At 45.0% G+C, this 144,179-nt stretch overlaps 1 protein-coding gene across 4 annotated transcripts; it reads left to right on the top strand.

The window, feature by feature from the left end:
* Window positions 1-49,335: 49,335 nt before the first annotated feature.
* On the top strand, window positions 49,336-119,310 carry TCERG1 (transcription elongation regulator 1). 4 transcript variants are annotated; one of them, XM_056574875.1, is made up of 21 exons: window positions 49,336-49,468; window positions 55,476-55,710; window positions 55,972-56,160; window positions 56,388-56,718; window positions 57,987-58,226; window positions 61,057-61,119; window positions 64,398-64,598; window positions 65,715-65,833; window positions 80,007-80,095; window positions 86,289-86,449; window positions 86,810-86,876; window positions 93,315-93,441; window positions 99,633-99,722; window positions 100,786-100,904; window positions 103,977-104,127; window positions 114,137-114,292; window positions 114,808-114,990; window positions 115,284-115,463; window positions 116,266-116,349; window positions 116,643-116,743; window positions 118,378-119,310. In XM_056574875.1, exons 1-21 carry the CDS (start codon window positions 49,419-49,421, stop codon window positions 118,577-118,579), a joined length of 3,138 nt encoding a protein of 1,045 aa, XP_056430850.1. In that variant the 5' UTR covers window positions 49,336-49,418; the 3' UTR covers window positions 118,580-119,310. The 4 variants fall into 4 exon arrangements, with proteins under 4 accessions (XP_056430850.1, XP_056430849.1, XP_056430853.1 ...); XM_056574874.1 differs by having other exon boundaries at window positions 114,137-114,301; XM_056574878.1 differs by lacking the exon at window positions 49,336-49,468 and adding an exon at window positions 49,480-49,539 and having other exon boundaries at window positions 114,137-114,301.
* The last annotated feature ends 24,869 nt before the right edge of the window (window positions 119,311-144,179 follow it).

The raw sequence follows: 144,179 nt of genomic DNA, 5'->3' as shown, positions 1-144,179 counted from the left end.
TCCACATGTCACTTTTTTATACGCCCATATACACCTCAATAAAATTTTACATGTGCGTTTTATCACACCTCTTCTCGTAGTCCATTATATTTATACTTTTATAAACTCACATTCACCCTTAGTCTATTGATATCCATTTTTTATGAATTGTTAATATTCACACCCAATTTTTTATATGACTAACCTTGTGTTTGTTAATTTATTTATTTCCCTTTATTTTTATGTTCATTATAGGTGTTTATTTTTTTCATTCTTAGGTGGTAGGTGTCTTTATCTTATTTTGCTTACTTTCCTATTTTCACACACTTTTTTCACGTGCGGTGGTTCTTCCTCATCTCCCCTATTTTCTATTTTTTATTCATTTGTTTTTATTTATTTATATGTTAAACCTTTCTAACCCTCCCCTTTACATTATGACGTATGCTGCTATTCTCTATAGCTATCTGGTCTTCCGAGCGTCTCCTCCCAGTGTCGCCATTCATGGCATTATTGTCTCCGCTCACCGCTCCGGCGCCATCTTTGTGGAGCCCATCCCTATCGCGCGTGCGCTGATATCCGACGCGTGCGCGATGGCATGGGCTCCCCTACGTTGTGCGCGTGCGCCCTTCTGGGCGAATGCGCGGGACTAATTGCACGGCCATTTTTGTGGAGCCATGCCCGCACTGGCGGGCGCCATATTTGTGTTGCCCGTTTAGTATGGATGACGCTCTGTGCGTCACCTCGGGATGCCAGAAATATAGATGCCGTCATCTTTTAGCGCCGGACTTCCGGCTCATGAGGAGGGATGCCCCCCTTTTTCCGGCCTACAGGTAATTGGGCGGTTTTTACTTACCCTACCCGGTCTGACCTTTATCGATCAGCTGGATCTTATTGGCCTTGACGACTGTCCATCACCATGATCTGCGGATGTTGATTAGGCATGTTAGCCCTTATATACTTGCCTCTTTTGGGAATTAGGACACGCCCCCTGACGAAGCCCATACGCGAAACGTGCGTTGGGGTGTTGGTGCTTGGTGTTCCTGGCCTTTGGGTATATGACAGGTAGTCTCTTTAGGTATCACCCATCTTGGGTCCCTATTTATGTTTATATATATATTGCATTGCTGCTCCCTATGTTACATCAATGTATGTTAGATATTATATCTATTGTTACGATATTATAAGTGTGCAGCCGTGCCAGTCTCACATTATGTATGTTCTTGACTGAATACCTACATCGCCCATACCAGGTCCACTGGCACTTGGCATCCTCTGCCTTTTACTATTTTTAAATTGTTTGTTTTTTATTGTCTAATAAAGATTGTTATACCTTTTGAAATAATATTAGTATTGTGGGTCTCTTTGTTTTTGGCTATATATCGGTACCCCCGGGACCTACATACGGCGCGTATTGTTTTGCCGTTTTTGTTTGGCTAAATAACTACAACTTCCAGCATGGCCATTGGCGATCAGTACATGCTGGAAGTTGTAGTTTTGCAACAGCTGGAGCAACACTGGTTGGAAAATACTGAGTTACGTAGCAGAACCTAATTCAAGGTTTTCCAAACAGTGTGCCTGCAGCTGTTGCAAAACTACAACTCTCAGCATGCATGGTCTGGGGGTTTACAGTGAGTTTCCTGCTTCAAGTTTGAGCTGTGGCAAATTTTCCGCCGCAGCTCAAACTCCTAGCAGGAAACTCACCGTAAACCCCCACTGGTGCGATTGTACCCTAAAAACATTACACTAACAAAAAAATGAAGGGTAAAACACTACATATACACACCTTTACACTGTCGGGTGTAAAAATGAAAAACATCTCGTATGGCATTGTTTCCAAAACGGAGCCTCTAGCTGTTGCAAAACATCAACTGACTGTCCAGGCATGCTAGGAGTTAAGCAACAGCTGGAGGCACCATGTTTGGGAATATCACTGGCGTAGAATATTTTTGGTAGCGGAGGTAATTGTAATGCTTGCATCCAAGTCCACCCCCATGCAAATCCCTAATGTAGGCCCCAAATGCGCATGGTGTTCCCTCACTTCGGAGCCCTGATGTATTTCAAAGAAACAGTTTGGGGCCACATATGGAGTATTTCCATACTCGGAGGGTGGGGGGGGGGGCCTTTTTCTCCATTTACCACTTATGAAAAGGAAAAGTTGGGGTTTACACCAGCCTGTTAGTGTAAAAAAAAATTTTTTTACACTAACATGCTGGTTTTGCCCCATACTTTTTATTTTCACAAGAGGTAAAAGGAAACAAAAAGACCCCCAAAGTTTGTAACACAATGTCTCCTGAGTACGGAAATTCCCCATATGTGGATGTAAAATGCTCTGCGGGCACACAATTGGGCTCAGAGGTGAGAGTGCACTATGTACATTTGAGGCCTAAATTGGTGGTTTGTACATGGGGTGGCTAATTTTACAGAGATTCTGATATAAACGCAAAAAAATAAATACCCACAAGTGAACCCCATTTTGGAAACTACACCCCTCACGAAACGTAACAAGGGGTATAGTGAGCCTTAACACCTAACAGGTGTTCATTTTCATTAAAGTTGGATGTGAAAATGAAAAAAAAAACATTTTTTTCACTAAAATGTTGGTGTTACCCAAAATTTTTCATTTTCACAGGGAAAATAAGAAAAAAAGCCTCCAAAATTTGTAACCCCATTTCTTCTGAGTATGGAAATACCCCATATGTGGATGTAAAGTGCTCTGTGGATGCACTACAATGCTCAGAAGAGAAGGAGCTCCATTGGGCTTTTGGAGAGAGAATTTAAGGCCATGTGCGTTTACAAAGCCCCCATGGTGCCAGAACAGTGGACCCCCCACATATGACCCCATTTTGGAAACTACACCCCTCACGGAATGTAATAAGGAGTGCAGTGAGCAGTTACACCCCAAAGGTGTCAGACAGATTTTTGGAACAGTGGTCTGTGAAAATGAAAAATTTATTTATTTATTTGCCCAGCCCACTGTTCCAAAGGTCTGTCGAATGCCAGTGGGGTGTAAATTCTCACTGCACCCCTTATAACATTCTGTGAGGGGTGTGGTTTTCAAAATGGGGTCACATGTGTGGGGTCCACTGTTCTGGCACCATGGGGGCTTTGTAAACACACATGGCCCCCGACTTCCATTCCAAACAAATTCTCTCTCCAAAAGCTCAATGGTGCTCCTTCTCTTCTGAGCATTGTAGTTCGCCCAAAGAGCACTTTACATCCACATATGGGATATTTCCATACTCAGAAGAAATGGTAGTACCAATTTTGGAGGCTTTTTCTCCTATTACCCCTTATGAAAATGAAAAATTGGGGTAACACCAGCATTTTAGTGAAAACATTTTTTTTTTCATTTTCACGTCCAACTTTAGCGAAAATTTGTCAAACAACTGTGGGGTTTTAAGGCTCACTGCACCCATTGTTATGTTCCTTGAGGGGTGTAGTTTCCCAAATAGTGTGCCATTTTTTTTTTCATTTTTTTTTTTTGTTGTTCTGGTACCATGGGGGCTTCCTAAATGTGACATGCCCCCCAAAAACCATTTCAGCTAAATTCACTCTCCAAAATCCCATTGTTGCTCCTTCTCTTCTGAGCCCTGTAGTACGCTCGCAGAGCACTTTACATCCACATATGAGGTATTTCCTTACTCGAGAAAAATTAGGTTACAAATTTTGGTGGGCTTTTTCTCCTTTTACCCCTTGTAAAAATGAAAAAAAAAAATGGGTCTACAAGAACATGTTTGTGTAAAAAATTGAGATTTTGAATTCTCTTCTCCACTTTGCTGCTATTCCTGTGAAATGCCTAAAGGGCTAACAAACTTGCAGTTTTCATAATGGGGTCCTTTATTGGGTATTTCTAACATAAAGACCCTCAAATTCACTTCATAACTAAACTGGTCCCTGAAAAATTCAGATTTTGAAATTTGCGTGAAAAATTAGAAAATTGCTCCTAAACGTTGAAGTCCTCTAATCTCTTCAAAAAAATTAAAACATGTTAACTTTATGATGCAAACATACAGTAGACATATTGTATATTTAAATCAATATATCATTTATTTGGTATGCCAATTTTCCTTACAAGCAGAGAGCTTCAAAGTTAGAAAAATGCAGAATTTTCACATTATGTCACGAAAAAACAATCTCGAACTCAAATCCATCAAAGAGTTATTAATGCTTAAAGTTAGAGATGAGTGAATTTTTGAAAAATTCAATTCAGCCGATTCAACGAATTTTCCCCAAAAATTTGTTTCGTTCCGAATTTATTCGCTATTATTTCTGTCCTACAGAGAGCCTCAATAGGTGTGTAGAACACTTTGCCTTGCTGTAACACGCATAGGGTGTGTGCTGGGTTAGTGAAATAATACTGTTATTCAGTATGACATGCATCCACCATAAGGTGATTTTAGTACGTACCTGGCAGACAGTAATGGATATGCTTAGGAAGGCTCTGCGCTTGTCTTGGGGCTAAATGGCTATGTCATAAGATTACCATAACATTGTGGCTAGCTTTTTGTGAACTTGTATTTCCTGTTTGACAAATCCCACAATTCTATTTTCCTCCCTCCCACACATTAGCCACCCCACCCATTGAAACATAAATGAGCTGCATCCATTCAAAGACCTGTGGTTTTCATTCAGGGTGCCTACAGCTGTTGCATTAGTTGCAGTTGATCTCTCTCCCACCAAGAGATCGCTCCACCCATTGAAGCAGACAGGCTCCCTGTCATCAGCTGACTAGTCAGGTCTCGGCCGCATCGCAAGCTGGGAAAAATTTGAGACAACAGTCATTTTGTATGCTGTTAAAAATAAATATTGGAGTGAAAATCACATAAGAATTGTGAGAAAACCGTCACACACAGACACAGACACAGACACTATATTATGAACTACACTAACTTTACAGCCCCTGTAGCATAGTCAAATAAAAAAAAATTCTGGAATACCCCTTTAATGCCATGAGAATGTAGTGACAAGAGTTACCTTCCATTCTGGACTTCTTACCTGGCTTTTATGGATCAAAATTATTTATTTAAATTCTATAAAATTTTATTTCAAAATTTACAAGTCACTTTTCATAAATTATAAAAAGTCGTTAACCAAAGTCTACAAACTACAGGGCGATCAGATAAGTGATAAACATTGCTACCCATTGAAAAAATAAAAATAAATTAGCGGGACACTCTTTTTTAAATATGTGTCTTATGTAGATTACAGTACGGTTTTATGCAGCGACTCACAAATGACATATTCACTGATCAGAGTCCTTCTCTTCTTTTTTTCTTCACCATCTGGCACAGGACATCATGATAATCTGTTGCAGCCAAAATTCTTGGCCAGAACCTGCAATGCAAACATATTAGTATTAGGCTCTGCACTTTTCCAGCATACATCTTCAAACAAAGTCTGCTTACTACAAGGATCTTATAAGGGTGAGCTAATAAGTGCTAAACATTGTTACATGATGTGATGTGCATTACAGACAGAGCTGTAGCTAGCACTTTTTGCTCCTGAGGCAAGAACAGAAAATTTTGGCTAGGGGCACCCCTTAAAAAGGGGGCAGTTTAAGTTGTAGAAATGTATGCAACAGTCCGTTCTATAAACCGTTCTATAAAACTGTGAGATTAATGTTTTGCCACCAGTTGGTTTTAAAACAATTTTATCCAGATTTATAATTTTCTTCTACTTAAAAATCTTAAAGGAACACTGTCAGCTTTCTTCCCCCACACTAACCAGAGGCTGGCAGTGCAGGGGACGCTGATCAGTTTGTTCCTTACCGTGCCCGGATCCGCGGCTGCTGGCACCAGACATGCCCTCCAATGGGTCTTCAAAAAAGGATTAAAAAAAATCTAAAATAAATTAAAATTAAATAAAATAAAAATTTTATTTATTTCAATTGTGACACTATATGATCTCCTGACCCTGTTGCCACATCCAGATGCTCTGAGGCAGTGATTCTAATAGCGACGCCTGTAATCTGCATGTGACTTGTATATTTTTAAATAATATTTAATATAGTTTAAACAAATAATTGCTATACAACCCACTGACTGTTGACTGGGGGAGTCAGATGTCAATTGTTATGAAGTGCATGACCGAGTTAACCAATTAATGACGGCAGATGAGTTGCTGGTCTAGACATGACCGCTAGCTGATACCGGGAGCTCAGGCCTCTCGTTGCGACTCCTGCTGCCACCCGCCCCTAGTCTGCTGCGACCTCTGACTGATGAATTTAGGCCTCTGCCACTCCTCTGTGCACGTCCTGGAACTTCTCTGCCTGACATACTTAGTGCATATATGAGGGGAGTACAATACACTCCATTACGCTTAAAACAGTATTTGTGTACACCAGCCGGTGTGTACTTTTGCCTGGGACTTTCACAGTATCTAGGCCCTTGATAGATTAAAAGGTACAAAATAATATACTACTTAGATGTAGGTATGTGGCATGCACATATGTGGGCAGAAAAATGCGCTACAGTACGCTTAAAGAGGTATTTGAGTACAACACCAGACGGTGAGTACTTTTGCCTGGCCTTTCACAGTATCTAGGCCCTTGACAGATTAACTGCTACAAAATAGTACACTACTTAGAAGTAGGTATGTGGTACACACTTATGAGGGCAGAAAAATGTGCTACAGTGCGCTTAAAATTTTTATTTTTGCACAACACCAGCAGTACACAACAGTGTTGCAGCACACAGTCACTGTGTACTAAACCCAAAATTGCATTCTCTCAGAGACTATTAGGAATGGACTGCTGGGTGTGTATTATACCGTCTACAGACTAGTATAACCAGCAGACCATTTGCTGTGAGACAAAGAGGGCAGAAATGCACTGAAAAATTATCCTCTGCTAAAGTTTCTCAACCTGAGCCAGTTTGTTCAATTATATGAGGCAACACACAGCTCTCTGCCCGTCTCTGTAATGCAATGCTGTAGAAAGTGATTGGGAGGTTAATGGCTGCAGTAAAAATTATTTTCAGTGAAAAACATACTGCTCTCTGTCCACTAGAACACTGATGTGATTAGGAGGTGAAACGCTGCTGGAAAAAGCTTTTCTGTGTAACACACAAAGGCTGACAGTCCTATCTCTCTGCAGTGAAAGGATGAAGTGACTAGCCGGAATATGGCTGCCGTTTATATAGGGGTGAAGGCTGCTGATAGGCTGCATCCTGCATGTGATTCAGGGTCATCCCGCCTACCCTTGTTCCCGCCTTCCCAGAGATACTTGCCCCATGTCCTCACATGTGGATCCGCCATTTTAGATGCCCTGGAGCCGGGACTGCACTAAATGGAGTTTAATGAAGTGATTTGCGTGATACAATCACGGCCATATTCGCATTTGTTACGAATCAAATTTTTCATGAAATTCATAACGAATTCGGGTTCACCAGATTTGATTTGCTCATCTCTACTTAAAGTGACAGTGGTCAGATTTGCAAAAAATGTTCTGGTCCTTTAGAGGGGTACTCCCGTGGAAGACGTTTTTTTTTTTTAAATCAACTGGTGCCAGAAAGCTAAAAAGATTTGTAAATTACTTCTATAAAAAAAAAAATCTTAATCCTCCCAATACATTTTATGGCCTGTATACTACAGAGGAAATGCTTTTCTTTTTGGATTTCTCTGATGTCACGACCACAGTGCTCTCTGTTGACCTCTGCTGTCCATTTTAGGAACTGTCCAGAGCAGCATATGTTTACTATGGGGATTTTCTCCTGCTCTGGACAGTTACAAAAATGGACAACAGAGGTCAGCAGAGAGCACTGTGGTCGTGACATCAGAGAAATCCAAAAAGAAAAGCATTTCTTCTGTAGTATATAGCCCCTAAAAAGTACTGGAAGGATTAAGATTTTTTTTTTTTTTATCTATTTTTAATTGATTGATTTTGCCAGTAGGATATCAGAGGAATGTTTGAACAGGATGAGATTTTGATCAAGAAGAATACTGGTAAATTGCTTTGTATGCAGTTTCTAAATATAAAAGCTTACAGGAAATATATCAGTGGTTGAGCCTTTAAAACTGCTTACAGCCTTATAGTAATTCAATCGGAGAGATGTAGTACTTAATGAAAAGACTGGTAAATCTAACAAATTATATTTTTTAATTTTAGATGGGGTAACCTTTTTAGCTTTTTGAAATGTGACATTTAGTATAGTCACAAATAGGGATGTCCCGATACCGATACTAGTATCGATAACGGGGCCGATACTAGCCATTTCCCTGGTATCAATGACTCCTTCAATGTCCCCGATACCAAATCCGATACCTGCTGCCGCTCCGCTGCCCCATTCTCCCATCCTCCCATCCGCATCATGGCGTTCCATGGAGGAGCATGTGACACACACGTCACTCTACCTCCTCCACTGCTCCCAGCGTAACACTACGGAGGAAGCAGAGTGACGTGTATGTCACATGCTCCTCCATAGAACGCCATTATGCGGACGGGAGAACGGGGCAGCAGCATCCATCAGAGGACAGCCGCAGGTGAGCTGTTTACAAGGGTGGGGGCTGCAGTCTACAGGGGGCCTGCTACTACTGTCTAAAGGGGGGCCCTGCTGTTTACAAGGGGGGCTGGGGTCTACAGGAGGGCTGCTACTAACATCTGCAGGGGGGCTGCTGTCTAAAGGGGGGCTTGCTGTCTACAAGGGGGGTTGCAGTCTACAGGGGGGCGGCTACTAATGTCTACAGGGGGTGTCTGCTTTCTACAAGGGGGTGCTTGCTGTCTACAAGGGGGGGCACTGTCTACAAGGGGGGGCACTGTCTACAAAGGGGGACTGCGTTCTACAGGGGGCTGCTACTAATGTCTACAGGGGGCTGCTGCTAGTGTCTGCAAGGGGATACTACCTAATATTAAGGCAATCTTAAAGCAGAGTTACCTGCACTAACTTGAATTTATAGGTAAATAGTGCAGGTGACCCGGTTTCTACCTCTGCTCACCATGTGGTCATCGGTTTCGCCGCCAATGCAAATTTTTTGTTCTGCCCAATGGAGAAGAGAGAAATCGTGGCTCATATTACAGCAGCCGCCTCCATTGCGCACAACAAGGAACCCGCATATCATACGGTAAGCAGCGCCAGAGACCCTGGTGTCAGATTCCCTTTAAAATAAAAGTACTCGTACTTGGTATCGGCGAGTACTAGAATTAAAGTATCGGTACTCGTACTCGGTCTTAAAAAAATGGTATCGAGACATCCTTAGTCACAAACATTTGCACTTCATGCTTTGTTCGGCCAAGTGTGCATGTGTTCTCAATAGGAAGAGGGGAATGAGCCATCACCAGGTACTCTTCCTTGCCTGAAAAGTATTTAAAAAAAGTGTGATGTCCTAACTTCCTTTCCCCACCGAGTTTAGCCAACATTCATCTAATAAGTATGGCCACCTATAGTACCCATTATGTTCACTGAAGAGGGAAAGTGTATGGACGGCCATCTCTATAGCAAAAATGGTCTTTAAGACCCAGTCATTCAGGGGGAGTGGAAATGGGATTCATCCTTCCTGATCTCAAAGTGACCCATCATAAATTCTGTGAAATACTTCTATATTTCTTCCTAGTAACTGTGTTTCCAGAGAAGAAAACTTTATTTCAGTATATTCCCTAAATGCATTCTTTGACTATTAATCCATGTCTTCATGTTCATTTCTACAGACAGATCTTATTATGATCTGTTCTATTCAATATATTGTCAACATAATAGAAGAACGTCTCTTTATCTACTGCTGTACTTAGAGGCATTAGTGATCCCAGAGGCACCACCATGATTGCTAGAGGCACAATGAAAGCATCCATGCCTACACTTCCTTGGTCCATGCTCCCAAATGTCACTGTAATGAGCGCCTGCAAATGCACTTGCTGGCACAAGTTGCATATATTCTGGCTAGATTCCCCTCTGTTTTACTCTCTATAACAGAACCTGACACTGCTCAGCAAGTTGCACTTGCTGTCAGAACAACAGAGATGTCTCTTATCTCTCGGCCTTCAGAGGGAAAGCTGGATGTTATCATACACCACAGATCTAGTCATGTGATCTGTTACTTCGGATGCTCAGTTATATTTGTACTTACGACTTTTTTCTTGAAGACTTTTGTATCTTATTAGAAAACATTTTTAGCTACATAATTAAACATATGTGGATGGCTTCTCCATACTGATATTATAGCTGTATAACTCTATAAATAGTGAAAAATTTGAAAATTCAGATCTCTAGGCACAGTTAGTATTTTGTGTGCATGTAATGGGGAATAATACGATAAGAGATGTGGCTGGAATCAAATTATATAAAATACTTTATTAAAGGGGTATTCCAGGCAAAACCTTTTTTATATATATCAACTGGCTCCAGAAAGTTAAACAGATTTGTAAATTACTTCTATTAAAAAATCTTAATCCTTCCAATAGTTATTAGCTTCTGAAGTTTTCTAACTGCTCAATGATGATGTCACGTCCCGGGACGTGACATCATCATTGAGCACTTAGAAAACTTCAGAAGCTAATAACTATTGGAAGAATTAAGATTTTTTTATAGAAGTAATTTACAAATCTGTTTAGCTTTCCGGAGCCAGTTGATATATAAAACAAAGTTTTGGCCTGGAATACCCCTTTAAGAAGTTAAAAATAGGATCAAGTCTCTGAGCAGGGCCCTTGCTACAGAGACAGTGGTTGGTATAATATATTTTATGTTAAAAGCAGTTTATCATAATATGGCATAAATAATAGTTTTAAAATAGTGGTTACCAGTTTTAACAAGGATTATATATTCAATAAAATCAAATAAAAATAGTTGCAGTGCTGGAAATATACAGTTTGTGGGTGAAACAGTTATAGTCTGTTATAGTCTATTGTATTAGTAGAATAGTGGTGTGCAGGTTGGCACGGGTGCTGGTGCTCACAGCGCACCCGGCCTGATGGAAAATACCTGCTATCTTCTTTGAGAGTTTGTCCCGTCTGTGGTGAAGATGTCTTGGCACGTAGGTCTGTTAGACAGTAGTGTTGAGCGGCATAGGCCATATTCGAATTCGCGAATATTCGCGAATATATGGACGAATATTCGTCATATATTCGCGAATATTCGCATATTCGTTATATTCTAGTTTTATTTTCGCATACGCGACAATTCGCGTATGCGAAAATTAACATATGTGAAAATTAGCATATGGAAAATTAGCACATGCGAAAATTCGCATATATGAAAATTAGCATATGCGAATTTTCGCATATGCGAATTTTCGCACGCCAGTCTCACAAAGTAGTATTAGGGCCTTCTTTACACCACACAAGCTGGAAGCAGAGAGGGGTGATCACTGTGATGTGTACTGTGAAGAAAAAAAAAACAAAAAAACGAATATTCGTAATTACGAATATATAGCGCTATATTCGCGAAATTCGCGAATTCGCGAATATGCGATATTCGCGAATAATATTCGAATTGCGAATATTCGCGAGCAACACTATTAGACAGATGGCTCGGAGCTTCATCCGGCACTGGATAGGTGAAATGCCGGCAGCAAGACAGGGATCGCGGGAGCGGGAATATGCAGAGCACTCACTGCGGCCGCGTCCTCGTGCTGTGGCATCTGCTCGGTGGATGGTGGTCCGCTACGTAGGGGACTCCAATGCTTGAGAACAAAGGTTTGGTCCTTGTCAAGGATAGGAATGGCACATAAGATTGCTGGATAGTAACCAATAGTAGCCATATGCGTTTTGCGGAGAACCCCCTTTTTCAATGGCAAAAAATGTCAAAATTTTTTTATTGCATATATTATCCTTGTTAAGACTGATAACCACTATTTTTAAAACTTTTATTTATGCCATATTATAATAAACTGCTTTTTACATAACATATATAATACCAACCACTGTCTTTGTAGCAAGGGCCCTGCTCAGAGACTTAATCCTATTTTAAACTACTCAAAGGGGTATTCCAGGCAAAACCTTTTTTATATATATCAACTGGATCCGGAAAGTTAAACGGATTTGTAAATTACTTCTATTAAAAAATCTTAATCCTTCCAATAGTTATTAGCTTCTGAAGTTTTCTGTCTAACTGCTCAATGATGATGTCACGTCCCGGGAGCTGTGCATGATGGGAGAATATCCCCATAGGAACTGCACAGCTCCCAGGACGTGAGTCATCAGAGAGCAGTTAGACAGAAAACAACAACTCAACTTCAGAAGCTAATAACTATTGGAAGGATTAAGATTTTTTAATAGAAATAATTTACAATTCTGTTTAACTTTCTGGAGCCAGTTGATATATAAAAAAAAGTTTTGGCCTGGAATACCCCTTTAATAAACTACTGTGCCTAGAGGTCAGAATTTTTAAATTTTTCACTATTAGCTTTTTGGCACTACGGGAAAAGTGCATCTCAGTACCTCGGCCCAGTTAATTATTCAAATATACACTTATAGGGGGGAATTTATCATTGTATATAGAGCTGCTTTGTGTCTATATTTTTGCCCACAAATTTGCGCAAGTGTTTTTTGCGTCTTTTTTTTGCGCAAATTTTGATAGAATTTTTCATCCCCTTGTCTATGGTTTCGTTTACCATAGAGCATTTTCTACTGTAGAATCGAATTTACTTATTGCGTTGTTTTTTTGCGCAAAAAAGAATGCGCAAACGGCATTTTCTTGCCCAAATATGCACCACCTCGGAGGACACGTACAGTAAGGACTGCTACTCCCATCATGGACAGACACTGCTCATGATGGGAGTTGTAGTCCAGGGGCTGAGGTGCAGATCGCAGCAGGTCATTCTGCAGAGACCCGCTGCGATCCACATTTATTAAGATAACAAGCCAGCGGTACATGCGTCTACACTGCGCTGCCACCGTCTTCCATATACACTGTAATAATTCATAATCCCCGCCGCCGGGAGAGGGGAGCCCTGATTGGTCAATAGCTATCCTCCAATCAGAGCTCCCGTGTTCCAGCGGGGATTATGAATTATTACAGTGTATATAGGAGCCGGTGGCAGCGCAGTGTAGACGCATGTACCTTTTGTATAGTTAATAAATGCGGATCGCAACAGATCTCCAGAGGATGATCTGCTGCGATCCACATTTAAGTTAAAAAGTCGTCTGTACATGCAGCTACACTGCACTGCCGTCGGCTTCTATATACACTATACACTGTAATAATTCATAATCGCCGCCGGAAGAGGGGAGCTCTTTTGGTCAATAGCTATCCACCAATCAGAGCTCCTGTGCTCCGGCATGGGTTAATGAATTATTACAGTGTATATAGGAGTGCAGTGTAGCTGCATGTACCGCCGACTTTTTAACTTAAATGTGGATCGCATCTGATCATTCTCTGGAGATCTGTTGCGATCTACATTTATTAACTATACAAGCTGGCCTTACATGCGTCTACATCACGCTGCCCGCCAGCTTGCATATACACTGTAATAATTCATAATCTCTGCCGGAACATGGGAGCTCTGATTGGTGGATAGCTATTGACCAATCAGAGCTCCCCTCTCCCGGCGGCGGGGATTATGAATTATGAGTGGTGTATATAGCAGCTGGCGGAAGCACAGGGTAGACACATGTACCGCCGGCTTGTTATCTTAATAAATGCAGATCGCAGCGGGTCTCTGCAGAATGACCCGGTGCGATCTGCACTTCAGCCCCTGGACTACAACTCCCGTCATGGGCAGAGTCTGTCCACTATGGGAGTAGTAGTCCTAAAAGTCCCACAGCCAGGGGATGTGCAAGTGCCATCCCTCAGCAGTGCTGCGGTACTACAACTACTCCCATCATGGGACAGGCTCTGTCCCATGATAGGAGTAGTAGTCCAAGGGCAGAGGGACAGATCTCTGTTCACATTATGCGTTTTGCATAATGGGAACAGAGCCTTTCTGGCAGTGTGTTCCCTAACAGGGAGACTCCAGCTGTTACTTTACTACAGCCCTCCCACAATTGGAGGCTCCCTGTTTTGGAACACGCTGCATTATGTGCGCTCTTCCCAGGGGAGAGCAAAAGAAATGTACTAACCCATATTTCTTGTTTTTCTTTTCTTCTCAATTCATATGCGTGAATGCGTAGGACTACGTCAGATTCGGTGGACTGCGACGATGACCAACGTTTTTTTGTATTTCAATAAAATGGTTAACAAGGGCTGTGGGGGAGTATTTTTTTAAATAAAATTTTTTTTCAATGCATCTTTTTTTTTTATAATTGAATTTTCCGGGTTAGTTGTGGAAGCAGTTTTATAGACGGAATCCATTACTAAGCTGGGGCTTAGCGTTAGCCCCAAAATCAGCTAGTGCTTACCTCCAATTATTACCCCGGTACCCACCACCACAGGGGTGCTGGGAAGAGCTGATACCAACAGGCCCGGAGCATCAAAAATGGCGCTCCTGGGCCTAGGCGGTAACAGGCTGGCATTATTTAGGCTGGGGAGGTCCAGTAACAATGGTCCTCACCCACCCTGGTAATGTCAGGCTGTTGCTGCTTGGTTGGAATCTGGCTGATACAAAAAATCGGGGGAAACCTATGCTTTTTTTTTTTTTTTTTTAAATAAATTTTAAAAAGTGTGTGGTTCCCTAATTTTTTCAGTATCAGCCAGATGCCAACCAAGCAGCAACAGCCTGACGTTACCAGGGTGGGCGAGGACCATTGTTACTGGCCCTCCCCAGCCTAAATAACGCCAGCCTGTTACCGCCAAGGCCCAGGAGCGCCATTTTTAATGCTCCGGGCCTGTTGGTACTAGCTCTTCCTGGAATCCCTGTGGCTGTGGGTACCGGGGTAATAATTGGGGGTTAGCGCTAGCTGATTTGGGGGCTAACGCTAAGCCCGGCTTAGTAATGGATTCTGTCTACAAGACACCTTCCACTACTAAGCCTGAAAATTCAATTACAAAAAAACACATTGAAAAAAATAATTTTATTTAAAAAAAACACTCCCCCCACAGCCCTCGTTAACCCTTTTATTGACATTTAAAAAAAAACACTGTTCATCGTCGCAATCCACAAAATCTGACATAGTCCTCCGCATTCACATATCTAAATTTCGAAGAAAAAAAACAACTAAAAGTTTAGTGCATTTTTTTGTTTTCATACACCAGCAAAAACGCAAGAAAAACTGACAAAACGCAGGAAAAAGCTGGGACAGTTTTTCTGGTGTTTTTTATGATGGACAAAAATCCTCAATGGAATCCAACCTCAAAGCAATAGAACAAAATCCCTACGTCCACTTTTCCTGTGAGGTAGAGAAGAAGTGTACAGTAGAGCGAGGGGGAGGGGGGCGTTTCTATATTTGCACAAGATTTATCAAGGAAGTATACAGCCTTAGTAAATTCTGAGCAAGAGTGTACAATAGACAAGAATGTAAAGGGGTAGAACTGTGTCTACAATAGACAAATAATGATAAATATCCCCATAGTGTGCAGCTCCTCATGTATTTACTAATATATTTACAGTCTATAAACATACAGGGGGAGATTTATCAAAACCTGTCCAGAGGAAAAGTTGCCCAGTTGCCCATGGTAACCAATCAGCCTGCTTCTTTACTTTTTAACAAGGCATCTACAAAATGAAAGAAGCAATCTGATTGGTTGCTATGGGTAACTGGGCAACTTTTCCTTTACACAGGTTTTGATAAATCTCCCCCACGGTCTAATAAGGTGTGGTGTCCCGGAGTGGAACGACCTTTTGCTACTCTAAACAATGTTCTGGCTATAGCTTCAGTGCAAATGTATAACAATGCAAATGTTTTTTTTGTGTCCTTAAATATTGTCTGCGTACACTGATTCTGATGTAAGGATAAGAGGATAACATTTTCTACCCTAAAGTTTTATTTTCCCTGTAAATATCACATTCCCAATCCAAAGCCAATGGGGCTAAGGGCTGTCCTGTATTCACCTTAATCCCCAGGGATGGGGGGGAGGAACATAAAGTACATGTAAGGTTTAGTCCTATTCTAGCTAGAAAAGGAAGAACACCTTCATAGTAGCTCCTACACCTTCAGTAGAAGTCTGCCCCTACATTTAACATCTCAGCCCAACGCAATGGCTGACTGACAGGTTGGGCAGTCGACACTGCCCAATGGCCCGGACCTAAGACGGGGCCCGTCACTGCCAGCACTTTTTTTTTAAAGTTACCTTGAGCTTGTGTGCCCTTTAAAATTAGCGCTGGGGAGGGGAGCAGAGAGGGGTGTTGGGAGAAGAGCAGAGAGGAACACTGCACCTTCTTCCCTAACGCTCCCCACTGTGCAGCCCTATTGGTAGAGTAGGCATGTGGTTTGCTTCCTGCTCCGCCACAGAAGACTTCCCCTGCCCACCACTGATGCCGCCCAGTAAGTCAAGTAAAAGGGGGTAAATATCTATGCAGGGCAATGTGGCTGTCAGCCATTTATATGACTGCCCACTGGACTTCTATCTATGATCAGGGGTTCAGTGGGTGGACTTTATGGTGACGGACATCTACCTCTGTATGCAGTTATATAGAAAGCTGTCCACTCTCTGAATAGAAAGAGTAGATAGATGACTGATACGGAGTCTTTTTTAACAACACACTGACCCAGATTTATCTTTTTTTTTTTAGAGAAAGAAAAACTTGAGTTAAATGAGCTCTGGCAAAGTGAACGCAGAGCTGTGATTGGCTGCTGTGGACAAATGACTCCAGTTTTTGTCTCACAGGGATGGATAAATCCGGGCCTGATTTTACTTATTTGCACCAGATACTGACCCATTCCTTTTTTTTTTAGTACGTTATTATTAGAGCATCCATATTTCCTGAGCTGTTTTTAACAGCATTTGGAGATATGCGTTCCCGCAGGACCCATGGACATTGGCACAATAGATCGACCCTATTCCCTACAACAAGAAAGTGTCTTGGACATGCTCTGTGACCTGTGTAGAGGTCATTCCACAGGAAGGTACGGTATATATCTATAGACAAAATTAAGCAAAGCTCCTCATAGGGCAATAAATCTGATAAATGGAGAAGTGTAAGAAAAAGGAGAACCTCTGGGGGGGGGGGGGGGGAGGTCATCGCACCTTTATTGGTTGTGTAACAGACAAAAGCACTATGCTCGCAGAGTATAAGTGGTGCAGCCTTCCGGATGTCAGCACAGAATCCACGTCCACCGAATGGTACAGTTTTCCAGTAGAGAGAAGAAAAGCGGCTTTACAGCACAAGCCATCAGTCAGATAGTGATAGATAATATAACAAGAATATTTTATTGTAGAACTAAACACTACGCGCTTCTGGGCATAGGAGCCCCTTCTTCAAGTGTACTAAGCAGGTAACCAGGACCAGAGAAAAGAAGATTTTACCATCATCACAGATGGGGATTCTTTACTGTAAGAGCAGTGAGACTATGGAACTCTCTGCCCCATGATGTTTTGATGCCTCACTCAATAAACAAGTTCAAGGAGGTCAGGACATTTTTCTAGAAAAATATAAAATTACAAGTTATGGATGTTATATTTATTGGGATAGCCAGGGTCTCGCCAAAGCTGCTGAGACTGGGATTGTGCTGGTCTTGGCAGTATTACAAAAGTGGTGACTACTGGCAGTCTCCATCTGTCCTGCTCTATATCGGCCATCAGGGATTGTCCTCCTTATATCATGCAGCACCAATATTGTCCCATGAAGAGCAGAGGAGTGTGAAACGCATTGGGTAATGTGTGTTTTTTCTGACCAGTCAACTACATAAGTATTGTTTTTTTGTTTATACTGTGTATATACTTACCTGCCCAATTTGAAGATAGCTGGGTACATGTATTGTGTCTCTATTTTCTGACAATGGTGTACTATGACATTTACCTATTGGGGTGCATCTGAGAGACAATGTATGTGGGATTATTTATTGAGTCTCCTATGTCCTACAACTCCATAATATATCTCTATATGTCCCTTGGAGAAAAGGCATTCCATCATGAGGTATAATTTGTACATATATACACAGTGGGTATTCAATTTTGATGTATGATTAAAAATATTTATAGGTGAGAATTATTGATTTGCATAGTCCAGGTCCTATAGTGTAATACTCTATAAAATCGGCCCACGGAACTTGACGAGTTCTCTCATCTACCTCTTGATATATCATTTGCATGAGGTATTAGCATATTACCAGTTTTTGCCTCTACATTTTTCTCTCCTTATACATGTGGTGAACAATAGAAGAAGGGCCACCGTTTCCTATCCAACCAGTTAGTTAGGGTACCCCAGTGAGACAGAGAGCCTCTTTCCTGGTCTATACCGACTGTGGGGACTTGATAGGACCAGTGCAGGTCTAGGTTCCGGAGTGGGGCTGCCCTTATCAGGGTGTACACTGCCTAGGAATAGGCATAGTGAGAGGGTGAGTAAATAGGGATACTGCAAGGTAGGGGGCCACTCACATCTTTTGGCCCACATATCTCCCTTTGGACCCTCCCCCCTTTTCCCTCACCTACATCCCTCCCCTAGACAGGAGTTGGTGTCATTTATTGATAATACCATATATACATACAATTTTGTCGTTGACTGGCAGATTGGATAATTTTTTATCTGTATATGTGTAAGTCTGCATTTTGGATACTGACCACCGATTCAGTGCAACATATGTTGCGACCTTTGTGGATCCTGTTTAGATTAAATTAAATGTTAAGTTTTAGGGTTTTCAGTGATTTATTTTCTATGGTACACTATTGATAGTTTATTTTTCAAAGTGATTCTTTGCAGCATTAACCCCATAGATGCTGTTCACCAGTGGCAACCACACAATGCGATCACAGCAGGAGGCCTATGGCCTTCTGTCTGCCGAGTGCGGCATCCTGTGATGTCCATACATAGGCTGGATTGCACAGGTTGAGTGTCAGGTAATTCTGAAGGTCATGCTGTGCTGCTGTACAGATGTATTGCAGCATAGTCTAAGCTGCAAAAAGTATCAAAATAAAAATTTTAAATAAAGAAAGTGTTAAAAAGTGCCCTTTTCCCAATTAAGCCCTGTATTATCACCCCCCCCCACCACCCTCCAAAAACAATGCCCAAACCTACAGTACCTTGCAAAAGTATTCACTCCCCTTGACTTTTTTTTTCAAATTTTGGTACATTACAGCCTTACTACTACTACCGTGGAAAACTTTATTTTTTATTTTTTATCAACTGGTGACAGAAAGTTAAACAGATTTGTAAATCACTTCTATTAAAAAAATCTTAATCCTTCCAGTACTTTTTAGGGGCTGTATACTTGTCACGCCGAGCGCTCCGGGCTCCCCTGCCTCCCCGGAGCGCTCACGGCATGCCTCTGTCTGCAGCGCTCCAGTCGGCATTGCTGACCGCGAGCGCTGCTCCCGGCTCGTGCCCGCCCTCGGATCGCGCCCCATCTCACTCACCTCTCGCCCCCGTCTGCTTCCTCCCGGCGCGCGCGGCCCCGCTCCCTAGGGTGCGCACGCGCCGGCTTGCTAAAATTTAAAGGGCCAGTGCACCACTAATTGGTGCCTGGCCCAATCACTTCCAATCACTACCTAACATATAAAAACCCACTTCCCCTACCTCTCCTTGCCGGATCTTGTTGCCTTGTGCCCTGAGAACGCGTTATAGTGTGTCCCAAGCCTGTGTACCCGGACCTTCTGCTGTTGCCCCTGACTACGAACCTCGCTGCCTGCCCTGACCTTCTGCTACGTCTGACCTCGCCTCTGTCTAGTCCTTATGTACCGTGCCAGTCTCAGCTGCCAGAGAGGTCGAGTCGCTACTGGGGAACACGACCTGGTAGTTACTGCCGCAGCAAGTCCATCCTGCTTTGCGGCGGGCTCTGGTGAACACCAGTAACTGCTTAGAACCGATTCCCCAGTACGGCCCGCGTCATCGCCTCTCTGGCACAGAGGATCCACCTCCAGTGTCTTCACCAGCCGCTAGTCCGGACCCTGACAGTAGATCCGGCCCTGGATCCCGCTGAGGTACCACTGCCAAGCCTCGCTGATCTCACCTCCGTGGTTGCCCAGCAGTCTCAGCAGATTGCTCAACAAGGACAACAGCTGTCGCAGTTGACCGCCATGATGCAACAGCTTCTGCCTCCACAGCCTCAACCGCCAGCTCCAGCATCGCCTCCTCTCCGAGCTGCTGCTACTTCTGCTAGAGTCCGCTTGTCTCTCCCAGATAAGTTTGACGGGGACTCTAAAAAGTGCCGGGGATTCCTGTCCCAATGCTCCCTGCACTTAGAGATGTTGTCGGACCAATTCCCCACAGAACGGTCTAAGGTGGCGTTCGTAGTCAGTTTACTTTCTGGGAAGGCCTTGGCCACGCCGCTTTGGGACCGCAACGATCCTGCCACTGCCTCCGTCCAGTCCTTCTTTTCTGAAGTCCACAGTGTCTTTGAGGAACCTGCCCGTGCCTCATCCGCGGAAACTGCCTTGCTGAACCTTGTCCAAGGAGACTCTACTGTGGGCGAATACGCCATACAATTCCTTACTTTAGCCTCTGAGTTGGCCTGAAACAATGAGGCTCTCTGCGCGACCTTTGAAAAAGGTTTATCCAGCCATATTAAGGATTGTCTGGCCGCACGAGAGATACCCTCCTCCCTGACTGAACTCATCCACCTGGCTACCCGCATTGATATGCGTTACATTAAGAGACGTCAGGAGCTCCGCCAGGAGAAAGATCTCGTTCGCACCAGGCGATACCCACGCCTGGCTCCTCTCTTCCAGCCTCCTTTGCAGTCAGTTACTGTGCCTCCCGCTGAGGAGGTCATGCAAGTGGACCGGTCTCGCCTGACCCAACAAGAGAGGACTCGCCGGAGGAACGAGAACTTATGCCTATACTGTGCGAGCTCTGAACATTTCCTAAAGGATTGTCCTCTTCGTCCTCAGTGTCAGGGAAACGCTCGCACCTAGTGAACGTGGGAGAGGCGTCACTGGGTGTAAATTCCTCCTCTCCACGCCTTACTATTCCAGTGCGGATTTCCCCAGCTGATAAAGCCTCCTTCTCTGCGGAGGCTTTCTTGGACTCTGGTTCAGCAGGAAACTTCATTAAAGCCTCCTTCATCAACCGGTTTAACATCCCTGTTATCCGTCTCGCCAAGCCCTTCTTCATTTCCTCAGTTAACGGAGAACAACTGAATTCCCACAACTGTGTTACCGCACGGCCCCAGTACGCATGACCGTGGGGGTTCTCCATCAAGAAATGATTGAGTTCTTTGTCCTGTCTAACTGCACCTCTGACATCCTTCTTGGCTTACCCTGGCTCCAGCGGCATTCTCCTATCCTCGACTGGACCACTGGGGACATAAAATCCTGGGGCTCTTCCTGCCACACACGCTGCCTTAAGTCGCTACCCACCAGCCAAGTCTCCATTGCTTCTCCATTGCTCGGCCTTCCAAAGGCCTATCAAGACTTTTCTGACGTCTTTTGCAAGAAACAGGCAGAGGTCTTACCACCACATAGGCCCTACGACTGCCCTATTGACTTGCTCCCTGGGACCACACCGCAGGATTTACCCTCTCTCCGCTCCAGAAACTGAGGCCATGACGGAGTATATTCAGGAGAATCTCAAAAAAGGTTTAACCAGGAAGTCTTCTTCTCCTGCTGGAGCAGGATTCTTCTTTGTTGCCAAGAAGGATGGGTCTCTACGCCCTTGTATTGACTACCGCAGCCTCAATAAGATCACTATAAAGAACCGCTACCCTCTGCCACTCATCTAGGAACTCTTTGTCCGGCTGCGCGGAGCAAAGATTTTTACTAAGCTTGACCTCAGGGGCGTGTATAATCTCATCATAATTCGTGAAGGAGATGAGTGGAAAACCGCTTTTAACACCCGAGATGGTCACTTCGAATACCTGGTCATGCCATTCGGTCTTTGCAATGCCCCTGCAGTCTTCCAAGACTTTGTCAATGAGATCTTCCGGAACTTGTTGTATACTTGTGTGGTGGTCTAGCTCGATGACATTCTAATCTTCTCCTCCAACCTAGAGGAACACCGCCTCCATGTTTTTCAAGTGCTCCAGCGCCTCCGTGTTAACCATCTCTACTCCAAAATTGAAAAATGCCTCTTTGAACATACCTGTCTTCCTTTCCTGGGATATCTGGTCTCAGGACAGGGTCTTCAAATGGACCCCGACAAGCTCTCCGCAGTCTTGGATTGGCCACGTCCCTCCGGACTTCGCTCTATCCAGCGCTTCCTCGAATTCACTAATTACTACCGTCAGTTTATCCCCAACTTCTCCACTATCGTGGCTCCCATTGTGGCTCTGACCAAGAAAGATGCGAATCCGAGATCCTGGCCTCCCCAAGCGGAAGAAGCTTTTACTCGCCTTAAGGCCGCCTTCGCACAAGTCTTGACTAGGCCTGATCCTGTGAAGCCATTCTTCCTTGAAGTGGACGCCTCTTCAGTAGGAGCCGGGGCGGTTCTTCTTCAAAAAAACGCTAAAGGAAAAAACGTCAATTGCGTTTTTTTCTCTAAAACATTTTCTCCTCCCGAAAAAAATTACGCTATTGGTGACCGAGAATTGCTGGCCATTAAAATGGCACTTGAGGAGTGGAGGCATCTCCTGGAAGGATCCCTCCACCCAATCACCATCTACATTGACCACAAAAATCTGTCATACCTACAGTCTGGCCAGCGCTTAAATCCTCGCCAGGCCAGGTGGTCATTGTTCTTCGCCCGCTTCAATTTCCAGATACATTTTCGTCCTGCAGACAAGAATGTCAGGGCGGATGCACTATCTCGTTCCACTGATGCCATGGAGGCAGAAACCTCTCCCCAACACATCATGTCCCCTGAGTGTCTGATCTCTGCTGCTCCTGCTTCTCTGGCGCCAGTTCCTCCAGGAAAAACCTAGGTCCCCCTACATCTTCGCCTCCGGACTCTCAAATGAGGTCACTCCTCCCACTTGGCGGGTCACGCTGGAATCAAGAAATCCACTCAGTTGATTGCCAGACACTATTGGTGGCCTTCCCTTGAAAAAGATGTGACTGACTTCGTATGCTCCTGTACTGTCTGTGCACGTGATAAAACTCCTCGCCAGAGGCCCGCGGGTCTTCTTCTTCCTCTGCTGGTACCCGAACAGCCTTGGTCACACATAGCGATGGACTTCGTCACTGACCTTCCTGTATCCCATGGCAACACTGTCATTTGGGTGGTCGTTGATCGATTCTCCAAAATGGCCCATTTCGTTCCACTCCCTGGCCTCCCTTCTGCGCCACAATTGGCAAAGCAATTTTTTTGCACATTTTTCGTTTCCACGGACTGCCTATGCATATCGTCTCCAATAGAGGTGTTAAATTCATCTCGGAATTCTGGAGAGTGCTCTGCACCCAATTGAAGATTAAATTGAATTTTTCCTCCGCCTACCACCCGCAATCTAATGGACAAGTGGAGAGAGGAAACCAGATCCTTGGTGACTACCTACGACATTTTGTCTCCTCCCGCCATGATGATTGGGTTGACCTGTTACCCTGGGCCGAATTCTCGTACAATTTCAAAGACTCTGAGTCATCTGCCAAGTCTCCATTCTTTGTGGTGTACGGCCGTCACCCGCTTCCCCCCCTCCCCATCCCCACTTCATCTGGAGTTCCTGCCGTAGATGATTTGACCCGGGACTTTTCCTCTATTTGGAAGGAGACTCAAAAGTCGCTCTCGCTAGCCTCCTCTCGTATGAAGAAACATGCGGACAAGAAAATAATAATTCCTCCTGTCTTTGCCCCTGGGGACAAAGTGTGGCTCTCTGCCAAATATATTCGGTTCCGTGTCCCTAGCTACAAGCTGGATCCATGTTACCTCGGGCCATTTAGGATCAAAAGTCAAATCAACCCTGTCTCTTACAAGCTCCATCTTCCTCCTTCTCTACGTATTTGTCACGATTCGGCTGGCAGGAGGTGGATCCTCTGTGCCAGAGAGGGATTGGCGTGGACCGTGCTAGTGGACCGGTTCTAAGCTACTACTGGTATTCACCAGAGCCCGCCGCAAAGCGGGATGGTCTTGCAGCGGCGGTAGTAACCAGGTCGTATCCACTAGCAACGGCTCAACCTCTCTGACTGCTGAAGATAGGCGCGGTACAAGGGAGTAGACAAGAGCAAGGTCGGACGTAGCAGAAGGTCGGGGCAGGCAGCAAGGATCGTAGTCAGGGGCAACGGCAGGAGGTCTGGAACACAGGCTAGGAACACACTAGGAAACGCTTTCACTGGCACAATGGCAACAAGATCCGGCGAGGGAGTGCAGGGGAAGTGAGGTATACATAGGGAGTGCACAGGTGAACACACTAATTAGACCAACTGCGCCAATCAGTGGCGCAGTGGCCCTTTAAATCGCAGAGACCCGGCGCGCGCGCGCCCTAGGGAGCGGGGCCGCGCGCGCCGGGACAGGACCGACGGAGAGCGAGTCAGGTACGGGAGCCGGGGTGCGCATTGCGAGCGGGCGCCACCCGCATCGCGAATCGCATCCCGGCTGGGGGCGGTATCGCAGCGCACCCGGTCAGTAGATCTGACCGGGGCGCTGCAGTAGCGAGGATGTTGCGAGCGCTCCGGGGAGGAGCGGGGACCCGGAGCGCTCGGCGTAACAGTACCCCCCCCCTTGGGTCTCCCCCTCTTCTTGAAGCCTGAGAACCTGAGGACCAGACTTTTGTCTAGGATGTTGTCCTCAGGTTCCCAGGATCTCTCTTCAGGACCACAGCCCTCCCAATCAACCCAAAAATTTTTTTTCCCTCTGACCGTCTTGGAGGCCAGTATCTCCTTCACGGAGAAGATGTCAGAAGAACCGGAAACAGGAGTGGGAGAAACAAGTTTGGGAGAGAAACGGTTGATGATGAGTGGTTTAAGGAGAGAGACATGAAAGGCATTGGGAATACGAAGAGAAGGAGGAAGAAGAAGTTTGTAAGAGACAGGATTAATTTGGCACAAGATTTTGAAAGGACCAAAATAGCGTGGTCCCAGTTTGTAACTGGGGACACGGAAGCGGACATATTTAGCGGAGAGCCATACCTTGTCTCTGGGAGCAAAAATGGGGGAAGCTCTTCTTTTCTTATCGGCAAACTTTTTCATGCGAGATGAAGCCTGTAAAAGAGAATTTTGGGTCTCTTTCCATATGGTGGAAAGATCACGAGTCACTTCATCCACAGCGGGCAAACCAGAGGGCAAGGGAGTAGGGAGGGGGGGAAGAGGGTGACGGCCGTACACCACGAAAAATGGGGATTTAGCAGAAGATTCAGAGACTCTGAAGTTGTACGAGAATTCGGCCCATGGTAGAAGATCTGCCCAGTCATCCTGGCGGGAGGAAACAAAATGCCTTAAATAGTCACCCAGGACCTGGTTAATTCTTTCTACTTGCCCATTGGATTGAGGATGATAAGCAGAAGAGAAGTTTAATTTAATCTTGAGTTGTTTACAGAGAGCCCTCCAGAATTTTGACACGAATTGGACGTCTCTATCCGAGACGATCTGCGTGGGCAAACCGTGAAGACGAAAAATGTGTACAAAAAATTGTTTTGCCAACTGAGGCGCTGAAGGAAGACCAGGAAGAGGAATAAAATGTGCCATCTTGGAAAATCGATCAACGACCACCCAAACAACAGTGTTGCCACGGGATGGGGGTAAGTCTGTAATAAAGTCCATACCAATCAGAGACCAAGGCTGTTCGGGGACAGGCAGAGGATGAAGGAGACCAGCAGGCTTCTGGCGAGGAGTCTTATCCCGGGCACAGACAATACAGGCCCGCACAAAATCAACAACATCCGTCTCCAGAGTCGGCCACCAATAGAAACGAGAGATGAGTTGCAAGGACTTTTTGATGCACGCATGGCCTGCGAGGTGGGAGGAGTGACCCCATTTGAGAATCCCGAGACGTTGGCGTGGAGAAACGAAGGTCTTCCCTGGAGGAGTTTGCCTGATGGAGACTGGAGAAGTGGAGATCAGACAGTCAGGAGGAATGATGTGTTGCGGAGAGAGCTCTACTTCCGAGGCATCCAAGGAACGAGAGAGAGCATCGGCCCTAATGTTCTTGTCGGCAGGGCGAAAATGAATTTCAAAGTTAAAACGGGCAAAGAACAACGACCACCTGGCCTGGTGAGGATTCAGCCGTTGGGCAGACTGGAGATAGGAGAGATTCTTGTGATCGGTGTAAATGATAACTGGAAATTTTGATCCCTCCAGCAGATGCCTCCATTCCTCAAGTGCCAATTTAATGGCCAGTAGTTCTCGATCCCCGATGGAGTAGTTCCTCTCCGCCGGAGAGAAGGTCCTAGAAAAAAAACCACAAGTAACAGCATGCCCGGAAGAATTTTTTTGTAGAAGGACCGCTCCAGCTCCCACAGAGGAGGCATCAACCTCCAATAGGAAGGGTTTAGATGGGTCAGGTCTGGAGAGCACGGGAGCAGAAGAAAAGGCAGACTTGAGCCGTTTAAATGCGTCTTCCGCTTGGGGAGACCAGGACTTAGGATTGGCATTCTTCTTGGTTAAAGCCACGATAGGAGCCACAATAGTGGAAAAATGTGGAATAAATTGTCTGTAATAATTGGCGAACCCCAAAAAACGTTGGATAGCACGGAGTCCGGAGGGGCGTGGCCAATCTAAGACGGCAGAGAGTTTATCTGGGTCCATTTCAAGTCCCTGGCCAGAGACCAAGTATCCTAGGAAAGGAAGAGATTGACATTCAAATAGACATTTCTCCATTTTAGCATAAAGTTGATTGTCTCGAAGTCTCTGAAGAACCATGCGGACATGCTGGCGATGTTCTTCTAAGTTGGCAGAAAAAATCAGAATATCGTCCAGATACACAACAACACAGGAATATAAGAGATCACAAAAAATTTCATTAACAAAGTCTTGGAAGACGGCAGGGGCGTTGCACAGGCCAAAGGGCATGACTAGATACTCAAAGTGTCCATCTCTGGTGTTAAATGCAGTTTTCCATTCGTCCCCCTCCCTGATGCGGATGAGATTATAAGCACCTCTTAAGTCCAGTTTGGTAAAGATGTGGGCACCTTGAAGGCGATCAAAGAGTTCTGAGATAAGAGGTAGGGGGTAGCGGTTCTTTACCGTGATTTTATTAAGTCCGCGGTAATCAATGCAAGGACGTAGGGAGCCATCCTTTTTGGACACAAAGAAAAATCCAGCTCCGGCAGGAGAGGAGGATTTGCGGATAAACCCCTTTTTTAAATTTTCCTGGATGTATTCAGACATAGCAAGAGTCTCTGGGGCGGACAGAGGATAAATTCTGCCCCGGGGTGGAGTAGTGCCCGGGAGGAGGTCAATAGGACAGTCAAAAGGCCTGTGAGGAGGTAAAGTCTCAGCTTGTTTTTTGCAAAATACGTCAGCATAGTCCATATAAGCCTTAGGGAGACCGGTTACAGGGGGACCCACAGGGTCACGGCAGGGAGTACTGGGAACCGGTTTAAGACAGTCCTTGAAACAAGAAGTACCCCAGCTCTTGATCTCTCCTGTGGACCAATCAAGGGTTGGGGAATGGCGTTGAAGCCACGGTAGTCCAAGGAGAATTTCGGAAGTGCAATTGGAGAGGACCAAAAACTCAATTTTTTCGTGATGAGGTCCGATGCACATTAGGAGGGGCTCCGTGCGGTAACGCACGGTACAGTCCAATCTTTCATTGTTAACACAATTGATGTAGAGGGGTCTGGCGAGACTGGTCACCGGGATGTTGAACCTGTTGATGAGAGAGGCCAAAATAAAATTTCCTGCAGATCCGGAATCCAAGAAGGCCATAGTAGAGAAGGAGAAGGTAGAGGCAGATATCCGCACAGGCACAGTAAGGCGTGGAGAAGCAGAGTTGACATCAAGAATTGTCTCACCCTTGTGCGGAGTCAGCGTACGTCTTTCCAGGCGGGGAGGACGGATAGGACAATCCTTCAGGAAGTGTTCGGTACCGGCACAGTACAGGCAAAGATTCTCCATGCGGCGTCGTGTCCTCTCTTGAGGTGTCAAGCGAGACCGGTCAACTTGCATAGCCTCCACGGCGGGAGGCACAGGAACGGATTGCAGAGGACCAGAGGAGAGAGGAGCCGGGTAGAAAAAACGCCTCGTGCGAACAAAGTCCATATCCTGGCGGAGCTCCTGACGCCTTTCGGAAAAACGCATGTCAATGCGAGTGGCTAGATGAATGAGTTCATGCAGGTTAGCAGGAATTTCTCGTGCGGCCAGAACATCTTTAATGTTGCTGGATAGGCCTTTTTTAAAGGTCGCGCAGAGGGCCTCATTATTCCAGGATAATTCGGAAGCAAGAGTACGAATTGGATGGCGTACTCGCCAACGGAAGAATTACCCTGGACCAGGTTCAGCAGGGCAGTCTCAGCAGAAGAGGCTCGGGCAGGTTCCTCAAAGACACTTCGAATTTCCGAGAAGAAGGAGTGTACAGAGGCAGTGACTGGGTCATTGCGGTCCCAGAGCGGTGTGGCCCATGACAGAGCTTTCCCAGACAGAAGGCTGACTACGAAAGCCACCTTAGACCTTTCAGTAGGAAACTGGTCCGACATCATCTCCAAGTGCAGGGAACATTGCGAAAGAAAGCCACGGCAAAACTTAGAGTCCCCATCAAATTTATCCGGCAAGGATAGTCGTAGGCCGGAAGTGGCCACTCGCTGCGGAGGAGGTGCAGGAGCTGGCGGAGGAGATGATTGCTGAAGCTGTGGTAGTAGCTGTTGTAGCATCACGGTCAGTTGAGACAGCTGATGGCCTTGTTGCGCTATCTGTTGCGACTGCTGGGCGACCACCGTGGTGAGGTCGGCGACAACTGGCAGTGGAACTTCAGCGGGATCCATGGCCGGATCTACTGTCACGATTCGGCTGGCAGGAGGTGGATCCTCTGTGCCAGAGAGGGATTGGCGTGGACCGTGCTAGTGGACCGGTTCTAAGCTACTACTGGTATTCACCAGAGCCCGCCGCAAAGCGGGATGGTCTTGCAGCGGCGGTAGTAACCAGGTCGTATCCACTAGCAACGGCTCAACCTCTCTGACTGCTGAAGATAGGCGCGGTACAAGGGAGTAGACAAGAGCAAGGTCGGACGTAGCAGAAGGTCGGGGCAGGCAGCAAGGATCGTAGTCAGGGGCAACGGCAGGAGGTCTGGAACACAGGCTAGGAACACACTAGGAAACGCTTTCACTGGCACAATGGCAACAAGATCCGGCGAGGGAGTGCAGGGGAAGTGAGGTATACATAGGGAGTGCACAGGTGAACACACTAATTAGACCAACTGCGCCAATCAGTGGCGCAGTGGCCCTTTAAATCGCAGAGACCCGGCGCGCGTGCGCCCTAGGGAGCGGGGCCGCGCGCGCCGGGACAGGACCGACGAAGAGCGAGTCAGGTACGGGAGCCGGGGTGCGCATCGCGAGCGGGCTCCACCCGCATCGCGAATCGCATCCCGGCTGGGGGCGGTATCGCAGCGCACCCGGTCAGTAGATCTGACCGGGGCGCTGCAGTAGCGAGGATGTTGCGAGCGCTCCGGGGAGGAGCGGGGACCCGGAGCGCTCGGCGTAACAGTATTCCTAACTCCTTTCATGTTTCCCTTCTCAAGCCTCTCAATATTAACCGCTTTTCCCCCAAGGTCACCGTTCCTGCTCCTGTCTCGGGGTCCTCTGACGTCTTCTCGGTTAAAGAAATCCTCGCTTCAAAGGTTGCCAGAGGTAAAAAAAAATTCTTGTTGATTGGGAGAATTGTGGCCCCGAAGAGAGGTCTTGGGAGCCAGAGGACAATATTCTAGACAAGGAACTCATCTACAGATTCCTCGGTTCCAAGAAGAGGCGGAGACCCAAGGGGGGGGGGGGTACTGTCACGCCGAGCGCTCCGGGTTCCGCTGCCTCCCCGGAGCGCTCACGTCGTGCCTCTGTCTGCAGCGCTCTGGTCGGCATTGCTGACCGCGAACGCTGCTCCCTGGTCACCGGAGGGGACGCGATCGGATCGCGCCCCATCTCACTCACCTCTCGCCCCCGTCTGCTTCCTCCCGTCACGCGTGGCCCTGCTCCCTAGGGCGCGCGCGCCGGCTTGCTAAGATTTAAAGGGCCAGTGCACCACTTATTGGTGTCTGCCCCAATCACTTGATAACATATAAAAACCCACTTCCCCTTCCTCTCCTTGCCGGATCTTGTTGCCTTGTGCCCTGAGAAAGCATTATAGTGTGTCCCAAGCCTGTGTACCGCGCCAGTCTCAGCTGCCAGAGAGGTCGAGTCGCTACTGGGGAACACGACCTGGTAGTTACTGCCGCAGCATGTCCATCCTGCTTTGCGGCGGGCTCTGGTGAACACCAGTAACTGCTTAGAACCGATTCCCCAGTACGGCCCGCGTCATCACCTCTCTGGCACAGAGGATCCACCTCCAGTGTCTTCACCAGCCGCTAGTCCGGACCCTGACAATACTTAACCCCTTAAGGACACATGAACGTCATGTGTTTTACCGGCCCCCCGCAACCATCTGGAGCGGAGCCGGTCCCCGATGCCTGCTGAAATCGTTCAGCAGGCATCGGGGCATATCGCCCAGGGGGGTCATTATGACCCCCCATGTCGGCGATGGCCGCAGATCGCTGGACAATTCAGTCCAGCGATCTGCGGCGGATTCCGGGTCAATCGGGTCTCCAGTGACCCGGAATTATTGGCTGATCGGGGCCGTCAGAGACGGCCCCGATCAGCCAGAGCCAGCAGGGGTGAGGTGGCACTGGTGCCACCTCACGATCGCCCTGATTCGTCGGCCGGATTACCGGCCGACCAATCGGGGCGCCTGCTGCAGGTGTCACACCCGCAACCCGCTCCGCCCCTCTTCCGGAGGACGTGAGCGGGTGCGGGACGTGCACCCCGGGTGCTGGGGACCCCGATCCCCGGCGCCCCTGTTGGGATCGGGGCCCCAGGAGCAGCGGCGGCGGCGGAGACGACGAGGGACTGACCTGATGCGGCTGGAACGTTGAAGGTGAGTGACAGCCTCCTGCTGTTGCTTAGCAACAGCTCCCAGCATGCAAAAAGGGCATGCTGGGAGCTGTAGTTATGCAACAGCAGGAGGCAGACCACCACAACTCCCAGCATGCCCTTATGGGCATGCTGGGACTTGTAGTTTTGCAACAGCTGGAGGCACATTCTTTCTATGGAAAAGTGTACCTTCAGCTGTTGTGTAACTACAACTCCCAGCTTGCACAATCAGCTAAAGTGCATGCTGGGAGTTGTAGTGGTGCATCTGGTGGTTGCATAACTACAACTCCCAGCATGCCCGTTGGCTGTCGGTGACTGCTGAGAGTTGTAGTTTTGCAACAGCTGAAGGCACACTGAGTTAAGTAGCAAACCAGTGTGTCTCCAGCTGTTGCATAACTACAATCCCCAGCCAAAGTAGTATGCCTCCAGCTGTTGCATAACTACAACACCCAGCATGCCCTTCCGCTGTCCGTACATGCTGGGGGTTGTAGCTTTTGCAACAGCTGAAGGCACACTGGTTGCAAAACACTGAGTTTGTTACCAAACTCGGTGTTTCACAACCAGTGTGCCTCCAGCTGTTGCAAAACTACAACTCCCAGCATGCACTGATAGACCGTACATGCTGGGAGTTGTAGTTTTGCAACAGCTAGATGTTCCCCCCCCCCCCCCCAATGTGAATGTACAGGGTACACTCACATGGGCGGAGGATTACAGTAAGTATCCGGCTGCAAGTTTGAGGTGCGGCAAAATTTCTGCCGCAGCTCAAACTGCCAGCGAGAAACTACTGTGAACCCCCCGCCCGTGTGACTGTACCCTAAAAACACTACACTACACTAACACACAATAAAATAAAAAGTAAAAAACACTACATATACACATACCCCTACACAGCCCCCCTCCCCAATAAAAATGAAAAACGTCTGGTACGCCACTGTTTCCAAAACGGAGCCTCCAGCGGTTGCAAAACTACAACTCCCAGCATGCACTGATAGACCGTACATGCTGGGAGTTGTAGTTTTGCAACAGCTGTATGTTCCCCCCCCCCCCCCCCCCCAATGTGAACGTACAGGGTACACTCACATGGGCGGAGGATTACAGTAAGTATCCGGCTGCAAGTTTGAGCTGCGTCAAATTTTCTGCCGTAGCTCAAACTGCCAGCGAGAAACTACTGTGAACCCCCCGCCCGTGTGACTGTACCCTAAAAACACTACACTACACTACCACAAAATAAAATAAAAAGTAAAAAACACTACATATACACATACCCCTATACAACCCCCCTCCCCAATAAAAATGAAAAACGTCTGGTACGCCACTGTTTCCAAAACGGAGCCTCCAGCTGTTGCAAAACAACTACTCCCAGTATTGCCAGATAGCCGTTGACTGTCCAGGCATGCTGGGAGTTTTACAACAGCTGGAGGCACCCTTTTTGGGAATCACTGGCGTAGAATACCCCTATGTCCACCCCTATGCAAGTCCCTAATTTAGGCCTCAAATGCGCATGGCGCTCTCACTTTGGAGCCCTGTCGTATTTCAAGGCAACAGTTTAGGGCCACATATGGGGTATCGCCGTACTCGGGAGAAATTGGGCTTCAAATTTTGGGGGGTATTTTCTGCTATTACCCTTTTAAAAAATTTAAAATTTTTGGGAAAACAAGCATTTTAGGTAAAAAAAAAATATTTTTTTTACATATGCAAAAGTCGTGAAACACCTGTAGGGTATTAAGGTTCAAATTACCCCTTGTTACGTTCCCCGAGGGGTCTAGTTTCTAAAATGGTATGCCATGTGTTTTTTTTTTTTTGCTGTCCTGGCACCATAGGGGCTTCCTAAATGCGGCATGCCCCCAGAGCAAAATTCGCTTTCAAAAAGCCAAATGTGACTCCTTCTCTTCTGAGACATGTAGTGCGCCAGCAGAGCACTTTTCACCCCCATATGGGGTGTTTTCTGAATCGGGAGAAATTGGGCTTCAAATTTTGGGGGGTATTTTCTGCTATTACCCTTTTTAAAATTGTAAAAATTTTGGGAAACCAAGCATTTTAGGTAAAAAAAATATATATTTTTTTACATATGCAAAAGTCGTGAAACACCTGTAGGGTATTAAGGTTCACATTACCCCTTGTTACGTTCCCCGAGGGGTCTAGTTTCCAAAATGGTACGCCATGTGTTTTTTTTTTGCTGTCCTGGCACCATAGGGGCTTCCTAAATGCGGCATGCCCCCAGAGCAAAATTTGCTTTCAAAAAGCCAAATGTTACTCCTTCTCTTCTGAGACCTGTAGTGCGCCAGCAGAGCACTTTTCACCCCCATATGGGGTGTTTTCTGAATCGGGAGAAATTGGGCTTCAAATTTTGGGGGGTATTTTCCGCTATTACCCTTTTTAAAAATGTAAAATTTTTGGGAAACCAAGCATTTTAGGTAAAAAAAATATATATTTTTTTTTACATATGCAAAAGTCGTGAATCACCTGTAGGGTATTAAGGTTCACTTTACCCCTTGTTACGTTCCCTGAGGGGTCTAGTTTCCAAAATGGTATGCCATGTGTTTTTTTTTGCTGTCCTGGCACCATAGGGGCTTCCTAAATGCGGCATGCCCCCCAAAAACCATTTGTCGCTCCTTCCCTTCTGAGCCCTCTACTGCGCCCGCCGAACAATTAACATAGACATATGAGGTATTTCCTTACTCGAGAGAAATTGGGTTTCAAATACAAGTAAAAATTTTCTCCTTTTTATCCCTTGCAAAAATTCAAAAATTGGGTCTACAAGAACATGCGAGTGTAAAAAATGAAGATTTTGAATTTTCTCCTTCACTTTGCTACTATTCCTGTGAAACACCTAAAGGGTTAATACACTTACTGAATGTTTTTTTGAATACTTTAGGGGGTGTAGTTTTTATAATGGGGTCATTTATGGGGTATTTCTAATATGAAGACCCTTCAAATCCACTTCAAAACTGAACTGGTCCCTGAAAATAGTGAGTTTGAAAATTTTGTGAAAAATTTCAAAATTGCTGCTGAACTTTGAAGCCCTATGGTGTCTTCCAAAAGTAAAAACTCATAAATTTTATAATGCAAACATAAAGTAGACATATTGTATATGTGAACCCAAAAAATATATATTTTGAATATCCATTTTCCTTACAAGCAGAGAGCTTCAAAGTTAGAAAAATGCAAAATTTTCATTTTTTTCATCAAATTTTGGGATTTTTCACCAAGAAAGGATGCAAGTTACCATAAAATTTTACCACTAAGTTAAAGTAGAATATGTCACGAAAAAACAATCTCGGAATCAGAATGATAACTAAAACCATCCCAGAGTTATTAATGTTTAAAGTGACAGTGGTCAGAATTGCAAAAAACGCTCCGGTCCTTAAGGTATAAAATGGCTCGGTCCTTAAGGGGTTAAGAGAAATCCAAAAAGAAATGCATTTCCTGTGATGTCCTGACCACAGTGCTCTCTGCTGACCTCTGCTGTCCATTTTAGGAACTGTCCAGAGAAGCATTTGTTTGCTATGGGTATTTTCTCCAGTTCCTAAAATGGACAGCAGAGGTCAGCAGAGAGCACTGTGGTCATGACATCACAGGAAATGCATTTCTTTTTTGGATTTCTTTTTAGTATACAGCCCCTAAAAAGTACTGGAAGGATTAAGATTTTTTGATAGAAGTGATTTACAAATCTGTTTAACTTTCTGGCACCAGTTGATTTAAAAAAAAAGTTTTCCATGGTAGTAACCCTTTAAATTCAATGTTTTGTTAATCTGAATTTCATGTTATGGATTAGAACACAATAGTCTAAGTTGGTGAAGTGAAATGAGAAAAATATATAAATAAAACTATTGTTTAGAAATAGAAAACAGAAAATTGGCATGTGCATATGTATTCAAATCCTTTGTTAGGAAGCCCATAAAAAGCCCTGATGCAACCAATTACCTTTGGAAGTCACAAAATTAGTGAAATGATGTCCACCTGTGTGCAATCTAAGTGTCACATGTTCTGTCATTACATATACACACCTTTTTTTGAAAGGCCCAAGAGGCTGCAACACCTAAGCAAGAGGCATCAGTAACCAAACACTGCCATGAAGACCAAGGAACTCTCCAAACAAGTAAGGGACAATGTTGTTGAGAAGTACAAGTCAGGGTTATGTTATAAAAAAATATCCAAATCTTTGATGATCCCCAGGAGCACCATCAAATCTATCATAACCAAATGGAAAGAACATGGCACAACAGCAAACCTGCCAAGAGATGATCGCCCACCAAAACTCACGGACTGGGCAAGGAGGGCATTAATCAGAGAGGCAGCACAGAGACCTAAGGTAACCCTGGAGGAGCTGCAGAGTTCCACAGCAGAGACTGGAGTATCTGTACATAGGATGACAATAAGCTGTACACTTCATAGAGTTGGGTATTATGGCAGAGTGGCCAGAAGAAAGCCATTACTTTCAGCTAAAAACAAAAAGGCACGTTGTGAGTTGGCGAAAAGGCATGTGGGAGACTCCCAAAATGTATGGAGGAAGGTGCTCTGGTCTGAGGAGACTAAAATTTAACTTTTCGGCCATCAAAAAGAACGCTATGCCTGGTGCAAACCCAACACATCACATCAGCCAAAGATCACCATCCCCACAGTGAAACATGGTGGTGGCAGAATCATGCTGTTGGAATGTTTTTCAGCAGCCGGGACTGGGAATTGAGGGAAAGATGGTGCTAAATACAGGAATATTCTTGAACAAAACCTGTACCACTCTGTGCATGATTTGAGGCTGGGACGGAGGTTCACCTTCCAGCAGGACAATGACCCCAAACACACTGCTAAAGCAACACTTGAGTGGAAACATATAAATGTGTCGGAATGGCCTAGTCAAAGCCCAGATCCCAATCCAATTGAAAATCTGTGGTCAGACTTAAAGATTGCTTTTCAAAAGTGCAAACCATCCAACTTTAAAGGGGTACTCCGGTGGAAATTATTATTTTTTAAATCAACTGGTGCCAGAAAGTTAACCTGTTAAGGACCAAGGGCGTACAGGTACGCCTTTGCTGCCTTGTACTTAAGGACCAAGGGCGTACATGTACGCCCGTGGGAATTTCGGTCCCTGCCGTGCCGGGTGGGGACCGGACGGGGGTGACTGCTGATACCTATAAGCAGGCACCCCGCGCAATTCACACTTGCGATTTGCGGCTATTCCGGGTCATACGGGTATATGGTGACCCGGAAAATAAGGGGGATCGCGGTTGTCCAAGACACCCACGATCCCCCTGAAGGGATAGGAGTGAGGTGGCAGGGGTGCCACCCCTCCTATCCCTGCTATTGGCTATTGGTGGTCTAGACGTGACCACCAATAGCAGATCGGGGGCGGAGCGCTTTACTTTCGGTTTCCCCGTTCTGCCCACCCACAATAGGCGGGGCAGAGCGGGGAACCGACAGAGGATTGGTGCCGACGTCCACTTACCCCGCGGGCGAGGCTGCGGGCGACGATCGGTGGAGGAGATCGGAGTCCGGCGATCTCGTGCAGCTGGCTCCCTGGATCCGACGCAAGCCGGTAAGTTGCCTAGCAACATCTGGAGGGTACAGTTTGAGACCACTGTACAGTGGTCTCTAAACTGTAGCCCTCCAGATTTTTCAAAACTACAACTCCCAGCATGCCCAGACAGCTGTTTGGGCATTAAGGGATTTGTAGTTTTGCAACAGCTGGAGGTCCACAGTTTGGAGATCTCTAAATTGTAGCCCTAATGTTGCAAAACTGCAAATCCCAGCATGCCCAAACAGCAAACAGCTGTCTCTGCATGCTGGGAGTTGTTGTTGCGTACCTCCAGCTGTTGCATAACTACATCTCCCAGCATGCCCTTTGGCGATCAGTACATGCTGGGAGTTGTAGTTTTGCAACAGCTGGAGGCACACTGGTTGGTAAATACTGAGTTAGGTAACAGAACCTAACTGAAGGTTTTCCAACCAGTGTGCCTCCAGCTGTTGCAAAAGTACAACTCCCAGCATGCACGGTCTGTCAGTGCATGCTGGGAGTTGTAGTTTTGAAACAGCTGGAGGTTCCCCCCCCCCCCCATGTGAATGTACAGGGTACATTCACACAGGCAGGTTTACAGTAAGTTTCCTGCTTCAAGTAATAGCTGCGGCAAATTTTTTGCCACAGCACATACTCCTAGCGGTAAGCTCACTGTAAACCGCCGCCAATGTGAATGTACCCTAAAAACACTACACTAACACATAATAAAGGGTAAAACACAACATATACACCCCCTTACACAGTTTCCAAAACGGAGCCTCCAGCTGTTGCAAAACAACAACTCACAGCATTTCCAGACAGCCATTGACTGTCCAGGCATGCTGGGAGTTTAGCAACAGCTGGAGGCACCCTGTGTGGGAATCACTGGCGTAGAATACCTCTATGTCCACCCCTATGCAATCCCTAATTTAGTCCTCATATGCGCATGGCGCTCTCTCACTTCGGAGCCCTGTCGTATTTCAAGGAAACAGTTTAGGGCCACATATGGGGTATTCCCGTACTCGGGAGAAATTGCACTACAAATTTTGGGTTTTTTTTTTCCTTTTACCCCTTATGTAAAAGAAAATTTGGGGTCTACACCAGCCTGTTAGTGTAAAAAAAAATTTTTTTTTTACACTAACATGCTGGTGTTGTCCTTTACTTTTTATTTTCACAAGAGGTAAAAGGAAAAAAAGACCCCCAAAATTTGTAATTCAATTTCTCATGAGTACAGAAATAACCCATATGTGGGGCATAAAATGCTTGGCGGGCGCACAACAAGGCTCAGGAGTGAGAGCGCACTATGTACATTTGAGGCCTAAATTGATTTGCACAGGGGTGGCTGATTTTACAGCGGTTCTGACATAAACGCAAAAAAAATAAATACCCACATGTGACCCCATTTTGGAAACTAAACCCTTCACAGAATGTAAAAAGGGGTATAGTGAGCCTGAACACCCCACAGATGTTTGAAGAATTTTCATTACAGTTGGATAGGAACTAAAGTTTTTCACTAAAATGCTGGTGTTACCCTAAATTTTTCATTTTCACAAGGGAAAATAAGAAAAAAGACCCCCAAAATTTGTAGCCACATTTCTTCTGAGTAAGAACATACCCCATATGTGGATGTAAAGTGCTCTTCGAGCGAACTACAATGCTCATAAGAGAAGGAGCGGATTTTGAAGAGAAAATTTGTCTGGAATTGAAGGCCACGTGTGTTTACAAGGCCCCCATAGTGCCAGAACAATGGACCCCCCCCTCCCCACATGTGACCCCATTTTGGAAACTACACCCCTCATGTAATGTAATAAGGGGTGCAGTGAGCATTTACACCTTACAGGGGTCTGACAGATTTTTTGGAACAGTGGTCCGTGAAAATGAAAATTGTCATTTTTCTTTTGCTCAGCCCACTGTTCCAAAGATCTGTCAAATGCCAGTGGGGTGTAAATACTCACTGCACCACTTATTAAATTCTGTGAGGGGTGTAGTTTCCAAAATGGGGTCACATGTGGGGGGGTCCACTGTTCTGGCACCACGGGGGTCTTTGTAGAGATGGGGTTACAAATTTTGGGGGACATTTTCTCTCATTACCCTTTATAAAAATGGTAAATTAGGGGGAAAAACTGCACTTTAGTGAAAAAAAAATGTTTTTTTCAATTACACATCCGACTTTAACCCCTTAAGGACCAGGCATTTTATACCTTAAGGACCAGAGCGTTTTTTGCAATTCTGACCACTGTCACTTTAAACATTAATAACTCTGGAATGCTTTTAGTTATCATTCTGATTCCGAGATTGTTTTTTCGTGACATATTCTACTTTAACTTAGTGGTAAAATTTTATGGTCACTTGCATCCTTTCTTGGTGAAAAATCCCAAAATTTGATGAAAAAAATGAAAATTTTGCATTTTTCTAACTTTGAAGCTCTCTGCTTGTAAGGAAAATGGATATTCAAAATAAAACATTTTTGGGTTCACATATACAATATGTCTACTTTATGTATGCATCATAAAATTTATGAGTTTTTACTTTTGGAAGACACCAGAGGGCTTCAAAGTTCAGCAGCAATTTGGAAATTTTTCACAAAATTTTCAAACTCACTATTTTTCATGGACCAGTTCAGGTTTGAAGTGGATTTGAAGGGTCTTCATATTAGAAATACCCCATAAATGAACCCATTATAAAAACTACACCCCCCAAAGTATTCAAAATGACATTCAATAAGTGTATTAACCCTTTAGGTGTTTCACAGGAATAGCAGCAAAGTGAAGGAGAAAATTCACAATCTTCACTTTTTACACCCGCATGTTCTTGTAGACCCAATTCTTGAATTTTTGCAAGGGGTAAAAAGGAGAAAATTTTTACTTGTATTTGAAACCCAATTTCTCTCGAGTAAGCACATACCTCATATGTCTATGTTAATTGTTCGGCGGGCGCAGTAGAGGGCTCAGAAGGGAAGGAGCGTCAAATGGTTTTTGGGGGGCATGTCCCTTTAGGAAGCCCCTATGGTGCTAGGACAGCAAAAAAAAACACATGGCATACCATTTTGGAAACTAGACCCCTCAGGGAACGTAACAAGGGGTAAAGTGAACCTTAATACCCCACAGGTGATTCACGACTTTTGCATATGTAAAAAAAAAAAAAAAAAAATGTTTTACCTAAAATGCTTGGTTTCCCAAAAATGTTACATTTTTAAAAAGGATAATAGCAGAAAATACCCCCCAAAATTTGAAGCCCAATTTCTCCCGATTCAGAAAACACCCCATATGGGGGTGAAAAGTGCTCTGCTGGCGCACTACAGGTCTCAGAAGAGAAGGAGTCACATTTAGCTTTTTGAAAGCAAATTTTGCTCTGGGGGCATGCCGCATTTAAGAAGCCCCTATGGTGCCAGAACCGCAAAAAAAAAACACATGGCATACCATTTTGGAAACCAGACCCCTCGGGGAACGTAAAAAGGGGTAAAGTGAACCTTAATACCCTACAGGTGTTTCACGACTTTTGCATATGTTAAAAAAAAATTTTTTTTACCTAAAATGCTTGGTTTCACAAAATTTTACATTTTTTAAAAGGGTAATAGCAGAAAATACCCCCCAAAATTTAAAGCTCAATTTCTCCCGATTCAGAAAACACCCCATATGGGGGTGAGAAGTGCTCTGCTGGCGCACTACAGGTCTCAGAAGAGAAGGAGTCACATTTGGCTTTTTGAAAGCAAATTTTGCTCTGGGGGCATGCCGCATTTAGGAAGCCCCTATGGTGCCAGGACAGCAAAAAAAAAACACATGGCATACCATTTTGGAAACTAGACCCCTCGGGGAACGTAACAAGGGGTAATGTGAACCTTAATACCCCACAGGTGATTCACAACTTTTGCATATGTAAAAAAAATAAAAAAATTTTACCTAAAATGTTGGTTTCCCCAAAATTTTAGATTTTTAAAAAGGGTAATAGCAGAAAATACCCCCCATAATTTGTAACACAATTTCTCCCGAGTACGGCGATACCCCATATGTGACCCTAAACTGTTGCCTTGAAATACGACAGGGCTCCAAAGTGAGAGCGCCATGCGCATTTGAGGCCTGAATTAGGGACTTGCATAGGGGTGGACATGGGGGTATTCTACGCCAGTGATTCCCAAACAGGGTGCCTCCAGCTGTTGTAAAAGTCCCAGCATGCCTGGACAGTCAGTGGCTGTCTGGTAATACTGGGAGTTGTTTTGGAACAGCTGGAGGCTCCGTTTTGGAAACAGTGGCGTACCAGACGTTTTTCATTTTTATTGGGGAGGGGAGGGGGGCTGTGTAGGGGTATGTGTATATGTAGTGTTTTTTACTTTTTATTTTATTTTGTGTTAGTGTAGTGTAGTGTTTTTAGGGTACAGTCACACGGGCGGAGGTTCACAGTAGTTTCTCGCTGGCAGTTTGAGCCGCGGCAGAAAATTTGCCTCAGCTCAAACTTGCAGCCGGATACTTACTGTAATCCTCCCCCCATGTGAGTGTACCCTGTACGTTCACATTGGGGGGGGGGGGGGGGGGGGGACATCCAGCTGTTGCAAAACTACAACTCCCAGCATGTAGGGTCTATAAGTGCATGCTGGGAGTTGTAGTTTTGCAACAGCTGGAGGCTCCGTTTTGGAAACGGTGGCGTACCAGACGTTTTTCATTTTTATTGTAGGGGTATGTGTATATGTAGTGTTTTTTTACTTTTTATTTTATTTTGTGTTAGTGTAGTGTTTTTAGGGTACAGTCGCACGGGCGGGGGGTTCACAGTAGTTTCTCGCTGGCAGTTTGAGCTGCAGCAGAAAATTTGCTGCAGCTCAAACTTGCAGCCGGATACTTACTGTTGTTACGCCGAGCGCTCCGGGTTCCCGCTCCTCCCCGGAGCGCTCGCAACATCCTCGCTACTGCAGCGCCCCGGTCAGATCTACTGACCGGGTGCGCTGCGATACCGCCCCCAGCCGGGATGCGATTCGCGATGCGGGTGGCGCCCGCTCGCGATGCGCACCCCGGCTCCCGTACCTGACTCGCTCTCCGTCGGTCCTGTCCCGGCGCGCGCGGCCCCGCTCCCTAGGGCACGCGCGCGCCGGGTCTCTGCGATTTAAAGGGCCACTGCGCCACTGATTGGCGCAGTTGGTCTAATTAGTGTGTTCACCTGTGCACTCCCTATGTATACCTCACTTCCCCTGCACTCCCTCGCCGGATCTTGTTGCCATTGTGCCAGTGAAAGCGTTTCCTAGTGTGTTCCTAGCCTGTGTTCCAGACCTCCTGCCGTTGCCCCTGACTACGATCCTTGCTGCCTGCCCCGACCTTCTGCTACGTCCGACCTTGCTCTTGTCTACTCCCTTGTACCGCGCCTATCTTCAGCAGTCAGAGAGGTTGAGCCGTTGCTAGTGGATACGACCTGGTTACTACCGCCGCTGCAAGACCATCCCGCTTTGCGGCGGGCTCTGGTGAATACCAGTAGTAGCTTAGAACCGGTCCACTAGCACGGTCCACGCCAATCCCTCTCTGGCACAGAGGATCCACCTCCTGCCAGCCGAATCGTGACAGTAGATCCGGCCATGGATCCCGCTGAAGTTCCACTGCCAGTTGTCGCCGACCTCACCACGGTGGTCGCCCAGCAGTCGCAACAGAAAGCGCAACAAGGCCACCAGCTGTCTCAACTGACCGTGATGCTACAACAGCTACTACCACAGCTTCAGCAATCATCTCCTCCGCCAGCTCCTGCACCTCCTCCGTAGCGAGTGGCCGCTTCCGGCCTACGACTATCCTTGCCGGATAAATTTGATGGGGACTCTAAGTTTTGTCGTGGCTTTCTTTCGCAATGTTCCCTGCACTTGGAGATGATGTCGGACCAGTTTCCTACTGAAAGGTCTAAGGTGGCTTTCGTAGTCAGCCTTCTGTCTGGGAAAGCTCTGTCATGGGCCACACCGCTCTGGGACCGCAATGACCCCGTCACTGCCTCTGTACACTCCTTCTTCTCGGAAATTCGAAGTGTCTTTGAGGAACCTGCCCGAGCCTCTTCTGCTGAGACTGCCCTGCTGAACCTGGTCCAGGGTAATTCTTCCGTTGGCGAGTACGCCATCCAATTCCGTACTCTTCCTTCCGAATTATCCTGGAATAATGAGGCCCTCTGCGCGACCTTTAAAAAAGGCCTATCCAGCAACATTAAAGATGTTCTGGCCGCACGAGAAATTCCTGCTAACCTGCATGAACTCATTCATCTAGCCACTCGCATTGACATGCGTTTTTCCGAAAGGCGTCAGGAGCTCCGCCAGGATATGGACTTTGTTCGCACGAGGCGTTTTTTCTACCCGGCTCCTCTCTCCTCTGGTCCTCTGCAATCCGTTCCTGTGCCTCCCGCCGTGGAGGCTATGCAAGTTGACCGGTCTCGCTTGACACCTCAAGAGAGGACCCGACGCCGCATGGAGAATCTTTACCTGTACTGTGCCGGTACCGAACACTTCCTGAAGGATTGTCCTATCCGTCCTCCCCGCCTGGAAAGACGTACGCTGACTCCGCACAAGGGTGAGACAGTTCTTGATGTCAACTCTGCTTCTCCACGCCTTACTGTGCCTGTGCGGATATCTGCCTCTACCTTCTCCTTCTCTACTATGGCCTTCTTGGATTCCGGATCTGCAGGAAATTTTATTTTGGCCTCTCTCATCAACAGGTTCAACATCCCGGTGACCAGTCTCGCCAGACCCCTCTACATCAATTGTGTTAACAATGAAAGATTGGACTGTACCGTGCGTTACCGCACGGAGCCCCTCCTAATGTGCATCGGACCTCATCACGAAAAAATTGAGTTTTTGGTCCTCTCCAATTGCACTTCCGAAATTCTCCTTGGACTACCGTGGCTTCAACGCCATTTCCCAACCCTTGATTGGTCCACAGGAGAGATCAAGAGCTGGGGTACTTCTTGTTTCAAGGACTGTCTTAAACCGGTTCCCAGTACTCCCTGCCGTGACCCTGTGGGTCCCCCTGTAACCGGTCTCCCTAAGGCTTATATGGACTATGCTGACGTATTTTGCAAAAAACAAGCTGAGACTTTACCTCCTCACAGGCCTTATGACTGTCCTATTGACCTCCTCCCGGGCACTACTCCACCCGGGGCAGAATTTATCCTCTGTCCGCCCCAGAGACTCTTGCTATGTCTGAATACATCCAGGAAAATTTAAAAAAGGGGTTTATCCGCAAATTCTCCTCTCCTGCCGGAGCTGGATTTTTCTTTGTGTCCAAAAAAGATGGCTCCCTACGTCCTTGCATTGATTACCGCGGACTTAATAAAATCACGGTAAAGAACCGCTACCCCCTACCTCTTATCTCAGAACTCTTTGATCGCCTTCAAGGTGCCCACATCTTTACCAAACTGGACTTAAGAGGTGCTTATAATCTCATCCGCATCAGGGAGGGGGACGAATGGAAAACTGCATTTAACACCAGAGATGGACACTTTGAGTATCTAGTCATGCCCTTTGGCCTGTGCAACGCCCCTGCCGTCTTCCAAGACTTTGTTAATGAAATTTTTCGTGATCTCTTATATTCCTGTGTTGTTGTGTATCTGGACGATATTCTGATTTTTTCTGCCAACTTAGAAGAACATCGCCAGCATGTCCGCATGGTTCTTCAGAGACTTCGAGACAATCAACTTTATGCCAAAATGGAGAAATGTCTGTTTGAATGTCAATCTCTTCCTTTCCTAGGATACTTGGTCTCTGGCCAGGGACTTCAAATGGACCCAGATAAACTCTCTGCCGTCTTAGATTGGCCACGCCCCTCCGGACTCCGTGCTATCCAACGTTTTTTGGGGTTCGCCAATTATTACAGACAATTTATTCCACATTTTTCCACTATTGTGGCTCCTATCGTGGCTTTAACCAAGAAGAATGCCAATCCTAAGTCCTGGTCTCCCCAAGCGGAAGACGCATTTAAACGGCTCAAGTCTGCCTTTTCTTCTGCTCCCGTGCTCTCCAGATCTGACCCATCTAAACCCTTCCTATTGGAGGTTGATGCCTCCTCTGTGGGAGCTGGAGCGGTCCTTCTACAAAAAAATTCTTCCGGGCATGCTGTTACTTGTGGTTTTTTTTCTAGGACCTTCTCTCCGGCGGAGAGGAACTACTCCATCGGGGATCGAGAACTACTGGCCATTAAATTGGCACTTGAGGAATGGAGGCATCTGCTGGAGGGATCAAAATTTCCAGTTATCATTTACACCGATCACAAGAATCTCTCCTATCTCCAGTCTGCCCAACGGCTGAATCCTCGCCAGGCCAGGTGGTCGTTGTTCTTTGCCCGTTTTAACTTTGAAATTCATTTTCGCCCTGCCGAAAAAGAACATTAGGGCCGATGTTCTCTCTCGTTCCTCGGAAGTAGAGCTCTCTCCGCAACACATCATTCCTCCTGACTGTCTGATCTCCACTTCTCCAGTCTCCATCAGGCAAACTCCTCCAGGGGAGACCTTCGTTTCTCCACGCCAACGTCTCGGGATTCTCAAATGGGGTCACTCCTCCCACCTCGCAGGCCATGCGGGCATCAAAAAGTCCTTGCAACTCATCTCTCGTTTCTATTGGTGGCCGACTCTGGAGACGGATGTTGTTGATTTTGTGCGGGCCTGTATTGTCTGTGCCCGGGATAAGACTCCTCGCCAGAAGCCTGCTGGTCTCCTTCATCCTCTGCCTGTCCCCGAACAGCCTTGGTCTCTGATTGGTATGGACTTTATTACAGACTTACCCCCATCCCGTGGCAACACTGTTGTTTGGGTGGTCGTTGATCGATTTTCCAAGATGGCACATTTTATTCCTCTTCCTGGTCTTCCTTCAGCGCCTCAGTTGGCAAAACAATTTTTTGTACACATTTTTCGTCTTCACGGTTTGCCCATGCAGATCGTCTCGGATAGAGGCGTCCAATTCGTGTCAAAATTCTGGAGGGCTCTCTGTAAACAACTCAAGATTAAATTAAACTTCTCTTCTGCTTATCATCCTCAATCCAATGGGCAAGTAGAAAGAATTAACCAGGTCCTGGGTGACTATTTACGGCATTTTGTTTCCTCCCGCCAGGATGACTGGGCAGATCTTCTACCATGGGCCGAATTCTCGTACAACTTCAGAGTCTCTGAATCTTCTGCTAAATCCCCATTTTTCGTGGTGTACGGCCGTCACCCTCTTCCCCCCCTCCCTACTCCCTTGCCCTCTGGTTTGCCCGCTGTGGATGAAGTGACTCGTGATCTTTCCACCATATGGAAAGAGACCCAAAATTCTCTTTTACAGGCTTCATCTCGCATGAAAAAGTTTGCCGATAAGAAAAGAAGAGCTTCCCCCATTTTTGCTCCCAGAGACAAGGTATGGCTCTCCGCTAAATATGTCCGCTTCCGTGTCCCCAGTTACAAACTGGGACCACGCTATCTTGGTCCTTTCAAAATCTTGTGCCAAATTAATCCTGTCTCTTACAAACTTCTTCTTCCTCCTTCTCTTCGTATTCCCAATGCCTTTCATGTCTCTCTCCTTAAACCACTCATCATCAACCGTTTCTCTCCCAAACTTGTTTCTCCCACTCCTGTTTCCGGTTCTTCTGACATCTTCTCCGTGAAGGAGATACTGGCCTCCAAGACGGTCAGAGGGAAAAATTTTTTTTTGGTTGATTGGGAGGGCTGTGGTCCTGAAGAGAGATCCTGGGAACCTGAGGACAACATCCTAGACAAAAGTCTGGTCCTCAGGTTCTCAGGCTCCAAGAAGAGGGGGAGACCCAAGGGGGGGGGGGTACTGTTACGCCGAGCGCTCCGGGTCCCCGCTCCTCCCCGGAGCGCTCGCAACATCCTCGCTACTGCAGCGCCCCGGTCAGATCTACTGACCGGGTGCGCTGCGATACCGCCCCCAGCCGGGATGCGATTCGCGATGCGAGTGGCGCCCGCTCGTGATGCGCACCCCGGCTCCCGTACCTGACTCGCTCTCCGTCGGTCCTGTCCCGGCGCGCGCGGCCCCGCTCCCTAGGGCACGCGCGCGCCGGGTCTCTGCGATTTAAAGGGCCACTGCGCCACTGATTGGCGCAGTTGGTCTAATTAGTGTGTTCACCTGTGCACTCCCTATGTATACCTCACTTCCCCTGCACTCCCTCGCCGGATCTTGTTGCCATTGTGCCAGTGAAAGCGTTTCCTAGTGTGTTCCTAGCCTGTGTTCCAGACCTCCTGCCGTTGCCCCTGACTACGATCCTTGCTGCCTGCCCCGACCTTCTGCTACGTCCGACCTTGCTCTTGTCTACTCCCTTGTACCGCGCCTATCTTCAGCAGTCAGAGAGGTTGAGCCGTTGCTAGTGGATACGACCTGGTTACTACCGCCGCTGCAAGACCATCCCGCTTTGCGGCGGGCTCTGGTGAATACCAGTAGTAGCTTAGAACCGGTCCACTAGCACGGTCCACGCCAATCCCTCTCTGGCACAGAGGATCCACCTCCTGCCAGCCGAATCGTGACAACTGTAATCCTCCGCCCATGTGAGTGTACCCTGTACATTCACATTGGGGGGGGGGGGGGAACATCCAGCTGTTGCAAAACTACAACTCCCAGCATGTACGGTCTATCAGTGCATGCTGGGAGTTGTAGTTTTGCAACAGCTGGAGACACACAGGTTGTGAAACACCGAGTTTGGCAACAAACTCAGTGTTTTGCAACCAGTGTGCCCTCAGCTGTTGCAAAAGCTACAACCCCCAGCATGTACGGACAGCGGAAGGGCATGCTGGGTGTTGTAGTTATGCAACAGCGGGAGGCATACTACTTTGGCTGGGGATGCTGGGGATTGTAGTTATGCAACAGCTGGAGACACACTGGTTTGCTACTTAACTCAGTGTGCCTTCAGCTGTTGCAAAACTACAACTCTCAGCAGTCACCAACAGCAAACGGGCATGCTGGGAGTTGTAGCTATGCAACCAGCAGATGCACCACTACAACTCCCAGCATGCACTTAAGCTGTTTGTGCAAGCTGGGAGTTGTAGTTACACAACAGCTGAAGGTACACTTTTCCATAGAAAGAATGTGCCTCCAGCTGTTGCAAAACCATAAGTCCCAGCATGCCCATAAGTGCATGCTGGGAGTTGTGGTGGTCTGCCTCCTCCTGTTGCATAACTACAGCTCCCAGCATGCCTTTTTGCATGCTGGGAGCTGTTGCTAAGCAACAGCAGGAGGCTGTCACTCACCTCCTGCTGCTGCTTGATCGCCACACAGGTCAGTCCCGCCGTCGTCGCTCCTGGGGCCCCGATCCCAACATTAACGCCGGGGATCGGGGTCCCCAGCACCAGGGGTGCATGTCCCGCACCCGCTCACGTCCTCCGGAAGAGGGGCGGAGCGGGTGCGGGAGTGACACCCGCAGCAGGCGCCCTGATTGGTCGGCCGGTAATCCGGCCGACGAATCAGGGCAATCGTGAGGTGGCACCAGTGCCACCTCACCCCTGCAGGCTCTGGCTGTTCGGGGCCGTCTCTGACGGCCCCGATCAGCCAGTAATTCCGGGTCACTGGAGACCCGATTGACCCGGAATCGCCGCAGATCGCTGGACTGAATTGTCCAGCGATCTGCGGCCATCGCCGACATGGGGGGGCATAATGACCCCCCCTGGGCGATATGCCGCGATGCCTGCTGAACGATTTCAGCAGGCATCGGGCACCGGCTCCCCTCTGGCTAGCGGCGGGGGGCCGGGAAAGGACAGGACTTACTCCTACGTCCTCGGTCCTTAAGGACTCGGAAACGGGGGCATAGGAGTACGTCCATTGTCCTTAAGGGGTTAAAGTCATCAAAAACCTGTGGGGTATTAAGGCCCACTGGACCCCTTGTTACCTACCTTGAGGGGTGTAGATTCCAAAATAGTATGCCATGTGTGGGGTTTTCTGGCACCATAGGGGCTTCCTAAATGTGACATGCCCCCCAAAAACCATTTCAGAAAAACTCACTCTCCAAAATCCCATTGTCGCTCCTTCCCTTCTGAGCCCTCTACTGCTCCCGCCGAACACTTGACATACACATATGAGGTATTTCCTTACTCGAGAGAAATTGGGATTTTGAGAGGATTTTTTTTTTCCTTTTACCTCTTGTAAAAATTCAAAAACTGGGTCTACAAGAACATGCCAGTGTATAAAATGAAGATTTTGAATTTTTTCCTTCACTTTGCTGCTATTCCTGTGAAACACCTAAAGGGTTAACACACTTACTGAATGTCATTTTGAATACTTTGGGGGGTGCAGTTTTTATAATGGGGTCATTTGTGGGGTATTTCTAATATGAAGACCCTTCAAATCCACTTCAAACCTGAACTGGTCCATGAAAAATTCAGATTTTGAAAATTCGGTCCCATCCGAAATGAGACCGCCAGAAGATGACAATTTTTAAAATACTAATTTTGGTGCATGTAGTTATAATTTTTTTTAAGTAGTAAAATAAAATATAACCTATATAAATTAGGTATCCTTGTAACCATATGGACCTAAAGAATAAAGGTGTAAATTTCACCCCACAAATAAGTTTTTATTTTGTTTCGCCACAGATTGTTATATAATAAGTGATGTCATTCCAAAGTACAACTGGTGACACAAAAAAACAAGCCCTTATATGGGTCTGTAAGTGTAAAATTGGGGGTTAAGGTGTGTCAAAACTTTAGACTGGTACCATATTTCATCCATAGGGAGAAAGAACTACACTGTGGGATCTAGTGTTAGACTACCACATCCAAGACCATATGTGCAGCGTGATGGAGACTGTGTGGCAGTGCAGGAAGGCGGTACCGCACAGAATGAACGAGCCCTGAGATAAACGCACATACATAACAATTGTGGCAGGTATTTGGTGATGACAGGAATGGATATCTATACCACCTTCATTCTCTCCCCCACCTATCACCCTAAAAACGCCAATATACAAATGAGGCAAAAAAGGAACAAATGCGAATTCTGCGCATGCTCCACACAGCGGCCAGCAGAGGGCGTTAGAGTACGCGCTCGTCTCTCGCACACGGCGCGTATCCTGTCCTTCTCCCGGAAACCGCTACCCCACTAACCCGGAAGTTCAAGTGATTGACGTCTCCATCAGCCAATAGCGGTAGACGTATGGTGGTCAGGTGGTTTGTCTATGTGTGGGTGGAGAAGCTGTAAGGTTGTCGGTTGTTCCTGTAATGGCGGAACGCGGGGACTCCGATGCCGGGCGCTACAATAACGATATAAGGTATGTGGTATTGCACGAGCCTTGGGGGTATTAGCCTGCTGGTGGTCGTAGGGGGCGGTGTATTGGGGCAGGTAACGCAGTGCACATGTGTACAGTGCTGCCAGTATTCTGACTTGGAGACAGGCCGCCCTGCATGCGGTACAGGAGCCAGTGTGAATGCTGCTTTATGTGTTCTGCTTCATGTTACTTAGCTGTCCATACAGTCAGTGGTGGGCTGCCCTGGGCATGGTGTAGTGATGACTGGAACACATCAGGGCAGTTTAGTGACTGGGAACACATAGTAGATGTCTGGTCACATAGACGTGCCTTTACAATGGAGACTCACTAACTCGACTGTAGATTAACCTCCTAGTGCAGTGTTTCCCAACCAGTGTGCATGCAGCTGTGGCAAAACTACAACTCCCAGCATGCCTGGACAGTCGAAGGCATGGGAGACACTGGGGTGTACATGGAAGACACTGAGGTGACAGGGGTGTAGAAAAGTTTACATGGGTGGACAGGAGTGAGGTGGTAACAGGTGACAAGGATGTGGTCAGAGGGGTGAACATGGGTGACAGGGATGACGGGCGGATAAGGGGGATGGCCAAGGTGAAAATGGATAACATGAGGGTGGACAAGCGGTTAAAAGAGGGGTGGACAGGCGTGACTAAGGAACAGAAAGGTGAATAAGTGGGGGGGGGGTGAACATGTGACAGAGGGGTGTCCAATATATGGGAGTTATGGGGTGAACAGGGATGACAGGAGGGTGGACAAGGGGGATAAAATAGGGGTGACTAGGGGGGTGGACATGGGTGACGCGGTAGACGTGTGACAGGGTGGACGGGGGGTGAACATGGGTGACAAGGATGGACTGGGGGTGGACATGGGTGAGAGTGGGAGGGGGTGGGGGTGAACAGGGTTAAGAAGGGGTAACAGAGGGGTGGGAAGGGTACATTTCCTTAAGCAAGCCATTTTTCTTCACTACACCGGCACTGGAATCCCACACAGCTTCCATGTTCCTCCCCTATCGGCAGGGCACCTACTCAGGGCTCCAGCAGGGCACTGAGGGGGGCAGGAGGATGCTGGGGCATGGGTCACTACCCCGGCAGGGCACTCACTCACTGGGCCATAGGGGGACGCAGGGGCATGCGCATACATACTTCCTTCCCCCCCCCCTGTGGCACTGTGAATCACAGGCGTGCAGGCCGGTTGGGAATCACTACTTTACACTGTGATCACCGTTGATCAGTGTCTAAAGGGTTAAAGGGGTACTCCGGTGAAAAACTTTTTTTTTAAGTCAACTGGTGCCAGAAAGTTAAAGATTTGTAAATTACTTCTATTAAAAAATCTTAATCCTTCCAGTACTTATTAGCTGCTGAATACTACAGTGGAAATTCTTTTCCGTTTGAAACACAGAGCTGTCTGCTGACATCACGAGCACAGTGCTCTCAGCTGTCCATTTTAGGAACTGTGCTGAGTAAAAGGAAATCCCCATAGCAAACATATGCTGTTCTGGACCGTTCCTAAATTGGACAGAGATGTCAGCAGACAGCTCTGTGTTTCAAAAAGAAAATAATTTCCGCTGTAGTATTCAGCAGCTAATAAGTACAGGAAGAATTAAGATTTTTTTTTAATAGAAGTAATTTACAAATCTGTTTAAAGGGGTAGTCCAGTGGTGAAAAACTTATCCCCTATACTAAGGATAGGGCATAAGTTTGAGATTGCGGGGGGTCCGACCGCTGGGGCCCCCTGCGATCTCTCTGTACGGGGGCCAGGCTCTCCGGCCAGATAGCGGGTGTCGACCCCTGCACGAGGCGGCGGCCGACACGCCCCCTCAATACATCTCAATGGCAGAGCCGGAGATTGCCGAAGGCAGCGCTTCGGCTCTGCCATAGAGTTGTATTGAGTGGGCGTGTCGGCCGCTGCTTCGTGCGGAGGTCGACACGCCCCTTTCCCACGGGCTGTCGGGGCTCTGTACAGGAGATTGCAGGGGGCCCCAGCGGTCGGAACCCCCCGCGATCTCAAACTTAGGATAGGGGATAAGTTGTTCACCACTGGGTCACCACTGGACTACTCCTTTAACTTTCTGGCACCAGTTGATTTAAAAAAAAAAAAAAAAGTTTTTCACCGGAGTACCCCTTTAAGGCTAGGAGCCAACATTCGCCGCCATGAAGCGAGCACAGCTCCTGCACTCGCCTCAGTCTCTTAAAGGGGTACTCCACTGAAAACATCTTATCTTCTATCCAAAGGATAAGATGTGTAATCGCGGGGGCCCGCCGGTGGGGACCCCTGCGATCTCCGGGCCAGCAGTGGCGGCATCCGGAGCACAGAAGCTTGGAGCGTTCGTGAAGTTACGCCATGCCCCCCTCCATTAATGTCTATGGAAGGGGGCGTGCGGGCTAGTACGTATCAATCATGCCTCCTCCCATAAACATGAATGGAGGGGGTGTAGCGGCTGTGTTCACCAGTCATTGGGTACAGAGCAAATGACTGGGGTGCAGCAGCGGAGATCATGGGGGTCCCCAGCAGCGGGCCCCTGTGATTAGACTTCTTATCCTCTATCCAAATGATAGGAGATAAGATATTTTCAGCGGAGTACCCCTTTAAGGCTATGTTCACACAGGGGAATGTCCACATGAACATTCCTCTGACAGCGGAGCACCAGCAGAACATGCCAGCGCTAGGACCGCTCGGAAATTTGCAGTCTCGTAGATGGCAATGCATCTCCATGCGGAGACCGCAGAATGGAAAGACTTATCTAGTCTTTCTGCAGACACGGAATTTGAATTTCCGCGCCAGAGGTTTCTGGCATGGAAATTTTGTAAACAGCGCAGCAGAATCCCATTGAGATCAATAGCACTCTGCTGTGGAATTCCACACAGAAATTCCATCGTGTCAACATAGCCTAACTCTTCAGGGCACAGATTTACTCCCTGGTGCGTTAAGTCCAGGTCATCAAGGGAGTCAATTTACGCCTGATGTCCTTAAAGGAGTACTCCGGCGCGCACTTTCCTTATTTTATCTGGTCCGGGCTGCAAAAAAAAAAAAGAAAACAAACTTTCTCTTGCCTGCCTACATGCCCCCGGAGCTCTGGTGTAGGTGTTCGGTCCCCGGGCTGTTTGTTTCCTACTTCCTGTTGGCTCGGCACGTCACACGGAGCTTCAGCCTATCACTGATCGCAGCGATGTCCCACCTCGGCTGGTGATAGGCTGAAGCTCCGTGTGACGTGCCGGGCTAACAGGAAGTAAGAAGCAAACAGCCCGGCGACCGAACACCTATACCAGAGCTCCGTGGGGCGTGTAGGCAGGTAAGAGAAAGTTTGTTTTCCTTTTTTTTTTTTTTTTTTTTGCAGACCGGACCGGATAAAATAAGAAAAGTGCGCGCCGGACTACTCCTTTAACAGGTTAAGGCCAGATTTTTCTGATGCTGGAAACGTTTTGTTCAGTTTTGATCTGAATAGTGATCAGGAAGTTCCCCTTATTCATGCAAGAAGAGGTTTTACAGCAGCTGAGGTTTCTTTAATAAATAATGTAGACCCCTACTATAACTAGGAAGTAATATGAGGTCAGACTAGATGGATGCCAGGGCTGTTTTTGACACCAGTGGGCCTATGCAAACAGGCAATTTTACTACTTTACTGTAAAACTGAAGGCCAGCGATACCCATATTTACATAAATGGACTTAAATGTAGGTCCTTGAGCCCTGTTTACATCCTGTACATGAAGTGACCACAGGAGCGGTGATCGCTTCATGTTATCAGCAGCCGAGAACCTGCTGGTAATGGGGGACATCTGCAATCATGCTGATGCCCACCATTAACACTTTAGATACCATGATCAATACTGATCACAGCATCTGAAGCTTAAAGGCTTAGTCTCATGCATAAAAATGTATCCCCTATCTGAAGGATAGGGTATAAGTTTTAAATTGCGGGGGGTCTGAGCGCTGGGGCCCCCGCGATCTCCTGTACGGAGCCCTGTGCTGTAGCAAAGCAGCACGTAATGACCCCCCCGCCAGAATTGGTGGTCTCCACGCCCCCTCCATTATGCTCTATGGGAGAGCCGAAGGTTGCCGAACGGCTCTTACATATAACAATATGGAGGGGGCGTGGCTGCCTCCACTTTGGGCGGGGATCGTGACGTGTTCCTGTAATACAGCACAGGGCTCCATACAGGAGATTGCGGGGAGCCCCAGCTCTGACCCCCGTGATCTAAAACCTATCCCCCATCCTTAGGATAGGGAATAAGTTTTTATGCATGAGACTTATCCTTTAATGGGGGCTTATTAATGCTCATCAGATCACCTGTGGGACATAAGCATATTTCGTATTGGTACATGCGTAAAAGTATGTGAATGATATATACATTAAAAAAACAAGAAACAAATTTGCCGCTTTTTGGTCACATCCTAATCAAGTCATATATACACAAAAGGGGTACACACATTAAAAACTACAGAAGAAGAAAAAAATGAGCATGTATATTGCCCTGGATGATTTTAAACATCTTGCTCTCCTCATGCACAGATTGACCACCACTCGAAGCGGTGGTTGACACGCACCCTCCATACATCGCTATGAGAGCCAGATTCACAAGCACTGTATTCAGTCTCCGAAGGGAGGGGATCATGCTCTGCTTCAGTATGTCACAGTACATGTTGGAATTCATGGTTCCCTTAAAGGGGTACTCCGGTGGAAAACTTATTTATTTATTTTATTTTTTTCTAATGAACTGGTGCCAGAAAGTTAAATAGATTTGTAAATTACTTCTATTAAAAAAATCTTAATCCTTTTTAGTACTTTTTAGCAGCTGTTTGCTACAGAGGAAATTCTTTACTTTTTGAATTTATTTTGTCTTGTCCACAGTGCTGTCTGCTGAGACCTCTGTCCGTGTCAGGAACTGTCCAGACTAGCATAGATTTGCTATGGGCATTTTCTCCTGCTCTGGACAGTTCCTGATATGGGCATCAGGTGTCAGCAGAGAGCACTGTGGACAACACAAAAAATAAATTAAAAAAAGATTTTCCTCTGTAGCAAACAGCTGCTAAAAAAAGTACTGAAAGATTAAGATTTTCTAATAGAAGTAATTTACTGATCTGTTTAACTTTCTGGCACCAGTTCATTAAAAAAAAAAAAAGTTTTCCACCGGAGTACCCCTTTAATAAGCTGTAGCTCCCCGGTGCCAGCAGCACTCATGCACGCCCATACCATGACAATCCCACCACCATGCTTGACTGTAGGCAAGACACACTTGTCTTTATATTCCTCACCACACTTGATTGACATCATCTAAACCAAAAAAATGTTTATCTTGATCAGACCACATGACATAGTCCCAGTACTCTGTGTTCTTACTCTGCTTGTCTTTAGCAAACTGTTATGGCTTTCTTGTGCATCATCTTTAGTTTAGGCTTCCTTCTGGGATGACAGCCATGCAGACCAATTTGATGCAGTGTCAGGCTTATGGTCTGGGAACTGACAGGCTGACACTCAGTCTCACTCCCTTAACCTCTGCAGCAATGCTGGCAGCACTCATACATCTTTTTTCCAAAGACAACCTCTGAATATGATGCTGAGCACGTGCCCTCAACTTCTTTGGTCAACCATGGCATGGCCTGTTCTGAGTGGAACCTGCCCCCTCAATATTGTCTTATCAACCGTACTGCAGCTAGGGTTCAGGGTCTTGGCAGTCTTTTTATAGCATTGGCACTCTTTATTTAGAGCAACAATTATTTTGTCAGATTCTCAGAGTTCTGTGCCATGTTGAACTTTCAGTTACCTGTAGTGTGAGTTCAAGAACACAAAATTTAGGGCAGCTTCTCCACATTCACACCTGAGACCTTATAATATTAATGAGTCACATGACATTGGGAAGTGAAGATGTCTAATTGTGCCCAATTTGGACATTCTACACATATTTACACAAATGTGATGGGTGGGCTCATTTATGTGAGATACTTTGTGTATGGCTATGTATTTTTTACTATGAAACCTTTAATACTGAATTAACAGTTTTTGTTGTTTTGCAGGATGGCACAGCAGCAGCAGCAGCCTGCGCTGCGGTTTCGGGGCCCCACACCACCACCTACAGCTGTTTTAAGAGGTCCTCCTCCTCTTTTGCGTCCACCACCACCTTTTGGCATGATGAGAGGTCCTCCACCACCTCCACGTCCCCCTTTTGGGAGACCCCCCTTTGACCCAAATATGCCACCAATTCCACCACCCAGCGGTATTCCTCCTCCCATAGGGCCTCCACATCTTCAGGTAAAAAAAAAATAGTACAATTCTTTTTTTTTATTTTTTTTTTACATCCAATGCATTTCAGGATAAAAAAATCTAAACCGATTTCTTGAATTACTTTAAATTTTATTGTCCCTTATCTGTTATTTACTTCTACTTATCACAAACCTTTATTCATTTATTTATTTTTTTATCCTATAAATGTTTGCACATTCAAAAACAAGCTGTTCTTGTTGGAATTGCCCAATTATTTTGTAATGTTTTTTATATTTTTTCTTTACACAGCGACCCCCCTTTATGCCCCCACATATAGGTGGTATGCCACCTCCTGGAATGCTTTTTCCACCTGGAATGCCACCTGTGTCTTCACCTGCCACTGTATCTAATCCCAGTCCAAACACTGCTCCTACACAAGCCCCAACTTTGCCTCCAAATGAGGAAATATGGGTGGAGAACAAAACACCAGACGGCAAGGTTAGTAAACTACTTAAACATTTTAATTACTAATTGGGTTAATAATTGAAAATGTGGGACTGAGCTGTAATACTATGCACAGCCACTACAAGATGTATGGAGCAGTCTGGTAAACAATGGAGATTGAGTTCTTGCTGGAATGCTATGACCCTGTCATCCAGCTGGTCGAAATAGGCCATGAATATGAAAGTCCCAGGAAACCCCTTAATTATTTCATGTTTTTTTAGGCTTATTTCTACAATGCTCGTACCCGTGAATCGGCATGGTCAAAGCCAGATGGTGTGAAAGTCATTCAGCAGTCAGAATTGACTCCAATGATGACAGCTCAAGTGCAGACTCAAGCTCAAGTAGTCCAGGCACAAGTGGTTCAGGCTCAAGCAGCACAAGTTCAGGGACAAGGTCAAGTGCAGACCCAGACTTCTCATGCACAGGCTGTCTCAGGTGCCTCTCCGACCACAAGTAGTCCATCATTAATGGTATCTTCATCTGTGGCTTCATCTAGTCAGTCTTCTACAACAAATACTAGCACATCGACTTCTCTCTCACAAGTTGTACCTAGTAAGTATCGCTTTAGACTTATTTCACATGCTAGATTTTATTTTTCTTGCAATATAGAGACATTTATTTACGTGATTATCATGGATTTTAGCAATTGGATAAACTTTCTCAATGCCACTTGTCACTTTTTTTAAATAGAACCTGTCACATGCTGCCCAAACCACAGGCAGCATAAAAGGCAGCAGGGTCTCGGAACACTATGATTTACTCTAATACACTTGGGCCTTTCAGAGAAATCATAGTTTGAAAAAAAAGCTGCCGAGACCCTGGTAACTAGTCACTGGGGTGGTTCCTGGCAGATGCTTTGCATCAACTGGCCTTGAGTGACACCTCTCTCCCTATACACAAATAGCAAGAGATGTGTCACTTTAGGCTGGCAGGGCATGAAGCAGCTGTAGGACCACCTTCACATGACTACTTTCCTTGGCCCTGGTGGCTTTTTTTACTCTGAAACGCTTTCGAATTTCAGAGTAGATCCCAGTGTCCTGGGATCCTGCACCTGTTTCAGGATGCCCGCGGTTTGGGCCGCATATGACAGGCTCCCTTTAAATGGCCTTTCCAGGGGCAACTAAGAAGGCTGAATTATTTCTCTAATGTAGTCATGATCGGATCGCAGTATGTACTCCTATGGGATTGCCCATAACCACTTGTTCACCTAGTTTCATGTGACTACTTTATCCCAATAAAAAATACAATGATGCTAGCATGCCAAGTCTCCTGTTGCAAATAGAAATGTGCAACATTGTACCTGCTGCAGCCAGGCTGCTTACAAATACAGTATAGGCAGTTTTGACTGATCTTTTAGCTAAAAAGGGAATGTTAAAGGGGTATTCCAGGCAAAAACTTTTTTTATATATATCAACTGGCTCTGGAAAGTTAAACAGATTTGTATATTACTTCTATTTAAAAATCTTAATCCTTCCAATAGTTATTAGCTTCAGAAGTTTTCTGTCTAACTGCTCAATCCCGGGAGCTGTGCATGATGAGAGAATATCCCTTGCATGATGGAAGAATATCCCCATAGGAGCTGGACAGCTCCCAGGACGCGAGTCATGAGAAAGCAGTTAGACAGAAAACAGCAACTCAACTTCAGAAGCTAATAAATATTGGAAGGATTAAGATTTTTTAATAGAAGTAATTTACAAATCTGTTTAACTTTCCGGAGCCATTTCATATATAATTCTTATATAGTTCTTACAAAGTCACTAGATGTGAGATCCATTCATGAAATACTAAAAGTTAAAATGTACAATTTTTCTTCCGTATAGGTTCATCAGCTCCTGATCAGTCCCAGAGTATTACTGTGACTACAACAGCCCCTGTCAGTGTTGCAGTTTCACTGCCCACAGTCTCTTCAGTGCAGGCTCTTTCTCAGCAACTCACCCAGACATTGCCACCCACTGTTACTCATGCTTTGCCACAACCGACAGCAGCAATTCCAGCTTTTCCTCCAGTCATGGTACCACCATTTCGTGTTCCTATTCCTGGCATGCCCATACCGCTACCAGGTAACGTATCAAAATGTGATTTTATTTCCACAGTTTAGTGCACTGATCACCTGAATGTTTGTTTAGTGATATGAAGGTAACTTGAGCTTTAGCCTGGTGTCTATTAGTAACTAATAAAGTAATTGGTGAAGGAGTGTTACTGGCACTTACATAAACTTTTGCATGTCAAAGACGTGTCAAACGTTTAGATCGCACCAGGTCTCAGTCCTGAGAGCCACCGCATCTGTGAGTTATAAGTGGATAAAGGGTGTGACAGTACACTTCACTCCCCAGCTGTCTGTAAAATTCAACTGAGTGCTTCATAAGCTGTTTGCTAGACAGCCGAGGAGTGACACTCGCTGCTGCGCACTTCACGTGGTTATAACTCACAATTGCATCGGTTGTCAGGACTGGGACCTGGAGGGGTCTAAACTTCTGACATATCTGGATGACGTGTCAAGTCTATGTAAGTTACAGTAATGCTTTAAAGGGGTACTCCACTGGCCAGCGTGCGGAAGTAAATGTTCTGAGTGCTGTTCGCGCGCTACAGGGGGTCAGTCACACCCCCTTGTGATGTAACTGCCACTCCCCCTCAATGTAAGTCTATGGGAGGGGGCGTCACGCCCCCTCCCATAGGCTTGCCTTGAGGGGGCTTGGTCGACCCCCACACCGCAAAAACAGTGTTCGGAACACTTACTTCCGTACGCTGGCAAGTGGAGTACCCCTTTAAAGCATTACTGTAACTTACATAGACTTTTGACATGTCATCCTGATATGTCAAAAGTTTAGACCGCTCCAGACCATTGGAGTACCCCTTTAAGCCTTCCAATAAAGTTCAAAATCGATTATCGTCTTGTTGGAAGATCAGCTGTAGAGAGGTTGAAGTGCAAAAAAATTTGGAAACCTTGAAGGATGTCTTAGAGTGAGATGATGAAAACAAAGATCAGCTCAGTGTACTGACTGCAGTATTGGACATAGTGTTTGGCATTGTCAATGGAAATTGAATGTAATGGCAGGATTTTGGGGGTATGCACGGTTCCATGTCATGTAAAAAGGTTAAAGTGAATATACCTGCCTTGGGCATGAGGCAGATCAGAGAATAGACTCTTATATATACTGTGGTCTCTTGGAAGGGAAAATTACACTTTTTCATTAAAGCCTGTTACTAAGTAAGGTTTGTAGTACTTATTAATAACTGCAGATGGCAGAGTTTGGACTTGTTCAAGAAGTCTTCTCCAATATACACTGAACCTTTCCCGTTTTCATCAGCTAGGGGGCAGGGCACAACTGTTGTAGCAATTCCAATGTTTGGATCCACAGTGCTGCAACATTTGTGGTATATTCTTCCTTATAGTGGAGGATTCATAAATGTCATTTATTAAAATACCCTCTGAAATATTTAAAACATGCATCGGTGGTTTCATATAGACAAATTAATATTAAGTGTGTGTGCCTATTTTTTAGTGTGTTTTAAGTGGTTATTGCTTGTTCGTCAAGGACTGTGAAAACTGGTGTAGGGCATTCATATGTATCGTCCTCATGTGGATTTCCTTTAGAAAACCGGTTTAATTGGTTATTAATTTGACTAATTTTGTCAGTTGTTTCTGTCTGGTTGTGTCCAGACATTGGTTCTGTTTCAAAGACCGAACATAGAAAAAATCCACTCTCTTTATCTATAAGTACTCTTGTACAATATCTCACATAAGTGAGTCCACCCCTCACACTTTTGTAAATATTCTATTGTCCTTTTCATGTGACAACAATGAAGAAATGACACTCTGCTACAATGTAAAGTAGTATGCCCCCCGTTTCCTTATTCCGACATGTCCTGCATGTAGGCAGGGGGAAGGAAACGGGGGCATAAGGACACTGGGGGGGGGGGGGGAATAAACTTATTTTGCACACTGGGACCAGTAAATTATTATAAATATGCATGGGGGCGTAAATTTGGGGTTAGCCGGCCAAGCAAAACGGAACACCAATCAAAGCAGCCCTGGCGAACAAACATACATATTCATAAGGAGGGCTTGTGAAAGAACGCCCACTCTCTGAGGCGGGCAAAGAAAAGAAAAAACAGCGTCGCCTTTTACACAGCATGAAGCGAACATGGCTGCCAGTGTGGACGACAGTCTTGGATACATTGAAAAACTACAGCACATCCGGCCCACGATACAGGTAATAAAAACACAAACATCCTGCAGAAAAAAATAACACACTACAATTAATAAAACCTTCACAATAACAAAAGGGAGCTACTTCACTAACAAAATCAACCACCGGAGTACCCCTTTAAATCAGTTCTGGAGAATAATTGTGGCAACACAAAATATTGACACTTTAGGCCAAATTTGGACATTTCCACTTACTCACTTTGGTACCTAGCTTTAAACATTAATGACTGAGTTATTTTGAGTGGACACAATATTAAACACTGTTATACAGGATATGCACTCATTACTGAGGGTCATTTCCTCAGTGTTGTCACATGAAAAAAAAATAATAATCTATTTACAAAAAATGAGGGGTGGACTCATTTATGTGAGATACTGTATATGTACTTGCTGGTAGCTGCTTCTGAATCCAGCTTTTGAGCATATGAGTTGGAGTGTGTATAGCGAAATGGACACTAAATCAGCCAAGAAGCTGCTAGTAGCTGTCACAGGATATTTAACGTATGTTTAACCCAATTCCCCAATGTTATAAAACACAATGCAGTTTCACCATTTTAATAATGCAATATCACATTGTTCAGCAGTTTGTTTCTTTCCTGATGTAATCTGTGCAGTGTCCGCCCCAGTGTTAGCTGACAGTGATAGTCATGTTCAAATCTGTTTGCATATCCATTTTACAGGTGTAGCAATGATGCAAATAGTAAGCTGCCCGTATGTAAAGACAGTGGCTACTTCCAAAACCGGTAACTTTTTAATACTGTTTTAGTTTGTTCTTGTTTGGCATGGTAGTGAATTTTGATGTTCTTCATACCCTTGTTTGCCGATGCAGTAATTTTTTGCCACCCTTCCCCCCACCCCGCAGCACATCAGTGTATTGTGACTTTGATTCTAGATGTTTTCATCCAAAAATGTTAACCTGACTTGAAGCAGTCATTAGGGTTTAACACACATTTGTTATCCCAGCACTGCATAGGTTTTTTCCTGCATGTATGTGTTTGTGCTTTGTTCACTTAAAGTGGGGTTTCCCAACCGGGGTGCTTCAGCTGCCTGGGCATGCTGGGAGTTGTTGTAGTTTTGCAACAGCTGGAGGCACCCTGGTTGGGAAACACTGACTTAAAGGGTAATCCCACTTTCTGAAAGAAATGTAAAAATCCACTGTAATTCAGCGAACTCCTTCATTGTGCCTGCTGGCCAAATTGCCCCACAGTCTAGCCATGAATCTCGCATGCTATTCATATGATTGGATAGTCTTAGTTCATTTAGAAAGTGGGCTTGACCTTTAATCTATGTATTGTCACGTTTTTCTTCTTGCACCAGTAGAACCATAGAAATAGTTCTGTAGCTGTACAGTGCACTGGGGATGTGTTGTGGACTAATAGTCTGTATATTAAAAACATGTATTATCTTCTGACATGGTGGTGTTAGTAATGCAGTGACATTGCCACATTAAACAAAAAAGAGAATTTAATCTAACTATACATTTCTTAAAGGGAAACTGTCCCTTTCTGTATTTGATATAGTTAGTTATGCATCTATTCTGTGGTCCAAGCATCATTACAGCTGACACATTCACTTTAAACTCCAGGTTGAAGGGTAGCAAGCTAATCGGTTGTGGTCCTATCGCTGAATGCGCTTACATTTTCTGACACCAGAGTAGAATTAGTGATGCAAAAAAATAGCAATCATGGTGCAAAATTGAAAAGGTTAAGATTTTTAAAAAGGGATGAGGAAAAAAGTGCAAAAAACGGAAAACGGAGTCCTTAAGGGATTAAAGGGGTATTCCGGCCAAATACATCTATCCCCTATCCAAAGGATAGGGGATAAGATGTCTGATTGCCGTGGGCCCGCCGCTGGGACGCTCCGTGCAGAACCCGCATTGTAGGCGGGGCTGAGTCTCCAGTCTCGGAAACCTTTTTCCTGGACTGGAGACGTGACATTATACCCCACCCCCTTGTGACGTCACACCATGCCCCCTCCATTCATGTCTATGGGAGGGGGCATGGCTGCCTAATACTTATGAATAGAGGGGGTGTGACGTCACAAGGGGGCGTGGCATGATGTCATGTCTCCAGTCCCGGAAACAGAGGTTTTCGAGACTGGAGATGCAGCCGTGCATAGAATGCGGGTGCTGCACATGGATTCCGGGGGGTCCCAGCAGCGGTCCCCCGGCGATCAGACATCTTATCCCCTATCCTTTGGATAAGGGATAAGATGTATTTGGCTGCAATACCCCTTTAAAATGGTATTCCCATCTTATAAAGTGGTGGTGTATCCTAGTCTATGATTGGTTAGAATCTGATCCCTGTAACCACTGATCCTAAGAATTAAGGGGCTGCTGAGCTGTGTCCTCTGTTACCTCTGCACAGTAGTAACACACTGCTTCCTGTAGATCTACCTAAGGGTACGACTACCAGACCGGTGCTGAAATCCATTGACTTTGATGAGCCAACCGGAGTCACCTTGTGACTCCGGTCGGCTCCTTTTCGACCCATATCCGGTTTTCTGACCGGACCTAAAACCGTAGTATACTACCGTTTTAGATCCGGTCACAAAACCGGATACAGGGCGAAAATTAGCCGACCGGAATCTAACAGGGACTCTGGTCGGCTCATTAAAGTCAATGGATTTCAGCGCCGGTCTGCCTGGGGTATGGGAGCACAAGGTTTTCCCTCCCCCAGCCAGATCCAGCAACCGTAGGCTGAAAACGTGGTGTGAAAGCACCCTATCTTTGGTTTCGTGACTTGTATGCTGTAGGGCTGGGCGGTATACCGGTTCATACTGAAATTTTTGTGCTGCACCATATGAATTTTTACCCATACTGCAATACTGGTTTGGCCCCTCCCTCTCGGGAATGAATGAATTATCAGCCGCAGCGCTGTCCCCACATCAGGGAACTAATCACATGTGACCCACGAGCCGCCGGCGCTGATACTCTATACCAGTGGTCTTCAACCTCCAGATGTTGCAAAACTAAAACTCCCAGCGTGCCAGGATACCAGTTGGCTGTCCGGGCATGCTGGGAGTTGTAGTTTTGAAACATCTGGAGGTCCTCAGGTTGAAGACTATTGCTCTATACTGTATCCCTATGCCCAGGCTGCAAAAGCTAAACAAAATAAACTTTAACTCACCTTCACCGTCGGTCCGGACCTGTTTCCTGGAGACGTGAATGTCGGAGAGCCATCAGCCTATCACTGGCCGCAGCGATGTTCCGCCTCGGCCGGTGATAGGCTGAGCCCACTGTCATGTAAGAAGCCGGCTTCTTACATAACAGTGGGCACAGCCTATCACTGGCCGAGGCGGAACATCGCTGTGGCCAGTGATAGGCTGACTATTGTCCGATGTTCACGTCCCCATCGTAAGGCGACTTTGGACATGCGTAGGCTTATTTTTATTTACCTTTTGCGGCTCGGGCATGGGGATACAGTATAGAGTGTCAGCGCCGGCTGCTGCAACATACAGGACGAGGAGGGCAGCGCCTGCGGGTGACGTTAGTACACGATGGGGGCAGCGCAGCTGGGCTAATAATTAATTTTGGTGGGGGGGATACCGTTGTATATCGTGGAACCGCCATAAGTTAAAAAATACCGCGATACACCTATTTGGCCATACCGCCCAACCCTAGTATGCTGCTGTACTGCACAATAAGATTTATAAGTATATATCAATATTTACTTTTGTAGTCCTACTCAAAAGCAGTAAGTTCAGACATTGTAGCCTTTTTCATGGTCCCTTGTATAAGGATTAATTGTTCCTTCAGGCAGATACATTCTTATAGTAAAGCTCAGTGTCCTCTGATGCGTGATCGTGGTAGAAACATGCTAAAATCTGGTTAGATGGTGCCACTTTTAAGAGGGGAGGCGGACCAAAAAAAAAGTCACATACAACTGCCAATGTCTCTGCATACTGTATGTTACTACAAATATCTAACACCATCTTTAATAACAAAAGTTTTTCTTAATAGAGTAAACCTGCAACACTTGATTTTATTTTATGCCTCCTAAACTTGTGAAAATGTCTGTAGGTGTCTTACCTGGCATTGCCCCTCCACTTGTTCCAATGATTCATCCTCAAGTGGCCCTTGCTGCTTCTCCTGCGACTTTAGCGGGAGCGACCATAATGTCAGAGTGGTCTGAATATAAAACTGCTGATGGAAAAACATACTACTATAATAACCGCACTTTGGAGTCCACGTGGGACAAACCTCAGGAACTGAAAGAAAAGGGTAAGTGTAGCTACAAAATATATTCTAAAAATGTTAACGTGGGGTTTATTCATAACTTAACCCTGTTTTTTTTTCTTTATGGACTATTTGTTTTGTTGCTACTCATCAATGGGTCGGCAGCAAATCTGCTGTGGAAAAGCTGCAGCAAATTATGTTCGTGTAAACGTATCCTAAAATTAGTTCTGCTTTCCAAGTATCCAGTGCTCAGCTTGACCGAACCTATGTGCTCAAAAATGCTTTTGACTTTATATAGGGAGGACTCCCTAAAGCTTGTCTCCACAAAATACTGTTTATTTAAAAAAAAAGGTATAACATGATTTTGCAACATTCTGTGATTTTGCATCACTGGACTAATACGGCTACTCCAGACTACTGTTCTTCCCATAAGATTCTCTACTGAACAGTGTTCCACTCCCACATTGTGTAACCCATTACAGCTTGTGTAAATTTAGTTCTCAATTTATTCCACCATTCAACTCAATCTACAGAGATAGAAACCACCACATAGAGCAAAAAATGTTCTGCATGCTGTAAACCTCTAAAAGATGACATTGTAGTCACAAGGGTAGAAGCATGAACTGTCTAAAAACAACCAAGAGTTAAAAACCAGATGTGATTCATGTTTCTTAAATTTAAAGGGGTTCTCCGGTGCTTAGACATCTTATCTCCTATCTAAAGGATAGGGGATAAGATGCCTGATCGCGGGAGTCCTGCAGCTGGGGATGCCCGTGATCATGCACGCGGCACCCTGTTTGTAATCAGTCCCCAGAGCGTGTTCGCTCCGGGACTGATTACCGACAACCACAGGGCCGGCTGCGTGTGACGTCACACCTCCACCCCCGTGTGACGTCATGCTCCGCCCCTCAATGCAAGCCTATGGGAGGGGGCGTGACAGTGGTGTGATTAGTAAATTTAGAGACACTGGCCAGGACAATTGTTCCCCCTTTTGCTGATGTTGCTAAGAAAGTGGATCAAAAAACCCTGCTTATTTTTATGCTTGTGAAACCAATGAGGGTTTTATCACTTTTATATTGTTAAATATTCAGCTTCTAGATTATTCTGTGATCAATTGTTGAAGAAAAATATAAAAGTTCATCAATGTCATTTTTTCTGTAGATAAGGAAGTAGAGAAACTTAAGGAACCTGTTAAGACTGAACCAGCAGTGGAAGACCCCCAGCCAATGGAGGCTGAGGAAGACGTGCCAAAGGAAGAACCTCCCAAGGAAATAAAGGAGGTAAAAGCCTACAACCAAGTCACTTGGTACTGTGCTTTTTAATTACTTTTTGGTGGGGTTGGGGAGTGTCGAGTCCCTTGCATGTAGTTTATATATAGTATGTTAGTTTTATGGTATTTTGTGTGCAGCCATCTTTCTACTTTCCCACCAACAGTACTTAAAAAAGCATTTCCAGCAAAAAAGAAATTGTGGCCCGTTAGCCAACTCCAAAGTGTATGTTGTGTAGGTAGGTTTACTGGCACCTTATGAACTAGTTCTTGGCTCCAGTCCTCCCTTCAACCATGTGATTATTGTGGATAAAGTGGAAGTCACTTTCTCTATTCACTCCATTGCAAAGAAATTTGATGCTGTCATTAGAATTAATATAGAGCCTACATAACACGCTGCAGGTTTTGCTGAGCCAATTCATCGATCATGTGATTCAGCACAGGACTGGTTTAAAGCAAAAAACAGTTCATAAAGGCACTGGTAAGTAAACAAACTATACAACATTGTACACTAGTGGAGGACATTGTCTGTCAGCGACTTACCCATCCTCTTTCCACTCGGAACACATGAACATTTGTATGTACAGAGAGATTTAGGGAGAGAGTGGTCAGCCAAACAATTATTAGACCAATAGTTATGTAAGGTGTAGTGGCACCTAAACAGGCCTTCCCTTATCACAGACTCTGTTTGAGTGAATGCCCTCTTGTTAACACTGTGTTGCTTTTAGGCCCATCATTCTATACTAGTTATTGTCTTAAAGGGTACATGTTATTTTTAAAAACTTCTGACATGTCACCTGCACGCATCTTTCTGCTCAGTCTAGAGAATGGTCAGGGTTTGAACACCCAGACCTCAGCTGATTGAGAACTAATTTCTACATCATCATCTTCATCTTCAACATGGCCAAAAATCTTTAAGTGACTGGAACTCTTTTAGGGTGCATTTGTATGTACAGCATCTGCTGAGGATTTTGCTGCCTGTTTTCTGCTACTGATTTTCCTACACATTAACTTCAATGTGTAGGAAAATCAGCTGCAGAAAATATGCCACAGCCCATGTATGTGTGAAGGTGCCCTAAGTGTGATTTATTAAAAGGCACTTCCTAACAGCTGCGGACAAGCAACATTTTATCATTTTACTCTACACAATGACATCTGTTTATTAAAAATAACAAAAAACCCTCCATCTTTAAAAAAATGTATTAAGAAAATACAAACAACCTGTGTAATGTATCAAAAAGTATAGTAAAACAACTTGCTAATATAGGGGGAGATTTATCAAAACCTGTCCAGAGGAAAAGTTGATGAGTTGCCCATAGCAACCAATCAGATCACTTCTTTCATTTTGTAGAGGCCTTGTTAAAAATGAAAGGAGCAATCTAGTTGCTATGGGCAGAGTGAAGAGATCTCTATCGGCTCTGCTCTCTCCATTGTAGCTGTGACTTCATGTCACACTCTGAATGCATCGCTGCTGTCCCTTCATCCCCCTCTCATGTCTGCTCAGGGCCAGACCAGTGATGTGAAGAAGCTCATATTACTGCTCTTTAGATTTTAAGACAGCGGGAAACCCTTCTCAGATAAGACAACAGTTAGGGTGGGTTCACACTACGTTTTCTCCCATACGGGAGCGCATACGGCAGGGGGGGAGCCAAAACCTCGCGCTCCCGTATGCCTTCGTATGCGCTCCCGTATGTAATTCATTTCAATGAGCCGGCCGGAGTGAAACGTTCGGTCCGGTCGGCTCATTTTTGCGCCGTATGCGCTTTTACGACCGGACCTCTAACCGTGGTTGACCACAGTTTTAGGTCCGGTTGTAAAAGCGCATATGGCGCAAAATTGAGCCGACCGAACGTTTCACTCCGGCCGGCTCGTTGAAATGAATGACACACGGGAGCGCATACGAAGGCATACGGGAGCGCGAGGTTTTAGCTCCCCCCTGCCGTATGCGCTCCCGTATGGGAGAAAACGTAGTGTGAACCCAGCCTTAGCCTGTTCTGATGGAAACTACTTGGAGATATGCCTCCTTCTTTAAGAAAGTGTGATGGAATGTCACAGCTACTAGCCAGACAGCACAGCTGATTTGAAGAGATCTGTGCAGAATGGCTTATAAGATTATATTACGAAGTTACTTAATTATACGTTGTCACTTCTAACAAGCTTCTGTGTGCACCACAGGTAAATTAACTGTATTTCAGAGATTTATTTAATGTGAAACTTCCCCGGAGGGTCACCTCTTTGGGAGTACTCCTCCATAAGGCCAAATTTTTCTGGGCCCTCTTTACAATGGCCTCCTTTCTTTCTGACTGGGGACCACCCTTTTTGAACAGGTATTTTGTTGGTATGTGCTATGTAAAGGTCATGTGTCACTTACTTGACCCTTCTCTGTGATGCTGTGTCCTATGAAATTACCTGCAGCACAGGACACTTTTACTTCTACCTTATGCTGATGCTTCTCCTGATTTGAATTTAAAAAGGTTATCCAGCTATTAAATATGTATTCCCTACCTCCAGAATGGGGCCTGACTTTCCCTTCTGAACACTCTTGCCCCTCCCCCCCACCTTCTGAGACCTACTAATCTCACCAGTGATCCGCTCAGCCACTCAAGGTCCACAAAGGTGTCTCACCTAAGTTGGTGATTGTTGATGGGAGCCGTCACTGGAGGATGAATGTGTCAGGAGGTGAATGCCGGAGGATTTACCGGGGAGAGTCGGGCCTGTCCTGTGGATAGGGGATACATTTTTAATTGCTGGATAACCCCTTTAAAGGCCATCTGTCATGAATTAACACTTATCCCCTATCCACAGGATAGGGGATAAGTGTTTGATCGTGGGGGGGTCCAAACGCTGGGCCCCTCCGAGATCTCCCTCATGGGACCACGGTTCTGCAAGCCTCCCCATCTAGTTCTATGTGAGAGGCAGCATTCGTGTCTCCCTGCCGCTCCCATAGAACTGTATGTGGAGGGGGCGCACCGTTCAATTCAATGAGGTCGACGCTACATGCATTAGCCGCTCTCACAGAGCGACAATGCCGGGGCCCGTTTGGAAGATCGTGGGGGGTCCCAGCAGTCGGACCCCTGTGACCAAACACTTATCCCCTATACTGCGGATAGGGGGATAAGTGTTAATTCGCTGCAGATGTCCTTTAAGAGAGCAAGACAGCACTTACTGCAGCATGGGAAGGGACTCCAAGTTCTGGTATGAAAAGCCATAGCTTTAAAGGAACCTGTCACTAAGTTTTACCCTATTTAACAAGTGGTGACACACAATAGAGGTTAATATCACAATCCTACTATGCCTGGATGTCTGCTGGTACATCTATAAATGTAGAGAAAACAACTTTTATAAATGTCAAACGAAGTATGTAACAGGGGACTACAGAGGTTCAACAAAAGTGCTTGACCTGTTCAGGGTAGGACACTTAACCCCACCAGAACCAAGGGCGTACCTGTATGCTCTCGACGTTTCCGCTCACCGCCGGTAACCGTGCTGTGAACGGGATGCCTGCTGAAGTCGTTCAGCAGGCATCCTGTGCCAACGTCTGGGAGGGTCCTGAGACCATACGGGTCTCCGGTGACCCTGAAAATAAGGGGTGACATCCCTCCTATCCTTGCTATTGGTCGGTCAGAAGCAACATCCAACAGCAGATTTGGGGGGCGGGGGTTAAAGTTCGGTTCACCTGCTCTGCCCACCCACGGTAGTCCGGGCAGAGCGGGGGAACTGTCCTGTGAACAGCGGCGGTCACTTACCGATCGGCAGCCGGCGGCGATCCTCCTGGCGACGTGATCCTGCTGGTGGGTAGTTGCCTAGTAACATCTGGAGGGGCATAGTTTGGAGACCACTATTCAGTGGTCTCTAAACTGTAGCCCTCCAGATATTGCAAAACTACAACTCCCAGCATGTCCAGACAGAAGTTTGCTGTTTGAGCATGCTGAGATTTGTAGTTTTGCAAGATTTTGAGGGCTACAGTTTGGAGGTCACATTACAGTGGTCTCTAAACTGTGACTCTCTCTAGATCTTGCAAAACTACAACTCCCAGCTTGCCCACATAGCAGTTTGCTGTCTTGCTTGGCTTGCTGAGATTTGTAGTTTTGCAACATCTGGAGGGCCACAGTTTGGAAATCACTATGCAGTGGTCTCTAATCTGTGGTGCTCCAAATCTTGCATAACTACAACTCCCAGCATGGACGAACAGCAATCGGCAGGCTGGGAGTTGTAGTTGCGTGCCTCCAGCTGTTGCATAACTAAAACTCCCAGCATGCCCTTCGGCGATCAGTACATGCTGGGAGTTGTAGTTTTTAAACAGCTGGAGGCACACTGGTAGGAAAACTGAAGGTTCTCTAACCAGTGTGCCTCCAGCTGTTAAAAAAAGTACAACCCCCAGCATGCACAGTCTGTCAAGGCATACTGGGAGTTGTGGTTTTGCAACCGCTGGAGGTTTGCACCCCCCCCCCCCTTATGTTGAATGTACAGGGTACAATTACATGGGCGGGAGTTTACAAGGAGTTCCCTGCTTAAAGTTTGAGGTGCGGCAAATTTTCCACCGCAGCTCAAACTCCTAGCGGGAAACTGGCCGTAAACCCCCACCAGTGCGAATGTACCCTAAAACCACTACACTAACAAAAAAGGGGTAAAACACTACATATACACCCCCTTAAACTGAAAAGTTGGGGTCTACACCAGCCTGTTGGTGTAAAATTTTTTATATTTTTCACACTAACATGCTGGAGTTGCCCCATACTTTTCACTTTCACAAGAGGTAAAAGGAAAGAAAAAAAATTGTAACGCAAAAAAAATGCTCTGCGGGCGCACAACAGGGCTCAGGAGTGAGAGCGAGCGATGTACATTTAAGGCCTAAATTGCGGTTTGCACAGGGGTGGCTGATTTTACAACTGTTCTGACATAAACACAAAAAAATACCCATGTGTGACCCCATTTTGGAACGTAACAAGGGGTATAGTGAGCCTAAACACCCCACAGGTGTTTGACGAATTTTCTTTAAAGTTGGATGTGAAAATGAAGAGAAAAAATGTTTTCACTAAAATGCTGGTGTTACCCTAAATTTTTCATTTTCAGTAGGGAAAATAAAAAAATAAAATTTGTAACGCCACTTACTTCTGAGTATGGAAATACCCCATATGTAGATGTAAGGTGCTCCGTGGGCCAACTACAATGATCAGAAGAGAAGGAGCCCCATTGGGCTTTTGGAGAGAGAATTTGGCTGGAATTGAAAGCCATGTGTGTTAACAAAGCCCCCATGGTGCCAGAAAAGTGACCCCATTTTGGAAACTACACCATTCATGGAATGTAACAAGGGGTGCAGTGAGCATTTACTCCACACAGGTGTCATACAGATTTTTTGGAACAGTGGTCTGTGAAAATTAAAAATGTAATTTTTCATTTGCACAGCCCACTGTTCCAAAGATCTGACAAATGACAGTGGGGTTAAAATGCTCACTGCACCCCTTATTAAATTCTGTGAGGGTTGTAGTTTCCAAAATGGGGTCACATGTGGGGGAGTCTACTGTTCCGGCATCATGGGGGCTTTGTAAGCACCATTGGCCCCCGACTTCCATTCCGAACAAATTCTGTCTCCAAAAGCTCACTGGTGCTCCTCTTCCGAGCATTGTAGTTTGCCCCAAGAGCACTTTACATCCACATATGGGGTATTTCCATACTCAGAAGAAATTGTGTTACAAATTTTGGGAGGCTTTTTCTCCTATTACCCCTTGTAAAAATGAAAAAAATGAAAATGGGTCTACAAGAACATGTTAGTGTAAAAAATGAAGATTTTGAATTTTCTCCTTTACTTTGCTGCTATTCCTGTGAAACACCTAAAGGGTTAACAAACTTTCTTAATGTAGTTTAAATACTTTGGAGTGCAGTTTCATAATGGGGTCCATTATTGGGGATTTCTAACATAATGATCCTCAAATTCATTTAAAAACTGAACTGGTCACTGAAAAATTCAGATTTTAAAATTTTCGGGAAAAATTTGAAAATTGCCCCTAAACTTTGAAGCCCTCCGTCTTCAAAAAGAAAAACATGTCAACTTTATAATGCAGACATAAATTACCGTATATACTCGAGTATAAGCCGACCCGAGTATAAGCCGAGACCCCTAATTTCAACCCAAAATCCCAGGAAAAGTTATTGACTCGAGTATAAGCCTAGGGTGGGAAATACCTCATCCCCCCCCTGTCATCATCCAGACCCGTCATTAACATCCTCATCATCATCACCGCCTGTCATCATCCCACACATCCCCCCTTCATCATCCCCTTGTCATCATCCCACACATCCCCTTATCATCCCACACATCCCCCCTTCATCATCCCCTTGTCATCATCCCACACATCCCCCCTTCATCATCCCCTTGTAATCATCCCACACCCCCCCCTTCATCATCCCCACACCCCCCTTCATCATCCCCACACCCCCCTTCATCATCCCACACACCCCCCTTCATCATCCCACACACCCCCCTTCATCATCCTCTTCTCATCATTCGCCCTCAGTGGTCTTCAACCTGCGGACCTCCAGAGGTTTCAAAACTACAACTCCCAGCAAGCCCGGGCAGCCATCGGCTGTCCGGGCTTGCTGGGAGTTGTAGTTTTGAAACCTCCGGAGGTCCGCAGGTTGAAGACCACTGCGGCCTTCAACATGCGGACCTCCAGAGGTTTCAAAACTACAACTCCCAGCAAGCCCGGGCAGCCATCGGCTGTCCGGGCTTGCTGGGAGTTGTAGTTTTGAAACCTCCGGAGGTCCGCAGGTTGAAGACCACTGCGGCCTTCAACATCATCCAGCCCCCTCTCACCCCCTTTAGTTCTGAGTACTCACCTCCGCTCGGCGCTGGTCCGGTCCTGCAGGGCTGTCCGGTAAGGAGGTGGTCCGGTGAGGAGGTGGTCCGGGCTGCTATCTTCACCGGGGGCGCCTCTTCTCCGCGCTTCCGGCCCGGAATAGAGCCGTTGCCTAGACAACGACGCATCTGCGTCGCTGTCAAGGCAACGTGACTATTCTGAGGCCGGGCCCGAAGCGCTTAGAAGAGGCCTCCCCGGTGAAGATAGCAGCCCGGACCACCTCCTCACCGGACCACCTCCTTACCGGACAGCCCTGCAGGACCGGACCAGCGCCGAGCGGAGGTGAGTACTCAGAACTAAAGGGGGTGAGAGGGGGCTGGATGATGTTGAAGGCCGCAGTGGTCTTCAACCTGCGGACCTCCGGAGGTTTCAAAACTACAACTCCCAGCAAGCCCGGACAGCCGATGGCTGCCCGGGCTTGCTGGGAGATGTAGTTTTGAAACCTCTGGAAGTCCGCAGGTTGAAGACCACTGCGGGTGGGGGAGTTCACTCGAGTATAAGCCGAGGGGGGTGTTTTCAGCACGAAAAATCGTGCTGAAAAACTCGGCTTATACTCGAGTATATACGGTAGACATATTGTATATGTAAATCAATATATAATTTATATGGCATGTCTATTTTCCTCACAGAGAGCCTCAAAGTTAGTAAAAAGCAAAATTTTCAAATTTTTCTAACATTTTAAAATTTTTTCACCAACAAATCATGCAAGTATTGACGAAAATTTACCACTAACCTAGAGTATGTAAAGAAAAAACTGTCTCTGAATCAAATTCATAATTAAAGCATCCCAGAGTTAGTAATGCTCATAGTAACAGTGGTCAGATTTACAAAAGGTCCTAAAGGTGAAAATGGGTTTGGTCCTTAAGGGGTTAGAAGGGTATTCCATGATTTTTTTTTTTCCAGCTTTTGATCCCATGATACCAAGCTATAATACTGTATAATATGCTTCTATTACCTCTGTTCGTTGATTTGTCCTGTTCACATGCATCGGACCTACACAGGGGAAGTTATCTAGCTCAGGTTTTTTTTATTTTATTGTTGTCTCTTACCTTTTTCGGCATTCCATGCAGCCAGAGATAGGGGGGGGGGGGGGGGGGAATTTATCAAACTGTGTGAAAGAAAAAGGGGAGTGATTTACCCACAGCAACCAATCACCGCTCAGTTTTCACTTTACCAGTGCTCGTTAGCTGATCTGTGATTGGTTGCTGTGGGGAGATCACTCCCCTTTTTCTCTGAGTTTGGTAAATCTCTGCCAGTATGTCTTAAGTCACATGGTCTCCCAGGGGCGTGGCTATGTGCAGTGGGTAGGTGGAAGGCATTTACTGAAGTAATACTATTTCTCTATCGGCTCCATTGGGGGACACAGACCGTGGGTGTATGCTGCTGTCTCTAGGAGGTATGACACTATGGCAACAAAAAAAGTCGGCTCCTCCCAGCAGGATATACCCGCCTCCAGGCCCTGAGCTAATCAGTTTTAGCTTAGTGTCTGAAGGAGGTGGACATGGTCTGGATTTCTCCAGACCAGGTCTTATGTTTTATTATTTTCCTAGTTAGGGAATGTGTTAGTTTTTTATTCCTTTTTCTTTCATGTTTTCAGGTGGGGACTCAGGAACTGCGGCTCACTGTTTCCCCATTGCGAGTAAGGGGGCACAGACATTGCGTATATGCGCTGTTAACCCCCTCTTGCCAATGGTCAGCACCTGGGGTTGTACCTCATGGGTCCGGGTCCCCCTATTCCCTGCTCGCCTTGCTCGCACATGGTAGTTCGGCGTGATGCAGGTAACAGAAAGCTGACTGAAAACCTCGCAGAAGACACCATTAGGTAAGTTCTTCTGACTGAGGTGAGTATATATTTTCTTCCTTTGTTGCTGACTTGCAACCTCTGGAGACCCTCATTTTTTGGACCACCTTCAGGTCTAAGGGGCTGGCCTGTGTTGGGGCACTATCTTTATTCAAAGCAGGGGCGAGCAAGGGAATTTTGGGAAAGAAGGGGTTACTTTTTACTAAGTGTGTGTTTTTATACTATGCAGCTGTGAGCAGCAGGGCTTACTATGCGGCAGACAGCGGCAGCGTCTGCAAGTTCGGCGCAAGGAGCGCCGACTCACTTTCTGTTTCAGCAGCAGACAGCTGCCGGCGGACATGTGTGTATCGCCGCCACACTTCCCCGCGGGTGCCATTACTATTCTTCTTCACGGCGGCCGAGGCGCTATAGCTCTGCCCACAAGGCCGCTGGAGCTTACTGGAGGCGCGAACCGCCCTACAATCAGCGCCGTGTGCACAATTTTCGGGGGGCAGAGGTCAATTAGACAGTGCCTCTGCTCCAGGCACACCCCTCTATGGCTATTGGCTGGCCTGTTTCTCCCTCTCTTTCACTCAGAGCTGAGTTCTCCTCACAGCAGCTGCCACAGGGGACACAGACTCGGGTGAGAGAGTTCTTTTTTCATTATGTCCGTACTCAGAACTGTTCCTCCCTCTAAACAGACAACTGGAGCATTAGTTTCCTATTTTGTCTGTAAAACCTGTATTTCCAAAATGCCTGGTTCTGCTGAACCCACTTGCTCTGCCTGCTCCTCTGCTGCCCCAGACCCCATGGTACCCCCGGATGCTCTTTCAGTTCCAGTGGATTTGGCCGCCCCTCCAGCCTGGGTTTCGTCCCTATCCCAGTATATGGCTGACTTTACTCAAGTCTCCCGTTCGGTGGCTGGGGCCTCCCTTGACGTGGTGTCTGCCTTGAAGAAGTCTGCCCTGCGCCGGCCCTCTAAAGGGACCCGCTCCCCTTCTCCACATACCTTTACACTCTCACAAGCGTACTAGGGGTGCATCTTCTGACTCTTCCATTGAGTCTTCAGGTAAACATGGGCGTTCCCCTCATGTGTCCTGCCCCCCCGGGGGTCATCTGGTCACAAACGTAGCTCCTCCAGAGGACGTTCCCGCAGTCGCCACTCTACCTCGCCAGACCCGCTTACCCGATCTGGGTCGCCCCCCTCCAGGGCTGCCTCCACTCGTTCACATTCTCCTGGTGAACTGGCGGATGAGGCTTCTGAATCTGACTCAAAAGACCACGCGGATTCAGTTGAAACGGTGAACTCATTGGTTGCGGCCATAAGAGACACCTTTCACTTAGAGGACCCAGGATTTTCGGCCGTGACTCCTGAAGTATCCTTTCAAAGTGCTAAACCAGCACCTGAAAGGTTCAGCACTCACACTGAATTTGACACCCTTCTGGAATCTGCATGGAAACATCCAGACAAGAGGTTCCCGGGAATGAAGAAGGTTCAGGTGCGTTACCCATTCGACAAGGACCTTGTCTCTAAGGTGGTTTCCCCTCCCTCAGAGGACCCACCAATTTTCCGCCTCTCTAAGGCTACCACACTGCCACTGGCAGATGCGGCTGCTTTCAAGGACCCGACGGACAAGAAGGGGGAGTCCTTAGCGAAGTTTGCCTCTGAAGCAGCAGGCTCTTCTCTACTTCCCACCTTTGCCTCGGCTTGGGTGTCCAAAGCCCTATCGTTGTGGTGCTCGAAACTCCGTCAGGGTATCCAGGCGGGATCCCCCCCTGAGGATCTGTCTGCCTTGGTTCTCCAATGCTCTAAAGCTGGGGAATTTCTGTGCACAGCTTCCATGCAGTCAGCCCGTTGTGCTGCTTTTGCTGTGGGTCACCTGGCGGCCCACCGCCGTTCCATGTGGCTTAAGGCTTGGGATGCTGATGCCGCTTCCAAAAGGTCTCTCACCGAGCTTCCTTTTCTTGATGTCCGTCTTTTTGGCATGTGCCTTGACGAGATTATTTCTGAGGTAAGAGTTCCTTGTTGCCTCAAAATAAGGCTTGCTCTACTTCCCAGAGGAAGTCCTCTTCCTTTCGGACTTTTGGCCCCAATAAGGGTTCAGGGCAGGCGCCTTTGCGGGACAAGAAGGCTCCCTTGTTCCGGGCGCGCCCGTCTTGGAAGTCCGACAACAACCGTTCCGGCCATTTTGCGGCCAAATCAGGCAACTACTGAGGGATCGTTTTTTTTCAGTCCCGTTCTCCCCGGTCTCTTTCTCTGGCGAAGCAGTTTCAAGAGGCTCTTCGGTCCCTGCTTCTCCAGGGAGTTATTGTCCCCGTTCCTCCAAGGGAATGTTTTCAGGGTTTCTATTCCAATCTTTTTGTGTTTGCCAAGAAGGGCGGTTCAGTGCGGCCACTCCTAGACCTCAAGCATCTCAACCGTCCTCTTCTCATCCACCACTTCCAAATGGAATCCTTCCGTTCGGTAGTTGCATCCAGGGAACAAGTGGAATTTCTTTTTTCGGTGGACATCAAAGATGCCTACCTCCATGTTCCAGTATTTCCCAGCCATCAACGGCACCTCCGTTTTGCGGTTCTGGAGGGGCATTTTCAATTCGTAGCCCTCCCCTTTGGTCTGGCCACTGCTCCTCGGGTCTTTACCAAGATCCTTGCGCCCATGATAGCCCTGTTGCTGTCGAGAGGAGTCTCTGTGATCCCTTACCTGGATGACCTTGTCATCAAGGCTCCCACCAGAGTCCAGACCCTGGAGAATGTGGATCTCACCCTCCAGACCCTGGATCGCTTCGGGTGGATGGTCAACAGGGACAAGTCTGTCCTTTCTCCCACCCAGTCTCTGATCTTCCTGGGACTTCAATTCAACACGGCCTCTGCCCGGATTTGCCTTCCGCCGGACAAACGTGACTCTCCTGTCAGGTATCCGCTCACTTCGGGCCCAGGTCCCAGTTTCCATCCGCGTTTGCATGGAAGTCTTGGGTCAGATGGTAGCGGCTATGGAGGCTGTACCCTTTGCCCAGTTTCATTACCGTCCCCTTCAACTGGCAATTTTCTCTCGATGGGACAGATCTCCTCTGTCTCTCGATCGCAAGATTGCTCTCTCTCGTCGCATCCGTCTGTCTCTGCTCTGGTGGCTCCGCTCCCCCTTTATTCTTCAGGGGCGATCATTTCTTCCCCTCCACTTGCAGGTGGTTACAATGGATGAAAGTGTGTCAGGTTGGGGCGGTGTGTTCAAGGCCTCTGGTCTCCCCGGGATGCCCTGCTTCCGATAAACATCTTGGAAATGAGGGCGATTCTTGTTTGCCTTCATTGGGAGTCCCTACTTCATTCCCGCCCTGTCCGCGTCCAGTCGGACAACGCCACGGCCGTGGCGTACATAAATCGACAAGGTGGCACTCGCAGCTCGGCAGCCATGGCCGAGGTGACGAAGATTTTCATCTGGGCGGAAAACAAGGTTCCGGCCATTTCGCCGATTCACATTCCTGGTTTGCTCAACTGGGAAGCGGACTTTCTCAGCCGGTCCTCAGCCGACCCCGGCGAGTGGTCCCTGCACCAGAGGTCTTCGCAGATCTGCGACCTCTGGGGCATTCCAAACGTGGACCTCTTCGTGTCTCGGCATAATCGGAAGATCCTTCCGTTTGTGGAGAAGTCCCGGAACCCCCTGGCGCTAGCTGTGGACGCCATAGTGATTCCTTGGATGGGGTTTGCTCTGCCCTATCTGTTTCCTCCACTTCCGCTCCTTCCCAGGGTTCTGAGGAAGCTCAAAGCGAAGGACGTTCCCGCCATACTGATAGCTCCAGATTGGCCCCGAAGATCGTGGTACGCCGACATGATCAGGCTCCTGGACAACACTCCACTATGCCTTCCACTTCGTTCGGACCTACTGTCTCAGGGTCCTCTTTGCCACACCAATTTACAGTCGCTGCATTTGACGGCGTGGCGGTTGAGACCGCGTTTTTGAGAGCCTGCGGTTTCTCTTCCCAAGTAATTTGCACAATGCTCAGGGCTCGTAAGCCCTCCTCGGCGAAAATTTACCACCGTACTTGGCGGTCTTATTTTCGTTGGTGTGAAGCTCAGGTTTTGTCTCCTGTTACTTTCTGTTCCCCGTCTTCTCTCTTTCTTGCAGTCGGGTTTGGAACTGGGTTTGTCTCTCAGTTCCCTTCGGATCTTTCTATTTTCCAGTGTCCTCTGGCTTCTAATTCTCATGTCCGGACCTTTCTTCAAGGAGTGGCGCATGCTGCCCCTCCTTATCGGTCACCTTCTCCCCCTTGGGACTTGAATCTGGTCCTGGGGGTCCTCCAAGGTGAACCTTTTGAACCCCTTGGGGAGGAGTCCCTGCGCATCCTTTCTTGGATAGTGGCGTTTCTTGTTGCTATCACCTCCATTTGGAGAGTGTCTGAATTGGCAGCTCTCTCCTGCCGTTCTCAGTTTCTGGTGCTTCATCAGGACAAGGTTGTCTTCTGGCCAGATCCTTCCTTTTTGCCTAAGGTTGTTTCGGCTTTTCATCTCAATGAGGACATTGTTCTTCCGTCCTTTTGTCCCGCTCCTTCTCATCCTAAGGAGCGTTTACTCCACAAACTGGATGTGGTTCGTGCTGTTTCGTCAGTGTGATTCCTTTTTCGTCCTTACGGAAGGTCGTCGCAAGGGACAACCTGCTTCCAAGGCCACCATTTCTCAGTGGATCCGGTCTGCCATTTCGGAAGCCTATTGCTGTAGGGGGAAGGTTCCTCCCTTCAGGGTTGTGGCTCATTCTACCCATTCTGTTGGGGCATCCTGGGCTCTCCAGAACAAGGCCTCGTCCTCGCAGATTTGCAAGGTGGCTACGTGGTCGTCCTTGCTCACTTTCTCGAGGTTCTACCGGGTTCATACCTTCTGCCTAACTGATTATCTGCCCACCCAAGGGACGGCTTTGGTACGTCCCACAGTCTGTATCCCCCAATCGAGCCGATAGAGTAAAGGAGATTTTTTTTAACACTTACCGTAAAAAATCTCTTTCTTGAAGGATCCATTGGGGGACACAGCTCCCGCCCTTTTTGGGTTTCTCTTTGGTTTTCTGTCCGAGGGTGTGTTCAGTTATATTTTTTCTTCTGGTTCTCGGACAGTTCGGGTTTTTTTCATTGACCTGTCAGTCCTCTGCTATTGCTCTGGTACTAAAACTGATTAGCTCAGCGGGTATATCCTGCCATTGTTGCCATAGTGTCATACCTCCTAGAGACAGCATCATACACCCATGGTCTGTGTCCCCCAATGGATTCTTCTTCGAGGTAAGTGTTAAAAAATCTCCTTTTACCCACCCACTGCAACCTAGCCATTTTAGCTCTAGCATTTTATGTACATTTTTGGGTGGTTGTCTTGTGTGAAATTTTGATTGATGCTGACACTTATAATGTATTAGAACTGCTATCGGGGATCCATATAAAGCTGTGTAATTACATTACAATGTTATTTTCTAATCCTTACAAAGCCTTTATCACATTAATGTTTTCGTATGTGTCATTATGAGGCCTTCTATTTGAAAGACTCAATTATCAATGCAATATTGTTTTATTTATCAGGAGCCAAAAGAAGAAGAAATGACAGAGGAGGAAAAAGCTGCCCAAAAAGCCCGGCCAGTGGCTACAACCCCAATTCCTGGCACTCCATGGTACTTATGCCCCAAAGCCTGTTTTCTTGCCAATGTTTGCAGGGACTTTTGTGTTTTTCCTGGATTTTACATCTATACAGGCAAGGGCTTTCATTTTGTTACATTATTTGCTTGTGTGTGGTAAGAAGCTTGTTATATCTGCTGGGTGATACAGTTCCTCGGATTCATCAACACTATCATGATATTGCCTACATACCTATTTAATGAGGAAAAAATGTACTGGAAAACCTTTATCGACCTATTAGGCTCCATTTACATCAGGTATTCATGCCGTGATATGTATACCTCTCATTGACTTTAAAAGACCAAATGTAGTCCAAAGTACATTAGACTAGAATTTGCAGTCTTCTGGAAACAGACCTAACCTCGCTGCCACTAGACTAGGATCTATTCAAATCCGTTATTTAAATGTTGTTTTTACAGGGCTTCTGCTTTGGTTACAAAGGTTTGTGCCACAAAGACCTTGGTGCCCACCCATAACTCTATCTATTGAGTTGCATGACTGGGTGAGGGGAATAAAATAGATCAGTAGTCTTGTGGGTCAAATGTACTTCTGATAACTGAGGTGTCCAATAATTATCTGCAGTGTGTACCCAGCTTTAAGCTACATTAATACCACAGCTAATCTTATGTCATTGGAGCATAATATCATAAAACCAATGGTGCCAGGGCCACTGAAGTTCAGACAGCAATGGTGTTCGACAGACCCCACTGACTGTAATGGGGCATTTTTCTGACTTTGATGTGAACCTAGCCTTAGGGGAGAACTCCTGCAGGAGGATTTTCTTTTTCTAACTATGGCCATTGTGTTGGATATAATAAAAAATCTACTTACCCAGCATCCCCCGCAGCGATAGTCTTCCTGAGCTGCTGTGTGACTTTCATCTACAGAAGCACCCGGCCCAGCATGTCTTGTGTTGAGCACAGTGTAGGAATACTTCTTCAAATACTCAAATCTAATACACTGTTGGGCCAGGTTCACACTACAGAATTTCTGAGCAGATTTCTGCTTTGAAATCCCGCTATGCATTTCCGTTGCTGCAGTATACCAGTGCTGTCAGCGGGATTCTGCTACACAATGCACACCATGGAATTTCAGCGGTGGAGCTTTCTGCCACTGAAATCTTTCCACCAAAAGCTTGATCTTGTTCATTTGGTGGAATACTGAACAATATACATTGTAGTCTACGGGAACCAGCAACGTATGCGCTTTGTTAGTGCCTACTGTTTCAGTTGTCGACAGTTGCCTTTGGGATCTCCCCCTAGCGTAAGAAGTATTTTTGTCAATCAAATTACTTACGACCCACACATCTCTATGTATGAGGATGGAAACTGTCCCTGAATTGATAGAATAGCCTATGCATACACACTGTTATTGCCTATTGATTTAAATAGCTTATGACTAACTCACTGCCATTTCAATTTGTGCGATCAGACTGTTAAAGGTTGACTGCCTCGGTAATGTTGGCAAATCTTTTCCAACAGAATTTTTCTTTGTTTTCCAATATAAACCCATCAAGCCAATAGCTTATCTTTTATGAGTATGGGTACTTTTATGTAAAAGTGTAGAAAAGGAAAAAACAATTTAGCAACTTTAGGGGGGTTTCGTTTTTACGCAGTGCACTTAACAGTAAAAATGACATGTTCTCTTCATTCGGGGGATCGATTTAAATGCTACCCATGTATAAAGTGGAGGTACACTTTCCACAAGTCTGGGCTTGATTGTCACCAATAAATGGGTGTATAGAAAATATATGTAAAAAATTATGTAGATCCAGTGAAATAATTTAAAACAATTTATTATTACAATGATAGTGCTTGTGGTGTCCTTTGTAGGGCCCTTACATCGGACTCACCACGATAAGAAAGGTAGTGAACGTATAAAATATCCATAAAATGAAATGAAATAAAATAAAATAGACAGGTAAGAAAAAGTGCTGGTATCCCAGTGTGGCAAATAGTCTATAGCGCATATAGATGTATGCACGGAGTTCGTGCCTTGTATGGTTGATTACAAATATCTTATCGTCTGAGTAGCGATGTCTCTGTATAGCTCGTATCTGGTCAGGATACTGCATGCAGCAGCGTGTTGGTAAGGGGTTAAAATCAATGCGCTCTGTAGTACTGGCGTTTCCTTCTACCCTGGCAGCACAGGGATAGAGATTGGTGAGTGGGATATAGTCTCTTTATTGTAATCCTGTGGGTACATGAGGTTGCATTCTGCAGCGCTGGAGGCCCCTCAAATGTGGACCACTCTACCCCGGCGGCACAGGGAAAGTTTTGAGTGGATTTGGCACACTGTGCCTCTTACCAGCAATTTCCTGGAGCCTGGTTGCCGGAAAAAGGTTTTTGCCGGGGAGACATCCGCTAGTAGGCAGGATGCGTACAACCCCGGAAGCGTGCTCTGGTGAATTTCTTGTGATCCGGTGAATTTCTATCCCTGTGCCGCCAGGGTAGAGTGGAATACACGCAAGGAAACCCCAGTGCCGCAGAGCGCATTGATTTTAACCCCTTACCAACACACTGCCGCATGCAGTATCCTGACCAGATACGAGCTATACAGAGACATCGCTACTCAGTCTAAGATATTTGTAATCAACCATACAAGACACGATCTCCGTGCATACATCTATAAGCGCTATAGACTATTTGCCACACTGGGATACCAGCACTTTTTTACCCTGTATATTATATGTCTATATTATTTCATTGTATGAATATTTTATACATTCACTACCTTGCTTATTGCCTACAAAGGACACCACAAGCACTATCATTGTAATAATAAATTGTTTTACATTAATTCACTGGATCTACAAAAATTTTTATATATATTATTTATATTATATACACCCATTTATTGGTGACAGTCAAGCCCAGACTTGAGGAAAGTGTACCCCCACTTAATACATTGTTCGCAGGTTGTATGGGATACACAACCTTTTCCACATTAGTACTCGTCTGGCAGTAATACTATTGTCCTTATTGTCGGGTTGCAGCTCCCTATACACGTAAAATGCTACCCATGTTTACATGCTTTTCTATTATTGTACTGCTAATAAGTATACGCTTATTTTGTTTATAAAAAAAAAAAAGAGTATATTCAAAATTGGCCTATTCTGACCCCCTATAACCTTTAGTTGTTTATGGAGATTACTTTTTATTCCATTTTTCTGGGATGTGATATGGCCAGAAATCAGGAATTTTGGACTTAGTTATTATTATGACGTTCTCCGTAAGATGTCATTAACATTTATGCATTAATAATTTGAACATTTACATGGCGGTGCTGAATTTTTGTTACATTCCATTCTTTAATTCTTTTTAGGGTGGGGGGGGGGTGGCGATTTAAACTTTTATTCAGGCAGAGCTTATTCGCATTTTATTTTTTACCATTTTATATTTTCCTCAGTCCTTTATGGGACTATTTATAACAATCCGTGGATTACTATTACTGTTAATTTCTTTGCATTGGCACTAATCAGTGATATTGGCAATCTACTTGTATATTCTGCCTCTGTGGGCAGACAATACAAGAAGATCTCCAGAGAGGCAGGAGAGGAGAATGTATTTTTCCATTATGCCTGTGCTGCAGCAACTAAAGTAATAAACCATACCTTTCCTTATGCCGCTGGATTCTCTCTCCCATCCTCCGGCCTCTGTCTTCTTCCTGCTCTTGGTGTGTTAGAGGTCACACTGTGCTTGGCTATTTGCAGGCCGCAGAGATGCCCTGCCTTCGCCTGTGATGTAACAGGCCCTGGCATCAGGAAGGAGGCCAGGCCTGTTACATCACACTGCTGCTCAGCCTTTTTCTGGTCAAGATGGGACAAAGCTGTGGCCTGCAATTTAGCTATGCGCATTGTGACATGTCACGCACCAAAAGCAGGAAGAAGACTTGGGCCAGAAGACAGGGGAGCCATTTCAGCATCACTGGGAAGAGGCAGAAGATAAGTTATGGTTTATTTTAGTTGCAGCAGCTTGGGCATAATAGCAAAACAAATATACCAGTACCAGGACACAAGGACATACACTTACATCCATTGTTAAGGGATTAAGGAAGATCCACTGTACAGTGTTTACAAATACAAAGGAAGCTTAGTGTTTCCTACCACCCATTACTCTGAGCATTATCAAGCCTGCATTATGAAGAGTGCTTGTTTCTTGAAACCTCGGATGGTAGGAATCACTTATCTATCCTGTGGATTCGTAAATTTTGTACAGTGAATTTACCTCAATAAATGAGTCTGTTAAAGCTTGTGTACGTGAGTAATTTCTTCTGTGCGTTATGACAATGACGTGAATTTTTTTTTAGTATCCCCAGTTTTAATGGCCTATCTTCAGGATAGGATTCCATAAACATGTAACAAGTCTTGATGTGACAACCCCTTTTAAAGGGTAACTCTTATTTGAAGTAGGTTGCAGAATCCCATCTCCAACATGCTTGCAATGCAGTTCTAAATACTGCTCGCTTTAGTGGTGGCGAACTGTGTTGTTTGTAGATGGGATCCTGCCGCCTACCTCAAATGAGTTACCCTCTAAGCATCATAAAAAGAGAGGTCTGCCAACTTTCTATATTGTTTTGATTCCATGCTATATTTGAGAGATATATGCATAGAAAGCGATAAAGGATGGCACTGCTAAATATGTACTTCCAGTAGAGTCGATATATGATGTAGTGATTGTGAGTCAAAGGCCGGGATAATGAGTGCTCCGAAGTTCTTTCTGGTCAAAAGAACAGTTGTGTTTTCAGACGTGTCCTCCAGCAGTTTGTGCCTTTGAGCTCCCCAGTGCGCCAGCTACAACTACCCCGCTTGATGTGATGAGGACACGTCTGAAAACGCCAGTTGCGGTGAGTGCTGTTTATTGCATCTGCTCTTTTGTTGCCATACATTTAAGATCTGTGCTGTCCGGGAATTCAAATATGACCTGATCTCTTCCAGCTGATGCAGGATCATAACTATTTGTGTGAGCATAAGGACAGGGTTTTATTTTATTAGCGTTTGGATGTTAGTCTGAAGTTGAAGCAGGGTATATTATGATATTGCATTACCTTTTATTATACAATAAGTGTTACTGTCATTTCAAGCAACTATGCATAAATCAATACAAAAATGAATAGAAGAAGCAATAATGGAAATATAAGCATGTAAGAAACTATAAAAATATAAATGCTTTCTCCTTCACTTATCATGCTTCTTTCCCCCAACTTCTTATCTGTCCATCACTTAGGGGAATCCATCCAGCACAGCAAAGAAAGACTTTGAGCTTTTACTGAGGCATCAGATTACGCTGCCTATAGAAGTCTATGGAGAGGGAGTGCAGGAAGAGAGGTAGAAACAGACACTGCTGACTGTCCTCCCCTAGTGCTTATTCACAGCTTAAACTTCTCTAAAATGTCCTCTATGCTGTTGCTGCTTCTGAGGGTTTGCTACAGAGAGGTGGGAGAGCAACATATCTTGTTTCATATAGTGCATGGGAGCCATAAGAGGCTAGTCTTCTACCAGAAAGGACAGTTGCAGATTAAGATTTATTTAGGTAAAAATAGAAACTGTTTAATGCACATTTAAGGGTTTACTACATAAGAGCGTGCTTCAGACTGCCTTTCTTATCTTAAGAAAACGTTTATCTAAGAAACACTTATTATGTGATTAGTTATATTTCACAAGTATAGATGAGTGCTTTACGATCAGTCCCACAGCCTTGCGTATTAATATGCATATGACCCTGACTAGTAGTATGATTCTTAAATGGGTTATTCCCTTTGCATATGATATGGAAAACTTTGCATATGCTGTGAAAAATCTGTTTTGCTGGAGTCTGATTGCTGGGACCCTTACCAATCTTGAGATCAATAATTTGACAGCATGTATGCCTGGCAACAACTCCATTCACTTGAAATGGGACTTCTGACCATTGTACTTGGCATCTTCACATGACATTGATTGGGTTGGTGGGTAGGAATGCACACCTGCCACTCCATTCATGCTGGGACATTGACCTCCAGTTTTGTAATTGTGGGGTCCCAGAGGTCGTATATGAATAGGGACTACTTCTTCTAAACTGTAGAAAATAAAACCTTTAAAAATAAACCTGGTGTCTGAAGTCTGGGCTACACCTATTGGTCACACTTGACTGTTGAAGCAGTAAAACTTTATTGTTGTTTATTGTTCAACTGTTACTTTTCCATCTTCAGGTGTGTTGTGTGGACAGGCGATGAACGAGTCTTTTTCTACAATCCCACTACACGTCTTTCTATGTGGGACAGACCAGAAGATCTCATTGGAAGAGCTGATGTTGACAAAATCATTCAGGAGCCTCCACATAAGAGAGGGCTAGAGGATGATAAAAAATACTGTAAGTTGTTAATAAAGTTTAACAAACTGTGCTAACCTATAAAAATTGTTCTGGCAATTATAATATCCAGTATTTTTCTCCCAGGATTGATTTTATGAAATTTGTTACATATAAATGAGAACTTTAGAGTCTTACATCTTAATTTTATTACAGGAAGAAAGGCATGAGCATTACTTAAGATACTTATTTAAAACTTCAAGTTATACATTTTGTGTATCAGATAGAAAAGCACAGCTTTCTCTCCAGTTCTCTGTCAAACAGAAAGGGAAGCCTTACAAGAAAGAAATGCAATTGTGAACTGTAGTGCATTCCTTTTTGTGGGATGTTCTTATGTTTTTTTTTTTTAAATATATTTAACAGTCAAAGAAGATCAAGATTCAGCAGATGATGCTAATGATGATGAACCAATAAAAGCAAAGAAGAGAAAGTAAGTTTGGCAGTCAGCTTCACACAGGTTCTTAATAGATAAAAGGCTATTAACACCTTCCCACTTAACTTTTTTTTCTGGTTAGTTTTCTGAATGTGAAATGAAGCAATATATATTTATGTATTTATATAGCGCCTACAGATTCTGCAGCGCTTACAATTATGGGGTACAAACAAAGACAAGTATCAGACATAAAATTACACAATAACTATTCAAATAAGAGGTGTGTGGATATGTTGGGGCCAATTAGAGACTGTTATAGGCCTGTCTGAAGAGATGTGTTTTTAGGCCACGTTTGAAACTATGGATGTTGTTGTTGAGTCTGAGGGATTGCATTCCAGAGAACCGGTGCAGCACGAGTGAAGTCTTGGAGATGGGAGTGGGAAGTTTGGATTATAGAAGATGTTAGTGTGAGGTCATTAGCAGATCGGAGAGAATGTGTAGGATGGTAGACAGAGATGAGAGAGGAGATGTAGGGAGGTGCAGCATTGTGGAGAGCGTTGCGTGTGAGACTGAGGATTTTGTACTGTATTCTGGACTAAATTTGTAACCAGTGTAGTGACTGGCACAGGGAGGATGCGTCGGTGTAGCGGCTGGAGAGGAAGAGGAGTCTGGCTGCGGCATTAAGGATGGACTGGAGAGGAGAGAGTTTGGAGAAAGGAAGGCCTATTAGTAAAGAGTTACAGTAGTCGACGCGGGAGTGAATCAAAGCAATAATGAGAGTTTTAGCAGTTTCAGTAGTGAGAAACGGGCGGATTCTTGAAATGTTTTTGAGATGCAGGTGACAAGAACGTGAAAGAGACTGAATATGGGGAGTGAAAGACAGATCAGAGTCAAGTATAACTCCAAGACAGCGAGCCTGCTGCCCGGGAGTTATGGTAGTACCACATATTCTAGTCTTCATTAAATATTTCCTAAAATTTTGCTGCTGCTCAGATACAGAGGCATCTGGCAGTGGCATATCCACGTTCCCCATTAACAACACATCCAGCCAAGCTAAAACGAGTGCTCAGATAAATCCATCAGGCAAACATTTTGCTCTGTGCTGGAAAGAGCACCAGATTTACACCAGCTTAAAATATGGACAGAAGGGGGAGAATCCTTGGGAACCAGCTCACAAAGGTTGTACAAAGGTGTCCATAGCCTTTATGCAGCTGGTAGGTGGTTTCTGACAATTTGTAAGGTGAAATCCATTTAATTCTGACATTGTTTCATAGATCTGTCCATACATGAAGTTATACTATTTGTAATATTTGTATGCCTTATTAATTTACATTTTACTTTTTTTGTATATCAGCTTTTTTGTGATTGTATGTATTTAATATAAGTGAACTGTGCATTTGGAGGACTGAAAATGGCACTTTCTCCATCGGCTCCATTGGGGGACACAGACCGTGGGTGTATGCTGCTGTCTCTAGGAGGTGTCACACTATGATAATAAAAGTAGTCTCCTCCCAGCAGGATATACCCGCCTTCAGGCCCTGAGGTAATCATTTTAAACTTAGTGTCTGAAGGAGGTGGACATGGTCTAGATTTCTCCAGACAGGGTCTTCTGATTTTTTGTTTTCCTAGTTAGGGACGTGTTAGTTTTTTATTCTTTTTTCTTTCCTGTTTTCAGGTGGGGACTCAGGGACTCCGGTTCCCTGTTTCCCTATTGCGAGTAAGGGGGCACAGACATTGCGTATATGCGCTGTTCACCCCCCCTCGCCAACGCTCAGCGCCTGGGTTGGTACCTCATGGGTCCGGGTCCCCCTATTTACCTGCTTGCGTCGCTCGCGCATAGCAGCCAGGCGTGATTCAGGTGACAAAAGCTGACTGAAGACTTCATTAGGTAAGTTCTTCTGACTGAGGTAAGTACTTTCCCTTTTCTCCTTAGGTGCGGACTTGCATCCTGTGGAGACCCCCTGTTTTTGGCCCACCTTTTCAGGTTATAGGGCTGGCTTATACAGGGGCTGGACTTTTTATTCTGGGGGAGCAGTGGCATTTTAGGGGGCATGTAATCTGTGTTTTACTTCACTGTGTGTGTGTGGTTACTTATATGCGGCTGACAGCCGCGGCGCTTGTAGGGGCCGGGCGCTCCGAGCGCCGGCTTACTTTCATTTTCTCCGGCAGTCCCTGCCGGCGTATAGGCCAGGCCGCCCACGCTATTCCCCTGAGCGCATATGCGGCTGACGTGCGCTCGGGACAAGGAGCGGGCGCCATTACAGCTTCTTCTCGGCCAGTCTGTAGTTCCGCCCACAGGGCTGTCGGAGCTCTTTAGAGGTGCGAAGTAGCCTCCAATCAGCGCCGTGGGCGCGATTTTCAGTTAGTGCCTCTGCTTCAGGCACAAACATCGCTCCTCCAGAGGACTGCCTCCACTCGTTCACATTCTCCTGGTGGACGAGGCTTCCGAGTCGGCATCTGACTCAGAGGACCGCTCGGACTCAGTTGAAACGGTGAACTCATTGGTGACCGCCATAAGAGACACCTTTCACTTAGAGGACCCAGGATCTTTGGATGCCACTCCAGGAGTATCCTTTCATCGTGCTAAGCTAGCACCTCAAAGGTTCAGCTCTCACGCTGACTTTGACGCCATTCTGGATTCTGCATGGAAACATCCAGACAAGAGGTTCCCGGGAATCAAGACGTTATCCATTTGATAAGGACCTTGTCACTAAGGTGGATCCACCAATCTCCCGGATCTCTAAGCCGACTACACTACCACTGCCTTCAAGGATTCCACGGACAAAAAGGTAGAATCCTTAGCGAAGTTTGCCTCTGAAGCAGCTGGCTCTTCTCTTCTTCCCATCTTCGCCTCGACATGGGTGTCCAAGGCTCTGTCGGAGTGGTGCCTAAAGCTCCATCAGAGTATCCTAGCGGGATCCCCCCCAAAGGATCTGTCTGCTCTAGCTCTCCAATGTTCTAAAGCTGGGGACTTCCTGTGCGCGGCTTCCATGCAGTCAGCCCGTTGTTCTGCCTTTGCTGTGGGTCACCTAGCGGCTTTCCGGCGCTCTATGTGGCTTAAAGCTGGGCATGCGGATGCCGCTTCCAAAAGGTCTCTCACTGAGCTTCCCTTTACTTTTACATTCAGGACTCTTGGGTCAGAGACGTGGTGTCCAACGGTTACCGAATCGAATTCGCCTTCCTTCCGAGTGATCGCTTTTTTCGATCCCGGGCTCCCCGGTCTCCTTTTCTGGCGAAGCAATTTCGAGAGGCTCTCCAATCTCTGCTTTTCCAAGGGGTTATCGTTCCTGTTCCTCCAGGGGAACGGTTTCAGGGTTTCTATTACAATATTTTTGTGGTTCCCAAGAAGGACTGTTCTGTGCGACCAATCCTAGACCTCAAGTGTCTCAACCGTCATCTTCTTATCGGCCACTTCCGAATGGAATCTCTGTTCGGTGGTGGCATCCCTGGAACAAGGGGAGTTTCTTCCTCGGTGGACATCAAGGATGCCTACCTCCATGTCCCAATATTTCCAGGCCATCATCGGTACCTCCGCTTTGTTTCCGGAGGGGAATTTTCAATTCGTAGCCCCCCCCTTTGGCCTGGCCACGGCTCCTCGGGTCTATACCAAGATCCTTGCGCCAGTGATGGGCCTGTTACGGTTGAGGGGAGTCTCGGTGATACCCTATTTATTTATTTTATTTATTTATTTATATAGCGCCTACAGATTCCGCAGCGCTGGACGACCTTCTCATCAAGGCTCCAACCAGAGCCCAGACTCTGGAGAATGTGGAAGTCTCTCTCCACACTCTGGATCACTTCGGGTGGATGGTCAACTGGGACAAGTCAGTCCTCTCTCCTACCCGGTCTCTAACCTGCTTGGGACTTCGCTTTGACACGGCCTCTGCCCGACTGCCTCCCGCCGGACAAACGTCTGGCGCTTCTGTCGGGGGTCCGCTCCCTTCGGACCCAGGTCTCAGTCTATATCCGCACTTGTATGGAAGTCCTGGGTTGGATGGTGGCAACTGTGGAGGCCGTACCCTTTGCCCAGTTTCATTACCGCCCTCTTCAACTGGCGATTCTCTCTCGGTGGGACAGGTCTCCTCTGTCCCTCGATCGTCAGATTGTTCTCCCTCGCAGGGTCCGTCAGTCTCTGCTCTGGTGTCTCCACTCCCCCTGCTTCTCCAGGTCGGTCATTTCTTCCCCTTCACTGGCAGGTAGTTACAACGGATGCCAGCCTGTTGGGCTGGGGTGCCGTGTTCAGGAATTGGACGGTTCAGGGACTCTGGTCTCCCCGAGAGGCCCTTTTTCCGATAAATATTTTGGAATTACGGGCGATTCTTCTTTGTCTTCTTCATTGGGAGTTCCGGCTTCAGTCCCGTCCTGTCCGCGTCCAGTCGGACAATGCCGTGGCGTACATAAATCGACAAGACGGCACTCGCAGCTCGGCAGCCATGGCCTAGGTGACCAAGATTCTCATCTGGGTGGGAAGCAAGGTTCTGGCCATTTCGGCGATCCACATTCCGGGAGTGCTCAACTAGGAAGCGGACTTCCTCAGTCGGTCCTCACCCGACCCCGGCGAGTGGTCTCCACATCCAGAGGTCTTCGCAACTCTGCGACCTCTGGGGCTTCCATACGTGGACCTCTTCGCGTTCCGGCACAATCGGAAGATCCTTCCTTTTTGTGTCCAAGTCCCGGGACCCTCAGGCTCTGGCCGTGGACGCCCTAGTGATTCCTTGGGCGGGGTTTGCCCTACCCTATCTGTTCCCTCCCCTTCCGCTCCTTTCCAGGGTTCTGAGGAAGCTCAAAACAGAGGACGTCCCCGCCATTCTGGTAGCTCCAGATTGGCCCCGAAGGTCGTGGTACGCCGACGTAGTTGGGCTCCTGGACGCCGCTCCACTGCACCTTCCGCTCCGTCTGGACCTGCTCTCTCAGGGTCCTCCTTGCCACCCCAATTTACAGTCGCTGCATTTGACGGCGTGGCGATTGAGACCGCTGTTTTGAGGGCCCGCGGGTTCTCTTCCCAAGTCATTCACACCATGCACAGGGCTCGTAAGCCCTCCTCCGCAAGAATTTACCACCATACTTGGCGGTCTTATTTTCATTGGTGTGAAGCTCAGGACTTCTCCCCTGTAGCCTTCTTGTTTCCCCGTCTTCTCTCCTTTTTGCAGTCTGGTTTGGAACTGGGGTTGTCTCTCAGTTCCTTTAAAGGTAAGTTTTCGGCCCTTGCTTTTCTTTTCCAGCAGCCTCTGGCTTCTAATTCTCATGTCCGGACCTTCCTTCAAGGAGTGGCGCATGCTGTTCCTCCTTATCGGTCACCCTCTCCCCCTTGGGACTTGAATCTGGTTCTGAGTGCCCTCCAGGGTGAACCCTTTGAGCCCCTTAGAGAGGTGTCTCTCAGCCTCCTTTCTTGTTGCTATCACCTCCATCCGGAGGGTGGCTGAATTGGCAGCTCTCTCCTGCCGTTCTCCGTTTCTGGTGATCCACCAGGACAAGGTTGTTTTCCGGCCAGATCCTTCCTTTTTGCCTAAGGTGGTTTCGGCCTTTCATCTCAATGAGGACATTGTCCTCCCGTCTTTTTGTCCTGCTCCTTCTCATCCTAAGGAGCGCTTACTACACAAGCTAGATGTAGTTCGGGCTGTTCGGTCTTATCTCTCCATCACTTCTTCGTTTTGTCAGTGTGATTCCTTTTTCGTCCTTATGGAAGCTCGTCATAAGGGACAGTCTGCTTACAGTCGCTGTAAGGGGAAGATTCCTCCTTTCAGGGTTGTGGCTCATTCTACCTTTTCTGTTTGGGCACCCTAGGCTCTCCAGAATAGAGCCTCGACCTTGCAGATTTGCAAGGCAGCTACCTGGTCGTCTTTGCACACTTTCTCGAGGTTCTACCGAGTTCATACCTTCGCATCGGCTGATGCTAGTCTGGGCCGTAAAGTGTTGCAGGCGGCAGTGGAACGGCCATCTGCCTGACTGCTTATCTGCCCACCCAAGGGACTGCTTTGGTACGTCCCACGGTCTGTGTCCCCCAATGGAGCCGATAGAGAAAAGGAGATTTTTGTTTACCATAAAATCTTTCTCGAAGGATCCATTGGGGGACATAGCTCCTGCCCTTTTTTGGGATTTCCTTTGGTTCTCTGTCCGAGGGTGTGTTCAGTTATGTTTTTCTCTTCTGGTTCTCGGACAGTTTGGGTTTTCTTTGACCTTTTGGTCCTCTCCTATTGCTCTGGAACTTAAACTGATTACCTCAGGGCCTGAAGGCGGGTATATCCTGCTGGGAGGAGCAGACTTTTTTTTTTTTAATTACCATAGTGTCAGACCTCCTAGAGACAGCAGCATACACCCACGGTCTGTGTCCCCCAATGGATCCTTCGAGAGAGAGATTTTACGGTAAGTAAACAAAAATCTCCTTTTTTGGCATAAGCCAGTAGACATTCATAGCAGTAAAAGTGTCATTCTTGTGATGGGTTTTATTTTTTGGCTAACTGCATGTAAACATCTACAATTTTTTCGTTTGTTTAGGAAGGAAGAAACAGAGTCAGACAAAGAGACTGCTATGGAGGCTGAAATCAAAGCCGCTCGTGAGCGAGCTATTGTTCCACTGGATGCTCGAATGAAACAGTTCAGAGATATGTTGCTGGAGAGAGGGGTTAGAAAATCATCTTTTGAGATGTATATAAATCTTTTCTGATTTTTGCACACGAGTCACTAAATCCTCAATAACAGGGTTTTTATCCACCATGGTAACAAATTGCTTTCCTCCACTTAAAGGTCAATTCCCATCTTTTGAAGTGAATGTGTAATTTTACCAATATATATTACCTTATGATCATTAGGCATCCGACCCACCATTTAAGCACTGCCTGTCCTACATAGTTTTTCTCTATACAGCTGCTCCCTTCATCCCATTGCAGGAAACTTCAACACCTTCCTATTCAAGTGAATTGAGCAGTTCCCTGCACAATTCATTACCAGGAGCCACTCCTCCTCACCGATTGTAAAGTGACGACATATTCTAGCAGCAGGCGATCACTTTATGAGATGGGAATAATCTTTACAATTAGTAAAATACATATGTTGTTATATTGTAACTTTATTGGAGCAGAAATGTTCATCATAAGAGATTAGAAATGTTTGCGTTGTCACCATTTGTCTCCGTTAACTTTGCATTGACACACACAACCTTTTTTGGACAAGGCCACTGCTGTTTCAGAAGCAGATTTTTTTGAGGATGTGGATGCAGAAGGAGAACTTGAAGTCCTCTTTTATATGGTCTTAATAAATTTGCTTTTTTTACAAGTACAGTGGTCCTTCAGGTTATAATAGTTGCAGCTTAAAGGGGTTAGCCAGCCAGCCAAATTTTTTTTTACATTTGTACTCTGGCAGGCTGAAAATAACCACTCATACTTACCTTTTTAAACCTTCTCTACTCTCTCGTCGACGCCTTTTTCACAGAGCTCTACTGCGCTATGTGCAGTGGTGTCTAACCAGTTGGCATCGAATGCTGCTGACCATATTCCTGAAAGCACAGTTCCTTAAAAAGGTGGGCTCTGTGAATTAGGTGGCTACGGTGGTGCAGGGTAGGCAAGTATGTATCATTTTATTTTAATTTTTTTTCTTCATGCTGCCTGAGCAGTTATTAAAAAATAACTAGCTGGTTGGAAAACATCCCAATGTACTGTCACCCGCAGCGTAATTCATGCTGCTGATGAACCAACAGCGGTCAGAAGAGAAAGCTTCCACCTGTGGCTGGGTAGCTCTGTGCGTCCACTCATAGCGACAGATTTTCTTCTGTAGACACAGTGACTGCTTGTAGCAGATGTGCAGCAGGAAATCTGACACTACGAACGGACACATAGCTACCCAGCTGCAGCAGGAAGCTTGCTCTTTTCGCTGCTGTTGGCACATCTGCAGCGTGAAACACTCTGTGAATGCGTTCCGTGTGGCCCTACTCTTAAATGGGCACTGTTAGATTCAAAAACTTTTTATATGTTGTATATCTTGGCAAAACATTAACTTTTCTAATATACTTCATAAGAAAACGTTATTTCCTTGTTATAGAAATCATGGCTTATAAAATCATGGTTTTGTCCAAGCTGAAGCACAGGCATGGACAAAGTCCAGTAAGTGAGGGTGGGCTAGCACTCCTCTGTGCTCTCATGTCTGAGAGAACAGGAGAGAGCACAGAGGAGTCCTCAGACAGAGGAGTGCTAGCCCACCCTCACTTACTGGACTTTGTCCATGCCTGTGCTTCAGCTTGGACAAAACCATGATTTTATAAGCCATGATTTCTATAACAAGGAAATAACGTTTTCTTATGAAGTATATTAGAAAAGTTAATGTTTTGCCAAGATGTACAACATATAAAGTTTTTGTATCTGACAGTGCCCATTTAAAGCAGTACTGTCATTAAAAGCAACAGAGACCTGCTGCGATCCTGAGGTTTTAGTTGGGGAAATCAGCAGTATGGTGCTCAGCTTCCCAGCAGGATGAGCAGTCCGTCCATTTTATTACATAGGAGTCTATGCAGATTAATATGTCAGAAATTATTTTTAATTACAGCTACTGAAGAGATAATGGAAACTGAAAGTGTTACTGTACTTGTTTCATGTTGGTTGGATGTGTTGCCAATGGGGAAAGTAGATAAGGTTTTGTAAGGTTTTCCAGCCTTAGAAAATTAATTGCCAATACTCTGGATAGACTGCCATTATAAGGTTGGTGCAGGGCTCACACCTGCAGGAACATGTGGGAACTTAGTTCCTGCACTTCTCCACAGCAGAAACACCGTTCCCATTAGCAGGACCAGTCCTTGAGTTGAAATCTTGGTTGAGTTCCCACACTTTGAATTTTTTTATTTTTTTCCCAAGGACTTGACCCCTGGTTTGGTGGGGGCCTGACTCACCACCTATCGGCTGATCTGTGGTGCAGACCCTATAAACCACTCTGTAATCTTATGTAAGCCAAAAGTTTTGTATTCTGTTTTTTTATTCTGAATCGTTTAAAGGGGTACTCCGGCCCTGAGACATCTTATCCCCCATCCAAAGGATAGGGGATAAGATGTTTCACCGTGGGGGTCCCGCCGCTGGGGACCCCCGTAATCTTGTATTCTCCATCCACTTGTTTGAGCTGCACGCCACCCCCTCCCATAGACTTGCATAGCGGGGGGTGACGTCACACGGGGGGCAGAGTCGGGACATCACGATACTCCGACCCCGTGGGCTCTACCCGGCAGTTTGTGAACTGGCAACGCGGCGTGCAGCTCAAACAGGTGGGTAGCGAATACAAGATTGCGGGGGTCCCCAGTGGTGGGACCCCCGCGGTGAGACATCTTATCCCCTATCCTTTGGGTAGGGGATCAGATTTCTCAGGGCCAGAGTATCGCTTTAAATTTTAAATGAGTGAGAATTAGGGCTGCGACTAACGATCCTTTTCATAATCGATTAGTTGGCCAAATATTTGTTTGATCAGATAAAAAAAAAAATCGCTTTAGGGGACCAGGAAAGAGTCAAAGTGGTTATCCAGCAGGAGTTTAAAAATTAAAAAAAGCTCTCCTCCAGCACTCCTGTGGTGCCTCCAGTTTCCTGCTCTGGTCCCTGGCTGCCATCCTCTTTCTGAGCTGCAGCGGGAAGCTTGGGACCGGAGTAATACTGGCACTGCTGCCTCTGGATGAGCAGCTGTATGTCACTGTGGGCCCCAACGTCATTCTGGGTCCAAGCATACACTGCAGCTCAGGAAGAGGATCACAGCCAGGGACCAGAGCAGGAGGTTTTGAGGTGAGAATTTTTATATATATATATATATATATATATATATATATATATATATATATATATATATATATATATATATATATATATATATATATATATATATATATATATATATATATATATATATATATATATATATATATATATATATATATATATATATATATATATATATATATATATATATATATATATATATATATATATATATATATATATATATATATATATATATATATATATATATATATAATTAATATATATATATATATAATTAATATATATATATATAATTAATATATATATATATATAATTAATATATATATATATAATTAATATATATATATATAATTAATATATATATATATAATTAATATATATATTAATATATATATATATAATTAATATATATATATATATTTAATATATATATATATATTTAATATATATATATAATTAATATATATATATATATATATTAATATATATATATATATATTAATATATATATATAATATTAATATATATATATAATATTAATATATATATATAATATTAATATATATATATAATATTAATATATATATATAATATTAATATATATATATAATATTAATATATATATATAATATTAATATATATATATAATATTAATATATATATATATATATATATATATATTTATTAATATATATATATATATTTATTAATATATATATATATATTTATTAATATATATATATATATTTATTAATATATATATATATATTTATTAATATATATATATATATTTATTAATATATATATATATATTTATTAATATATATATATATATTTATTAATATATATATATATATTTATTAATATATATATATATATTTATTAATATATATATATATATTTATTAATATATATATATATAATTAATATATATATATATAATTAATATATATATATATATATTAATATATATATATAATATTAATATATATATATAATATTAATATATATATATAATATTAATATATATATATATATATTTATTAATATATATATATATATTTATTAATATATATATATATATTTATTAATATATATATATATATTTAATATATATATATAATTAATATATATATATAATTAATATATATATATAATATTAATATATATATATAATATTAATATATATATATAATATTAATATATATATATAATATTAATATATATATATAATATTAATATATATATATAATATTAATATATATATATAATATTAATATATATATATAATATTAATATATATATATAATATTAATATATATATATAATATTAATATATATATATAATATTAATATATATATATAATATATATATATATAATATATATATATATCCCTTTAATGGGAGGAAGTGGGAACCGCAACTTGAAGAGTTAACAGGGGGAATAGAAATGAGATAATGGAGTGGAAAGAGAAGGGGCAGCACCTGAAAGGTTTACAGGGGGAAAAGGAACAGCACATGAAGGGTTAACAGGGGAGAAAGAGGACAGAATTTCAAGGGTTTACAGGGGGGGGGGGAAGAAAAGGGACAGCAACTAAAGGGTTAGCCTATGAGGCAGATCCTCGCTGCGGGGGGAGGAGGAGCAGTTCAAAGATCTTGGCCATCCTTCCTGCACCAGGACCTTGAAGGCAGGTGTCAGGAATGAAGGCTGCTTGTGACAGGAGGCGGTACTTACTGGTGATGCTGGCGCCTGCTTCCATGCACTCTGTGCTACAGATAGGCCGCAATACTTGCTGCAGGTCAGCAGCATCTATTGATTTCTAGGCCATGCCCCCTAAACTACTGACAAATTGATGATGGAAATCGCTGACAACTATTTTCAGTATCTAATTTAATCGATAACATTGATTAATCATTGCAGCCATAGTGAGAATCAGCTGCCAAAGAAATGTCAACTATATTATAAAGTACGTCCCCTCATCCAGAGAAAAGGGAATGACAGGACCAAAGCCTACAGGGGGAGATTTATCAAAACCTGTGCAGAGGAAAGTTGCACTTGCCCATAGCAACCAATCAGATCCCTTCTTTCATTTTTAACAAGGCCTCAGCAAAATGGAAGAAGCAGTCTGGTTGCTATGGGCAACTTTTCCTTGGCACAGGTTTTGATAAATCTCCCCCACAGAGCCTTATCTGTGACACTTATGTCATTAACTCATCTACTCTATAATGATAATGGAATGACTTTGCTCATTCTGTCCCAGTCTGTACCACAAAGCAGACAAGTCATATACAGAAAACAAGAAGCATTGGGGCCAATTCACGTGGCGGAATCCAGCAGAAAAGTTCCACTCAGAAATTTCAGGGCAGCAGCCTCCCAATGTTTTTAATGTGATTCTGCACTGTGCACACAGAAGTCTACAGTTGCCACGCATGTAATGTCCGGCTGGAAGTTTGAGAAAGTTTGAGATCAAATGATACCACCCGCAGGGTTAATCTCTTAAAGATTATGACCTATTCTCTAGTTAGGCATTATGGAATTTAGGTAAAAAGAAGCATTCTAAAATGTTAATGATGGGTTTAGGGAAAAAAGCTATATAGAATAATTGGTTTTACATTTAGAAAGTGTTTTGGCATATGTTTGTAGTGCAAATGTTCTTTTACAACTTCCAGGTGATGGTGACCTGCTATGAATACACTCCTATTGCATGCTTTGTGGGCATTGAAAGGGTTATGTGTCTCCAACCTTCACAAGGCGCATTATGCATCTTCAAGGGTTGCCTTTAAAGCAGGCTGTAAATGTCACTCAGTAGAGGCTATTTTAATGAGTTATTAGCTGCTGTCACCTCTGTGTAATTAGAACCAAGTGTCTCATGCCAATTAGTGTTGGAAATGCTCGATCCTCACTCCCTGCTGGGCCTCATGTATAAGTGATGCTGGGTTTCTGCTCTGGCCTCTTTTTAACAGATACCATATAGGTTTACAAACATTTTCTGTGGCCCCTAAGCTTTTATTACTATAATAAGCAACTCTTTTATTTTCTGGTTCTCTTGTGTTCTTTCTCTATGTAGGTATCGGCATTCTCCACTTGGGAAAAGGAGCTCCACAAGATTGTATTTGACCCTCGGTATTTACTCCTTAATCCCAAAGAAAGGAAACAGGTAAAGCAACACATGGTGATCATATAGTTTACCATGAATAGTGGCACATATAGGGGGAGATTCATCAAAACCTGTGTAGAATTGTTGCTCTGTTGCCATGGCAACCAATCAGATTGCTTTTTTTTTTTTTTTTTTTTTAAAGAAGCAATCTGGTTGCAATGGGCAACTGCACCACTCTTCCTCTATACATGTCCCATAGTCCCAAAAGTAGGGAGGAAAAGGGGTTCAGTTGCCTTTAGCAACCAATCAGATTGATGCTTTTTCAGAGGCCTTTTTAAAGTTAGTCATGCACATAAAATATAGCTGACAGCTGGCTATAACAATATCTGTTAACCAAATGGTTGTCTGGCCAACATATGTGTCTCCTGATCCCACCTACAGCTGAGCATGCATGTGTTCTGAACAGGGAGAGGAAAGACTGCTGCGGCCAGAGGAGTCTATATCCTTAAGAACAAAAGGGTCAAGAAGATGAAATCCAACATGTCTTCACCTTCTCTCCCATGATAGCAGGATAGGTCTCAATACACATTAGATCAGTGGTCTTCAAACTTTAGACCTCTAGATGTTGCAGAACTACAACTCTGAGCATGCCTAAACAAATGTTGGGTGTCTGGATATGCTGGGAGTTGTAGTTTTGTAACCTCTAAAGGTCCACAGTTTGGAGACCACTGCATTATATGGTTGGCTGGTCCCACTGATAGTCAGGTTCGGTGTGTATGACCAGCGTTACATTTAAAAGGAAAGAGTCTGACATGACACCTTCCTGTTTCTATTGGCTCTGCTGTAGAATACAAGGATGGTTGTAGAAGTTATTACAGCTCCTGCTTTATTCAGTAAATGCTGTCTTGTTTAAAACAAGAAATGTAAAAAAAAACTTGAGCTATATTATATTGCAGTTCACTTATATTCATTTGTGCTGTCAGCCAAAGTGAATCTGTATGTCTGCAAACTGTAAGACATGTGAGTCAGTAATAAATGAGTGTGTTTTTAGTCATGTGCCATAGTTATTATAACTTTACGTTCATTGTCCACATTGCTTCTGCCTCCTTCCTTGTGTCCATAGGTGTTTGATCAATATGTAAAAACCAGGGCAGAAGAGGAAAGGAGGGAAAAGAAAAACAAGATAATGCAGTCAAAGGAAGACTTCAAGAAAATGATGGAGGAGGCAAAGATTAACCCAAGGTTTGACATTCAAATGAAAAGAAAAAGTTGAAGGCCACATATTCATGGAGGTTTAACTCTTTCAGATTGGTTTCTTGGATGTTAAGCATTGTTGTGCATTTGCCATGTGTGCCATGGTGTTAAGGTCACTCTGAAAAGTTATGAAATGTGACACTTATGACATGTCAAAAGTTTTTTATTTTAAGGATTGTTCAGACCCCATCAATTGCTACATAGAGTATGGAGAAGAGCGTAATTGAGAGCTTTACTTCCCACCTCTGTAAGTCTATGCAGGGAGTTGGGGAGTGAAGTGCTCAGCCACACTTTTATCTAGCCAGACCCTGACTGATCAAAACGTTATGAATGTCTGTGTCACCTGCCAAAAGTACTTTAAAAAGTTCACATGCTGCAGATTTGCAGATCAGTTGCAGAAAATGTGCAGTGTTTCTGTTCTAAAACAATAGAAGTATTTGAAATCAGTTAAATATCTGCTGCAGATTAGTTGCAGAAAACCTAAAGCATGTGAATGTACACTTAGTGACAGAAACATTTTAAATGCTTGCTAACTTTGTGGTCCCTAGCATGAAAAGGGCTGGCCATTTTTTATTTTTGCACTTTTGTTTTTTCTTCCTCACCTTCTAAAAATCATAACTTTAAAGGGTACCTCGCATAAAAAAAAACTTTTGATATATTATAGATTAATGTATGCAGAATAACTTCACAATTGCATGTTATTAAAAAATATGCTTCTTTCTATTTAATTTTCCACTTTGAAGAAATGACCACTAGGGGTCTCCCTACCAGTCCTGGCAGCAAGCATTTCAGACTCATGCTGGAGTCCTAAACACTACGAGCTGCCAGTCTGCTTTGTTCACAAAGGAGAACACTCAGAGCTGCCAGCCTAAGTATTTAGGACTCCAGCATGAGTTAGAAATGCTTGCTGACAGGACTGATCGGGAAAAATACAATAGAAAGAAGCATATTTTTCATTAACATGCTATTGGAAAGTTATTCAACATTCATTAATCTAAAATATATCAAAAGTTTATTTGATGAGAGGTACCCTTTACATTTTCCACCTACAGGCCCATAAGAGCTTGTTTTTTGCAGAACCAACTTGTAATGACAATTGCCAATTGTAATGACATGAATTATTTCACCACAAAATCTACGGCGAAACCAGAAAAAAAATATTTGTAGGGCAAAAGTGGGAAAAAAACAACATTTTGTAATTTTGAGGGCTTCCGTTTCTACACAGTGCTCTTTTTGGTAAAAATGACACCTTCTGTAGGTCGATACGGTTACAAGGATACCTAACTTTATTTTATTTTACTACCTAAAATTTTTTTATAACTACATGCACCAAATTAGTATGTTTTAAATGGTCATCTTCTGTCCTCTAACTTTTTTTTATTTTTCCGTATAGAGGGATGTATGAGGGCTCACTTTTTGCACCGTGATCTGAAGTTATTAGTACCATTTTTATTTTGATGGGACTTTTTGATCACTTTATATACAATTTTTTATTTTTTTGGGGGTATACAAAGTGCTCAAAAATATGCAATTTTGGACTTTGCTATTATTTACTACGTAAATGCCATTGACCGTGCGGTTTAATTAACGTTATATTTTTATAGTTGGGATATTTGTGCATGGAAAGTTAATGTTTTTTAAACTTTTGGTAAACTTTTTTACACTTTTAGTCCCTTAGGGAACTTGTAGAAGGAATCATTAGATTCCTCATACAAATCAATGTAGTTCTATAGAACTACATTGATCTCTGTGCTCTGCGCTCAATTAATAAAGCCTTTATTAATATCAGTGCCGCAGCCAGCACTGGAGGAGAGGTAAGCGCTCAGAAGTGTATCGCTCCTCCGTGATCACGCTGTGGGGGGGTTGGTCAGGGGATTGGTTAAAGGTCCCTTTAGACGCCGCTGTCAGCTTGACAGCGGCGATCTAAATGGTTAACGGCTAGATGCCACGATCGACGCGTGTTGGCGATTAACAGCGGCCCTTAGCTATAGGAATCAGCTAGGGGTTGGCCGTTATGGCATGGGCACGAGTCAGGAGCCTGCGCCATACACTGGTTGCCATCTCGGGACAGGCCGGCTCATCCTTAGACAGCAATCGGTAAAATAAACTTTTGTTTGGAAGGAATGGTACCATAAATAAAAAATGAGCTAACAATTTCCAGATGCTGTGTTTCTCTTCCTGCATTAGTTCCTGCTAACAGCTGAATGCAGCAGGAGTTCAAAGCACTGTGAGGAAAGAGGGACAGATGAATGCATAGCACTGTCATGACAGAGGGACAGATGAATGCATAGCACTGTCATGACAGAGGGACAGATGAATGCATAGCACTGTCATGACAGAGGGACAGATGAATGCATAGCACTGTCATGACAGAGGGGACAGATGAATGCATAGCACGGTCATGACAGAGGGACAGATGAAAGGGGTACTCCACTGTTAGACATCTTATCCCCTATTCATAGGATAGGGGATAAGATATCTTATCGTGGGGGGCCACTGCTGGGGGCCCCGTGATACCTCAGCAGCCCGGAGCTAAGTTTTCTCCGAGGTTGATGACGGGCGATGCAGGTGAGGGGGCATCGTGACATCACGTCCACCCCCTCAATGCAAGTCTATGGAAGCGGCTTCCCGCCCCTCCCATAGACTTGTATTGAGGGAGCAGGGCCTGACATCACGAAGGGGCGGGTCGTGACGTCGCGATTCCCTGTCCCCTGCACCGCCAGTCATCGGCCTCAGAGAAAACTTAGCTCCGGGCTGCTGAGGCAGGCCACGTGATCAGACATCTTATCCCCTATCCTTTGGATAGGGGATAAGATGTCTAACAGCGGGGTACCCCTTGAAGCTCATTCACTCAGTGACATCACCCTACTGCATATTTTTCATCACTGGATGGAAACACCCATCTGCTAAAACATGTAGGGCAACAAAGAACCAGGTCACCATGGATGATTTTCTATTTTACCTAGTCACCAGGTTTTGTCTAACTTTGATGTGTGTGTGTATAAGATACAATAGTTTACTATTCACCTCTTTCACAAAAACTTCTTTTATTGTACACAGGACTACATTTAGTGAATTTGCAACCAAACATGCCAAAGATATCCGCTTCAAGGCTATTGAAAAAATGAAGGATCGGGAAATCTTGTTTAATGAATATATGATTGCCGCAAGAAAGAAGGAGAAAGAAGACTCTAAAAATAAAGGAGAAAAGGTAAGTCTTATTCAGGCAATGCTTCTTGGTGTCAGATTTTTTTAAGAGTTTCAGACAAATGTAATGTGGACATGTTTTTCAACTTTCGGCTAAATGGAGATCACATCCAGCACACATTAGTGGATTTTGACAACTAAGGTTGCTACATATATCTATATCTCCACAGTATCTTACAGTTTTTGTAAATAAACTGCTCAAAAAAATAAAGGGAACACTTAAACAACACAATGTAAGTCCAAGTTAATCCCACTTCTGTGAAATCACACTGTCCACTCAGGAAGCAACACTGATTGACAATCAATTTCACATGCTGTTGTGCAAATGGAACAGACAACAGGTGGAAATTATAGGCAATTAGCAAGACACCCCCCAATAAAGGAGTGGTTCTGCAGGTGGTGACCGCAGACTATTTCTCAGTTCCTATGCTTCCTGGCTGATGTTTTGGTCATACTTGACTGCTGGCGGTGCTTTTACTCTAGAGGTAGCATGTGACGACATCTACAACACACACACAAGTGGCTCAGGTAGTGCAGCTCATCCAGGATGGCACATCAATGTGAGCTGTGGCAAGAAGGTTTGCTGTGTCTGTCAGCGTAGTGTCCAGAGCATGAAGGTGCTACCAGGAGAAAGGCCAGTACATTAGGAGATGTGGAGGAGGCCGTTGGGCAACAACCCAGCAGCAGGACCACTACCTCCGCCTTTGTGCAAGGAGGACAGGAGGAGCACTGCCAGAGCCCTGCAAAATGACCTCCAGCAGGCCACAAATGTGCATGTGTCCACTCAAACGGTCAGAAACAGGTTCCATGAGGGCCCAATGTCCACAGGTGGGGGTTGTGCTTACAGCCCAACACCGTGCAGGACGTTTGGCATTTGCCAGAGAACCCCCAAGATCGCCACTGGTGCCCTGTGCTCTTCATAGGTGAGAGGAGGTTCACACTGAGCACATGTGACAGAGTCTGGAGATGCCGTGGAGAACGTTCTGCTGCCTGCAACATCCTCCTGCTGTTCCTGCCTGCAGCATGACCGGTTTGGTGGCGGGTCAGTTATTGTGTGTGGTGGCATTTCTTTTTTGTGGGGGGGGGGGGGTGCGTGCGCAAACAGGATATACCTGTCCACTGGAAGTGAGGTAATTAGTTTTAGCTAGTGTCATTAGGAGGCAAGACACAGAGCACCCCAGACCATGCCTTTTTTTTTTTTTCTATTTTCTCATTTTTGTTTCCCTTTTTCATGTGGGGGTTCAGGAGCATGGTGCTACCATATGGGGGATATGCGACATAGGGGCATGGAACATAAGATTATGGGCTGTCAACCCCTTATCGCCAACTGCCAGCGCCTGGAGGTTGTACCCTGGGTCCGGGTCCCCCACTTTCCCCTACTCGCCCCGCTATCTTAGCCTGGTATGATGCACTGTGGCCATGAGCTGGTTGAAGAATTCAAGGTGAGTATAAGAAGATGGAGCTGTGGGTGAGTATATACTACAAACCCCCCTTCCCCCTCTCCCTCCTTCTTGCTCATCCAGAGGTCCCCTTCCTCTCTCATGTGTTCAACTCCTCAGCTGCCATTACATGTGGCTGTGCTGGGCTGGAACCCTCATGGCCTCTGGTGCCTTCCTGGAGGGGAGAGTCCGGTGAACCTTCCCTCCCCCCTCTTCGGACCACGCATTTCTAGCCCACATGTATTGTGGCCAAGTACAGTGCCCTGGCCACGTTATTTTCTCTACCGGCCAGAGACCCTGTCGCTGACCCAGTTTAAGTCTGGGCCAGCGTGTCTCCGGTCCTGTGTGGCTGCCCGCTTACCACCTTGTGCAGCCAGGCGCAGTGTCCTGGCCGTGTTATTTCTTAGGCTGACCGGAGACCTACAGCTGCAAGCAGCGGGTCTTCAGTCCCACACCGCTGTCCGCCTTCTCATTGCGGCGCACCAGCCCACTTCTCCTATCTGCTTCGGCCAGGCGCAATGTCCTGGGCGCATTCTTATAGACTGACCAGAGACTTACAGCTTCAGGCAGCGGGTCTCCAGTCCTACGTGGCAAACTGCCCTCAGTGCGGGCACACCAGCCTGCTTACTTCTCCCCATGCAGCCGGGTGCTTCCCGGGTGGAAGAGGAACCGGACTCATCTTTCAGCAAGTTTCCCAGCAACCTTCCTGTAATGGCCGCAGATCGTGAGGCCGGCGCCCCGTTCATGTAGCAGAGTGCTGCATCTTACCACAAACCCCACCTTTGCTTCTCCTAATCTGAGGCCGGCATCGGGGGCGATGTTCTTCGCGCCCTTCCTTCTCAGCGGGCTGCCTGTAAATGTTAAAAAACATAGAAAAAAAAAACACTGGTCACTCAGACCATTTGGGGGTGTTTGGCGCCCTCTGTTGGCCATCAATTGTATTGCACCCTGGATTTTTCGTTGCTTCTTGAGCTCCCCCTTGTGGCAACAAAGCGCTATTACAGCCTTGGTCTGTCACATCTGTTTTTATCAGTTTAATATCTGCAGGATAACCTTTTTTAGGGACGGAATCGGGGGCCTCTTTATTCCTTCCGTCACCCTGTACGGTGGCCTGCTTTAGACTATTTGCATTGTCAGTTGAGGTATGCCTCTGGGGTATCTATTTTCTGCAGGGTTCTCACTCGGTCAGGGAACATATGCGCACCGACGTGGGGGGTTACTGCCAGAGATTTCTCGATCGCTTGGAAACTGTTGGGGATATATTCAGTGTTTACCACTTAGTGCCATGCCATGCCCGTCGTGCCCACGGCCGAGTTCTAGTCCCTCCCTACTGAGGCAAGACACTGGTCGGGTGCCCTTGCAAGAGTGTTTTTTTTTTTTTTTTTTGCATTCCTGGTGGACGCTAAGGACACTCTGTCAGGTCCGCCGGTCACCCATCAAGGGGGTGTTCTGGCATGTCATACAGTATGATTCCCTCCTCTACAGGCTGCCGCATCCGAGGCTAGGGCTCTTGATCCTCCCGTCTAGTACGAGGTCTCTGTGGAAGTGTCCCTGCATTGGCATGGATTGGTCCTGATGTCGATCTGCCGGACAGTAGTCTCTCCTGTCACTCTTCTCTCAGCTGCCGCATCCATGGTTGGCACTCCAGTACCCCACTGCTGATGCAAGGTGTCTGACAGTGACCCGTTGTCTACTATGGACCCATACCAGTAAGCCAGACAGTGGTCTGCATGGTTTCCTCTACAGCAGGGGTCTCAAACTCAAATTATCCGGGGCCACTGGAGGTAGCAGCTGGGTGAGGCTGGGCCGCATGCGCCCATTACATATAATGCCCTCATCATACGCCCCTCCTCATCCACCAGCAACACCCTCCACCAGCAGGAGCACCCCCATCATCCACCAGCAACCCCCCTATTCCCCCTATCCCGTGTGGTAATAGCATGAGCTGACGGATGATGTGGGTGCTACTTCTGGGGGTTCCCCACATTAGGTAGGCAGCAGGTTCCCCACATTAGGTAGGCAGCAGGTTCCCCACATTAGGTAGACAGCAGGTTCCCCACATTAGGTAGGCAGCAGGTTCCCCACATTAGGTAGGCAGCAGGTTCCCCACATCCCTAGGGGACTGCTTTGGTACATCCCATCAGTATAGGTGTCCCCCAATGAAGAGCGACCGAGAAAAGGAGATTTTTTTTTTGTACTCACCATAAAATCTTTCTCGTAGCCTTTATTGGGGGACACCGCACCCTGTATGTATAATCTTTTCCAGTTATTAGGTTTTTATCTAGGATTCTTTTCTAGGGTTCTTCAGACATATTTCTTGGCTTCTCCTACTGCCTTGTGAAAAAACTGATTACCTCACTTCCAGTGGGCGGGTATATCCTGCCAGGAAGGAGCTGACTTATTTTCCTAGTGTCAGCTCCTCCTAGTGGCGAGAGTATATACCCATCAGTATAGGTGTCCCCCAATGAAGGATATGAGAGATTTTACGGTGAGTCCAAAAAAATCTCCTTTGTCATGTGACAACACTGAAAAAAATGATGCTCCGCTACAATGTTTAGTGAGCCCTCAACATACGATGGTAATTCGTTCCAAATGAACCATCGTTACTTGAATCCATCGTATGTTGAGGGATCTGTGCAATAGTTAAATAGAAAGTTATACTCGCGTGTCCCCGCCGCTCCGGACCGTCACCGCTGCCCAGGATCAACGCTGTCATTTAGTCCCCAGGGTGTCCTCGCTGCTCCAGACAGTCACCGCTGGCCAGGATCTTCGCTCTCCATCGCCGCCATCACGTTGCTACGCACGCCGCTCCTATTGGATGACAGGACGCAGTGCGTGGCGACGTGATGACTGAGAGCGACGGACATGCAGCGGAGCCCAAAGAGGACAGTCCGATACATCGGGGCAGGTGAGTGACACTCAATGACCACACACCTTAAACGGCTATTTGGCAGCAACTGAAGCACTCTGCACTGCCCTGACCCCGACATAAAAAAGCATTGTATGTTGATGCTGCCTTCAACAGATTGCCTCTGAGAGGCCATCTTATGTTGAAATTATCCTATGTCGGAAACATTGTAGGTCGGGGGATCACTGTAGTGAGTGCACAGCCTGTATAACAGTTTAATGTCCCCTCAAAATAATTTGGCACACAGCCATTAATGTCCAAACCTTGGCAACAAAAGTGAGCCCACCCCTGCGGAGGCATACAAATTGGGCCCAGTTAGCCATTTTCGATCTTAAATTTGGTGTTCTCGCTCTCACACTCTCCAATACTGGTCACTGGAAGTTCAACATGGCACCTCATAGCAAAGAAAGTTCTCTGAGGATCAAAAAAGAATCCTTGCCCTACATACAAGATAACCTAGGCTATAAGAAGATTGCTGCAGCACAGTGGACAAGACCATACAGTGGTTTCACAGAATTTTTTTTCCCCACTTAAAACAGGCCCACCATGGTCATCAAAGAAGTTGAGTGCTTACCGGCTGTTTATTGAGGCCAGTCACTGACTCTTGGTGCACACACAGATCTCTTGGATCTTTCAGCCAACTGCACTGCAGGTGTTTGGCTTAAGAAGGCCTGGGTTTTGATAATTTTAACCTGGGACTGCCTTATCTATTCATCAGCTCATCCTCCCATAATATGGAAATATATTAGTGTGTTTTTTTGTATCAGACTGTACAAAGATCAAAGTAAGTAGCTGCTCTTACATTTATGAATATTTGACCAGCACAAACAAAATATGAAATGGTGCCACAAAGTCTTGTAATTCTACAGGCTACACTAACAAACTAAAAGCTTCTAAATGTTCCAGTTTTCTAGAATACGATTGATTGTATTATGTTTTTTACGTAGAAGTGGCTGCTTATCTGAGCCAAAGGTCATGCATGAAAAATAAATGTGCTTAAATGTCATTTACATAAGAAGTCAGCGGTGGGGAGCACAGATGGAGATGCCTGGAGATATTGAAATCTGCTATCAGCAAGCACAACCCCGTTCTCTGACAGGGGTCAGGGAGACTTTCTAGGAACATGCTTGTTTATGCCATACACTGATTTTGGCGTAAATGTATCTTATATTTTCAGTGTGTCTAAAAGCAGATCCCAAAGTGTTGTGCTTTGTTGGTTTCAATTTTTAGATTTTTTTTTACTTTTTGCTAGCCCCAGTTCAACTATCTCAGTTCTCAAGGTGTGCTTTTTTTTTGTTGCAAATTCTAATATTCATGTGATTTACAGCTTTTTGGTTTGTATAGGAATATTGCACTAGCCTCCCTCCCCAGTAAAATACACTGCTCAGAAAATTAAACTCCCACCATCTTTATTTTTATTAAATTTTTCCCCCTCCTCTGTTCCTACCTATTGGTTATCTTTCCCTAACACCCTCCCTGCCTTTAAATTTTTATCTATAGTGAATTTTTCACGGCCGTAACACTGCTCAATCTGCCTGAACAGGAAGCCAACTTCCCCAGCAAGCGTGACGTCACTGAAGCCTGCTACGCGCCGGCTTCTGCCTTTACCTAGTCTATGCAGCGCTCCCATCGAGAGATGAGTGTCTATTCGCACGGCAGGCTGCTTCGGGGTCTCCTCCTCCCTGTTTCTCACTGCATGTGCTATCCAGGGAGGAGGGAGTATAGGAGCTTCACCGGACCTGCCGGGCAAAATTTCCTGCTGAGACCCCGGACCTCAGATAAGACCTCAGATCAGACTTACCCCAAAAGGACATGTACAGTCCTGGAGCATCAGCACGGCACTGATATTCAGTGCGCGCGTTGCCTCCAGACTGTACGAGGCGGAGACGGATGGCACGCAAGGCCATTGAGTTAATGTTCGCAGCCCCGGCGTTCACAGTGCTCGCTCCCGCCTGTCTGACAGGCAGGGAGCGAACGCAGGCTGACTGAATTCGAACAGATTGCCCAGCCGGGATTGGTCCGAATTCAGCAGTGACTTCACACGCAGGCTGCAGCCGGCCACTAGGAGGGAATCCTCTAGTGGCCAGATTTCAAATGGAAAATACAATATTTTCAACACAAAAATAATTGATGTATATTAGAGATGTTGTAGTACATAAGTACTACAACATATTAAAAAAAAAGTTAATGAAAGCGCCCATTTAAGGGAACACTTAAACAACAGAATGTAACTGTGAAATCACAGTCCACTCAGGAAGCAACACTGATTGATAATCAATTTCACATGCTGTTGTGCAAATGGAACAGACAACAGGTGGAAATTATAGGCAATTAGCAAGACATCCCCAATGAAGGAGTGGTTCTGCAGGTGGTGACCACAGGCCACTTCTCAGTTCCGATGCTTCCTGGCTGATGATTTGGTCACTTTTGAATGCTGGCGGTGCTTACTCTAGTGGTAGCATGAGACGGAGTCTACAACCCACACAAGTGGCTCAGGTAGTTCAGTTCATCCAGGATGCCACATCAATGCGAGCTGTGGCAAGAAGCTTTGCTGAGTCTGTCAGCATAGTGTCCAGACCATGGATGAGCTACAAAGAGACAGGCCAGTACATCCGGAGACATGGAGGAGGCTGTAGAAGGGAAACAACCCAGCAGCAGGACTGCTACTTCCTTCTGCCTTTGTGCAAGGAGGAGCACTGCCAGAACCCTGCAAAATGAACTCCAGCAGGCCACAAGTGTGCATGTGTCCACTCAAACGGTCAGAAACAGACTCCATGAGGGTGGTATGAGGGCCCGACGTCCACAGGTGGGGGTTGTGCTTGCAGCCCAACACCGTGCAGGACGGTTAGCATTTGCCAGAGAACACAAAGATTGGCAAATTCGCCACTGGCACCCTGTGCTCTTCAGATAAAAGCAGGTTCACACTGAGCACATGTGACAGAATTTGGAGACACCATGGAGAACATTGTGCTGCCTGCAACATCCTCCAGCATGACCGGTTTGGTGGTGAGTCATTAATGGTGTGGGGTGGCGGCACAGCCCACCCTGTGCTTGCCAGAGGTAGCCTGACTGCAGTTAAGTACCGATATGAGATCCTCAGACCTCTTGTGAGACTATATGCTGGTGCGGTTGGCTCTGGGTTCCTCCTAATGCAAGACACTGCTAGACTTCATGTGGCTGGAGTGTGTCAGCAGTTCCTGCAAGAGGAAGGCATGGATGCTATGGACTGGCCCGCCCGTTCCCCAGACCTGAATCCGATTGAGCACATCTGGGACATCATGTCTCGCTCCATTTACCAACGCCACGTTGCACCACAGACTGTCCAGGAGTTGGTGGATGCTTTAGTCAAGGTCTAGGAGGACATCCCTTAGGAAACCATCCGCCACCTCATCAGGAGCATGCCCAGGCGTTGTAGGGAGGTCACACGGGCATGTGGAGGCCACACACACTACTGAGCCTCATTTTGACTTGTTTTAATGACATTACATCAAAGTTGGATGGTTTTCAGCTTTGATTTTGAGTGTGACTCCATATCCAGACCTCCATGGGTTGATAAATTTGATTTCCATTGATAATTTTTGTGTGATTTTGTTGCCAGCACATTCAACTATGTAAAGACGAAAGTATTTCATACGATTAGTTCCTTCATTCAGATCTAGGATGTTATCTTAGTGTTCCCTTTATATTTTTGAGCAGTGTATTTAGGCTGGCCTCACTAGTAAATCCCCACTGATCAGCCCCTTGTCAGGCTTTGGGGCTTTTAAGGTTATTTAAGGTTGTGCTTACACTGTAATTTTAATACGGATTTTAACACATATTCCACACCACTATCTGTCTCCCATTGCTTTCACCATGAGTCTGCACTGTAGATAATACTACACAGATTGGAAATCTGTATTGCAGTACAAAAGGCAGTTACATTTTACTTCTTGATGCAGAATTCGTAGCGTGTTAACATATGAATCAGCACCATTACTGCTGCAGATTCTTTTGTCTGGTATGCTACATGGATTAGTAGCAACATAGGTATGTTTAACCCCTTAAGGACCCTTTCATTTTTTCCTCCTCGCCTTCAAAAAAAATCGTAACTTTTTATTTTTTCATCCACAGACTAGTATGAGGGCTTGTTTTTTGCGCGACCAGTTGTCCATTGTAATGCCATCACTCACTTTACCATAAAATGTATGGCGCAACCAAATAGTATTTGTGTGGGGAAATTAATTGATAACATATTTGCTTATATACAACTTTTAACCCCTTAAGGACCCGGGGTTTTTCAGTTTTTGCATTTTCGTTCTTTCCTCCTTGCCTTTAAAAAAATCATAACACTTTCAATTTTGCACCTAAAAATCCATATGATGGCTTATTTTTTGGAATAAAATGTTATAAAAAAAAGCAGCTATATTGTACATTTATTTATTTATTTTTTACATTCACGCCATTCATTAACATTTTATTTTAATAGTTCAGATATTTACGCATTTTTTTAATACTTTTTGAGGGTGAAATAGGGAAAATGGGCCAATTTACTTGGGGGAGGGGGTTTTTCAAAAAAAAAAGTTACGATTTTATTTTTTTTTATTTTCACACTTTTTAATAGTCCCCATAGGGAACTATTTAGAGCAATCATTCGATTGCTAATCCTGTTCAGTGTTATGCATAGGACATAGCACTGATCATTATTATCGGTCATCTTCTGCTCTGGTCTGCTCGATCGCAGACCAGAGCAGAAGACCCGTGGAAGGCAGTGGATGTAGGTAAGGGGACCTCCGTGCACCGTTCTGGCTGATCAGATCGCTGCGGGCGATCCGATCATCCATTTTAGTGACCGTAATGCTGCAGATGCCGTGATCTGTATTTGCTGTGAACTGTACTTATCAGCTGCTTTATAATACAGAGCAAATTATTTCCGAATTTCTTTTGTCTGTCCACAGTGCTCTCTGTTGAGACCTCTATCCATGTTAGGAACTATCCAGAGCAGGATAGGTTTGCTATGGGGATTCGCTTCTACTCTGGACAGTTCCTGATATGGACAGATGTGTCAGCAGAGAGCACTGTGGTCAGACAGAAAATAAATTCAAAAAGAGAAGAACTTCTTGTGGAGCATACAGCAGCTGATAAGTACTGGAAGGATTAAGATTTTTAATAGAAGTCATTCACAAACCTGTTGTAACTTTCTGGCACCAGTTGATTTGAAAAAAAGTTTTCCACCGGAGTTCCCCTTTAAGCTTGCTTTCATGTGACCTTTTATAGTGCTGTGACTAGGCTAGACTTGAACATTCTGTGAGACTACCTTTTTAAATAAGGCCTTCCTAGAAGATGCCTTTAGTGTCTATCTTCATAATGTGACAGAGCTGAGTGAAAGCCCTGTACACTTCTCCTGGCTTGGTCAGGGTCTGAACACTTGACTGCTGACTGAGAACATTTTTTTGACATGTCTGGGAGGTATGAAAGTTTTTTTTTTTTTCTTTTTATGATAGGTACATTTTAACCACCACTGTGTAACTCATATAACAAATAGATGGATGGGAAGAGAGGCTTAATCCACATTAGCTCTCCATGGCATGAAAAAATAGGGCTTATCACATAAACAGGGAAGGTGGCCACGATGCTCTTCTACACACTATCATTGTCAGTTCATTTTTTATTTGTTTCTTTAATTTTAGGTGAAGCTGGACTTCTTTGACCTCTTAGGCAATCACCATTTGGATGCCCAGTCTCGCTGGAGCAAAGTCAAAGACAAAATAGAGAGCGATTCTCGGTACAAGGCAGTAGAAAGCTCATCAGCTAGAGAGGATCTTTTCAAGCAGTATATTGAGAAGGTAGTAAAAGTAAGCATCTGTCTGAAAGTCCTTTTCTCTATACTTTTTGTGATTTACCTACACCCACCCAAAAAGAACTAGCCAAGCATGGGTATGCCCAGAGTGCCAGAAGTATACACTTTTAGTAATGGAGAGATTGATTGTGTAAGACATTCAGTCTCCATTAAGAGTGAATTCTCCTTCTTCAATAAACAGGAATAGTCCATGTTATCCGGATTAAAAAGCAAAAACCATAAGTTTCTGGGGTCTGGACATGACACTAGTGTGAACATATCCGTGCATGTTTTAACACATAGGAAGGCTAAACATGGAGCAGAAAGTCCATCTTGACTGTGTTCTTACATATTGTGTGAATACTACCATATAATATTGGCATATCTGCAGCTCTCATTGTGCTTACAAGTCTGTAAGAAAGCGTAGTGCAAAGAGAAACCTATCAATACCTAGGATTATAGGTATATGTATATCTTCTGCCTTGAAAATAAATAAATAAATGTAGATATTTTTAACTCCAGAATTTAGATACAGAGAAAGAAAAGGAACTGGAAAGACAGGCTCGTATCGAGGCCAGCTTACGTGAACGAGAGCGAGAGGTTCAGAAGGCACGATCTGAGCAAACCAAGGAGATTGACAGGGAGCGAGAGCAGCACAAGCGAGAAGAGGCAATCCAGAACTTTAAAGCTCTTCTGTCTGATATGGTAATGATCACCCTTTCGTGTCTTAGCTGCCATTTTCCTCTCCAGTGAACTTATTTGAATGGTAATTTATACTGTGATTGCTTATTGCTGTGCTGGTGTTTCAGGAACAAGAGTAGTGTGAATATAATCTGCAAACACAAAGCAGATCCGCAGTATTTAATCAGGAGAGGCCAATAAGGAAAAAAAAATCTGATTTTACTCCTAGTGTTTACCATTAAATCCGTATAAAACTTCTACTATCAATATGCCGTATCTACATATAAATGGATTCTAATATATTGGTATTCTTTTAGGTCCGATCATCTGATGTTTCATGGTCTGACACCAGAAGAACGCTTAGAAAAGATCACAGATGGGAGTCTGGCTCCCTACTGGAAAGGGAAGAAAAGGAAAAACTTTTCAATGAGCACATTGATGCCCTTACAAAAAAGAAGCGTGAACATTTCAGACAACTACTGGATGAAACCTATTCTGTAAGTTACATCTTCAAGTTTTTAAAGAATGATCTGTGCTGACCACTAAATATATCAATCTAAGTGTTTTATTTTTAGTCCTATTAAGGCCTTGTCCTCACTGCTGAAATTCAGCCAGCGGAATTCCGCTGCTATATTTCAACGGGATTCTGCTGCTCTGTGCACACTGCATAATTTTCACCGCAGAATTCTACTGGTGGAACGGATGTCTGCCCAATGAATGTATTTGAACTGAAATCCACCGGACTGCATTGCCCTCTACGCAGTGCTTCTCCTGACCACTGCCCACCCGTAATATCTCAGAGCAGAGATCAAGCAGTGTGGGCGAGGCATTTGGGTAGCCATTCACAGCTTTCATTCCTAATCCTTACATAGATACCCAAGTACATCATTCAGACGTCTGGAATTATCATAGACATTGAATTGAGCCTGACCCACCTTTCCATTTAGCAGTTGGGGCTTGATTTTAGAGATTACAGGATGTCCTAGAGGTCAGACAACATGCCAGACAACATTATCCCCTATCTACAATATTTTAGGGATGTGTTACCTCTTTTAAGCCTACTTCCATCAGTCAGTCAAGCAATCTTGCCTCTAATTTATTTAGCTTGGCCCCTAATAATACAACCCCCATGCCCACTCACCCCCCCCCCCCTCCCTTTTCCTGGAAATAAATAGGGTCATTAAATCTGCAGAACAAATTGAACAGGTTTTATATTTTTTATTTGTAATTCGTATTAAAATACCTGAAATGTGACAACTAATGTTTTAACTGTTCATCTAACAAAGATGCTTCTTGCAGATCACTTTAACTTCAACCTGGAAGGAGGTAAAGAAAATAATAAAGGATGATCCTCGCTTCATCAAGTTTTCTTCCAGTGACCGGGTAAGGAGTATTATCTTAGTCAGGTTCATAACGTTGATGGTATTTTAAGTTTCCGGCCTTGTCCACACAGTGCAGCTTTTAGAGAGAGGGAGGGAGAAAAAGTGTAGTTTTTATCAATTGGGAAAACGCATAAAAAATTGATATGTGGACACCCCTTATGGTAAACCAGTGGGGAACTCTAGCTGTCATACAGATTTTACAGTTTAAAAAGTCTAGTAAAAAGCAAACAAAATAAAGTAACTGTACAGAGAGATGTATACAATTTTTTTTTTCTGTTTTATGTCCTTTGACAGAAAAGACAGCGGGAATTTGAAGAATATATCCGCGATAAACACATCACTGCCAAAGCTGATTTCAGAACTCTCTTGAAAGAGACAAAATTTATTACGTACAGGTTTGTAACATTACAGTTTTTTGTAGTGAGTTAGTAGCCATCTTTACTGTTCTATTCAAATAAGGGTGTACACAAAGGGAAAATATCATGCTAAGAATTGTAGTGGACGCCCCTCCTGAGTTCTGTTGTTTTAGCCACACATTGCTAGCGGCTCACAAAATAAAGCAATCATTCATGCAGTGGACCGTAATCCGTGCTAGTGTGGGTGTTGCTGAAGAGTTCCGTGACATGTGGTGTCACCTTTTCTCGTAAGTTAGTTTGTAAAATGCCTAGAGCAGTGTTTCCCAAACTGTGAGCCTTCAGCTGTAGCAAAATTACAACTCCCAGCATGACCAGACATTTCACATGCTGAAAGTTGGTTCTGCAACAGCTGGAAACTCCCTGTTTGGGTAACACTGACCTCTAGAGAATGCTATCTGCCGGAATGCAACATTTCGGGGAGGAGGAATAACTGTACAAAGTGTTTCTTCCCCTTATTTCCAGTAGCATAATGTTAGTGTTACAGCATACAAAGATGAGGGTGCTGTGAACGTGCCTTGACACTGCCGCTTCCTCTCCCGTCACTGTGTGCCTGGTTAATAGTTGACTTCTTTCTTTATGCAGCATTGCAAAGAGCAATGATTCTCAACTTTATGCCATAGTACCTATTTGCAGCCCATTCCCAAAAATTATATCCCCACTCATTAGCGGCAATTTGTAATTACACCTATTCTTGCTCTAATAACGCCTATCCATAAATGATTGACATCCTAGCTGTTAGCTGCTTAATCATACCCAGATAGGCTAGGCGTTTTTAGAACCGGAATAGGTGTAATTACAGCCCAGGAACCATGACTACTTCAACAGCCGCATGCTCAACTGACAACGTGAGACTCCTTTTATATACTGCACGTGACTTTTTATAAAGGTTTTCTCCACATTTTTACATGTGCCAGCAGGCATGGTGGGATACCTGATTTTGACCTTTCTGTGTTGCTACTTGTTTTATAGGGTAAAGCTTAGTGACTGAGCTTGGGAAGATTTTCCCTGTCCAAGACTGGTCTCATTTCTCCAGCACAATGTCCACCTATTCACAAAATTCCCATGTGTATGACCTCACACAGTAATAGTGCTCCCTAATAGTTGTGGAGAGCCCCATATAATTGTAAGCCATCATGCTACCCCGTTTCGGTGCGCCTCTTGTCTGGGGACCTATTGCTATGGCCCGTTCTGTCTGGCAGCACAGTGTAGCTCTGAAACGGACAAAGTAGTTACCATCCAGAGCAGCCAGATGCCCAGCTTTTCCTCTCCCGTTGTCCTGCTCCACTCCTTGGGACAGCAACCATCGGCTTATACCTGTAGCTGCAGCTCACTTCTCTTAAAAGTGGATCATGGCCACATTTGAAACACTGACCAGCAGCTGCTATGTACCCTTGGGGGTACACGTACCCCAATGTTATTGTCTTTTATTTTAGAATAGGACAACTAAAAAGCTCATACAGATGTGATGATGGTTGGGTGTCCATATCCTTTTGGTCATATAGTAAATGCTACTATAGTAGGGTGTCATACTGATTTTCTTACTTCAATACTATAGGAAACATATCTACTAACATTAGTAATTTTTTTTTTTTTTTTTTTTTTTTTTTTTGCAGATCGAAAAAATTAGTTCAGGAATCTGATCAGTACCTGAAGGATGTAGAAAAGATTCTGCAAAATGACAAACGCTATCTAGTACTTGACTGCATTCCTGAGGAACGACGGAAGCTTATTGTATCCTATGTAGATGACTTAGACAGACGTGGCCCCCCGCCCCCACCTACTGCCTCAGAGCCTGCACGAAGATCCACAAAATAGTGGGACATTTTAGAGACTACTATAATGTCCGTTGATACCAACTGCATGAGCCACCTGCAAAGTTTATATGAAATCACAGTACTAAATTCAAGTCAGCAAAATGGAAACCTAACATGGAGGAGCAGCGGCAGTAGCTTTTCAGCTAAAAATGGTTATCTGTGCAACACTCTAGCAATGTAACCTAGTGTCTTTGTATCACAGCTGTCATATTCGCTTGACTAGCATTCCCAAATCTGTCTTGTCATCTACAACAGTCTGCTCACTTCAGGTCCAGATGAATTGAAATTGTGGTGTTAGGACACCTAGCCACATGGTATTTTATGGCATCATTTTGCATCTTAAGACAGAGTTCTTTCCAGACTTTTCCTCCCTGATAGGAAAGTGCTAATATGTTGCCGGAGTCCAAAAAAGGAGCCACTCAGTCTTTACATAGGTTTTATTTTTTTATTTTTCTTGTTTCCCAAGCGATGTCAGTAAAATCACAAGTTAGAATGAGGCCTTTGTGTTGCTATCAAACAGATATGATAGCAACGTTTGCTGTATAAAAAAAAAAATATTCTAGTGTTTTTTCTTAATTCTTGGTTTGACCTTCATTTCATTTTCAGTAGATGATTACCCATCAAGGTAATTCTTGTAAAAGCTTATGCTCCTTTTAAGATTTGTGTTTCTGAAGAATAATTTTGTTGGGTTTGTTCGGTTAATGTATTTGAAGTACAATAAACCTTTTTTTTTATACATGTGGATTGTAAATGTGTGTATAAATATGTTTAACCTACCTGATGGGCAAAGAGACCTTACTGAATATAGTATATGACATTGATTTAAAGAGGACCAGTGACTAACCCCCCCAAAAAAAAAAAAATACATTTGATTGGTTTATAGTTTGGCAATTCAGGGAATGAGTCAGATGAGTATGCACTTAATTTTAATGATGGTAATTGGTGGGATTATACAGATAAGGGGTGTGTATTAAGAATACACGCCCCTCAGACTGAACCATTTCATGCCCATTAACTCAAATGTCCTGCCCATCACCTGATTTTTTGAAATTATGTTCACGCCCATCTGACTGACTCTCTCAATTGTGATTCTCTCACAAACTATAAATCCATATACCTCGAATGGAAAGGCATATTCAGAAACTGAAAAGGGGTGTGATAAGAACAGCCTAAAATATTTAATTATAGTAAAATCCAATTTCTCGAGCGCTTCATTGGGGGACACAGGACCATGGGTATATGCTGCTTTCCACTCGGAGGCTGACACTAGGCAAAAAAAGAAGGCTGGCTCCTCCCGGCAGGATATACCCGCCCCCTGCTCTGAGCAACCCAGTTTTTAGCTTAGTGTCAGAGGAGGCAGACGCAGGTCTGGGGTCTCTCCAGACCTGGTCTTATTCTTTTTTGTTTTTTTTCCTAGCTTCAGCTGTCTAGTTAGACTTTCTCTCCCTTTTTTTGTTTTCTCTAGCGTGGGGGACAGTAGCACGCAGCCAACTGATCCACCACATGCGAGTTAGGGGCACGGTCCATTGAGAATAGGCCGTTAACCCCTCCTCGCCAGCAACCAGCGCCTGGTGGTGTACCTTTGGTGGGTCCCCCATTCGCCCCTGTTCGCCATGCCGGCAAAAGGCAGGATGCCCTACCTGGTCAAAGAGTACAGAATCATGGGTGATTATGGAGTCCTTGTGGGTAAGTATTCCCCCCCCTCCTTTTTCCCTTTCTTTTAGGTGGGGCAGCTTGGTGGCTATCAGAGGGGTCTTTGTACCTTTGGCCCCCCCCTCATCTATTGTTCTGGGCGGGGCTCTCCTCTCCCCTCTGGGGAGTTTGTTCAGCAGGGGGTTAATTGCGGGTGCCCCTTCAACTGACTATCTGCGGGGTTAACTCTCCTCCCCCCTCTCCATTCTTCTTCCCTGCGGCCGTGCGACTTACTGTTTTTTTTCCTGTCGCACGGCTGCAGCTTGATTCTGTGCCGGGGCTGTTCCTGGGGACGCGGACAGCGTCTATATCCTGCCCACGCCACCCTGCTTCTCCCCTTATTAGCTGGGCTGCACGAGTTTGCATTACCTCTGGCGGCAAGCATCAGCCGCCCGTGCTGCCCGGCTCTGTATTGTGTCGCCGGGTCTTTTTGCAGGTCCAGAGCCTCGGGCACTCATCTAATTGAGCCCGCGGCTCGGGCCTGCACTTAGCCCCGCCCACCTTAGGCAGCGACACGCTCCAATAGGGTTCACACCCAGTTTCTCCCCTGCCCAGTGACTTGTAAGTGCATGCTCCATCCTCCTATCCACAGGGAGCGCGCGCACTAGGGGGCGGACTGTTCCTGGGTCACCCTATGAGGTGACCGCATGCTTTTCGCGTGCTGTGGCTTTCGGTCACTCCTCCCCCTCCCTCCTTCTCCTCCTGGCTTTTCGGGGTGAACACTGCCACAGCACTGCAAGTCTCTTTCTGGCTAGCCCACAGCTGCGCCTGCAGCTGTATCCAGGACCCTCTTACCGCTGACCCACTACTGCATTCCTGCTGTCTCCAGGACCCTCTTTCGGCTGACCCACTACTGCGCTCCAGCCATTCCCAGGACCCTCTTCCTGCTGACCCACTGCTGCCCTCCAGCTGTTTCCAGGACCCTCTCCGGACACAAGAACCTGGGTGAGATAACTCCTTGTCTGTAGTTGTCTGACTTATTAGTGCTCTTTTTTTCCTATGGCCGACCCAAGGCCTTGACACCCCCCCTCTCTCCCGGCAAGCTGCTGCTGTGCTGGTCTCTTACTATGCCTGTTCAGTCTGTAAAGCTAAGATGCCAGACGGTTCCTCTGAACCCACCTGTGCGTCCTTGTGCCCCTGTCCTACTGCCCAGGGTGGTCCTCCAGATGGCGGGCGGCGTGAGTCTGCTCCGGAATGGGTTCCCTCCCTCTCCCAGTCCATCTCCGATTTGGCCAGGGTTTCCCGTGAGGTTGTGTCCGCTTTGGGGCGGTCAACTTTGCGCCCTTCCACGAGGGAGACAGCGGCGAGTCCCTTCAGGACTCCTCCAGAGTGCTCCCGCCCTCCTCTTCGGGCCCGCGTGGGGCGCCTATCTTCTCCTGAGTTGGACCGTCCGAGGTCCTCTCACCAGAGCTCCTGTTCTCATTCCACCTCAGCTAGGCATCACCGCCACAGGTCGCCTAGGGTCTGTTCCCGGTCTTCTCACCCTCCTTCCCAGTTCACTACCTCCCGCTCCAGGACTCCTGGTGAGCTGGCAAACTCTGATTCGGACCCTCCCACCGACTAGGAAGTGACCCTCCCGCATGTCAGATATGGTTGAAAGTCTGGTGTCGGTGGTCAGGGACACCTTTCAGCTGCAGGACCCAGGAACTTCCGGGGCTGCCCTTGAAGTCTCCTTCCGCCGTGCTCGTCGGGCCCTCATGGTATTCAGCCCACACGCTGAATTTGATGACCTGTTGGATGCAGCCTGGAAGCAACGGGTTAGGCGCTTCCACGGGTTCAAGAAGCTCTGGGCTCTTTCCTTTTCCGCAGGAGTTAGTTACCAAATGGTCCTCTCCTCCTAAGGTGGACCCTCCTGTGACTAGACTGTCCAAGTCTACTATCCTGCCGCTGGCGAATGCAGCTTCCTTTTAAGGATCCAGCGGACAAACGTATTGAGCACCTGGTGAAATTCGCCTTTGAGGGGCTGTCCTGTCCTGAAGCCACAGGGGGCAAAAGTTTGACCACGCCGCTTGGATCCTCGGCGACTGACTTCTTCCTCTTGTCCCTTTCGTTTTTCGGGCCGCCCGGACAGACCCCCGGCCTCGCAGCAAAAGAGGGCCCCGTCCTTCAAGACTTGTCCGTCCTTGAAATCAGGACCTCATAACATCCGCCCCTCTTCCAAATCAGGGACGCGCAAGCCCCCATGGCATAAGGGTGAGTCCCCATCCGAAGCTTCCCTTCGGGTGGGCGGTCGGCTGTCCCTTTTTCGGGATGTTTGGCTGGTGCAGGTCCAGGACTCCTGGGTTCGGGAGGTAGTTTCTCAGGGTTATTGCATAGTTTGCTTCTATGCCCCGGATCGTTTCTTCCAGTCCCACCTTCCTCTGTCTCCCGACCTGGCTGCAACCTTTCTCCCCGAGGAACGATTTTTTGGGGTTCTATTCAAACCTCTTCGTAGTTCCCAAAAAGGACTGTTTGGTTCGTCCAATTCTCGACCTGAAGCTCCTGAACAGTCATGTGCGCCTTCGGCATATTCGGATGGAGTCTCTGCGATCTGTTGTCTCTTCCATGGATCAGGGAGAGTTCCCGTCCTCCTTGGACATCCGAGATGCCTACTTACACATCCCTTTCTTTCAGGCTCACCAGCGTTTCCTCATGTTCGTGGTGCCCGAGGGTTACTCCAATTTTTTGCCCTGCCCTTCGGCCTGGCAACAGCTCCACGAGTTTTTACCAAGACGCTCGCCGCTGTGGTGGCCCTCCTCCACTCCTGGGGCATCTCTGTTCTTCCCTACTTGGACGACCTTCTCGTCAAAGCACCCTCTCTGGAACAGAATCGGGTCAGCATCAGCCTTCAGACCTTCTCCAGATTCGGTTAGATCATAAACTGTGCGAAGTCCAATCTGTCCCCATATCAGTCCCTGGTTTTTCTCGGGATCCGCTTCGACACGGCTGCTGCTCGTCTCTCTCTACCGGAGGACAAGCTCCGGGAGCTTCTGTCGGAGATCCGCTCCCTTCGGGCATCGGGCCCGTTCCCCATTCTCACCTGCATGTCCGTTCTGGGCAAGATGATGGCCTCCGTGGAGGCGGTCCCTTTTGCTCAATTTCGGTGCCATCCGCTCCAGTGGGCCATTCTCTCAGAGGGACAAGTCTCCCCTGTCTCTTCACCCTAGGATTCGGCTTCCTTCCCAAGTGCGCTACTCCCTCCTTTGGTGGCTCCGGTCCCCTCTTCTCCAGGAGGGTCGCTCATTTCTTCCTCTCCATTGGCACGTCCTGACCACGGACGCAAGCCTGCTCAGCTGGGGAGGGGTCTTCAGGGATTGGAAGGTCCAGGTTCGTTGTCAATCTATTCGCATCTCGCCAGAACAGGAAACTCCCTCACTTTGTCTCCAGGTCCCGGGATCCCCTGGCCCTGGCGGTGGATGCCCTAGTAGTTCCTTGGGTCTACTTCGCTCTCGCCTACATCTTCCCACCTCTTTCGCTCCTTCCACGGTTCGTCTGGAAGCTCAAGGAGGAGGGAGTCTCGACGATTCTGGTGGCTCCGGACTGGCCCCGTCGTGTATGGTACGCAGACGTGGTCAGCCTCGTGGCAGACGTTCCCTTTCGGCTCCCAGATCGTCCCGACATTCTCTCCCAAGGGCCCCTCTGCCACCCCAATTCTCTTCCGCTGCGTTTGACTGCGTGGTGGTTGAAACTGCGGTTTTGAGGACTAAGGGTTTCTCCTCCCAGGTTATCCGGACCATGCTCCATGCCCATAAGCCGCCTTCTGCCAGGATTTATCATCGAACTTGGCGGGCATATTTCCGCTGGTGTGAGGCTCATTCCCTTTCCCCCACCTCTTTCTCTCTACCGAATATCCTGGCCTTTTTGCAATCCGGACTGGAGACGCGCCTTGCCCTCAGTTCCATCAAGGGGCAGGTTTCGGCGTATTCTGTTCTTTTTCAGCGCCCTCTGGCGTCTAATCTTCATGTTTGCACCTTTTTGCAGGGCATGGCTCACGAGGTCCTGTCTTTTTGGTCTCCCACCGTGCCTTGGGACCTTAACCTAGTGTTGGATGCTCTTCAGGGCGCTCCATTTTTGAGCCTTTGTCTCAGGTCTCTTTGTTTCCTCTCCTGGAAGGTGGCCTTTTTGGTCGCCATCACTTCCATTCGCCGTGTCTCGGAACTGGCTGCCCTCTCCTGCCGTGCCCCCTTTCTGGTGCTTCACCAGGACAAGGTGGTTCTTCGGCCAGTACCCTCTTTTCAGCCCAAGGTCGTGACTTCCTTTCACTTGACCGAAGACCTAGTGTTACCTTCCTTCTGCCCATCCCCTTCTTATCTGCGTGAGCGCCGGCTTCATAAGCTGGATTTGGTCCGAGCAGTGCGGACCTATTTTTCGGTCACCACCTCCTTTCGGCGGAGTGACTCCCTGTTTGTGCTCGCCGAAGGGCGGCACAAGGGGCTCTCAGCCTCTAAGTCCACAATCTCTCGGTGGATTCACTCCGCCATTTCGGAGTACTGCTGTAAGGGTCAGATGCCTCCTTTCCGCCTGATGGCTCACTCCACCCGTGCGGTGGGGCCTCCTGGGCGGTCAGTCACGGGGCCTCGGCCCTACAGGTCTGACTGGCGGTGACTTTGGTCGTCGCTGCATACCTTTGCCAAGTTTTACCGTGTTCATAATTTTGCGTCCTCCGACACAGGCCTGGGCCGCAAAGTTTTGCAGATGGCGGTTCAGGGGTCTGACTGAGCCTTTTTCTGTCAGGGTTGGCATGCCCTCTACAGGGACTTCTTTAGGACGTCCCATGGTCCTGTGTCCCCCAATGAAGTGCTCGAGAAAAGTAGAATTTTGGACTTCCCGTAAATTCTTTCTCTGAGCTTCTATTGGGGGACACAGTACCCGCCCATTGTTTTTGTTGCGGCCAGACGGTTTCTGCCCTTCCACGGCAGGGGTGTTCTCCCTTTTTGGTCGGTTCCCCCTTTTTCTGGGTGGTGTTTTTGGACTGTTTTCTGGGTTGGCTCTCCTCCTGCTTTGGGACTAAAACGGAGTTGCTCAGAGCAGGGGGTGGGTATATCCTTCCGGGAGGAGCCAGCCACCTTTTTGCAGCATATACTCATGGTCCTGTGTCCCCCAATAGAAGCTCAGAGAAAGAGAATTTATAAGTCCCAAATTTTTTTTTGGGTTAGCCACAGGTCCTCTTTAATAGACATTCTTGTTGCAGGATGCATTAGGATAACGGGTACATTTTAAAAAATTGTTATTGGGATACTGAAGAGAACCTGTCAAAGATTTCATGCTATGCAAACCACAGGCAGCATGAAACCACCTCCCTTATTAGATCCATCTAGAAAAATGTTATAGTTTTAAAATAAATGGAAACAGAGCATTAAACCTCTTATCCTCTACCTATTAGACATCTTATCCTCTATTTAAAGGATAGGGGATAAGATGTCTGATCGCTGGGGACCCTCCGTGATCTGTCCTGCTGCACCCCCGTACATCAGCAGGTTGGAGCTATGTTTGCTCCGTGGCTGATGGGCAATACAGGGGTCTGGGTATTGTGTCGTCACTGACCCGCCCCCTCAATGCAAGTCTATGGGAAGCACGTGGGTCGTGATGTCACGATACCCAGTCCCCTGTATCGCCCATCATCAGCCACGGAGCAAACATAGCTCCAACCTGCTGATGTACGGGGGTGCAGCAGGAGAGATTGCGGATGGTCCCCAGCGGCGCGACCCCCTCGATCCGACATCTTATCCCCTATCCTTTGGATAGGGGGGATAAGATGTCTAGGGGCAGAGTACCCCTTTAAGTCACCAGGGCTGTTGCAGCTTCTCCCCGTGAGGCCTGATCACTCGCTATGGCCTGTTTCATATAGTTGTATTATCTCAAATGATGAAAGCATTTGGGTGTTCCTGTCTGCACAATTGTTGAGCCTTTTGATAGGCTCTGTGAATGAGTGCCGAACTAAAAGATTGGCGCTAGTTTTACAGTGCACTTAAGCCCATCAAATAGGGCCTTGTGGCAACAATTACAGCCTTGAGTAAAGATTTATTTTTTTTTTCTTCCAGAGCTGCTCAACTAAAGTTGCATAGAGAAAAGTGAACAGTTATGTTGATGCACAGTTACAATTAGGGGTAAATTCTGATTCGGCCACTGCAGGACATCGGCATCATGGAAGATGACATTCCTGTGTAGCTCTATATTCAGAGGTGGTTGATTTGTCTGAATATCTTGTCACAAGTTGCAGTCTGCAGCAGATCTTTCCTCCAGAATTTATCTGTATTTTGCAGCATTCAAGTGTTTGTTTGACAATCTAGTGTTCCATTGGAAAATTAGCTTCTGCCGGAGAGGAGTCTGGCTAGAGTTTCCATGTCTGTGGGGGATTTAAGAGAGATGGTTGTTGACATGTCATTGTATTTAAGTTGCCTAACAGAATTAACCGAGGCTTGTATGCCAGTTTTCTGGTGTAAAAACAAAAAAAAAGCTATTTTTCTCTATCTTTCAACTTTTCTGTAGTTGTCACTCTTGCACCTCCTCTGCAAAGGGGTGTGGCTTCAGTATAAAAGGGATGGGGTTTAACCCCTTAAGAACATGGCCAAGTTTTGTTTTTGCACTTTAGTTTTTTTTCACCTCACCCTTTAAAGGAGAACAGCAGCTAAAAGGAACTTATTCCCTTTCGACAAGATAGGGGATGACTAGTCGCTCGCAAGGGGTCCCAGCAGTAGCAACGGGACCCCAGCGCTCTGTGTGGAGTGTGTGTAGTCTACCGGTAGATGGCACGCACTCAATTCATTTTAGACCTGCACGATATATCGCAATTGCAATCGAATTACGATTATTGCAGATTGTGATATTTCGATTTGGCCTTTAGCAAAATCCGGCTGACAGCTCCCGGCTCAGGCAGCAGCTAGGCCCCGACATCCCAACCTGGCAGCAGCAGCGCCTCAGCATTCCACGGGCTGTGGCAGCTTGGACTGGCATCCCACGATGGCAGCGTCTGCGGCTCGTCACAGCTTTCCACTGCCCCGCGACAGTGGTTTGGCCCGGCTCCTGTACTGTGTCTCTTGCTGTAGCTTTTTCCCAGCAGTGCCTAGCGCTGGGAGGAAGTCACTTCCTCCCAGTGCTCTATGGTGCAGCGGGAACCGCATGGGAGGAAGTGTGCAGGCCAGGTACATGAAATGGGGAGGGAGAATTAAAGTTTATTCATCCCCATTTCATATTCAAATCGTTGAAAATAACATGGAGGGGATTGGTTGTATGGAGGGAATGGGCTGTATTGGGGGGCAGGGTCCGTACGATGGGAGGGGAACATGGGCTGTTTGAACTTCAAATGGCAATTCCACTCATAAAGCCGGTCCCCTCCTATAGTCTGTATTCCCCCTCAAACAGCCCCTGTCCCCCATTATATAGTCGGTCCTTCACATATAGTCTATATATCCGCCCCCATCTCTTATATAGCCCATGTTTCCCTTCATATGGTTGGTACCTCTCCTATAGTCTTTTCTCCCTTATACAGTCATGGCCGTAAATGTTTGCACCCCTGAAATTTTTCAAGAAAATGAAGTATTTCTCACAGAAAAGGATTGCAGTAACACATGTTTTGCTATACTCATGTTTATTCTCTTTATGTGAATTGGAACTAAACCAAAATGGGAGGGGAAAAAAAAGCAAATTGGACATAATGTCACTCCAAACTCCAAAAATGGGCTGGACAAAATTATTGCCACCCTTTCAAAATTGTGGAAACATAAGACTGTTTCAAGAATGTGATGCTCCTTTAAACTCTCTTGGGACCAGTAACAGGTGTGGGCAATATAAAAATCACACCTAAAAGCAGATAAAAAGGAGAGAAGTTCACTTAGTCTTTGCATTGTGTGTCTGTGTGCGCCACACTAAGCATGGAAAACAGAAAGAGGAGAAGAGAACTGTCTGAGGACTTGTAACCTTGAGATTCTTGATATTTTTCCACAATTTTGGTTCTCAAGTCCATCTCCAGAAATCTAGATTTGCCTTTGTCCACAGTGAACAACATTATCATGAAGTTTGCAACCCATGGCATTGTAGCTAATCTCCCTGGGCGTGGACGGATGAGAAAAATTGATGAAGGGTGTCAGCGCAGGCTAGTCTGGATGGTGGATAAGCAGTTCCAAAGTTATTTAAGCTGTCCTGCAGGCTCAGGAAGCATCAGTGTCAGTGCAAACTATCCGTTGACATTTAAGTGAAATGAAACGCTATGGCAGGAGTCCCAGGAGGACCCTACTGCTGACACAGGCATTAAAAAGCAAGACTACATTTTGCCAAAATCCTTCTGGGAAAACGTCTTTTGGACAGATGAGACCAAGATATTTTTTTTTTTTTTTTTTTTTTGTGTAAAGCACATCATTCTACTGTTTACCAAAAACGGAATGAGGCCTACAAAGAAAAGAACGCAGTACCTACAGTGAAATATGGTAGAGGTTCAATGATGTTTTGGGGTTGTTTTGCTGCCTCTGGCACTGGGTGCCTTGAATGTGGGAATTACCAATGGATTTTGGGTTGCGCTGTACAGCCCACTGTCAGAAAGCTGGGTTTGCATACGAGATCTTGGGTCTTCCAGCAGGACAATGGGGGAGATTTATCAAAACCTGTGCAGAGGAAAAGTTGCCCATAGCAACCAATCAGCTCACTTTAATTTTTAAAGAGGCCTCTGTAAAATGAAAGTCATCTGATTTGGTTGCTATGGGCAACTGGGCAACTTTTCCTCTGGACAGGTTTTGATAAATCTCCCCCAATGACCCCAAACATACGTCACAAAGCACCCAGAAATGGATGGCAACAAAGCGCTGGAGAGTTCTGAAGTGGCCAGCAATGAGTCCAGATCTAAATCCGATTGAACACCTGTGGAGAGATTTTAAAATTGCTTTTGGGAAAAGGCGCCCTTCCAATCAGAGACCTGGAGCAGTTTGCAAAGGAAAAGTGGTCAAACATTCCGGTTGAGAGGTGTAAGAAGCTTATTGATGGTTATAGGAGGCCGCTGATTTCAGTTATTTTTTCCAAAGGGTGTGCAATCAAATATTAAGTTAAGGGTGCCAATAATTTTGTCCAGTTAATTTTTGGAGTTTTGTGTGACATTATGTCCAATTAGCTTTTTTTCCTCCTTTTTTTGTTTAGTTCCAATACACACAAAGGGAATAAACGTGTATAGCAAAACATGTGTTGCCGCAATCCTTTTCTGTGAGAAATACTTCATTTTCTTGAAAAATTTCAGGGGTGCCAACATTTACGGCCATGACTGTATAGCAATTTCTCCTCCTATAGCCTATGTTCCCTCTCATATAGCCATTCCCCTCATAGAGCTGATCCCCCTTATATAGCCACCCCCCTCATATAGACATTGGGGGAGATTTATCAAAACCTGTCCAAAGGAAAATGTAACCAGTTGCCCATAGCAACCAATCAGCTCACTACTTTCATTTTTAACTTGGCCTCTGGTGAAAGAAGCAATTTGGTTGCTATGGGGAACTTTTCCTATGCACAGGTTTTGATAAATGTCCCCCATTATCCTCATTTAGCTGTTCCCCCTCATTTCATATAGCCATTTTTCATATTATAAAATGAAGGTATTGGCTATATAAAATGTAGGGGGATTTCCCCATTGGTTTATTATATCGAAATCGCAATATTTACCTCTATAATCACATCGCACATTTTCCCCATATTGTGCAACCCTAATTCATTTCAATGCTGTACTCTGATCTCTTTGACCATAGAGATGAATGGAGCGCGTGCCGTCTACCTGTAGATTACACGCGCTCCTCACTGAGAGCTGGATCCCGTTTCCTATCAGCTGCTTGTCCCCTATCCTGTGCGTAATTTTGGCTGCAGTTCTCCTTTAATAGCCATAACTCTTATTTTTTTCAGGGCTTGCATTTTTGCTGAATAATTGTACTTTGTAATGACACCTTGCATTTTTTCATAACCCATACTTCAGCTTTAAAAGCGGCGATCTAAAGGGTAATAGCCTCTCATGGCGTACACCACATGCAGGCTGTTAGCGGCAATTCCGAGCTACCAAAATCAGCTGGGGGTTGCCACATATGGAGCAGGCTTTAGACAGGACTGACTAGATCAGTCATGTGTTGCGAAGGAGTTAAAGGGGACCTGTGATCAGAATAAAAAAATATAAGGGCAACATGGATGTTGGCTCAATCTCAGAAGGTGTGGAACCATCGACTCCTATGTATACAAGAATGCAGCCAAGGACAAAAAAAGATAGTAAAATCTGAAAGGAAGCAGCTGTTGCTGGGTGATTCAATCATCAGAAGTGTAGAGCTTAAGGAAAATGGTTTTGTGAGATGTCTCCCGGGAGCCACAGCTAGAAGAGATAGAAGACGTATTCTTAATAATGTTAAGCAAGCAAAGCAGGAAGGGGAAGTGGATGTTCTTGTCCATCTAGGGACAAATGACCTGGCTTGCAATGAAGTTTCAGAGGTGAAGGAATCTTTTATCACATTTGGTAATTATAAACAGGATTTTGCATCCACTGTTTCATTTTCTGAAGTTATGCCTGTGCATAATGTTCAGAATGATAGGCAGAGGCGCATTAAAGAGTTCAACTTATGGCTTAGTAAAGGTGTCAAGAGCAAGGATTTGGCTGTACGTCTCATGATAGTTCTACTTGGAACAGAAAGGAAATGTGCAAAAAAGATGGTTTGCATCTTTCTCTCAAAGGAACAAATGCACTCAGTGAACAATTCCAAGAATTTGCTAAGGAGTATTTAAACTAGGAAGGGGGGGGGGGCAAAAAAGTCCAATCCATGAAAATGAAAATCCATGAGTCCAATTGTCCCCGAAACAATGCCAGAGCATGTCAGTAGTCCGGAGGTTAAGAAATGACAAACTCAGAGTTCTGTCTACAAATGCCCGCAGTTTAGGTAATAAAATCAATGAACTTGGGTCAATAATGGCATCTGAGAATGTAGATTTAATGGCTGTTACTGAGACATGGTTTAATGAAAGGAATAACTGGGACATATCCATACCAGGGTACCCTTTATACAGAAGAGACAGAAAAGGCAAGAAAGGAGGAGGAGTGGCCCTATATGTGGAAGATGGCATAAAATCTAACCTAATACAAGTTAGTGAGGCAACCATAGAGTCAGTTTGGGTTACGTTGCAGTTTGGTAATCATGCAGTAACTCGTGTAGGTGTGATATATAGACCACCTGGCCAAGTTAAAGAATTAGATGATCTACTAGTTGAAGAAATATCTAAAATGACAATGAAATGAGAAGTTATCATTATGGGAGACTTCAATCTTCTGGATATGAACTGGAAAACCAAAATAGCTAGTTCTGCTAGGAGTACAGATATTCTAAATTCCCTACTGGGATTATCTCTACAACAAGTGGTTGAGGAGCCAACCTGGACGGAGGCCATTTTGGATTTGGTATTCACAAATGGGGATTTGGTAAATAATGTTATTGTTGGCGAAAGCTTGGGATCTAGTGATCCCCAATCAGTGTGGTTTAATATGAGAACAGTGAAGGAGTCACACCACACAAATACAAAAGTTTTAGTTTTAAGAAAAACAGACTTTTCAAAAATGAGATTAGTCATAAATGAGTCCCTGTCATACTGGAACAAATTACATGGAGTTCAGGAGAAATGGGACTACTTAAAAGACGCTTTATTGAAGGCAACAGAAAATTGCATTAGACTTGTCAGTAAAAGCAGAAAAGAGAAGAGACCACTGTGAAGTGAAGTGGAGAAGTGGCCAAAATCATAAAAAACAAAAAACTAGCATTTAGTAATTATAAAACAACCCAGAGCAATGAAGATAGGGAAATCTACAAGACTAGGCAGAAAGAGGCTAAGCAAGTTATAGGAACCTCTAAAGCGCAGGCAGAAGAAAAACTAGCTCAGTCTGTGAAAAAAAGTGGATAAGACATTCTTCAGATATATAAATGAAAAAAGGAAATTAAAACAACGAATAACTAAATTAAAAACAAAGGAAGGAAGGTATGTAGAAGAGAATAAAGGGCTATAGCCGACTGCCTTAATGAATACTTCTGTTCAGTTTTTAAAGAAGAAAAAGAAGGAAAAGGACCTTTTAGACAGGAAAACTAAGGAATCGTTTGATGCATGTGTCTTTACAGAGGAAGAGGTTCTACATTTGCTGTCTAAAGTGAAGACAAATCACAGGGGCCTGATGGGATACACCCAAAATTATTAAAAGAGCTTAGTGGTGAGCTAGCAAAACCGTTAAAAGATTTATTTAACCAATCACTGGTAACAGGAGTCGTCCCAGAAGATTGGAAATTAGCAAATGTCGTGCCCATTCACAAGAAAGGTAGCAGGGAGGAATGAAGCAACTATAGGCCAGTAAGTCTGACATCAATAGTGGGGAAATTAATGGAAACCCTACTAAAGGATACGATTGTGGAACATCTAAAATCCCATGGATTGCAAGATGAAAAACCATGGGTTTACTTCAGGGAGATCATGTCAAACAAATCTTATTGATTTTTTTGACTGGGTGACTAAAATAATAGATGGCGGAGGGGCAGTAGACATTGCATATCTAGATTTTAGTAAGGCTTTTGACACTGTCTCACATAGAAGACTTATCAATAAACTACAGTTATTTAGCTTGGACTCCCATATTGTTGAGTGGATTAGGCAGTGACTGAGTGACAGACAACAGTGGGTTGTAGTCAATGGAGTATATTCAGAGCACAGTCTTGTCACCAGTGGGATACCTCAGGGATCTGTACTGGGACCAATATTGTTTAATATCTTCATTAGTGATATCGCAAAAGGTCTCAATGGTAAGGTGTGTCTTTTTGCTGATGACACAAAGATATGTAACAGGGTTGATGGAACATGGAACTGGAGGGATACGCGAAATGGAAAATGATTTAGGAAAACTAGAAGAATGGTCAGAACTCTGGCAACTGAAATTTAAAGTGGACAAGTGCAAGATAATGCATCTGGGGTGTAAAAACCCTCAGGCAGAATATAGAATATTTGACACAGTCCTGACCTCAGTATCTGAGGAAAGAGATTTAGGAGTAATTATTTCAGAAGACTTAAAGGTAGGAAGACAATGTAATAGAGCAGCAGGAAACGCTAGCAGAATGCTTGGATGTATAGGGAGAGGTATAAGTAATAGAAAGAGAGAAGTGCTCATGCCGCTGTACAGAACACTGGTGAGACGTCACTTGGAGTATTGTGTACAGTACTGGAGGCCGTATCTCCAGAAGGATATAGATACTCTCTCTAGAGTTCAGAGAAGTGCTACTAAACTAGTACATGGATTGCAGGATAAAATTTACTAGGAAAGGTTAAAGGACCTTAACATGTATAGCTTGGAAGAAAGACGAGACAGAGGGCATATGATAGAGACTTTTAAATACATAAAGGGAATCAACACAGTAAAGGAGGAGAGCATATTTAAAAGAAGAAAAACTACCACAAGAGGACATAGTTTTAAATTAGAGGGGCAAAGGTTTAAAAGTAATATCAGGAAGTATTACTTTACTGAGAGAGTAGTGGATGCATGGAATAGCCTTCCTGCAGAAATGGTCACTGCAAATACAGTGAAGGAGTTTAAACATGCATGGGATAGGCATAAGTCTATCCTTCATATAAGATAGGGCCAGGGACCATTGATCGGATTCAGATTATTGGGCAGATTAGATGGGCCAAATGGTTCTTATCTGCCGACACATTCTATGTTTCTAAGCTTATCCAGGAGTAGAAAAATTGCCTAATTTTACCCAGAACTGCACGACACCTGTCCTCAGGTTTTGTGTGGTATTACAACTTGGCTCCTTTAAAGGGGTACTCCGGTGGAATTTTTTTTTTTTTTTTATCAACTGGTGCCAGAAAGTTAAACAGATTTGTAAATTAAAAAAATTGGGGTATGTGCAGCTCACAATATAAATTAATCGAGGCTAAATGGAAAGTATTTACACCAAAAAAATACTAGTACAAAATAATATATAAGGAAAAAAAGGGGGGGTACCAAATGCCTCTAGACTAATACCATAAAATGGTACATGATGATGAAATTACAGAAAAAATAATAAATAATAAATCGGACTGTGCTTCACTTTAAATGATGTACAAATTTAATATAAAAAAATACAAATAGGACATAAAATAAATAATACAAATCTAATACATAAATGCCTCCTACCACAGGGCCCTTGTGGGGAGGTATGATATTTGAATACAAAGCATATATTAAAATTTTTTTTAAAAATATAGCATGTGAATTACGTTCTACCGCTATCTCAATATATTGTAAACCGACATAGTGTACTTTTGTGCGGTACACTCCGTTCTCAAGTGATTTAGAACAGTTCACAAAGTGATATAGTTACCAACTCCTCAGGGTGGTTTTGGCTGGACGTCCGAGAGATGGATATATGAGGGCTGTGTCCAGCGCTAGCGTGCGCTTACGGTGACGGGCCCGGATGCCACAGGCCAAAAAGGTCACCGGTCACGGAATAATTGCAGGCTCGATGGCAGATGTAGTGGAGGCTGTATCCAGCGCTGGCATGCGCTTGCGGTGACGGGCCCGGTTGCCGCAGGCCGAAGAGAAGTCACCGATCACGGAGTGGCTCCGGAGATGTAGATATACTCGGAGATATATGGATCTTGCTCCGGAAACAAGGAAAGTAAAGCCTCGTGGAAGATCTCTCGGCGTCTGGTGGAATGGCGGATGAATTACAGCCAGGTGTAAAATCAGCAGGTGATGGAGTTGTGTCGGAGGTAAATGATGGCGGTTTGTGGATTGCGGTAGTCATGCGATAAATATTTCTTTCTCTAGACGCGTTTCAGGGTACTTTATATATGACCCTTTCCTCAGTAGAGATATCTTTAACAGTGAAGCTCAAAGTCCTTTTATACATGTTGCCTGTCTAATTGTTACAGGTGTGTTTCTGTTTAGATCTTCCGCAAATAGCGGAATGGAATGGGAAACATGGGGTTGTTTCATCTTAATAAAGCAGTGTTCACATTTAGGATCAGTATATATGCGTTCTTATTTAAATATAGTATCATATATATTGTAAACATTGGAATGGTACATATAGCATACAGTAAGATGTACAGATAAAGTGTATAGTACTGAGATAGAGATATTTGACAAAAATGAAAATAAATAAAAATAAAAATAATAATAATAATAAATGTAAAAATGAAAAATAAAATAAATAAAGAGTAATAGATGTAAAAATAAGGATGATAATATAAAAAATAATATAGAAGTAAAAATATATGAAAATAAAAATAAAAATAAGATTAGAAATAAAATAAAAGGATATAAAATAAATATAAAATAGGTGCATAAGTAAAATAAAATGCTATAGATTTACATGGAAATAATTAGTGTACAAGAAGGTTGAAGGATGGCCAGTCACGCAGAACAAAGATAGAGTGGGTCCGACCCCTCCATGGGGGCCCCCAAAGCTAAAAAGGGGGCCTCCATGGGGAGAGCGGGACACACTCTACAGAAATCCAAAAAGTTCAAAATTCGAGTTCAGGCCATTCGGCTCTAGAGAATTAAATTCATAAATCTTCTGACTTTCAGCCTTAGACATTTTAACAATGAAGCTGCCTCCTCTCCAATCTTTCTTAATAGTTTGTAAGCCTGTGTAGAAGAAGGTGGTAATTTCTTTATTATGAAATTTTGCAAAGTGGGCTGATAAAGGGTGTTTTAGGTTTCCATTTTTTATGTTTGTTAGGTGTTCAGCAATTCTAGTCTTTAATGGTCTTTTAGTTCTCCCAATGTATTGTTTCATACATCCACACTGTATCAAATATAGTACTCCACTTGTGTGGCACGAAATGTGTTCTTTAATGATCCATTTAAAGTCAGTAGTACATGATGAAATTTCTGTAGTTTTTTTAGGGCCCTTCACTTTCATACAGTTGGGGCATATTCCACATCTAAAAAAGCCTTTTGTGTTTAGCCACGTCTCAGACATATTATGAATTTTTATGGGTGGTTTTATACTTGGTGCAATCGTTATCCCCAAATTGGGGGCCTTTTTATATACAATGGGGGCTCGGTCTGGCAGCAATCCTCCTATATCCTTATCTTGTTTAACCATATGCCAGTGCTTATTGATGATTTGTTCAATTTTTTTATATTCATAATTATAAGGTAAAATTAATTTAATTGAATGTTCAGTGGATATAGTGTCATTATCTTTTGGTATAAAAAATGTGGTTCTATCTAGAAGTTTAACATGATTAAGGGACTGGGTTAAAAGTGTGTCCGGATCATTTTTATCCTTGAAAAGAGAAGTCATATCTTCTGCTTCTTCCAAAAAAGTATTGTTCGATGTACAGTTACGTTTTAAACGGCGAAACTGTCCTTTAGGGATATTTGTAAGCCAACTAGACAGATGGCAACTTGTATAGTCGATATAACTATTTTTCGTAGTAGGTTTCTTATAAGTATTGCAATTTAATCTAGTTTTATCCGGACTCACTTTGATCTCTAAGTCAAGGAAGGTGATGGATTGTGTGCTAATGTGTGAGGTAAAGTTGAGAAAGTGACTATTAGTGTTTAAATTATTAATAAATAATTCTAAATCTGTGATGGACCCATCCCAAATTAAAATAATATCATCAATGTAACGTCTCCAGAGCACCAGATTTGCGCCAAGGTGGGGGGTGATGGTATCCTCTTCCCAAGATGCCATAAACAAATTAGCATAACTTGGCGCAAATCTGGTGCCCATCGCGGTACCGATTAACTGTAAAAAATAATCACCATTAAAGTAGAAATAATTGTGAGTAAGAATAAAATTAATTGCTGTGAGAATAAATTCAATCTGTGAGGGTTTGTGATTGTGTTTGAGTAAAAATTTCTGAGTTGCTGCCAGACCTAAATTGCCACTTTTAGACAATCATATTTTAGCCACTCTGGATGTATCATCTCTCTATACAAATATACGTCACAATTTAGGTCTGGCAGCAACTCAGAAATTTTTACTCAAACACAATCACAAACCCTCACAGATTGAATTTATTCTCACAGCAATTAATTTTATTCTTACTCACAATTATTTCTACTTTAATGGTGATTATTTTTTACAGTTAATCGGTACCGCGATGGGCACCAGATTTGCGCCAAGTTATGCTAATTTGTTTATGGCATCTTGGGAAGAGGATACCATCACCCCCCACCTTGGCGCAAATCTGGTGCTCTGGAGACGTTACATTGATGATATTATTTTAATTTGGGATGGGTCCATCACAGATTTAGAATTATTTATTAATAATTTAAACACTAATAGTCACTTTCTCAACTTTACCTCACACATTAGCACACAATCCATCACCTTCCTTGACTTAGAGATCAAAGTGAGTCCGGATAAAACTAGATTAAATTGCAATACTTATAAGAAACCTACTACGAAAAATAGTTATATCGACTATACAAGTTGCCATCTGTCTAGTTGGCTTACAAATATCCCTAAAGGACAGTTTCGCCGTTTAAAACGTAACTGTACATCGAACAATACTTTTTTGGAAGAAGCAGAAGATATGACTTCTCTTTTCAAGGATAAAAATGATCCGGACACACTTTTAACCCAGTCCCTTAATCATGTTAAACTTCTAGATAGAACCACATTTTTTATACCAAAAGATAATGACACTATATCCACTGAACATTCAATTAAATTAATTTTACCTTATAATTATGAATATAAAAAAATTGAACAAATCATCAATAAGCACTGGCATATGGTTAAACAAGATAAGGATATAGGAGGATTGCTGCCAGACCGAGCCCCCATTGTATATAAAAAGGCCCCCAATTTGGGGATAACGATTGCACCAAGTATAAAACCACCCATAAAAATTCATAATATGTCTGAGACGTGGCTAAACACAAAAGGCTTTTTTAGATGTGGAATATGCCCCAACTGTATGAAAGTGAAGGGCCCTAAAAAAACTACAGAAATTTCATCATGTACTACTGACTTTAAATGGATCATTAAAGAACACATTTCGTGCCACACAAGTGGAGTACTATATTTGATACAGTGTGGATGTATGAAACAATACATTGGGAGAACTAAAAGACCATTAAAGACTAGAATTGCTGAACACCTAACAAACATAAAAAATGGAAACCTAAAACACCCTTTATCAGCCCACTTTGCAAAATTTCATAATAAAGAAATTACCACCTTCTTCTACACAGGCTTACAAACTATTAAGAAAGATTGGAGAGGAGGCAGCTTCATTGTTAAAATGTCTAAGGCTGAAAGTCAGAAGATTTATGAATTTAATTCTCTAGAGCCGAATGGCCTGAACTCGAATTTTGAACTTTTTGGATTTCTGTAGAGTGTGTCCCGCTCTCCCCATGGAGGCCCCCTTTTTAGCTTTGGGGGCCCCCATGGAGGGGTCGGACCCACTCTATCTTTGTTCTGCGTGACTGGCCATCCTTCAACCTTCTTGTACACTAATTATTTCCATGTAAATCTATAGCATTTTATTTTACTTATGCACCTATTTTATATTTATTTTATATCCTTTTATTTTATTTCTAATCTTATTTTTATTTTTATTTTCATATATTTTTACTTCTATATTATTTTTTATATTATCATCCTTATTTTTACATCTATTACTCTTTATTTATTTTATTTTTCATTTTTACATTTATTATTATTATTATTTTTATTTTTATTTATTTTCATTTTTGTCAAATATCTCTATCTCAGTACTATACACTTTATCTGTACATCTTACTGTATGCTATATGTACCATTCCAATGTTTACAATATATATGATACTATATTTAAATAAGAACGCATATATACTGATCCTAAATGTGAACACTGCTTTATTAAGATGAAACAACCCCATGTTTCCCATTCCATTCCGCTATTTGCGGAAGATCTAAACAGAAACACACCTGTAACAATTAGACAGGCAACATGTATAAAAGGACTTTGAGCTTCACTGTTAAAGATATCTCTACTGAGGAAAGGGTCATATATAAAGTACCCTGAAACGCGTCTAGAGAAAGAAATATTTATCGCATGACTACCGCAATCCACAAACCGCCATCATTTACCTCCGACACAACTCCATCACCTGCTGATTTTACACCTGGCTGTAATTCATCCGCCATTCCACCAGACGCCGAGAGATCTTCCACGAGGCTTTACTTTCCTTGTTTCCGGAGCAAGATCCATATATCTCCGAGTATATCTACATCTCCGGAGCCACTCCGTGATCGGTGACTTCTCTTCGGCCTGCGGCAACCGGGCCCGTCACCGCAAGCGCATGCCAGCGCTGGATACAGCCTCCACTACATCTGCCATCGAGCCTGCAATTATTCCGTGACCGGTGACCTTTTTGGCCTGTGGCATCCGGGCCCGTCACCGTAAGCGCACGCTAGCGCTGGACACAGCCCTCATATATCCATCTCTCGGACGTCCAGCCAAAACCACCCTGAGGAGTTGGTAACTATATCACTTTGTGAACTGTTCTAAATCACATGAGAACGGAGTGTACCGCACAAAAGTACACTATGTCGGTTTACAATATATTGAGATAGCGGTAGAACGTAATTCACATGCTATATTTTTAAAAAATTTTTTAATATATGCTTTGTATTCAAATATCATACCTCCCCACAAGGGCCCTGTGGTAGGAGGCATTTATGTATTAGATTTGTATTATTTATTTTATGTCCTATTTGTATTTTTTTATATTAAATTTGTACATCATTTAAAGTGAAGCACAGTCCGATTTATTATTTATTATTTTTTCTGTAATTTCATCATCATGTACCATTTTATGGTATTAGTCTAGAGGCATTTGGTACCCCCCCTTTTTTTCCTTATATATTAGATTTGTAAATTACTTCTGTTAAAAAAATCTTAATCCTTCTAGTACTCCAGCTGTTGAATACTACACAGGAAATTATTTTGTTTTTGGAACACAGTGCTGAATCACGAGCACAGTGCTCTCTGCTGACATCTCTGTCCATTTTAGGAACTGACCAGAGCAGCATATGTTTTCTATGGGGATTTACTCCTACTCTGGACAGTTCTTAAAATGGACAGAGATGTCAGCAGAGAGCACTGTGCTTTTGATGTCAGCAGGGTGTACCCGTGCACCCCCGTTTCTGAGTCCGGTGACCGGACCGGGATGCCTGCTGAAATTATTCAGCAGGCACCCCGTGCAACCCTCTGGGGAAGGGGGGTCCTGAGACCGGCAATCTGCGGCGATTCCAGGTCATACGGGTCTCCGGTGACCCCGAAAAATAAGGGATATTGGGGCTATCCAAGACACCCCCGATCCCCCTGAAGGTGCCACCCTTCCTATCCCTGCTATTGGTCGGTCAGAAGCGGCTGACCAATAGCAGATCAGGGGCGGGTTAAAGTTCGGTTCCCCCGCTCTGCCCACGCATGGTAGTCAGGGCAGAGCAGGGGAATGGTGATGTGACCGGCGGTAGCAGGCGGCGATGACGTGCAGCTCCCTGGTGCAGACTACAGAAGCCGGTGAGTTGTTACCTAGCAACATCTGGAGGGCTACAGTTTGGAGACCACTATGTAGTGGTCTCTAAATTGTAGCCCTCCAGATGTTGCAAAACTACAACTCCCAGCATGCCCTCACAGCAGTTTGCGGTCAGTGCATGCTGGGATTTGTAGTTTTACAACATCTGGGGGACCACAGTTTGGAGATCACTGTGCAGTGGTTTCTAAACCGTGGCCCTCTAAACCTTGCAAAACTACATCTTTCAGAATGCACGAACAGCAAACTGCTGTCTCCCCATGCTGGGAGTTGTAGTTGCGTACCTCCAGCTGTTGCATAACTACATCTCCCAGCATGCCCTCCGGCGATCAATACATGCTGGGAGTTGTAGTTTTGCAACAGCTGGAGGCACACTGGTTGGAAAATACTGAGTAAGGTAACAGAAGCTAACTGAAGGTTTTCCAACCAGTGTGCCTCCAGCTGTTGTAAAACTACAATTCCCAGCATGCACGGTCTGTCATTGCATGCTGAGAGTTGTAGTTTTGTGCCCTCCCCCCCAATGTGAATGTACAGGCGGGTTTACAGTGAGTCTCCTGCTTCAAGTTTGAGCTGCGGCAAATTTTCCGCCACAGCGCAAACTCCTAGCGGGAAATTCAACGTAAACCCCTGCTAGTGCGAATGTACCCTAAAAACACTACACTAACACATAATAAGGGTAAAACACTACATATACACCCCCTTACACTGTCTCTCCCAGCATTTCCAGACAGCCACTGACTGTCCACGCATGCTGGGAGTTAACAACAGCTGGAGGCACCCTGTTTGGGAATCACTCGCGTAGAATACCCCTATGTCCACCCCTATGCAATCCCTAATTTAGTCCTCAAATGCGCATGGCGCTCTCTCATTTCGGAGCCCTGTCATATTTCAAGGAAACTGTTTAGGGCCTCATATTGGGTATTTCTGTACTCGTGAGCAATTGCTTTACAAATTTTGGAGGGCTTTTTCTCTTTTTACCCCATAGGAAAAGGAAAAGGTGGGGTCTACACCAGCCTATTAGTGTAAAAAATGTTTAAATGATACACTAACATGCTGTTGTTGCCCCATACTTTTCATTTTCACAAGAAGTAAAAGGAAAAAAAGACCGCCAAAATTTGTAACGCAATTTCTCCTGAGTACGGAAATACCTCATATATGGACGTAAAATGCTCTGCGGATGCACAACAAGGCTCAGGAGTGAGAGCGCACTATGTACATTTGAGGTGTAAATTGGTGATTTGCACAGGGGTGGCTGATTTTATAGTGGTTCTGACAAAAACTCAAAAATATTTATACCCACATGTGGCCCCATTTTGGAAACTACACCCCTCAAGGAACGTAACAAGGGGTATAGTGAGCCTTGACACCCCACAGGTGTTTGACAAATTTTCCTTAAAGTTGGATGGGAAAATGAAAAAAAATAACTAAAATTTTTCATTTTCACAAGGGAAAATAGGGAAAAAAAGCCCCCCACATTTTGTATCCCCATTTCTTCTGATTAAGAACATAGCTCATATGTGGCTGTAAAGTGCTTTGCTGGCACACTACAATGCTCAGAAGAGAAGGAGCGCCATTGGCCTTTTGGAGAGAAAATTTTTCTGGAATTAAAGGCCATGTGTGTTTACAAAGCCTCCATAGTGCCAAAACAATGCCCCCCCCCCCCACATGTGACCCAATTTTTTAAACCAGACCCCTCACTTAATGTAATAAGGGGTGCAGTGAGCATTTACGCCCCACAGGTGTCTGACAGATTTTTGGAACAATGGTCCGTGAAAATGAAAAATGTAATTTTTCATTTGCACAGCCCACTGTTACAAAGATCTGTCAAACACCAGTAAGGTGTACATACTCACTGCACCCCTTATTAAATTCTGTGAGCAGTGTAGTTTCCAAAATGGGGTCACATGTGGGGGGGGGTCCACTGTTCTGGCACCACAGGGGGCTTTCTAAACGCACATGGCCCCCGACTTCTATTCCAACCAAATTCTCTCTCCAAAAGCTCAATGGCGCTCCTTCTCTTCTGAGCATTGTAGTGCGCCAGCAAAGCACTTGACATCCACACATGGGGTATTTCCATACTCAGAAGAAATGGGGTTACAAATTTTGGAGGGCATTTTCTCCTATTACCCCTTGTAAAAATGTAAATTTTGAGGAAAAACCATCATGTTAGTGAAAAAAGATTTTTTTTCATTTACACATCCGACTTCCATGAAAAGTCATCAAACACCTGTGGGGTGTACCCCTTGTTACGTTCCTTGAGGGGTGTAGTTTTCAAAATATTATGCCATGTGGTTTTTTTTTTTCTGTTGTGGCACCATAGGGGCTTCCTAAATGCGACATGCCCCACAAAAAACATTTCACCAAATTTGCTTTCCAAAAGCCAAACGTGACTCCTTCTCTTCTGAGCATTGTAGTAGCCCGCAGAGATCTTGACGTCCACACATGGGGTATTTCCATACTCAGAAGAGATGGGGTTACAAATTTTAGGGGAAAAATTTCTCCTATTACTCCTTGTAAAAACGTAAAATTTGGGGGAAAAACTGCATTTTAGTGAAAAAATTATTTTTTTCATTAACACACCCGACTTTAACGAAAAGTCATCAAACACCTGTGTGGTATTAAGGCTCACTGTACCCCTTGTTACATTGCTTGAGCAATGTAGTTTCCAAAATAGGGTGCAATATTGTTGTTGTTTTTTTTTTGTTTGTTTTTTTGCTGTTCTGCCACCATAGGGGTTTCCTAAATGTGACATGCCCCCCAAAAAACATTTCCAAAAAACTCACTCTTCAAAATCCTATTGTCGCTCCTTCCTTTCTGAGCCCTCTAGTGCACCCACAGTGCACTTAACATCCACATATTAGGTATTTCCTTATTTGAGAGTAATTGGGTTATACATTTTAGGGTGATTTCTCTCCTTTTACCCCATGCAAAAATTCAAAAACAGGGTCTACAAGAACATGCAAGTGTAAAAAATGAAGATTTTGAATTTTCTCCTTCACTTTGCTGCTATTCCTGTGAAACACCTAAAGGGTTAACACACTTACTGAATGTCATTTTGAATAATTTAAGGGGTGCAGTTGTGGGGTGTGATGGGGTCATTTATGGGGTATTTCTAATATCCACTTCAAAACTGAACTGTTCCCTGAAAAATTCAGATTTTGAACATTTTGTGAAAAATTGCTGTTGAACTTTGAAGCCCTCTGATGTCTTCCAAAAGTAAAAACATGTCAACTTTATGATGCAAACATAAAGTAGACATTGGCCCTCATTTACTTAGAAAATCGGGTTGTAAGTCTATCTTGCTTTCTTACCCGACTGCTTTTTTCCCCTGGTATTTATTATTATGTCGCATCCTGTTTGTCGCACGTGGGTATTGTTGGTTTTGGTTTCCAACTCCTCTGAGTTGTCGGGAAAAAAT

Source organism: Hyla sarda, chromosome 4, assembly GCF_029499605.1.
Source record: "Hyla sarda isolate aHylSar1 chromosome 4, aHylSar1.hap1, whole genome shotgun sequence".
Classification (NCBI taxonomy): domain Eukaryota; kingdom Metazoa; phylum Chordata; class Amphibia; order Anura; family Hylidae; genus Hyla; species Hyla sarda.
This window is presented reverse-complemented; position numbering and strand designations above follow the sequence as displayed.

What these genes read in the sequence shown, in the direction of transcription:
- TCERG1 (XM_056574874.1), top strand. Translation starts at nt 49,419, where the DNA reads ATGGCGGAACGCGGGGACTCCGATGCCGGGCGCTACAATAACGATATA. An exon ending in GAGGCAAAGATTAACCCAAG is followed by an intron (nt 100,905 to 103,976) that starts GTTTGACATTCA and finishes TATTGTACACAG; the next exon opens with GACTACATTTAGTGAATTTG. An exon ending in ACAAAATTTATTACGTACAG is followed by an intron (nt 116,744 to 118,377) that starts GTTTGTAACATT and finishes TTTTTTTTGCAG; the next exon opens with ATCGAAAAAATTAGTTCAGG.